Source organism: Lithobates pipiens, unplaced genomic scaffold (assembly GCF_037356315.1).
Source record: "Lithobates pipiens isolate NorthernLeopardFrog02 unplaced genomic scaffold, aLitPip1_a1.2 Scaffold_8, whole genome shotgun sequence".
Taxonomy (NCBI): domain Eukaryota; kingdom Metazoa; phylum Chordata; class Amphibia; order Anura; family Ranidae; genus Lithobates; species Lithobates pipiens.
In genome coordinates this window covers 665,031,917-665,176,095 of record NW_027507903.1, presented here as the reverse complement: position 1 = coordinate 665,176,095, position 144,179 = coordinate 665,031,917, and the positions used below count along the sequence as shown (strand labels likewise).

Genomic DNA, 144,179 nt, shown 5'->3' with positions numbered 1-144,179 from the left:
TACTTACCCTGCCAATACTCTGCAGTACTCACCCTGCCAATACTCTGCAGTACTCACCCTGCCAATACTCTGCAATACATACCCTGCCAGTACTCTGCAATACTTACTCTGCCAATACTCTGCAATACTTACTCTGCCAATACTTACTCTGCCATACTTACTTATATTTCTTTCAATTTCGTACTTGGGGGGGGGGGGGGGGGGTGTCTATAGTATGCCTGTAAAGGGGCGCATGTTTGGCGTGTTTACAACAGTCTGAGTGCAAAATGACATTTCTAAAGGAAAACAAAGTCATTTAAAAGTACTAGCAGCTATTAATGAATTGTCAGGTCTCTGCAATATACATAAAAGTCATTGGAAAAACGGGATGGGGTTCCAACATCGCCCATTACCAGGCCCTTTGAGTTGAGTTGAGTTGAAAGGAATCTTAATATACTGTGGTCTTACCCACAGTCAATACCCTGTCCATACTCTGCAATACCCTGCCAATACTCTGCAATACATACCCTGCCAATACTCTGCAATATCCTGCCAATACTCTGCAATACATACCCTGCCAATACTCTGCAATACATACCCTTGCCAATACTCTGCAATACTTACTCTGCCAATACTCTGCCATACTTACTCGGCCAATACTCTTCAATACATACCCTGCCAATACTCTGCAATACCCTGACAATACTCTGCAATACATACCCTGCCAATACTCTGCAGTACTCACCCTGCCAATACTCTGCAATACATACCCTGCCAATACTCTGCAATACTTACTCTGCCAATACTCTGCCATACTTACTCTGCCAATACTCTGCAATACTTACCCTGCCAATACTCTGCAATACTTACTCTGCCAATACTCTGCAATACTTACCCTGCCAATACTCTGCAATACTTATTCTGCAATACCCTGCCAATACTTACTCTGCCAATACTTACTCTGCAATACGTACCCTGCAAATACTCTGCAGTACTCACCCTGCCAATACTCTGCAGTACTCATCCTGCCAATACTCTGCAATACATACCCTGCCAATACTCTGCAATACATACCCTGCCAATACTCTGCAATACCCTGCTAATACTCTGCAATACCCTGCCAATACTCTGCAGTACTCACACTGCCAATACTCTGCAATACATACCCTGCCAATACTCTGCAATACTTACTCTGCCAATACTCTGCCATACTTACTTTGCCAATACTCTGCAATACATACCCTGCCAATACTCTGCAGTACTCATCCTGCCAATACTCTGCAATACATACCCTGCCAATACTCTGCAATACTTACTCTGCCAATACTCTGCCATACTTACCCTGCCAATACTCTGCAATGCTTACTCTGCCAATACTCTGCAATACTTACCCTGCCAATACTCTGCAATACTTACTCTGCAATACCATGCCAATACTTACTCTGCCAATACTTACTCTGCAATACTTACCCTGCCAATACTCTGCAGTACTCACCCTGCCAATACTCTGCAGTACTCACCCTGCCTATACTCTGCAATACATACCCTGCCAGTACTCTGCAATACTTACTCTGCCAATACTTACTCTGCCATACTCACTTATATTTCTTTCAATTTCGTACCTGGGGGGTGTCTATAGTATGCCTGTAAAGGGGCACATGTTTGCCGTGTTTACAACAGTCTGAGTACAAAATGACATTTCTAAAGGAAAACAAAGTCATTTAAAAGTACAAGCAGCTATTAATGAATTGTCAGGTCTCTGCAATATACATAAAAGTCATTGGAAAAACGGGATGGGGTTCCAACATAGCCCATTACCAGGCCCTTTGAGTTGAGTTGAGTTGAGTTGAAAGGAATCTTAATATACTGTGGTCTTACCCACAGTCAATACCCTGTCCATACTCTGCGATACCCTGTCAATACTCTGCAATACATACCCTGCCAATACTCTGCAATACATACCCTTGCCAATACTCTGCAATACTTACTCTGCCAATACTCTGCCATACTTACTCTGCCAATACTCTTCAATACATACCCTGCCAATACTCTGCAATACCCTGCCAATACTCTGCAATACATACCCTGCCAATATTTTGCAGTACTCACCCTGCCAATACTCTGCAATACATACCCTGCCAATACTCTGCAATACTTACTCTGACAATACTCTGCAATACATACCCTGCCAATACTCTGAAATACCCTGCCAATACTCTGCAATACCCTAACAATACTCTGCAATACCCTGCCAGTTCCAATACTCTGCAATACCCTGCCAGTTCCAATACTCTGCAATACCCAGCCAATACCCTGCAATACCCTGGCAATTCTCTGCAATACCCTGCCAATACTCTGCAATACATACCCTGACAATACTCTGCAATACCCTGACAATACTCTGCAATACCCTGCCAGTGCCAATACTCTGCAATACCCAGCCAATACCCTGCAATACCCTGCCAATTCTCTGCAATACCCTGTCAATACTCTGCAATACCCTTCCAATACTCTGCAATACATACCCTGCCAATACTCTGCAATACATACCCTGCCAATACTCTGCAATACCCTGCTAATACTCTGCAATACCCTGCCAATACTCTGCAGTACTCACCCTGCCAATACTCTGCAATACATACCCTGCCAATACTCTACAATACTTACTCTGCCAATATTCTGCCATACATTCTCTGCCAATACTCTGCAATACATACCCTGCCAATACTCTGCAATACCCTGCCAATACTCTGCAATACCCTGCCAATACTCTGCAATACATACCCTGCCAATAGTCTGCAGTACTCATCCTACCAATACTCTGCAATACATACCCTGCCAATACTCTGCAATACTTACTCTGCCAATACTCTGCCATACTTACCCTGCCAATACTCTGCAGTACTCACCCTGCCAATACTCTGCAGTACTCACCCTGCCAATACTCTGCAATACATACCCTGCCAGTACTCTGCAATACTTACTCTGCCAATACTCTGCAATACTTACTCTGCCAATACTTACTCTGCCATACTTACTTATATTTCTTTCAATTTCGTACTTGGGGGGGGGGGTGTCTATAGTATGCCTGTAAAGGGGCGCATGTTTGGCGTGTTTACAACAGTCTGAGTGCAAAATGACATTTCTAAAGGAAAACAAAGTCATTTAAAAGTACTAGCAGCTATTAATGAATTGTCAGGTCTCTGCAATATACATAAAAGTCATTGGAAAAACGGGATGGGGTTCCAACATCGCCCATTACCAGGCCCTTTGAGTTGAGTTGAGTTGAAAGGAATCTTAATATACTGTGGTCTTACCCACAGTCAATACCCTGTCCATACTCTGCAATACCCTGCCAATACTCTGCAATACATACCCTGCCAATACTCTGCAATATCCTGCCAATACTCTGCAATACATACCCTGCCAATACTCTGCAATACATACCCTTGCCAATACTCTGCAATACTTACTCTGCCAATACTCTGCCATACTTACTCGGCCAATACTCTTCAATACATACCCTGCCAATACTCTGCAATACCCTGACAATACTCTGCAATACATACCCTGCCAATACTCTGCAGTACTCACCCTGCCAATACTCTGCAATACATACCCTGCCAATACTCTGCAATACTTACTCTGCCAATACTCTGCCATACTTACTCTGCCAATACTCTGCAATACTTACCCTGCCAATACTCTGCAATACTTACTCTGCCAATACTCTGCAATACTTACCCTGCCAATACTCTGCAATACTTACTCTGCAATACCCTGCCAATACTTACTCTGCCAATACTTACTCTGCAATACGTACCCTGCAAATACTCTGCAGTACTCACCCTGCCAATACTCTGCAGTACTCATCCTGCCAATACTCTGCAATACATACCCTGCCAATACTCTGCAATACTTACTCTGCCAATACTCTGCAATACTTACTCTGCCAATACTTACTCTGCAATACTTACCCTGCAAATACTCTGCAGTACTCACCCTGCCAATACTCTGCAGTACTAACCCTGCCAATACTCTGCAATACATACCCAGCCAATACCCTGCAATACCCTGCCAATTCTCTGCAATACCCTGTCAATACTCTGCAATACCCTGCTAATACTCTGCAATACCCTACCAATACTCTGCAGTACTCACCCTGCCAATACTCTGCAATACATACCCTGCCAATACTCTGCAATACTTACTCTGCCAATACTCTGCCATACTTACTTTGCCAATACTCTGCAATACATACCCTGCCAATACTCTGCAATACCCTGCCAATACTCTGCAATACTCTGCCAATACTCTGCAATACATACCCTGCCAATACTCTGCAGTACTCATCCTGCCAATACTCTGCAATACATACCCTGCCAATACTCTGCAATACTTACTCTGCCAATACTCTGCCATACTTACCCTGCCAATACTCTGCAATGCTTACTCTGCCAATACTCTGCAATACTTACCCTGCCAATACTCTGCAATACTTACTCTGCAAGACCATGCCAATACTTACTCTGCCAATACTTACTCTGCAATACTAACCCTGCCAATACTCTGCAGTACTCACCCTGCCAATACTCTGCAGTACTCACCCTGCCTATACTCTGCAATACATACCCTGCCAGTACTCTGTAATACTTACTCTGCCAATACTCTGCAATACTTACTCTGACAATACTCTGCAATACATACCCTGCCAATACTCTGAAATACCCTGCCAATACTCTGCAATACCCTAACAATACTCTGCAATACCCTGCCAGTGCCAATACTCTGCAATACCCAGCCAATACCCTGCAATACCCTGGCAATTCTCTGCAATACCCTGCCAATACTCTGCAATACATACCCTGACAATACTCTGCAATACCCTGACACTACTCTGCAATACCCTGAAGGTGCCAAAACTCTGCAATACCCAGCCAATACCCTGCAATACCCTGCCAAATCTCTGCAATACCCTGTCAATACTCTGCAATACCCTGCCAATACTCTGCAATACATACCCTGCCAATACTCTGCAATACCCTGCAAATACTCTGCAATACCCTGCCAATACTCTGCAGTACTCACGCTGCCAATACTCTGCAATACATACCCTGCCAATACTCTGCAATAATTACTCTGCCAATATTCTGCCATACATTCTCTGCCAATACTCTGCAATACATACCCTGCCAATACTCTGCAATACCCTGCCAATACTCTGCAATACATACCCTGCCAATACTCTGCAGTACTCATCCTACCAATACTCTGCAATACATAACCTGCCAATACTCTGCAATACTTACTCTGCCAATACTCTGCCATACTTACCCTGTCAATACTCTGCAATGCTTACTCTGCCAATACTCTGCAATACTTACCCTGCCAATACTCTGCAGTTCTCACCCTGCCAATACTCTGCAGTACTCACCCTGCCAATACTCTGCAATACATACCCTGCCAGTACTCTGCAATACTTACTCTGCCAATACTCTGCAATACTTACTCTGCCATACTTACTTATATTTCTTTCAATTTCGTACCTGGGGGGTGTCTATAGTATGCCTGAAAAGGGGCACATGTTTGCCGTGTTTACAACAGTCTGAGTGCAAAATGACATTTCTAAAGGAAAACAAAGTCATTTAAAAGTACTAGCACCAATTAATGAATTGTCAGGTCTCTGCAATATACATAAAAGTCATTGGAAAAACGGGATGGGGTTCCAACATAGCCCATTACCAGGCCCTTTGAGTTGCGTTGAGTTGAAAGGAATCTTAATATACTGTGGTCTTACCCACAGTCAATACCCTGTCCATACTCTGCAATACCCTGCCAATACTCTGCAATACATACCCTGCCAATACTCTGCAATACCCTGCCAATACTCTGCAATACATACCCTGACAATACTCTGCAATACATACCCTTGCCAATACTCTGCAATACTTACTCTGCCAATACTCTGCCATACTTACTCTGCCAATACTCTTCAATACATACCCTGCCAATACTCTGCAATACCCTGACCATACTCTGCAATACATACCCTGCCAATACTCTGCAGTACTCACCCTGCCAATACTCTGCAATACATACCCTGCCAATACTCTGCAATACTTACTCTGCCAATACTCTGCCATACTTACTCTGCCAATACTCTGCAATACTTACCCTGCCAATACTCTGCAATACTTACTCTGCCAATACTCTGCAATACTTACCCTGCCAATACTCTGCAATACTTACTCTGCAATACCCTGCCAATACTTACTCTGCCAATACTTACTCTGCAATACTTACCCTGCAAATACTCTGCAGTACTCACCCTGCCAATATTCTGCAGTACTCACCCTGCCAATACTCTGCAATACATACCCTGCCAATACTCTGCAATACTTACTCTACCAATACTCTGCAATACTTACTCTGCCAATACTTACTCTGCAATACTTACCCTGCAAATACTCTGCAGTACTCACCCTGCCAATACTCTGCAGTACTCACCCTGCCAATACTCTGCAATACATACCCTGACAATACTCTGCAATACCCTGACAATACTCTGCAATACCCTGCCAGTGCCAATACTCTGCAATACCCAGCCAATACCCTGCAATACCCTGACAATTCTCTGCAATACCCTGTCAATACTCTGCAATACCCTGCCAATACTCTGCAGTACTCACCCTGCCAATACTCTGCAGTACTCACCCTGCCAATACTCTGCAATACATACCCTGCCAATACTCTGCAATACTTACTCTGCCAATACTCTGCCATACTTACTTTGCCAATACTCTGCAATACATACCCTGCCAATACTCTGCAATACCCTGCCAATACTCTGCAATACTCTGCCAATACTCTGCAATACATACCCTGCCAATACTCTGCAGTACTCATCCTGCCAATACTCTGCAATACATACCCTGCCAATACTCTGCAATACTTACTCTGCCAATACTCTGCCATACTTACCCTGCCAATACTCTGCAATACTTACTCTGCAATACCATGCCAATACTTACTCTGCCAATACTTACTCTGCAATACTTACCCTGCCAATACTCTGCAGTACTCCCCCTGCCAATACTCTGCAGTACTCACCCTGCCAATACTCTGCAATACATACCCTGCCAGTACTCTGCAATACTTACTCTGCCAATACTCTGCAATACTTACTCTGCCATACTTACTTATATTTCTTTCAATTTCGTACCTGGGGGGTTTCTATAGTATGCCTGTAAAGGGGCACATGTTTGCCGTGTTTACAACAGTCTGAGTGCAAAATGACATTTCTAAAGAAAAACAAAGTCATTTAAAAGTACTAGCAGCTATTAATGAATTGTCAGGTCTCTGCAATATACATAAAAGTCATTGGAAAAACAGGATGGGGTTCCAACATAGCCCATTACCAGGCCCTTTGAGTTGAGTTGAAAGGAATCTTAATATACTGTGGTCTTACCCACAGTCAATACCCTGTCCATACTCTGCAATACCCTGCCAATACTCTGCAATACATACCCTGCCAATACTCTGCAATAACCTGCCAATACTCTGCAATACATACCCTGCCAATACTCTGCAATACAGTCCCTTGCCAATACTCTGCAATACTTACTCTGCCAATACTCTGCCATACTTACTCTGCCAATACTCTTCAATACATACCCTGCCAATACTCTGCAATACCCTGACAATACTCTGCAATACATACCCTGCCAATATTCTGCAGTACTCACCCTGCCAATACTCTGCAATACATACCCTGCCAATACTCTGCAATACTTACTCTGCCAATACTCTGCCATACTTACTCTGCCAATACTCTGCAATACTTACCCTGCCTATACTCTGCAATACTTACTCTGGCAATACTCTGCAATACTTACCCTGCCAATACTATGCAATACTTACTCTGCAATACCCTGCCAATACTTACTCTGTCAATACCTACTCTGCAATACTTACCCTGCAAATACTCTGCAGTACTCACCCTGTCAATACTCTGCAGTACTCACCCTGCCAATACTCTGCAATACCCTGCCAGTACTCTGCAATACATACCCTGCCAATACTCTGCAATACATACCCTTGCCAATACTCTGCAATACTTACTCTGCCAATACTCTGCCATACTTACTCTGCCAATACTCTTCAATACATACCCTGCCAATACTCTGCAATACCCTGACAATACTCTGCAATACATACCCTGCCAATATTCTGCAGTACTCACCCTGCCAATACTCTGCAATCGATACCCTGCCAATACTCTGCAATACTTACTCTGCCAATACTCTGCCATACTTACCCTGCCAATACTCTGCAATACTTACCCTGCCAATACTCTGCAATACTTACTCTGCAATACCCTGCCAATACTTACTCTGCCAATACTTACTCTGCAATACTTACCCTGCAAATACTCTGCAGTACTCACCCTGCCAATACTCTGCAGTACTCACCCTGCCAATACTCTGCAATACATACCCTGCCAATACTCTGTAATACTTACTCTGCCAATACTCTGCAATACTTACTCTGCCAATACTTACCCTGCCAATATTTACTCTGCAATACTTACCCTGACAATACTCTGCAATACTTACCCTGCCAATACTCTGCAATACTTACTCTGCAATACCCTGCCAATACTTACTCTGCAATACTTACTCTGCAATACTTACCCTGCCAATACTTACTCTGCATTTATGGTATCCTTTGCCATATGTCACAAAATGGCTGACCACACATCGCAGCGCAGATGATAATAAATCTCAGAAAGTTGATAATCTTAAACAGCAATGGCAACGTTATTCCAGTTTGTGGGATATTTTCTAATGTGCTGTGTAACAGAATTTGGAACAGGGTGTATTTGTGTTAGAAATTCCCTGCGAGGGAAAGATCATCACCCATTGTGTTGATTATTTTGTTTGACTTAGCGTTTTGAGTTAACTTATTTAGTTTTTTTTAAACTGGCACTTTACAATAAATGTTGTACTGTATTTTCTGTGAAATATATATGCATATGAGCTTACCTTTTTTTTTTTTTTTTTGGTGGGGGAGTGGATCTTGGGTGGGAGTTCCTACACTTTTTTCCCCAGGACTTGACCCCTGGTCTTACCCCGAAGGGTCCCGACGCGCATAGCAAAGATCCTGGAAAGAGAGGGCCCAGGGACCAGAAGCAGCACAGAGTGGCAGAAAAAAGAGACTACACAGGAAACGCCTGCGTGAAAAGCCAAATCTTCAGTAACCTGTGGAAGTCCAGAATAGCGGGGGCCTCCTGGAGCTCGACAGGGAGGCTATTCCATAGTACGGCACCTGGGTGGGAGAAGGCCTGACCACCACACCGGGTCTTCTTGGGCACCGAGATGTAGAGAAGGTCTCTGCCAGTAGATCTGCGTGATCTTACAAGAGCTTGTTTATGAAAACAAGAGCAGAGATAGCTTGGGGCTAGGCCTCTCATAATCTTAAACATAATACATTCTACCTTAAATAAGGTTCAATAGTAGACCGGCAGCCAATGCAAGGCGCAGAGGACAGGAGTGATATGATCCCTCAATGGGACATTTATGAGCAGCCTAGCCACAGCATTTTGAGTAAGTTGAAGCTTCTGCACTAGCATGTTTGGCAATCTCAAATAAAGATAGTTGCAGTAGTCTAGGCAGCTACCTATCGTGGCACAGATGACAGTTTTTCTGTCTGAAATATACAGATATTTAAACAGCCCCCTCAGGAGTTTTAGCTGCCAGTGACATGCACTGATGACCTTTTTTTACCTGAGGAGCCAGAGCTAAACCTGAATCTAGGACGAATCCCAGATCACGGACCTAGGGGGCCGCCTTCGGAGCAGGACCAAATGAGGGAGGCCAAGGTGGAATATCTGGGGGGGGGGGGGGGTGGCCAAATCACTAAAGATGATCACCTCAGTTTTGCCCCCATTAAGTTTCAGGAAGTTGGCAGACATCCATGTATTGATGGCAAGAGTGTCATCAGCTGTCTGGTTCCTAGGAATATTAAGGTAAACCTGGGTGTCGTCCACGTAAACATGGTACTGGACGGAGTGGGACTTTAGCAGGTCGGCAAGGGGCCTCATATAGATTATAAACAGCAGGGGTGACAAGGTAGAGCCCTGTGGCACTCTGCAATCCAGGCTGGTATACTTAAGAGTAGAAGGGGCCAGTCTTGACTCCCTGAACTCTGCCCTCTAAAAAAGAGGCCACCCATGCCAAAGCCGGAAAAAACAGAATAGCCTCTGGACTTTGAACGAGGTGGGAGAGATTTGACACACGTTCACAGAAAATTGTAATAAAATCTATTTATTAATAACAAGATGCTGTATAACCAAGTGGGAACAGCAATAATTGTGCGTTACCCAGCATAGTGGCCAAGTCAACAGCAAAGGTAAAAACAAATGTCAATTCATTACAGTTAATATTTACCCATTAAACAATAACAAGGTTCGTTGTAAATTGCTAAACCAGTGGATATGTATACATCATACAGAGTGGAAAAATTGGACATACATGAATAAAAACAATACATAAACAATGATACACCCAACAAAAATACCCAGCAATATAAGCATATAAAGTGCATTGATGTTTCCCTACGCGTTTCGCAAATCTGTGTTCGCTCTTCAGGGGCAGATGCATAGTTTAAATATCTGAAAAGTAATGGAAAAAGAGTGGGTGTATATTAAAAAATGAAAAAATGGGGGCAAAAAGTCCCGGGGCTATTCTGTTTTTTCCTGTGTATTTTAGGGATGGAGGTGAGTGGGAGGTCATCCCAGACCTTATATTTTTCTTTTCACCCATGCCAAAGTCGACCCTCTCATACCCAAAACAGATGTCATCCGCTCCAGTAGGATTCCATGCTTTATGGTATCAAACGCGGCCGACAGGTCCAAGAGAACCAGAACTACTGAGTCACCCCTGTCCAAGCTGTGAAGGACATCATTATAAACACAGATGAGGCTTGTCTCTGTTCCGTGCCCTGGATGAAATCTGGACTGGAATTCATCCATAAGATGAAAAGACTCAAGGTAAGCCTGTAGTTGGATAACCACCATGCGCTCCATCACCTTTGCTACAAAAGGCAAGATGGAAATTGGCCTGTAGTTGCCCAGTATGTCCGGGTCCAGGGTCGGTTTCTTCAGCAGTGCCAAGACCAGGGCCCACTTCAGAACGCCCGGGACAATACCTGTCCTGAAGCAGCAGTTGATTATCCCTCCAATGAAGGGGACTAAGAGGAAAGCAGATTTTTTAAGCAGCCCGGCAGGACATACATCTAAAGGAGAGAAGGATGGTTTCAACTAGGCAATTACCTCAACCACCTGTGTAGCCATCACCGGTTGGAAGCCAGTCAATCCAGGGGCCATGTCTGCGTGGCCGGTGTCCTCTTGCACAGTCTCTGTCCTGGAAATGTTGTCTCTAATGGTCAGAACCTTAGAGACAAAGAAGTAAGTGAGCTCCTGGCACCAGTTCTGTGACTCCTTAGGAGCAGAGCTGGTAGCTTCGGGATAAGTAAGCTCTGAAGAGATTGTGAAAAGTTCGGCCATGCTGTCGGCTGCCTTCCTAATTCTCTCCCGGAAGTAGGTCTTTTTAGTCTCTCTAATGGCCCTCTTATAGAGATAGAAGGCCACCAGATGCAGCTCTTTGTCAGCCTCCAGGAGGAACTTCCATCAGCGTCTCTCCCTGGACCAAACCCGCTTTTTGAAGAGCCTAAGCTCCTTGGTAAACCACTGCGGGTTCTTGCCCAGGGGACGGGGGTAAGATCTCATCCTACAGGGTGCTAACAAACCTGTGGTCTGACCAGGTCAACTCCCTAGGCAGCTGACAATCCGCTGAGCAGGAGAAAGTCCAACACATGACCAGCAGTATGGGTAGCCGCTGTCACATGTTGCCTATAGCCCAAAAGCAACAGTTCTTAGATAAGGGATTGGGTAGGGGAATCACTTAGATCCTCTGCCCAAAGCTTAAAATCACCCAAGATGCAGGAGCCCTTAAACACAATGGACACCTGTGAAGCCAAACTGAGAAATTCAAAAACGAAATCAAGTTTTAACACAGGGAGGGGGATAAATCAAGGCAAACCCGTATGTGAGCTTGCTGGCTACTTGAAAAGAAAAAACGAAATTCTCAAAATATTTATGAATAGTGTTAAAATTCTCTGAAACTGATACTAAAAAATGTTTTTTTTTTAAATCACAGCTACTGTTAGGAATCTTCTCTTGTGATCAGTCAGACTCCAGATGTATTGAGAAGCAGACAATTTATTTCTGATGTGGCCCACAAAAGGGAGATCCTTACGAACAGCAGTTGCAGTAATGCCGCGTACACACGATCAAACAAGCGGGTGGAAAAGTCCGGCAAACTGAAGTCCGCCAGACAATCCCCCCGTGTGTAGCCTCCGGCATACTTTTTTGACCTGAAAGTACGGCGGACTTAGAAGGTAGTTTTGCACTCCAATCTTCCCGCCGGACTTGCATTTCGGCGGACAATCCGGCCGTGTGTATGCCAGTCCGCCGTACTTTTGAAATGAGCGGACTTTTCCCGCTCGGAGAAAAGTCCGCTCATTTCGAGCGGGCCTGCAGGTAGGCGGGGCCCGCGAAGGAGACGCCGCTGGCCCCGCCACCTGGTATGAACTTAAAAGGAAACCCCAACGCTGAAAAAAACGGCGTGGGGGTCCCCCCCAAGTCCACAACAGACCCTTGTCCGAGCACGCTACCCGGCCGGCCAGGAAAGGGGGGGACGAGCGAGCGCCCCCCCTCCTGAGCCGTACCAGGCCGCGCGCCCTCAACATGGGGGATGCCTTGGGGAAGCACCCCAAAGCACCTTGTCACCATGTTGATGAGGACAAGGGCCTCTTCCCGACAACCCTGGCCGTTGGTTGTCGGGGGTCTGTGGGCGGGGGGCTTATAGGAATCCGGGAGCCCCCTTTAATAAGGGGGCCCCCAGATACCGGCCCCCCACCCTATGTGAATGAGTATGGGGTACAATGTACCCCTACCCATTCACCTGTAAAATAAAAGTACAAAAAAAAACACAACACACAAGATAAAATAGTTTATTGCACAGCTCCGGGGGTCTTCCGTCTTCGGGGGTCTTCTCGCCGGACTCCTCCGCTATCTTCTTGTAGCTCTTTTACTAGCGGAGGAGCCCGGCTTTCTTCCTCGCCGCCGGCCTCTTCTTCCGACTTCGGGGGTCTTGTCCCCCTCTTCAGTTCTTCTGCCGGTCCTCCGCTCCTTCTTCTAGCTCTTTTACAGGCGGTGGCCCGGTCTTCTGTCGCCGCCGCCGCCGCCTTCCGTTCTTCTGTTCTTCTCTTCTTCTTCTTCTTCTTCTTCAGATGTTGCCTCGCCGAGTCCTCTACTCACAATGACGGGGACCGGGCACGCGGCGACTTATATAGGGACAAGGGGCGGGGTCTTCGGTGGATGTCACATGGGTTGATGTCACATGGCGACAGTCCCAGCATCCTCCGGGACTGTGACATTGTAAGGGGGCGGGGTCACCATGTGACATCAACCCATGTGACATCCACCGAAGACCCCGCCCCTTGTCCCTATATAAGTCGCCGCGTGCCTGGTCCCCGTCATTGTGAACGGAGGACTCGGCGAGGCAACATCTGAAGAAGAAGAAGAAGAAGAGAAGAACAGAAGAACGGAAGGCGGCGGCGGCGGCGACAGAAGACCGTGCCACCGCCTGTAAAAGAGCTAGAAGAAGGCGCGGTGGCCCGGCAGAAGAACCGAAGAGGGGGACAAGACCCCCGAAGTCGGAAGAAGAGGCCGGCGGCGAGGAAGAATGCCGGGCTCCTCCGCTAGTAAAAGAGCTACAAGAAGATAGCGTAGGAGTCCGGCGAGAAGACCCCCGAAGACAGAAGACCAATAAACTATTTTATCTTGTGTGTTATGTTTTTTTTTGGGTACTTTTATTTTACAGGCGAATGGGTAGGGGTACATTGTACCCCATACTCATTCACATAGGGTGGGGGGCCGGTATCCGGGGGCCCCCTTATTAAAGGGGGCTCCTGGATTCCGATAAGCCCCCCGCCCGCAGACCCCGACAACCAACGGCCAGGGTTGTTGGGAAGAGGCCCTTGTCCTCATCAACATGGGGACAAGGTGCTTTGGGGTGGGGGGGCCGCGCGGCCCCCCCTTCCCCAAGGTACCCCCCATGTTGAGGGCACGCGGCCTGGTATGGCTCAGGAGGGGGGCGCGCTCGCTCGCCCCCTTTCCTGGCCGGCCGGGTAGCATGCTCGGACAAGGGTCTGTTGTGGACTTTGGGGGAACCCCCACGCCGTTTTTTTTCGGCGTTGGGGTTCCCCTTTAAGTCCATTCCAGGCGGCGGAGCCCGCGACGTCTCCGTCGTGGGCCCCACCTACCTTGACACGCGCTCGCAATGAGCGGACTGTCCCCTCGTGTGTGGGCGAGTCTGTTCATTTCAAAAGTTGCGCGGACTTAGTACGACGAAATTAGTTTGCCGTATTTGTCCGCTCAAAAAGTGCCGTGTGTGGGCAAGTTCGTTCATTCAAAAGTTTGAGCGGACTGTTTGACGAACTTAGTTTCGGCAGACAGTCCGCCCGTGTGTACGCCGCCTCACTCTCCAACATTGTTCACCAAGTTCATCATAGCACAGCTAATAAGATATACGCCAACTACTTTCGGACCACCGCCCGCCGTCATTTTACGTCGCCACTTTGAAGAGGATTGTCGTTGTTATGGTAGCAGCTAGCTACCATAACCCCCCGGTACCCTCTTCAAGAGTGGGGTGGTCCGGTTTCAGATAAAAGTGGTCACTGTGGCGGATTCGCCACAAGCTCACTTTTATCTGTGGTAGGAAAGGGGGACCCCTCTCCCGTTGCACTTCGGTGCCCTCCGCCGCTGCCGACGACTCTGGTATGCGGCGGAGGGGCACCGGAGAGTGGCGGGAGAGGGGGGGGCCCCCCTTTCTACCATGATTGGATCCTCTCACGTCTGTGGCATGGAGATGAGTGAGGGGGAAAGATGGCCTTCTCCACCCTTCTCCAATACCACTGCAGGGCGGAAGCGACGTCAAAATGTCACTTCTGCCCATAGCTCTTAAAAATAATTTATTTAAATTTTTTTAAATGACATTCATTTTTTTTTTTTTTATTATTGCATTTTAGCGTAAATATGAGATGTGAGGTCTTTTTGACCCATAAATGTCATATTTAAGAGGTCCTGTCATACTTTTCTTCTATTACAAGGGATGTTTACTTTTTTTTTTTATATTGTGAAAGATAATGTTACGTCGAGTAAATTGATACCCAACATGTCGCTCTTCAAAGTTGCGCCCCGCTCGTGGATTGGCGACAAACTTTTACCCTTAAAAATCTCCATAGGAGACGTTTAAAAATGTCTACAGGCTGCATGTTTTAAGTTATAGAGGAGGTCTGGGGCTATAATTATCGCTCTCTCTCTAGCGATCGCGGCGATACCTCACATGTGTGGTTTGACTACCATTTTCATATGTGGGGCGCTACTCACGTATGCGCTTGCTTCTGTGCACGAGCTCGGCGGGACGGGGCGTGTTTCAAATTTTTTTATTATTTATTTTATCTTTTATTTTATTTTTTATGCCTATCAGTAGGCATAATTTTATTTTTTAATTTTTTTTTTTTTTTTTATTATTTATTTTATCTTTTATTTTATTCAATTGTGTCACTTTTATTCCTATTACAATGAATGTAAACACCCCTTGTGTAGCGGATGACATTTTGGACAAAATGTCACACGCCTGTAAATTTAGTTTTTTGCCTCAGAACAGTAGTGGGGTTCTGAGGGGTAATTACGTAGGTTAGGCCTTAACACCAGTCTGGCCTGGCTGTGTTTGGAAGTTCTGCCTGGTCATGTGAGCTGTGAGGTGCACATGACAGGCCAGAACTAAGTCTGGTTGGCTGTTTAGGTATTGGCCTTTTCGGAGCCAATCAGTGGGAGTTCCGGGGCCTGCTGAGGAATCTGGGAAGGGGTACTTAAGGGGTATGGGTCACGTGTTGCTGAGAGACGAGTTTGTGAGACCCTTAGGGTCCCGGTCATGGGGTGTTCAACACCCCGCAACACGTTCCTGTTGAAGGCCCCTGATAGACCCGCCTGGTCTGGGGTAGGGATCCATCTGTTCCCGAGTCTCGGAGCCGGCTGGTCCGAGGCGCAGTGACTGAGGGAGGATTCCAGGTGTCCGGGTGTGCTCTCGGCTTGGAGGGGCACCGCAGCTCGTGGAAGTGACCAGGGGAGGTCTCTTCGGAGGAGGGCCGGCAAGTTGCATCCTGGGAAGTGCCTGGTTACTGAGTTGGGAAGGACATTGACGAATTCACACTTTTCCAGTACCATTGAGGAGACGGGAAACGTTCCAGGTATGGAGGAAAAGGGTTCCTGGTCACCCTTAGTTGTTTGTTCAAGTTTTGAGTCAACGTGCTGCCTGCCATGATCTCTGGCTAGAGATCTGTTCAGCCTTGAAGTACCCAGCTGCGAGTGGCTACTCTCTGGGTGGAAATAGAGACTTTGCTGGACCTGCAGTTCAAGGTGCCTGAGTTCTTCACCCCGTGCCCTCTGTTCCCACAAGAGACTGTATTATTTGAGAGTTCTTACTGCAAAATAAAACCTTTTAAAGATGACTTTATCTGTGTCAGTGTTCAAGTCGTTGGGAATCAACCCAGGGAACCCCTAGACAGGGGCGTACTGACCATTGGGCCCTGAGCCACTAGGGGGCCCCATCAGGGTTGCCAGCCTCAGTAAAACCAGGGACAGTATGTAAAAATCTGTTTGTTTGTTTTTTTACATCTGAACTGTGCCTTACCAACATCCTTTTGGTCTAAAAATCCTGAGATTATAACTGCCCCACCTCTCCAGTACCTTCTCAGCCAATAGAAACATGGCTGTGTATACTGTGTGATTGTATACTGTGTGTGTGTGTATACTGTGTGGCCCCATATTCTCGGATGGCCTGGGGGCCCCATAATCTCCTATTGCCCGGGGGCCCCATGAGTTGTCAGTCCACCCCTGCTCAGACGTAATTTTAAAAATCAGTCTCAGGCCGCGTACATACGCGGGGACTGTTCGCTCAACTTTGTTCGTCAAACAGTTTCAGCGGACAGTCCGCTCAAACTTAGCATGGACGGACTTGCCCACACACGATGAACGAACAGTCGTGCGCGATGACGTGAACGGCACGTACGACGGGATGAAAAATACGACGTCCTATACACTGCAATGCAACCTTCCGCCGTGTAAATCCTTTCTGAGCATGCGCGGAACTTAGTTTGACTAACAAGCCTACACACGAGGGGACTGTTCGCTGAAACAAGGTTTCAGCGGACAGTTTTTCGGAAATTCCGAAAAACCTTGTTCAGCAGACTGTTCGCTGAAACTGTCCGCTGAAAGCCCACACACGAGCGGACTGTCCGCTGAAACACTGTTCAGCTGACAAAGTTGAGCGAACAGTCCCCGCGTGTATACGCGGCCTTAGGGTTATTGTTTTTCTAATAGTCACACAATAAACATTCAAAACTTTTCTAACAGCTACCCCACCCCCCTTCCAGTTAGATGGTTACATTGAAATATTTTATACTGGGGAGGGACCAGCTCGTCCAAGATAGGGGCTTTAAAATCTTGAAGCCAAGTCTCAGTGAGACAAAGAAAATCCAGATCCTCATCCATAATAAGGACTGCAATATTAGCTGCTGACCTGCAGTTAAGAAGACCCCCTGTTAAGGAGGATGCAGGTAGGTTTCTTAATGGATGAGGAAGTATATTGGAAGCATTGACCTGTGAAAGTGATCAACGAGGAAGTAAAGTGTGTAGATTAAAACCAGTGGCCTCAAGCTGAGGAATCACATTAATATGTGAGATACACTTATGCTGCGTACACACGATCGGACTATCCGGCTGACTTGGTCTGGCAGACCAGAGTGTGTGGGCTCCAGTGGGCTTTTTCTTCCAAAAAGTCCGGCGGACTTAGAAAGAAGTTTTGACTCAATCCGCCCATCTGTGTGCTAGTCCGCTGGACTTTTGAAATGAACGGACTTGCCCATACACGGAGAAAAGTCTGCTCATTTTGAACGTGGCTCTAGGTAGACGGGACTAGCGAAGGAAGTGAATATCACCGAGATTGACACCTCGCTAGCCCCGTCACCTGGAATGGATTTAAAGGGGAAGCCCTACGCTGGAAAAAACGGCGTGGGGGTGCCCACAAAGTCCATAGCAGATCCTTATCCGAGCACGCAGCCCGGCCGGTCAGGAAAGTGGGCGGGGACGAGCGAGCTCCCCCTCCCCCTCCTGAGCCATACCAGGCCGCGTGCCCTCAACATGGGGGGGTGCATGTTGATGAGGACAAGGGCATCTTCCCGACAACCCTGGCCGCTGGTTGTCGGGGTCTGCGGGCGGGGGGCTTATCAGAATCCGGGATCCCCCTTTAATAAGGGGGCCCTCAGATTCTGGCCCCCTACGATGTACCCCAACCCATTCACCTGGGGAAAAAAGTATACAGAAAAAAAACACAACACAGGTTTTTAAAATACTTTATTAGACAGCTCTGGGGGTCTTCTATTCTTCCATCTTCAGGGGTCTTCTAGCCAGGCTCCTCCGCTATCTTCTGCTCTTTTACTAGCTGTTTTATTAGCGAGGAGCCCTGGCTTTCTCCTTTGCCACCGCCGCAGTCCATGGGGTCTTCTTTCGACTTCGGGGGTCTTGTCCCCCTCTTTGGGGATCTTGTCCCGCTCTTCGGTTCTTCTTGCCGGGCCTCCGCTTTCTTCTTCCAGCTCTTTAACTAGCGTTGGCCCAGTCTTCTGTCGCTGTCGCATGTTGAGGGCACGCAGCCTGGCATGGCTCAGGAGGGGATCATATCCACACCGAGCCATGTTGGCTACTGTTGTATCTAAAAAGTGCAACACTACGCTAGTAGGAAGTCTCAAAAAAGCTAAACTAACCCAGGAGTGCTCATAAACATAGTAAAAGTGAACCCAGTCCCTTCAAATAGTGGCAATACTATACTGTGCTTGTGCTACAATACTACATAATACACAGTGTGGTGAATCAATAAAACAAAAACAAACAGTTTGAAATGTGTGACAAACTATAAAGCAAATATAGTCTCTGGGTCTGATATGAATATTAAGGGAAAACCCTGAACAAAAAAAAAAAATGTTTGGGCCCCCCCCCCCCCGAATTTCATGCCAGGACCTTCAGGTCTGGTATGGTTATTAAGGGGAACCCCATGCCAAAATGTAAAAAAAAAATGGCGTGGGGGTCCCCTTCAAAATCCTTACCAGACCCTTATCTGAGCACACAACCTGGCAGGCTGCAGGAAAAGAGAGAGAGCGCCCCCCCCCCCTTCCTGAACCGTACCAGGCCACTGATATGATCTCCATCACACCAATACCAGTGTCACCAGACCAGTATAGCCATCAACAGTGTTCCTAATGACCACCACACCAGTCCCAGTGTCACCAGACCAGTGTACTCCTTCAACAGTGTTCTGATCATTGACACACCCATATACTTGTAGTTACAATGTAGTATAACAAAGTCTATCAGTCATCTTCAGTACACTCATCCTGTTGGGTATTTCTGTACACTGCAATGATACATTAGCGCAGCAGAAGAGATTCCACCAATAACATGGACTGTTCTGTTGGGGCATCAAGTGAATTTCATCTAACCTGTGATTGAAGGAAAGAAAATTGTATAATCTGTGGCCTGCCTTAGAGGAGAGCACACTGCTGCCTGGTCCATAGAAACTTAGAAAAGTGCCTGCAGAAAAAAGAACGACTTGATGGTGTGATTGTGAGATATATTACAGGAATGTTCACCCTCTGCGTCTCTTAGTGTCAGTGAGAAGCCTTCAGGATATGGAGAACCGGTCATACAGGACAGACACACCCTGAAAGATTAAGGAGAAACTGAGAGGAATGCGACAAATCAATACACAGCAAACAAGCAATGCAGGTGGAGAATGAGGGGAGTTGGAGCTTCAGTGAGACTTCCTCTGGTGAAGAGTGAATGGTAACAAGTCCTGAGCAGAGCGCCCTCAGCAGGTGACATAAAGGAAGTGTGGGCTCCTTACATTTGTCTCATTGTATGCTCTTGATCCAGCGGTGTTACTAGGAATGTAGAAGACCTGAGGGGGGTAAAAATGTGACACAGCCACTAGTTGTTGTAGACAAACCAATGGTCTCTGATCACTCGCCACAGCAGTACAATGTCACCAGACCAGTGTAGCCATCAACAGTGTTCCTGATCACTACTACACCTGTCCTAATGTAACCAGACCAGTGTAGTCATTGACAGTGTTCCCCATTACTGCCACATCATTCCCAGTTTTACAAGACCAGTGCAGCTATCAACAGGTTTGCCGATTACCACCACACCAGACCCAGGGTCAACAGTCACAGTCTAGCCATCAATAGGGATGAGCTTTCTGTTTCGGTCGAACATAAGTTAGACTCAAACATTGGCTGTTTGCCCATTCGTCGAAAACCGAACATTATGGGCAGTTTGCGCCAAATTTGAGCGGTGCGTAATGGCCCATAATGCACTGCGGGAGCGCAGGGCATTGCTGTATGATGATTGGCCAGAGCATGCACCATGACCTGCATGCTTTGCCCAATCACAGTGCCCTCAGCTAAGAGAGCCATAATTGGACAAAGGCAGGGTGCCTTTTGCCAATCATGGCTCAGGAGGACTAAGCCCACACCACACAATATATAAGGCTGCCTGCATGTCAGCCTCGTGTAGTGTGTCGTTGGCGTGGACAGAGAGTGTCATTTAGATTTAGCAAGCAGGCAGGTAATCCAGTTAGCTGCAGTGTATTTAATATTTAATATGTATGTATACACTGCAGCTAACTGAATAATCTGATATAGCTAAACTCTATGCAGTGGATATATATATATATATATATATATATATATATATATACACACACACACACACACACACACAGTCAGTCAGTCTATATCTCACTGCAGGCCATTACTGGTGTACTGTTTCTAATATACTTCAGGCGGTGTACACAGTAACAGTACCGTGCACCCCTATTGCAGTTGCTACTACTTTTCTGGTGGAGTACACTATTCATACAGTGCACCAATAGTTGCTATTATATTTCGGGTGGTGTACACAATACCATGCACATATAGTGCAGTTTCTATTGCTACTACTTTTCTGGTGGTGTACACAATACAGTACACCCATAGTTGTAACTACACTTCTGTTGATGTACACAGTACCGTGCATCCAAAGGGCAGTTGCTACTACTTTTCTGGTGGTGTACACAGTACACAATACAGTGTAGTGTGGTGTTGCAAAACAAAATCCCCATTATGTCCGGAAGGTCACCAAGGAGAGGCAGATGCTCACAGGTCACTAAAAGAGGGCAAGCAGGCTCTGTGTCTACCATCCACAGTGCAGGTCATGGACATGGTACATCTAATGCAGATGACTGTGGGGCATGTTGTCCTTTTTTTCTGCTGTTGTGACAGGGGCAGAAAAATTGGGCCTTTGGTGGTGGTGGTGCCACAACACTGTAACCCCTCACAGATACTCTTGTTGGGCACAGGAACGGGCCCTGCTGTGCAATATTAGACCAGAAATTGTAATTGCATGCCCCTATTAAACAGGGACAGAAAAAATTGGGCCTTAGGCAGTGCTGGTGGTGCCCTAAACCAAAAATATTGTTGGAAGCTAGCATCATCAAAATTGAGGAGGAATAGTATAGTCACTCAGCCTAGGCAGTCTTCAAGGGATGCCACATCCATAGAAAAATCAATCAGTAGCATCAGCATCAGGTGCTTGATAGCTGCTGCTGATACAAGACTGATTATTTTTTTATTAATGTGAGCTTATCAAGGGAGTCTGTGGACAGGCGCACTCTATGATCTGTTACAAACCCTCCAGCAGCACTGATTGTGCATTCAGAAAGAACACTGGATGCAGGACAGTAGATCAATTACATATTGAGCTAATTCTGGCCAGTGGTCCATCCTCAAGACCCAGTAACTCAGTGGGTGCTCTGTTGGAAAGTTCCCCAAGTCTGCTCTTGCCCTTAGATATTCCTGCACCATGTAATGCAGACACTGGCGATGGTTGCTTGAACTGATCATACCTTGGTGCTGAGGACTGAAAAATTGTCTAAAGGCATCGGTCAGCCGACCACCTTCTCCACTGCTCTTCCTCTGACTGAACGAAGCTGTCATGGTTATGCAGTAATCTTTGTCTTTCAGCTTACCTCTACTTCATGTGTTCACCTTTAAAGGTCAGCCACTCTCACCTGGCTACTTAAATAACCTCTCCTCAAAGCATGGCTACACCCCAGCCCCTATCAGGGAACTCTATTAGCCTGCCTTGCTGATCAACCTTTGTGTGTTTAGCTTCCATGTGCATCTTGCTGTGTCTTCTACGGCTGATTCAAGTTACCGATCTTGGCTTGTTCTCAACTATCCCTGCCTGCTTTTGACCCTGACCTTTGCCGTGTTCTATGTTTATCCTTGTCTACTAGACCTTTGGCTTATTCCCTTACTATCTCTGTCCTCCTATAGCCTACTGTGGGCGTGAGCTGGGAGAACCTGGGGGTCACAACCTGGAGCCAGTTGCAGCCCAGTCCATCCTCACCACTAGAGGCTCTGGTGAACAACTGCTGGCTCTTAGACTCCGCGCCCTGGGGAATCTTGTCTAGCCCTTGTGGGATCAGTGTTGGCGTTCCAGTGGACCGGCCTTCCTTAATAGAGATGGCCTTGCGGTTCACCCGGCAGTCTGTTTGTGGCGAATTTTGCTTGTTCGCGATTCGCCAAACCGACGGACTTCTGGCGTTGTACGCGGCGGACATATGCATTTACATTGTGAAGAACTTTGACCCATAACACATCCATCATGCGGTACAGGAAAGTCAATTGAGACATTTCATCACATGGACATACCCTCTACCTTATAAATAGACCTGATCTGGCGGCCATTTTACATTCTGTCTTTTGTCAGTGTAGGGAAAGGACGCTTTGTGGAGCAGGGACAGTCAGGCTAATCGCTAGCTTAGCTATTACTATTAGGTCCACAAAAGTCCTTTTAAGGACTGGTATAGGTGTACAGTATATAGGGTTGTAATACACGTATAGTATACTTTATTTCAAATATAGAAAGTATATTATGGTGCACTGCTGACTGCTGTGCTGCTGAGTGATGACCGATTCTGCAGCTGTCTTTTATCAGTGTAGGGACTGAGGGACAGCTTGGTGTTTGGAGCAGGGACAGTCTGCAATTCACTAGCTACTAGGTCCACAAAGGTCCTTTTAAGGACTGGTATTGGTGTACAGTATATAGGGTTGTAAAACACGTATAATATACTTTCTTTCAAATATAGAAAGTATATTATGGTGCACTGCTGTGCTGCTGAGTGCTGACCGATTCTGCAGCTGTCTTTTATCAGTGTAGGGAGGGACAGTTTGGTGTTTGGAGCAGGGACAGTCTGCAATTCACTAGCTACTAGCTAGCTACTACTAGGTCCACAAAGGTCCTTTTAAGGACTGGTATAGGTGTACAGTATATAGGGTTGTAATACACGTATAATATACTTTCTTTCAAATATAGAAAGCATATTATACTGCACTGCTGTGCTGCTGACCGATTCTGCAGCTGTCGTTTCTCAGTGTAGGGAGGGACAGTTTGGTGTTTGGAGCAGGGACAGTCTGCAATTCACTAGCTATTAGCTAGCTACTATTAGGCCCACAAAGGTCCTTTTAAGGACTGGTATAGGTGTACTATTTGGTGTGCAGTATATAGGGGTGTAATACACATATAAAATACTTTCAAATATAGAAAGCATAGTATAGTGCATTTCCACTGTGCAGCATTGTGACTGCTGAGCGGTTCTGCAGCGATACTACAAAGAGTGACGCAATTAGAAAAAAGTATTATAACTGTGATAGACCAGTGGCCCCCCAAAATGACAGATTGAAGCGGGGTGTTATGTACCTTCTTCCACATATACTGCACTTCTCTAGAGACCTTTGTCACAGGGCCATTTAAAAAATGACAGGCAGAGGAAGAGGCAGGCCCTTCCGCAGGCATGGTAGGGGTAGGGCAGGAGCAACGGGCTTGAGTCAAAGTGGCAAATTGCAGGTGTGTTCGATTATGTCAAAGGATGCACCAGATTTGGATGAGTGGCTCACTCAGCCTTACTCTTCTGCACCCTCCTCATCCTCTCGATCTGCACCCTCTTCTTCACTCTCTGCTGTGTGTACCCCCAAAGACACTACCACCAACACCATCACCCCCATATACCCTCCGCTTGAGTCACAGGAATTATTTTCCGATCCATCACAAGACATTGCCGATGCGCAGCCACTCTTGGCATTGGATCAGGAAGAGGAGGTAGCAACAACCGCCACTCAGCAGTCTGACGACAGTACCCAGATCAGCCCAAGGAGGAGGTTGGTCCCCAGTGTTGCTGCCTACTCCCAGATCTCTAATTATAGCGGTGGGGAAGGTGACGTCGATGATGAAGTGTCTAGTGAAGTCACTAGAGAGGAATAGAGGAAGAGGAGGGGAGTTCAGAGGGCGATATGGACCAGCAGATAGGGAGGAGAAGCAGGCGGAACTTAGATTGCACAGGAGGGACAAAGCAGACTGCTAATGTATCAGGAGCGAGGCATCAACCATGTACAGTCACATCTGGCGCTCCCAGGACGCTTGAACATGGCTCCGCAGTGTGTGCTTTTTTAAACGTGCCCGCTGATGACAATAGTGTTGCCATCTGCAATCTTTGCAATCAACGGCTAAGTCGCGGCAAGCCCAACACTCACCTAGGGACGACCGCCTTAAGAAGGCACATGAGCTGCCATCTCCGAGCCCAGTGGGAGCAACGCAACCCACAAAGCCACACTCCAGGCTCTCACCGTCCAGCCTCGTCTTCTATTTCTCCTTCTCCTCTCTCCTCACAATTGTCCTCCACTCTACCTTCCATCATGCTGTCCTCACGTTTTTCTGGAAAAAGGCAGGCTTCCGTGGGCCAAATGTTCGAGTGTAAAAAATGATGACGTCGGATAACCCTCTTGCCCAATGATTGACGGCTGGCTTGTCAGAACTGATAGCCCGCCAACTACTGCCATATAAACTGGTGGACTCGGAGGCCTTTCGAAAATTTGTGGCCATTGGAACAGCACAATGGAAGGTCCCAGGAAGGAAGTATTTCTCACAGAAGGGCATCCCAGAGCTATATGGCCATGTTCAGTGGCAAGTGAATGTATCTCTGGGACACAGTGTCAGTGCCAAGATACATCTGACCACAGACACGTGGTCTAGCAAACAGGGGCAGGGAAAGTATATAACTTTTACTGCCCACTGGGTGAACCTTCTGATGGCCGTCAAGCATGTAACCCATGGCACCCTTCTAGATTTGGTTTTACCACCACGGATTGCATGCAGGCCTACCTCTTCTTCTCCTCCTACTCCATCCTTCCTCTCCTCCTCGGCTGACTCCTCCTTTTCCGCTGCTAGCGCCTCTTCCACTGCGCTGCCCAAGATCCCCAGAACCTATTCGACATGCCAGATGAGACGTTGCCATGCTGTGCTGCGTCTGTTGTGCCTGGATGCCAAGAGCCACATTGGCCCTGCACTCCTTTCAGCTTGGCGTTCACAGGCAGATCAGTGGCTAACACCGCTCAATTTGACAGTTGGTAAAGTGGTGTGTGACAACGGTGCCAATCTGCTTAGCGCATTGAAACAGGGCAAAATTACACATGTGCCATGCATGGCACACATCTTAAACTTGGTCGTGCAGCGATTCCTTGTCAAATACCCTGGGGACCAGGACATCTTGTGGCAGGCAAGGAAAATCTCGGCCCATTTCAGAAGATCTTACACGGCCATGGCTCGCCTTGCTAACAATCTGCCAGTCAGACGTCTTATTTGCGATTGCCCGACGCGATGGAACTCAACCTTCTATATGCTTGATAGGCTGCTCCAGCAGAAACGTGCAGTTAATGACTACCTGTACGAACTCTGCGGCAGAACAGGTTCTGGGGAATTGGGTTTTTTCACCGCGCCAGTGGCTGCTCATGCGCAACGCATGCAGGCTGCTCATGTGTGACGCATGCAGACTTCTGCAGCCATTTTATGAGATCATCAAACTGGTCAGTCGTAGCCATGGCACCATCAGTGACATCGTACCTTATGCCTTCTTTATGGAGCGTGCATTGCGTTGTGTCATTGATCAAGCCGTGGAGGAGCAGGAAGATAAGGAAGTCCCAATGCTGGATGAATTCCTGGGGGGGGGCTACTCTATCTGAGACAAGTCAACAACAGGAGTCTGAAGAGGAGTCAGAGGAGGATGGTGCTGGGGCGGATGAGGAGGAGCAAGAAGAGCATGCTTTAAACCTTTCTGGGATCCCTGTGGTTGTCCGTGGAAGTGGAGAGGAGAACGAGGAGGACGACATTATCCTGGATGATGAGCAGGAGTCAGGCCACCACACCGCTTCCAGTTTAGTGAAAATGGGGGCCTTCATGCTCCAGTGTTTTAACAGGGACCCCCGTATAAAAAGCATAAAGGTCAAGGACCAGTACTGGGTGGCAACGTACTTAGACCCCCGTTACAAACACAAAATGGCGAAAATGTTACGACCATCACAGAGGGCTGTCAGAATGGAGCACTTATAGGCCTTGCTTCGAGAAATGCTGCATTCTGCTTTTGCGTGCGCTGGCAGAGGAGGAATTCCCACTCCCAATCCTACAGTGCCTGCAAGAAGAGGGCGGTTTGAAGATGTATTGATGACTTCTGATATGAGGTCATTCTTTCAGCCGACCCATCGACAGGTGTCATCCGGATCCAGCATCAGGGAACGCCTAGACCGACAGGTGTCCGACTACATAGGGTTAATGGCCGATGTGGACGCTCTGAGAAGTCATGAACCCCTGGACTACTGGGTGGGCAGTCTTGACCTCTGGCCAGAGCTTGCCCAATTTGCAATGGAACTGTTGGCTTGTCCCTCGTCCAGTGTCCTGTCCGAAAGGATGTTCAGCGCAGCAGGGGGATCATGACCAATAAGCGCACTCACCTAGCACACGGCAGTGTTGACTATCTCACATTTATAAAAATGAATGAGGCATGGATCTCGGAGGAATTCAACACATGTGACCAGTAGACCATGTATATGCATAACTCTGTAAATGATTTATTTAATCTAGCACACACACCTTTTTTCTATCTTTGGCTCACTTCCTTGTGCAAAAAGAGCGCACCTTACTATATGCCCGTTACCCTCCTGTTTGAAGAGGTTGAGCGGTGTCATATTTTTGAGTTCCGCAGCTGGTGTCAGTGCTCTCTATCTCGGTGCTGGTCTGGTGTCAGTACTCTCTATCACGGTGCTGGTCTGGTGTCAGTGCTCTTTATCACGGTGCTGGTGTGGTGTCAGTGCTCTCTATCACGGAGTTGGTGTCAGTGCTCTCTCTCTATCTGGGTGCTGGTGTGGTGTCAGTGCTCTCTCTCGGTGCTGGTGTGGTCTCAGTGCTCTCTATCACGGTGCTGGTGTCAGTGCTCTCTTTCACGGTGCTGGTGTCAGTGCTCTCTATCACGGTGCTGGTGTCAGTGCTCACTATCACGGTGCTGGTGTCAGTGCTCTCTATCTTGGTGCTGGTGTCAGTGCTCTCTATCTCGGTGCTGGTCTGGTGTCAGTGCTCTCTATCTCAGTGCTGGTGTAGTCTCAGTGCTCTCTATCACGGTGCTGGTGTCAGTGCTCTATATCACGGTGCTGGTGTCAGTGCTCTCTATCACGGTGCTGGTGTCAGTGCTCTCTATCTCAGTGCTGGTGTCAGTGCTCTCTATCTCAATGCTGGTGTCAGTGCTCTCTATCATGGTGCTGGTGTGGTCTCTGTGCTCTCTATCACGGTGCTGGTGTGGTCTCAGTGCTCTCTATCACGGTGCTGGTGTCAATGCTCTCTATCATGGTGCTGGTGTCAGTGCTCTCACGGTGCTGGTGTCAGTGCTCTCTAACGCGGTGCTGGTGTCAGTGCTCTCTATCACGGTGCTGGTGTCAGTGCTCTCTATCACGGTGTTGGTGTGGTCTCAGTGCTCTCTATCACGGTGCTGGTGTGGTCTCAGTGCTCTCTATCGCGGTGCTGGTGTCAGTGCTCTCTATCACGGTGCTGGTGTCAGTGCTCTCTATCACGGTGCTGGTGTCAGTGCTCACTATCACGGTGCTGGTGTCAGTGCTCTCTATCTTGGTGCTGGTGTCAGTGCTCTCTATCTCGGTGCTGGTCTGGTGTCAGTGCTCTCTATCTCAGTGCTGGTGTGGTCTCAGTGTTCTATATCACGGTGCTGGTGTCAGTGCTCTATATCACGGTGCTGGTGTCAGTGCTCTCTATCACGGTGCTGGTGTCAGTGCTCTCTATCTCAGTGCTGGTGTCTGTGCTCTCTATCTCAATGCTGGTGTCAGTGCTCTCTATCATGGTGCTGGTGTGGTCTCAGTGCTCTCTATCACGGTGCTGGTGTGGTCTCAGTGCTCTCTATCATGGTGCTGGTGTCAGTGCTCTCTATCACGGTGCTGGTGTCAGTGCTCTCTATCACGGTGCTGGTGTCAGTGCTCTCTATCTCAGTGCTGGTGTCTGTGCTCTCTATCTCAATGCTGGTGTCAGTGCTCTCTATCATGGTGCTGGTGTGGTCTCAGTGCTCTCTATCACGGTACTGGTGTGGTCTCTCTCAGTGCTCTCTGTCATGGTGCTGGTGTCAGCGCTCTCATGGTGCTGGTGTCAGTGCTCTATCTCTATCACGGTGCTGGTGTGGTCTCAGTGCTCTCTATCACGATGCTGGTGTGGTCTCAGTGCTCTCTATCACGGTGCTGGTGTCAATGCTCTCTATCATGGTGCTGGTGTCAGTGCTCTCACGGTGCTGGTGTCAGTGCTCTCTAACGCGGTGCTGGTGTCAGTGCTCTCTATCACGGTGCTGGTGTCAGTGCTCTTTATCATGGTGCTGGTGTGGTCTCAGTGCTCTCTATCACGGTGCTGGTGTGGTCTCAGTGCTCTCTATCATGGTGCTGGTGTCAATGCTCTCACGGTGCTGGTGTCAGTGCTCTCTAACGCGGTGCTGGTGTCAGTGCTCTCTATCACGGTGCTGGTGTCAGTGCTCTCTATCACGGTGCTGGTGTCAGTGCTCTCTATCATGGTGCTGGTGTCAATGCTCTCACGGTGCTGGTGTCAGTGCTCTCTAACGTGGTGCTGGTGTCAGTGCTCTCTATCACGGTGCTGGTGTCAGTGCTCTCTATCATGGTGCTGGTGTGGTCTCAGTGCTCTCTATCACAGTGCTGGTGTGGTCTCAGTGCTCTCTATCGCGGTGCTGGTGTCAGTGCTCTCTATCACAGTGCTGGTGTCAGTGCTCTCTATCACGGTGCTGGTGTGGTCTCAGTGCTCTCTATCACGGTGCTGGTGTCAGTGCTCTCTATCACGGTGCTGGTGCCAGTGCTCTCTATCTCAGTGCTGGTGTCAGGGCACTGCGCCCAGAGCCCACCCAATTGTTAGACGATACTGAATGAACATTTGCTATTGTGACACTGATTCTCCTCCTGGTCAATCAGGAAATCAGGTCCTGAGACTCGTTTCCCAATTGGCTGAAAGGAGAAACTATCCTATTGGCCTAGGACGAGGAGGGGGGAGACACGCGGCCACCTTGATGCTGAGGAAGCGATGCAGGGGAAGCCATCGCCTGTTGCCTGGAGTGAAGCGCTGCCTGCTCCATAGATGGGGTAAGTGTGGGGCTGGTAACCAACCGGCCCACTGGGGAGGGGAAGGGTAGCTGTGGATGCATTGTTCCCCCCCAAAGAAATATACCACCTGCTGCCACTGCTCCAAGTATGGAAATTACAGGCCACTGCTCTTTTTGAATAGTAGATATACTCTCCTATTTTATATTGAGTCATATCATTACTATCTCTTATCTTCTTTTCCATTTTCAGTTTTTCCAAACTTGACACAATGATATTGATCCTGACTGAGGGATTTTCCCTCTTACCTCCTTCGTGGACTCATAGGAGACTAACCTTAAAGGAGTTGACTTATCTGTTCCAGAAAGCATACAATTGATGGTTCATATAATTTTGTTCATCACTGTCTTGATGATTGTATGCTTTACCATTATAGGGCTTAACTGTTGTTATCTTCCTGATGAAGCAGGCATTGACCGGTGAAACACGTCAAAATTACAGCAAGCATTTTACCATCCAGGCTGCACAGGGATGATGAGTGATGATATATAATAGTATCTCATGTACTTGTATTCTTTACATGCATTATTGTTGTCTTCTTAAATGTCATATATGTTTTTTAAAACATTTGTAGAATAAAACATTGCCCTTTTAATACAAATACGTGGTTCCTTTAAAGTCCTCTCTCTCATAGTTAGGTTTTTCTCTGTAAATACAATTCATTAAAGATGTGGTACTGGATGCTTGTGTCCAATAACAAGAAGGTCTCCTATTGGATTCCTTCTTCCCATTAGCTAGTTTAACTTTCAGATTTAGGGTGGCAAACACCTACAAATGGTAGTTTATGTATCCAGCCACAAGTTATTTCTCTTGTCAAATCTTTCTGAATTTAAAAGCTCTCTCTGATGAATTCAAAGTCAGATGGGAAAACAATCTGGCCCTCAGGGTGTGGTGCAATTACTTGTGGAAAAGTATGAGAAGGATATTGCACAAATTGATGGAGAAATCCACATTTTGTACTCTGACAACAAGGAGGTTGCTTCACACAATCTTTTCACCACCAAAGGTATGGAACTAAAATAACACTTGGGGGAGGGGGGGGCATGGTCGGTCATGGAGTAAGATGGCTTATCCACACAACTCCACTCAGCTTTAGGACAAGTAAGGGCTCTCAGCACTTCCCAGCAGCACCTCTCCCCTCCCTCATACACCGGAAGGGAGCCCTCACTCTTCGCAACTGGATGGTATGTCCAAAAAGAATAACTGTCTACACAAGCTGAGCTGTCTCATGGAATATTTCCCTCAGCTGACCATGCAAGGAACTAAAGAGGGCGCTGGAGTGGCGCCTCCTGCCTCCACACAGCACACAGACAGCCCGCAGGGAACTGCTGGCAATTTGGAGCCTATGGACAGTCTAACACCAGAACCTAGCTCTCCCCAGCAATCACCCTCAGACAGAGGTTAGAGGGCAGCACTGTCCCCAGCACTTTCTCCTGCCAAGGAGCGCCTTCTAAAAAAAAGTACTGGGAGAATCGAGCAGATTCCCTAGCAGCCCTCCCTGTCAGTGACCAGGCAGCATCTGACCACACTTTAAAGCTCATGCTGCTTTCTCTAGAAAGAGACCTCCGCAAACTAACTGCCTTCCTCTTTTTCCACACTACAGAATATAGTTGACCAGGTAGAGGAATGCATGGCTGACCTAAAAAAAAGTGCTGACAGAACATATTGTGGTTTACAACGAAATGGTGGACGCCTGTGATCACCACACTGAAGAATTTTGTTTCCTCCAAGCCAAAGTAGCTGATCTAGAAGATCGCTCCAGGAATAATTTCAAATTCATGGGCATACCAGAAACCATTAAACCTCCAGAGCTAATTTCCTACCTACAACAGCTATTCCTCCTACTTCTCCCTCAGCTAAGCCAAGCCGACATAACCATTGACTGCACACACAGAATTGCCTCACCCAATCATCTACCTGCTTTTACCCTGCGAGACGTATTGGCCCGCATTCACTTTTTTCAAATTGAAGAACGTGTAATGGCGTCAGCTCATTCCATCTCCCCATTACCGGAGCCGTATACCTCAGTCTCCCTCTACATTGATATCTCCGCTGCCACAGCTCAAAAACGCAGACATTTTTTTCTCAAGTCACCACAGTCCTTTGCAACCACAATGTCCACTACAAATGGGGCTTCCCTGTAATCTGATAGTGACTTTTCAAAAATAAACTACCACTTTTTTCACGCCTAAAGAAGGCATTAAAGTGTTTGTAAACCCTTACATACCACTTTAACCTACAGGTAAGCCTAGATTAAGGCTTACCTGTAGGTGCAAGAAATATCTCCTTAACCTACACGGTTAAGGAGATATTTTTCTAAAAAGGGGCACCTATGTCTATGGCGCATGCGTGCCGTAGAAACCGGCGCAAGCGCACTGAGCATGCCGTCAGTGAAGATTACATGCCATCACTGGCGGCTCCCATGCGCATGCGCCGGAGTGACGTCATCGCTGCTCCTGCCACTCACAGTGACGGAGCAGTGATACCCGGAAGGAAGGTGGACGCTTTGTGCAACAGGGGACAGCGGTGACATTGCTGGCTGCTGTGTCAGGTAAGTGACACATAATGGGCTACTATACGATGCATAGTAGCCCATTATGCTTTACCTTTGCAGGGAAACAGAGGAAGTAAACTGGCACTTTACAATAAATGTTGTACTGTATTTTCTGTGAAATATATATGCATATGAGCGTACCTTTTTTTTTACTCTGCAATACTTACCCTGCCAATACTCTGCAATACTTACTCTGCAATACCCTGCCAATACTTACTCTGCCAATACTTACTCTGCAATACTTACCCTGCAAATACTCTGCAGTACTCACCCTGCCAATACTCTGCAGTACTCACCCTGCCAATACTCTGCAATACATACCCTGCCAATACTCTGCAATACTTACTCTGCCAATACTCTTCAATACTTACTCTGCCAATACTTACTCTGCCATACTTACTCTGCCATACTTACCCTGCCAATACTTACTCTGCAATACTTACCCTGACAATACTTACCCTGACAATACTCTGCAATACTTACCCTGCCAATACTCTGCAATACTTACTCTGCAATACCCTGCCAATACTTACTCTGCAATACTTACTCTGCAATACTTACCCTGCCAATACTTACTCTGCATTTATGGTATCCTTTGCCATATGTCACAAAATGGCTGACCACACATCGCAGCGCAGATGATAATAAATCTCAGAAAGTTGATAATCTTAAACAGCAAGGCAACGTTATTCCAGTTTGTGGGATATTTTCTAATGTGCTGTGTAACAGAATTTGGAACAGGGTGTATTTGTGTTAGAAATTCCCTGCGAGGGAAAGATCATCACCCATTGTGTTGATTATTTTGTTTGACTTAGCGTTTTGAGTTAACTTATTTAGTTTTTTTTAAACTGGCACTTTACAATAAATGTTGTACTGTATTTTCTGTGAAATATATATGCATATGAGCGTACCTTTTTTTTTTTTTTTTTTTTTTTTTTTTGGTGGGGGAGTGGATCTTGGGTGGGAGTTCCCACACTTTTTTCCCCAGGACTTGACCCCTGGTCTTACCCCGAAGGGTCCCGACGCGCATAGCAAAGATCCTGGAAAGAGAGGGCCCAGGGACCAGAAGCAGCACAGAGTGGCAGAAAAAAGAGACTACGCAGGAAACGCCTGCGTGAAAAGCCAAATCTTCAGTAACCTGCGGAAGTCCAGAATAGCGGGGGGCCTCCTGGAGCTCGACAGGGAGGCTATTCCATAGTACGGCACCCTGGTGGGAGAAGGCCTGACCACCACACCGGGTCTTCTTGGGCACCGAGATGTAGAGGAGGTCTCTGCCAGTAGATCTGCGTGATCTGACAAGAGCTTGTTTATGAAAACAAGAGCAGAGATAGCTTGGGGCTAGGCCTCTCATAATCTTAAATATAATACATTCTACCTTAAATAAGGTGCAATAGTAGACCGGCAGCCAATGCAAGGCGCAGAGGACAGGAGTGATATGATCCCTCAATATGACATTTATGAGCAGCCTAGCCACAGCATTTTGAGTAAGTTGAAGCTTCTGCACTAGCATCTTTGGCAATCTCAAATAAAGAGAGTTGCAGTAGTCTAGGCAGCTACCTCTCGTGGCACAGATGACAGTTTTTCTGTCTGAAATATACAGATATTTAAACAGCCCCCTCAGGAGTTTTAGCTGCCAGTGACATGCACTGATGACCTTTTTTACCTGAGGAGCCAGAGCTAAACCTGAATCTAGGACGAATCCCAGATCACGGACCTGGGGGGCCGCCTTCGGAGCAGGATCAAATGAGGGAGGCCAAGGTGGAATATCTGGGGGGGGGGGGTGGCCAAATCACTAAAGATGATCACCTCAGTTTTGCCCCCATGGGGGCAAAAAGTCCTGAGGCTATTCTGTTTTTTCCTGTGTATTTTAGGGATGGAGGTGAGTGGGAGGTCATATATTTTTCTTTTCACCCATGCCAAAGTCGACCCTCTCATACCCAAAACAGATGTCATCCGCTCCAGTAGGATTCCATGATTTATGATATCAAACGCGGCCGACAGGTCCAAGAGAACCAGAACTACTGAGTCACCCCTGTCCAAGCTGTGAAGGACATCATTATAAACACAGATGAGGCTTGTCTCTGTTCCGTGCCCTGGATGAAATCTGGATTGGAATTCGTCCATAAGATGAAAAGGCTCAAGGTAAGCCTGTAGTTGGATAACCACCATGCGCTCCATCACCTTTGCTACAAAAGGCAAGATGGAAATCGGCCTGTAGTTGCCCAGTATGTCCGGGTCCAAGGTTGGTTTCTTCAGCAGTGCCAAGACCAGGGCCCACTTCATAACGCTCGGGACAATACCTGTCCTGAAGCAGAAGTTGATTATCCCTCCAATGAAGGGGACTAAGAGGGCAGCAGATTTTTTAAGCAGCCCGGCAGGACATACATCTAAAGGAGAGAAGGATGGTTTAAACGAGGCAATTACCTCAACCACCTGTGTAGCCATCACCGGTTGGAAGCCGGTCAATCCAGGGGCCATGTCTGCATGGCCGGTGTCCTCTTGCACAGTCTCTGTCCTGGAAATGTTGTCTCTAATGGTCTGAACCTTAGAGACAAAGAAGTAAGTGAGCTCCTGGCACCAGTTCTGTGACTCCTTAGGAGCAGAGCTGGCAGCTTCGGGATAAGTAAGCTCCGAAGAGATCGTGAAAAGTTCGGCCGTGCTGTCGGCTGCCTTCCTAATTCTCTCCCGGAAGTAGGTCTTTTTAGTCTCTCCAATGGCCCTCTTATAGAGATAGAGGGCCACCAGATGCAGCTCTTTGTCAGCCTCCAGGAGGAACTACCATCAGCGTCTCTCCCTGGACCAAACCTGCTTTTCGAAGAACCTAAGCTCCTTGGTAAACCACTGTGGGCTCTTGCCCAGGGGACGGGGGTTAGATCTCATCCTACAGGGTGCTAACACATCAAGGACCACTTCAACCGACTCCTGAAAAATACTCAGCTTCTCTACCGGGTTGCCCAGCTCAAAAAAGGTTGGCTGGTTGATACCCTTAGCCACAAGGTTTCCAAATCTGTCTGAGCAGACTTTTGATAGATTTCTTGAGAAAACCTTGATCTGTGATATGTGGAGGTTTCCCTTCCCATAGGGCCAGACTAAAGGAAATAAACCTGTGGTCTGACCAGGTCAACTCCCTAGGCAGCTGACAATCCGCTGAGCAGGAGAAAGTCCAACACATGACCAGCAGTATGGGTAGACGCTGTCACATGTTGCCTATAGCCCAAAAGCAACAGTTCTTAGATAAGGGATTGGGTAGGGGAATCACTTAGATCCTCTGCTCAAAACTTAAAATCAACCAAGATGCAGGAGCCCTTAAACACAATGGACATCTGTGAGGCCAAACTGAGAAATTCAAAAACTAAATCAAGTTTTAACGCAGGGAGGGGGATAAATCAAGGCAAACCTGTATGTGAGCTTGCTGGCTACTTGAAAAGAAAAAAACAAAATTCTCAAAAGATTTATGAATAGTGTTAAAATTCTCTGAAACTGATACTAATAAATGTTTTTTTTAAATCACAGCTACTGTTAGGAATCTTCTCTTGTGATCAGTCAAACTCCAGATGTATTGAAAAGCAGACAATTTATTTCTGATGTGGCCCACAAAAGGGAGATCCTTACAAACAGCAGTTGCAGTAAGAAATCACACAAAGAACATGTCTCCCCCCCTCCTCATACCTACTTTGATACCACCTCTATGCTTCTATTGGCTGAGAAAACATAGATAGCGTGCCTGGTACACAATGGTACTTTATTTTGGCTATCAGGGTTTCCTGTACAATCTTATGCTACCATATATAGTAAAGCATAATCATCCTACAACTTACTATGGAGTTAGTTAAGACAAAACGATACAGCAAGTTAATACAACAACGTGCTCAGAAGTCATTTTAAAAATCAGTCTCAGGCCGCGTACACACGCGCGGACTGTTCGCCCAACCTTGTTCGTCAAACAGTTTCGGCAAACAGTCCGCTCAAAATTTGCATGAGCGGACTTGCCCACACACGGCACTTTTTGAGCGGACTGTTTCAGCGAACTGTTTGCCAAACAGTTCGCTCAACTTTTGAAATGAACGGACTCGCCCACGTAAGGCAGAGGCAAGTCCGCCCATTTCGAGCGCGTGTACAGGTAGGCGGGGCCCGCGACGGAGACGTCGCGGGCTCCGCCGCCTGGAATGGGCTTAAAGGGGAACCCCAACGCCGAAAAAAATCGGCGTGGGGGTTCCCCCAAAGTCCACAACAGACCCTTGTCCGAGCACGCTACCCAGCCGGCCAGGAAAGGGGGGCGAGCGAGCGCGCCCCTCCTCCTGAGCCGTACCAGGCCGCGTGCCCTCAACATGGGGGGTGCCTTGGGGAAGGGGGGGCCGCGCGGCCCCCCCACCCCAAAGCACCTTGTCCCCATGTTGATGAGGACAAGGGCCTCTTCCCGACAACCCTGGCCGTTGGTTGTCGGGGTCTGCGGGCGGGGGGCTTATCGGAATCCGGGAGCCCCCTTTAATAAGGGGGCCCCCGGATACCGGCCCCCCGCCCTATGTGAATGAGTATGGGGTACAATGTACCCCTACCCATTCACCTGTGAAATAAAGTACAAAAAAAAACACAACACAGGGAAAAAATATTTTATTGCACAGCTCCGGGGGTCCTCCGTCTTCGGGGGTCTTGTCCCCCTCTTCAGTTCTTCTGCCGGGCCACCGCGCCTTCTTATAGCTCTTTTGCAGGCGGTGGCCCGGTCTTCTGTCGCCATCTTCCGTTCTTCTGCCGGGCCACCGCGCCTTCTTATAGCTCTTTTTGAGGCGGTGGCCCGGTCTTCTGTCGCCGCTGTCGCCGCCGCCGCCTTCCGTTCTTGTTCTTCTTGTTCTTCTTCTTCTTCTCCTGGAGATGTTGACTCGACGAGCTCTCCGGCCACAATGCCAGGGACGCGCTCCGCTGCCACTTATATAGTGACAATGGGGCGGTGTCGCATGGTATATGTCACATGGGTTGGTCACATGGTGACCCCGCCCCCTTACGATGTCATAGTCCCCATGTGACATCAACCCATGTGACCAACCCATGTGACATATACCATGTGACACCGCCCCATTGTCACTATATAAGTGACCGCTCAGCGCGGCTCTGGCATTCCGGCCGGAGAGAGCGACGTGTCAACATCTCCTGGAGAAGAAGAAGAAGAAGAAGAACGGAAGGCGGCGACGGCGACAGAAGACCGGGCCACCGCCTCTAAAAGAGCTATAAGAAGGCGCGGTGGCCCGGCAGAAGAACGGAAGACGGCGACAGAAGAACGGAAGGCGGCGGCGACAGAAGACCGGGCCACCGCCTGCAAAAGAGCTATAAGAAGGCGCGGTGGCCCGGCAGAAGAACCGAAGAGGGGGACAAGACCCCCGAAGACGGAAGACCCCCGGAGCTGTGCAATAAAATATTTTTTCCCTGTGTTGTGTTTTTTTTTGTACTTTATTTCACAGGTGAATGGGTAGGGGTACATTGTACCCCATACTCATTCACATAGGGTGGGGGGCCGGTATCCGGGGGCCCCCTTATTAAAGGGGGCTCCCGGATTCCGATAAGCCCCCCGCCCACAGACCCCGACAACCAACGGCCAGGGTTGTCGGGAAGAGGCCCTTGTCCTCATCAACATGGGGACAAGGTGCTTTGGGGTGGGGGGGCCGCGCGGCCCCCCCTTCCCCAAGGCACCCCTCATGTTGAGGGCACGCGACGTCTCCGTCGCGGGCCCCGCCTACCTATACACGCGCTCGAAATGGGCGGACTTTCCTCCGAGCGGGAACAGTTTGCTCATTTCGAAAGTAGCCTACACACGGGCGGACTGTTCGCTGAAACAAAGTTTCAGCGGACAGTTTTTCGGAATTTCCGAAAGACTTTGTCCGTCAAACTGTCCGCTGAAACTGTCCGCTGAAAGCCCACACACGGGCGGACTGTCCGCTGAAACACTGTTCAGCGGACAAAGTTGAGCGAACAGTCCCCGCGTGTGTACGCGGCCTCAGGGTTATTGTTTTTCTAATAGTCACACAATAAACATTCAAAACTTTTCTAACAGCTACCCCACCCCCCTTCCAGTTAGATTGTTACATTGAAATATTTTATACTGGGGAGGGACCAGCTCGTCCAAGATAGGGGCTTTAAAATCTTGAAGCCAAGTCTCAGTGAGACAAAGAAAATCCAGATCCTCATCCATAATAAGGGCTGCAATATTAGCTGCATTGACCACTGCAGTTAAGAAGACCCCCTGTTAAGGAGGATGCAGGTAGGTTTCTTAATGGATGAGGAAGTATATTGGAAGCATTGACCTGTGAAAGTGATCAATGAGGAAGTAAAGTGTGTAGATTAAAACCAGTGGCCTCAAGCTGAGGAATCACATTAATATGTGAGATACACTTATGCTGCGTACACACGATCGGACTATCCGGCGGACTTGGTCTGGCGTACTTGGTGGGCTTTTTCTTCCAAAAAGTCCGGCGGACTTAGAAAGAAGTTTTGACTCAATCCGCCCGTCTGTGTGCTAGTCCGCTGGACTTTTGAAATGAGCGGACTTGCCCATACATGGAGAAAAGTCTGCTCATTTTGAACGTGGCTCCAGGTAGACGGGACTAGCGAAGGAAGTGAATATCACCGAGATTGACACCTCGCTAGCCCCGTCACCTGGAATGGATTTAAAGGGGAAGCCCTACGCTGAAAAAAACAGCGTGGGGGTGCCCACAAAGTCCATAGCAGACCCTTATCTGAGCACGCAGCCCAGCCGGTCAGGAAAGTGGGCGGGGTCAAGCGAGCGCCCCCCCCCCCTCTGAGCCGTACCAAGCCGCGTGCCCTCAACATGGGGGGGTGCATGTTGATGAGGACAAGGGCCTCTTCCCGACAACCCTGGCCATTGGTTGTCGGGGTCTGCGGGCGGGGGGGTTTATCATAATCCGGGATCTCCTTTAATAAGGGGGCCCCCAGATTCTGGCCCCCTACCCTATGTGAATGAGTATGGGGTACAATGTACCCCAACCCATTCACCTGGGGAAAAAAAGTATACAGAAAAAAACACAACACAGGTTTTTAAAATACTTTATTAGACAGCTCCGGGGGTCTTCTATTCTTCCATCTTCAGGGGTCTTCTAGCCAGGCTCCTCTGCTATCTTCTGCTCTTTTACTAGCTGTTTTATTGGCGAGGAACCCTGGCTTTCTCCTTTGCCACTGCCGCAGTCCGGGGTCTTCTTCCGACTTCGGGGGTCTTATCCCGCTCTTCGGTTCTTCTTGCCGGGCCTCCGGTTTCTTCTTCCAGCTCTTTAACTAGCGTTGGCCCAGTCTTCTGTCGCTGTCGCTGTCGCTGCCGCATGTTGAGGGCACTTGGCCTGGCATGGCTCAGGAGGGGGGGGCGCTCTCTCGTCCCTACCCCCTTTCCTGACCGGCCGGACTGCATGCTCAGATAAGGGTCTGCTATGGACTCTGAGGGAACCCCCACGCCATTTTTTTGGGGGCTAGGGCTTCCCCTTTAAATCCATACCAGGTGACGGGGCTAGCGAGGTGTCAATATCACCAATAGAGGTGGCGAAATTCACTTCCTTCACTAGTCCCATCTACCTGGAGCCACGTTCAAAATGAACAGACTTTTCTCCGTGTGTGGGCAAGTCCGTTCATTTCAAAAGTCCGGCGGATTGTCCACCGGACCTAGTCAGCCGGAAAGTTTGGTCGTGTGTGGGCAGGTCCGCTCATTCGGAAAGTCTGATCGTGTGTACGCGGCATTAGTGTCATCAGATAATAAAAGTGATAGGGAAAGCAAATCCTTTAGAACAGCTGATTGCACTATAGTCTTAACCAAAGGATCAGATCCACACCGAGCCAGGTTGGCTACTGTTGTATCTAAAAAGTGCAACACTACGCTTGTAGGAAGTCTCAAAAAAAGCTAAACTAACCCAGGAGTGCTCATAAACATAGTAAAAGTGAACCCAGTCCCTTCAAATAGTGGCAATACTATACTGTGCTACAATACTACATAATACACAGTGTGGTGAATCAATAAAACAAAAACAAACAGTTTGAAATGTGTGACAAACTATAAAGCAAATATAGTCTCTGGGTCTGATATGATGAATATTAAGGGAAAACCCTGAACCAAAATAAAAAATAAAAAAAAATGTGTGGGGGTCCCCCTGAATTTCATGCCAGGACCTTCAGGTCTGGTATGGTTATTAAGGGGAACCCCGTGCCAAAATGTAAAAAAAAATGGCGTGGGGGTCCCCTTCAAAATTCATACCAGACCCTTATCTGAGCACACAACCTGGCAGGCTGCAGGAAAAGATGAGAGAACGCCCCCCCCCCCCCCCCCCCCTGAACCATACCAGGCCACTGATATGATCACCATCACACCAATACCAGTGTCACCAGACCAGTATAGCCATCAACAGGGTTCCCGATCAGCACCACACTAGTCCCAGTGTCACCAGACCAGTGAAAGTCAGTAACAGTGTTCCTAATCACCACCACACATGTCCCAGTGTCACCAGACCAGTGTACTCCTTCAACAGTGTTCTGATCATTGACACACCCATATACTTGTAGTTACAATGTAGTATAACAAAGTCTATCAGTCAACTTCAGTACACTCATCCTGTTGGGTATTTCTGTACACTGCAATGATACATTAGCGCAGCAGAAGGGATTCCACCAATAACATGGACTGTTCTGTTGGGGCATCAAGTGAATTTCTTCTAACTTGTGATTGAAGGAAAGAAAATTGTATAATCTGTGGCCTGCCTTAGAGGAGAGCACACTGCTGCCTGGTCCATAGAAACTTAGAAAAGTGCCTGCAGAAAAAAGAACGACTTGATGGTGTGATTGTGAGATATATTACAGGAATGTTCACCCTCTGCGTCTCTTAGTGTCAGTGAGAAGCCTTCGGGATACGGAGAACCGGTCATACAGGACAGACACACCCTGAAAGATTAAGGAGAAACTGAGAGGAATGCGACAAATCAATACACAGCAAACAAGCAATGCAGGGGGAGAATGAGGGGAGTTGGAGCTTCAGTGAGACTTCTTCTGGTGAAGAGTGAATGGTAACAAGTCCTGAGCAGAGCGCCCTCAGCAGGTGACATAAAGGAAGTGTGGGCTCCTTACATTTGTCTCATTGTATGCTCTTGATCCAGCGGTGTTACTAGGAATGTAGAAGACCTGAGGGGGGTAAAAATGTGACACAGCCACTAGTGGTTGTAGACAAACCAATGGTCTCTGATCACTCGCCACAGCAGTACAATGTCACCAGACCAGTGTAGCCATCAACAGTGTTCCTGATCACTACTACACCTGTCCCAGTGTCACCACACCAGTGTAGTCATTGACAGTGTTCCCCATTACTGCCACATCATTCCCAGTTTTACAAGACCAGTGCAGCTATCAACAGGTTTCCCAATTACCACCACACCAGACTCAGGGTCAACAGTCACAGTCTAGCCATCAATAGGGATGAGCTTTCTGTTTGGGTCGAACATGAGTTAGATTCAAACATTGGCTGTTTGCCCATTCGTCGAAAACCGAACATTATGGGCAGTTTGCGCCAAATTTGAGCGGTGCGTAATGGCCCATAATGCACTGCGGGAGTGCAGGGCATTGCTGTATGATGATTGGCCAGAGCATGCACCATGACCTGCATGCTTTGCCCAATCACAGTGCCCTCAGCTAAGAGAGCCATAATTGGACAAAGGCAGGGTGCCTTTTGCCAATCATGGCTCAGGAGGACTAAGCCCACGCCACACAATATATAAGGCCGCCTGCACGTCAGCCTCGTGTAGTGTGTCGTTGACGTGGACAGAGAGTGTCATTTAGATTTAGCAAGCAGGCAGGTAATCCAGTTAGCTGCAGTGTATTTAACCACTTTCAGACCGGACCATTTTGCTGGTAAATGACCAGAGGTCTTTTTACACTTTGGCACTGCGCTGCTTTAACTGGTAATTGCGCGGTCATGCAATGTTGTACCCAAACAAAATTTGCGTCCTTTTCTTCCCACAAATAGAGCTTTCTTTTGATGGTATTTGATTGCCTCTGCGATTTTTATTTTTTGCGATATAAACGTAAAAAGACCGCAAATTTTGAAAAAAAATGATATTTTCTACTTTTTGTTATTAGAAAAATCCAATAAACTCAATTTTAGTCATACATTTAGGCCAAAATGTATTCAGCCACATGTCTTTGGTAAAAAAAAAGTCAATAATTGTATATTTATTGGTTTGCGCAAAAGTTGTCACATCTACAAACTAAGGTACGTTTTCTGGAATTTACGCAGCTTTTAGTTTACGACTGCCTATCTCATTTCTTGAGGTGCTAAAATGACAGGGCAGTACAAAACCCCCCCAAATGACCCCATTTTGGAAAGTAGACCCCCTAAGGAAATTGATAAGAGGCATGTTGAGCCCATTGAATATTTTATTTTTTTGCCTCAAGCGATTGAATAATGACAAAAAAAAAATTTTTTTTTTTTTTTTACACAAAGTTGTCACTAAATGATATATTGCTCACACATGCTATGGGCGTATGTGAAATGACACCCCAAAATAAATTCTGCTGCTTCTCCTGAGTACGGGGATACCACATATGTGGGACTTTTTGGGAGCCTAGCCGCGTACAGGGCCCCGAAAACCAAGCACCGCCTTCAGGCTTTCTAAGGGCGTAAATTTTTGATTTCACGCCTCACTACCTATTACAGTTTTGAAGGCCATAAAATGCCAAGATGGCACAAAACCCCCACAAATGACCCCATTTTAGAAAGTAGACACCCCAAGCTATTTGCTGAGAGGCATGTTGAGTCCATGGAATATTTTATATTTTGCCACAAGTTGCGGGAAAATTACAAACTTTTTTTTTTTTTTTTTTTTTTCACAAAGTTGTCACTAAATGATATATTGCTCATGCATGCCATGGGCATATGTGAAATGACACCCCAAAATAAATTCTGCTGCTTCTCCTGAGTACGGGGATACCACATATGTGGGACTTTTTGGGAGCCTAGCCGCGTACGGGGCCCCGAAAACCAAGCACCGCCTTCAGGCTTTCTAAGGGCGTAATTTTTTGAGTTCACTTCTCACTACCTATTACAGTTTTGAAGGCCATAAAATGCCAAGATGGCACAAAACCCCCACAAATGACCCCATTTTAGAAAGTAGACACCCCAAGCTATTTGCTGAGAGGCATGTTGAGTCCATGGAATATTTTATATTTTGCCACAAGTTGCGGGAAAATTACAAACTTTTTTTTTTTTTCACAAAGTTGTCACTAAATGATATATTGCTCACGCATGCCATGGGCATATGTGAAATGACACCCCAAAATAAATTCTGCTGCTTCTCCTGAGTACGGGGATACCACATATGTGGGACTTTTTGGGAGCCTAGCCGCGTACGGGGCCCCAAAAACCAAGCACCGCCTTCAGGCTTTCTAAGGGCGTTACAGTTTTGAAGGCCATAAAATGCCAAGATGGCACAAACCCCCCCCCCCAAATGACCCCATTTTAGAAAGTAGACACCCCTAAATTTAGGGGTACACTAGTGAGACTAGGTAATAAATGGCGGGTGCCCTGAAACTATAAAAAAATAACTAACCAACCAGCGTCACCTGTAACAGTTATATGGTGATCACTGGTGAAAGGGTTAACTAGGGGGCAATCAGGGGGCTTTATGCGGTAGTATATGGGGGTCCCTGGCGCTATAAAAAGCTGCGGCGAACCTAAATACCTACCTGCCTAACTAGCGTCACCTGTGACACTAATACAGCGATCAGAAAAGCGATCGCTTATTAGGCTGGGTTCACACTGGAGCGATGCGGGAACGCCACGAATGCGCGGCGGGTTCCCGCATCGCATGCCTCCCGGCGGCAGTTCACACTGCCCTATGCGAACTGCTGGGAGTGTCAGTGAAATGTTAATGACACCCCCAGATCAGTTCGCATATCGCAGTGCGATCTGCAAACTTGGATCGCATGGTGTGAACACCCATGCGATCCGATTCTGCTGCGGACCAAAAAAAGGGTCCCGTGCGAGTTTGCGGCGGGTGCGGCGGGTGCGACACGAATTCAGCCATACTATCTGTATAGCTGAACTCGAATCGCACAGAGATCGGATGTGATTTGCACTGCAGTGCGGTGCGAATCACATCCGTTCTCATAAACCGCTGCAATGTGAACCCAGCCTTAGTGACACTGGCGACGGGGGGTGATCACGGGGTTAAACCTTTATTGGGGGGGTTAGGGGGGTACCTTAGAACTAAAGGGGGCTAACCCTAACTGCCCTAACAGTTATTAGTCACAAATGACACCTGCCGGGTGATCAGGGGGTTAAACCTTTATTAGGTAATAAATGGCGGGTGCCCTGAAACTATAAAAAAATAACTAACCAACCAGCGTCACCTGTAACAGTTATATGGTGATCACTGGTGAAAGGGTTAACTAGGGGGCAATCAGGGGGCTTTATGCGGTAGTATATGGGGGTCCCTAGCGCTATAAAAAGCTGCGGCGAACCTAAATACCTACCTGCCTAACTAGCGTCACCTGTGACACTAATACGGCGATCAGAAAAATGATCGCTTATTAGGCTGGGTTCACACTGGAGCGATGCGGAAACGCCGCGAATCCGCGGCGGGTTCCCGCATCGCATGCCTCCCGGCGGCAGTTCACACTGCCCTATGCGAACTGCTGGGAGTGTCAGTGAAATGTTACTGACACCCCCAGATCAGTTCGCATATCGCAGTGCGATCTGCAAACTCGGATCGCATGGTGTGAACACCCATGCGATCCGATTCTGCTGCGGGCCAAAAAAAGGGTCCCGTGCGAATTTGCGGCGGGTGCGGCGGGTGTGGCGGGTGCGGCGGGTGCGGCGAATGGCTGAACTCGAATCGCACAGAGATCGGATGTGATTTGCACTGCAGTGCGGTGCGAATCACATTCGTTCTCATAAACCGCTGCAATGTGAACCCAGCCTTAGTGACACTGGCGACGGGGGGTGATCACGGGGTTAAACCTTTATTGGGGGGGTTAGGGGGGTACATTAGAACTAAAGGGGGCTAACCCTAACTGCCCTAACAGTTATTACAGTCACAAATGACACCAATGCAAAAAAAAAAAAAAAAAAAAAAAAATGACATTGGTGTCACTGTGACTGGGGGGGCAGGGGTAATTGGGGGGGTGATCGGGGGGTAAAGGGGGGGTGTGAGTGTGCCTGGCATGTTCTACTGTGTGTGGGATGTGTTGGTGCAACTCACTGATCCGCTCTCCTCCGTGTCGGAACGAAAAATACCGACACGGAGGAGAGAATACATCACTTCCTCTCCTGTGTTTACATTACAGGAGAGGAAGTGATGTCACCGGGGATTTCCATTCGTCGGGAGCGATCGCGAGGGGGTGGCCATGAATGAATGGCCGTCCCCTCGTCCGGGATCGCTCCCGAACGAAAACCGACCGCCGCAGGCACCGGGCGGGGGCCCGATCGGGCCCCCGACCCGCGGGAGGCAAATCACGTACATGTACGTGCTTATGCCTGCCCGTGCCATTCTGCCGACGTACATCGGCGTGAGGCGGTCGGCAAGTGGTTAATATGTATATATATATATATATATATATATATATATATATATATATATATATAAAAAATACACTGCAGCTAACTGAATAACCTGATATAGCTAAACTCTATGCAGTGTATATATATATATATATATATATATATATATATATATATATATATATATATATATACACACACACACACACACACACAGTCAGTCAGTCTATATCTCACTGCAGGCCATTACTGGTGTACTGTTTCTAATATACTTCAGGCGGTGTACACAGTAACAGTACCGTGCACCCCTATTGCAGTTGCTACTACTTTTCTGGTGGAGTACACTATTCATACAGTGCACCAATAGTTGCTATTATATTTCGGGTGGTGTACACAATACCATGCACACATAGTGCAGTTTCTATTGCTACTACTTTTCTGGTGGTGTACACAATACAGTACACCCATAGTTGTAACTACACTTCTGTTGATGTACACAGTACCGTGCACCCATAGGGCAGTTGCTACTACTTTTCTGGTGGTGTACACAGTACACAATACAGTGTAGTGTGGTGTTGCAAAACAAAATCCCCATCATGTCCGGAAGGTCACCAAGGAGAGGCAGATGCTCACAGGTCACTAAAAGAGGGCAAGCAGGCTCTGTGTCTACAATCCACAGTGCAGGTCATGGACATGGTACATCTAATGCAGATGACCGTGGGGCATGTTGTCCTTTTTTTCTGCTGTTGTGACAGGGGCAGAAAAATTGGGCCTTTGGTGGTGGTGGTGCCACAACACTGTAACCCCTCACAGATACTCTTGTTGGGCACAGGAACGGGCCCTGCTGTGCAATATTAGATCAGAAATTGTAATTGCATGCCCCTAGGACAGAAAAAATTGGGCCTTAGGCAGTGGTGGTGGTGCCCTAAAACAAAAATATTATTAAATAATTAATTATATAATAATCTAGCATCATCAAGATTGAGGAGGAATAGTATAGTCACTCAGCATAGGCAGTCTTCAAGGGATCCCACATCCATAGAAAAATCAATCAGTAGCATCAGCATCAGGTGCTTGATAGCTGCTGCTGATCCAAGACTGATTATTTTTTTTATTAATGTGAGCTTATCAAGGGAGTCTGTGGACAGGCGCACTCTATGATCTGTTACAAACCCTCCAGCAGCACTGATTGTGCATTCAGAAAGAACACTGGATGCAGGACAGTAGATCAATTACATATTGAGCTAATTCTGGCCAGTGGTCCATCCTCAAGACCCAGTAACTCAGTGGGTGCTCTGTTGGAAAGTTCCCCAAGTCTGCTCTTGCCCTTAGATATTCCTGCACCATGTAATGCAGACACTGGTGATGGTTGCTTGAACTGATCATACCTTGGTGCTGAGGACTGAAAAATTGTCTAAAGGCATCGGTCAGCCGACCACCTTCTCCACTGCTCTTCCTCTGACTGAACGAAGCTGTCATGGTTATGCAGAAATCTTTGTCTTTCAGCTTACCTCTACTTCATGTGTTCACCTTTAAAGGTCAGCCACTCTCACCTGGCTACTTAAATAACCTCTCCTCAAAGCATGGCTACACCCCAGCCCCTATCAGGGAACTCTATTAGCCTGCCTTGCTGATCAACCTTTGTGTGTTTAGCTTCCATGTGCATCTTGCTGTGTCTTCTACGGCTGATTCAAGTTACCGATCTTGGCTTGTTCTCAACTATCCCTGCCTGCTTTTGACCCTGACCTTTGCCATGTTCTATGTTTATCCTTGTCTACTAGACCTTTGGCTTATTCCCTTACTATCTCTGTCCTCCTATAGCCTACTGTGGGCGTGAGCTGGGAGACCCTGGGGATCACAACCTGGAGCCAGTTGCAGCACAGTCCATCCTCACCACTAGAGGCTCTGGTGAACAACTGCTGGCTCTTAGACTCCGCACTCTGGGGAATCTTACGCTCTAGCCCTTGTGGGATCCGTGTTGGCATTCCAGTGGACCTGCCTTCCTTAATAGAGATGGCCTTGCGGTTCGCCCGGCAGTCTGTTTGTGGCGAATTTTGCTCGTTCGCGATTCGCCAAACCGGTGGACTTCTGGCGTTGTACGCTGCGGACATATGCATTTACATTGTGAAGAACTTTTACCCATGACACATCCATCATGGGGTACAGGACAGCCAATTGAGACATTTCAGCACATGGACATACCCCCTACCTTATAAATAGACCTGATCTGGCGGCCATTTTACATTCTGTCTTTTGTCAGTGTAGGGAAAGGACTCTGTGTGGAGCAGGGACAGTCAGTCTAATCACTAGCTTAGCTATTACTATTAGGTCCACAAAAGTCCTTTTAAGGACTGGTATAGGTGTACAGTATATAGGGTTGTAATACACTTATAGTATACTTTATTTCAAATATAGAAAGTATATTATGGTGCACTGCTGTGCTGCTGAGTGCTGACCGATTCTGCAGCTGTCTTTTATCAGTGTAGGGACAGAGGGAAAGTTTGGTGTTTGGAGCAGGGACAGTCTGCAATTCACTAGCTACTAGGTCCACAAAGGTCCTATTAAGGACTGGTATAGGTGTACAGTATATAGGGTTGTACACGTATAATATACTTTCTTTCAAATATAGAAAGCATATTATACTTCATTGCTGTGCTGCTGAGCTGAATGCTGACCGATTCTGAAGCTGTCTTTTCTCAGTGTAGGGAGGGACAGTTTGGTGTTTGGAGCAGGAACAGTCTGCAATTCACTAGCTACTAGGTCCACAAAGGTCCTTTTAAGACTGGTATAGGTGTACAGTATATAGGGTTGTAATACACGCATAATATACTTTCTTTCAAATATAGAAAGTATATTATGGTGCACTGCTGTGCTGCTGAGTGCTGACCGATTCTGAAGCTGTCGTTTCTCAGTGTAGGGAGGGACAGTTTGGTGTTTGGAGCCGGGACAGTCTGCAATTCACTAGCTACTAGCTAGCTACTATTAGGTCCACAAAGGTCCTTTTAAGGACTGGTATAGGTGTACTATTTGGTGTGCAGTATATAGAGGTGTAATACACATATAAAATACTTTCAAATATAGAAAGCATAGTATAGTGCATTTCCACTGTGCAGCATTGTGACTGCTGAGCGGTTGTGCAGCAATACTACAAAGAGTGACGCAATTAGAAAAAAGTATTATAACTGGTGTGATAGACCAGTGGCCCCCCAAAATGACAGATTGAAGCGGGGTGTTATGTACCTTCTTCCACATATGCTGCACTTCTCTGGAGACCTTTGTCACAGGGTCATTTAAAAAATGACAGGCAGAGGAAGAGGCAGGCCCTTCCGCAGGCGTGGTAGGGGTAGGGCAGGAGCAACGGGCTTGAGCCAAAGTGGCAAATTGCAGAAGGTGTGTTCGATTATGTCAAAGGATGCACCAGACTTGGTTGAGTGGCTCACTCAGCCTTACTCATCCTCTAGATCTGCACCCTCTTCTTCACTTACTGCTGTGTGTACCCCCAAAGACACTACCACCAACACCACCACCCCCATATACCCTCCGCTTGAGTCACAGGAATTATTTTCCGATCCATCACAAGACAATGCCGATGCGCAGCCACTCTTGGCATTGGATCAGGAAGAGGAGGTAGCAACCACTGCCACTCAGCAGTCTGACGACAGTACCCAGATCAGCCCAAGGAGGAGGTTGGTCCCCTATGTTGCTGCCTACTCCCAGATCTCTAATTATAGCGGTGGGGAAGGTGATGTCGATGATGACGTGTCTAGTGATGTCACTAGAGAGGAAGAGAGGAAGAGGAGGGGAGTTCAGAGGGCGATATAGACCAGCAGATAGGGAGGACAAGCAGGCGGAACTTAGATTGCACAGGAGGGACAAAGCAGACTGCTAATGTATCAGGAGCGAGGCATCAACCATGTACGGTCACATCTGGCGCTCCCAGGACGCCGGCACATGGTTCCGCAGTGTGGGCTTTTTTTAACGTGTCTGCTGCTGACAATAGTGTTGCCATCTGCAGCCTTTGCAGTCAACGCATAAGTCGCGGTAAGCCCAACACTCGCCTAGGGTCGACCGCCTTAAGAAGGCACATGAGCTGCCATCACCGAGCCCAGTGGGAGCAATGGAAGCCACAAAGCCAGACTCCAGGCTCTCACCGTCCAGCCTCGTCTTCTACTACTCCTTCTCCTCTCTCCTCACAATTGTCCTCCACTCCACCTACCATCATGCCGTCCTCAAGTTTTTCTGGAAAAAGGCAGGCTTCCGTGGGCCAAATGTTCGAGCGTAAAAAATGATGACCCCGGATAACCCTCTTGCCCAACGGTTGAGGGCTGGCTTGTCAGAACTGATAGCCTGCCAACTACTGCCATATAAACTCGTGGACTCGGAGGCCTTTCGAAAATTTGTGGCCATTGGAACACCATAATGGAAGGTCCCAGGAAGGAAGTATTTCTCACAGAAGGGCATCCCAGAGCTATATGGCCATGTTCAGTGGCAAGTGAATGTATCTCTGGCACACAGTGTCAGTGCCAAGATACATCTGACCACAGACACGTGGTCTAGCAAACAGGGGCAGGGAAAGTATATAACTTTTACTGCCCACTGGGTGAACCTTCTGATGGCCGTCAAGCATGTAACCCGTGGCACCCGTGTAGATTTGGTTTTACTGCCACGGATTGCATGCAGGCCTACCTCTTCTTCTCCTCCTACTCCATCCTTCCTCTCCTCTGACTCCTCCTTTTCCACTGCTAGCGTCTCTTCTGCTGCACTGCCTAAGATCCCCAGAACCTATTCGACATGCCAGATGAGACGTTGCCATGCTGTGCTGCATCTGTTGTGCCTGGAAGCCAAGAGCCACATTGGCCCTGCACTCCTTTCAGCTTTGCGTTCAGAGGCAGATCAGTGGCTAACACCGCTCAATTTGACAGTTGGTAAAGTGGTGTGTGACAACGGTGCCAATCTGCTTAGCGCATTGAAACAGGGCAAAATTACACATGTGCCATGCATGGCACACATCTTAAACTTGGTCGTGCAGCGATTCGTTGTCAAATACCCTGGGGACCAGGACATCTTGTGGCAAGCAAGGAAAATCTCGGCCCATTTCAGAAGATCTTACGCGGCAATGGCTCGCCTTGCTGACATTCAGCGGCGACACAATCTGCCGGTCAGATGTCTTATTTGCGATTGCCCGACGCGATGGAACTCAACCTTCTATATGCTTGATAGGCTGCTCCAGCAGAAACGTGCAGTTAATGACTACCTGTACGAACTCTGGGGCAGAACAGGTTCTGGGGAGCTTGGTTTTTTTCACCGCGCCAGTGGCTGCTCATGCGCAACGCATGCAGGCTGCTCATGCACGACGCATGCAGACTTCTGCAGCCATTTTAGGAGATCACCAAACTGGTCAGTCGCAGCCATGGCACCATCAGTGACATCGTACCTTATGCCTTCTTTATGGAGCGTGCATTGTGTTGTGTCATTGATCAAGCCGTGGAGGAGCAGGAAGATAAGGAAGTCCCAATGCTGGATGAATTCCCGGGGGGGGGGGGGGGCTACTCTATCTGAGATAAGTCAACAACAGGAGTCTGAAGAGGAGTCAGAGGAGGATGGTGGCGGGGCAGATGAGGAGGAGCAAGAAGAGCATGCTTTAAACCTTTCTGGGATCCCTGTGGTTGTCCGTGGAAGTGGAGAGGAGAACGAGGAGGACGACATTATCCGGGATGATGAGCAGGAGCCAGGCCGCTTAGTGAAAATGGGGGCCTTCATGCTCCAGTGTTTTAACAGGGACCCCCGTATAAAAAGCATAAAGGTCAAGGACCAGTACTGGGTGGCAACGTACTTACACCCCCAGTACAAACACAAAATGGCGGAAATGTTACCACCTTTACAGAGGGCTGTCAGAATGGAGCACTTATAGGCCTTGCTTCGAGAAATGCTGCATTCTGCTTTTGCATGCGCTGGCAGAGGAGGAATTCCCACTCCCAATCCTACAGCGCCTGCAAGAAGAGGGCGGTTTGAAGATGTGTTGGTGACTTCTGATATGAGGTCATTCTTTCAGCCGACCCATCGACAGGTGTCATCCGGATCCAGCATCAGGGAACGCCTAGACCGACAGGTGTCCGACTACATTGGGTTAACGGCCAATGTGGACGCTCTGAGAAGTGATGAACCCCTGGATTACTGGGTGGGCAGGCTTGATCTCTGGCCAGAGCTTGCCCAATTTGCAATGGAACTGTTGGCTTGCCCCTCGTCCAGTGTCCTGTCCGAAAGGACGTTCAGCGCAGCAGGGTGGATCGTGACCAATAAGCACACTCGCCTAGCTCACGACTGTGTTGACTACCTCACATTTATAAAAATGAATGAGGCATGGATCTCGGAGGAATTCAACACATGTGACCAGTAGACCATGTATATGCATAACTCTGTAAATGATTTATTTAATCTAGCACACAGACCTTTTTTCTATTTTGGCTCACTTCCTTGTGCAAAAAAAGCGCACCGTACTATATGCCCGTACCCTCCTGTTTGAAGAGGTTGAGCGGTGTCATATTTTTGGGTTCCGCAGCGAGTTGCTGGTATCAGTGCTGGTGTCAGTGCTCTCTATCTCGGTGCTGGTCTGGTGTCGGTGCTCTCTATCACGGTGCTGGTCTGGTGTCAGTGCTCTTTATCATGGTGCTGGTGTGGTGTCAGTGCTCTCTATCACGGTGCTGGTGTCAGTGCTCTCTCTCTATCTCGGTGCTGGTGTCAGTGCTCTCTCTCTATCTGGGTGCTGGTGTGGTGTCAGTGCTCTCTCTCTGTGCTGGTGTGGTCTCAGTGCTCTCTATCACGGTGCTGGTGTCAGTGCTCTCTATCACGGTGCTGGTGTCAGTGCTCTCTATCACGGTGCTGGTGTCAGTGCTCACTATCATGGTGCTGGTGTCAGTGCTCTCTATCTTGGTGCTGGTGTCAGTGCTCTCTATCTCGGTGCTGGTGTGGTGTCAGTGCTCTCTATCTCGGTGCTGGTGTGGTCTCAGTGCTCTTTATCAAGGTGCTGGTGTCAGTGCTCTCTATCACAGTGCTGGTGTCAGTGCTCTATATCACGGTGCTGGTGTCAGTGCTCTCTATCACAGTGTTGGTGTCAGTGCTCTCTAGCTCAGTGCTTGTGTCAGTGCTCTCTATCTCAGTGCTCGTGTCAGTGCTCTCTATTACAGTGCTGGTGTGGTCTCAGTGGTCTCTATCACGGTGCTGGTGTGGTCTCAGTGCTCTCTATCATGGTGCTGGTGTCAGTGCTCTCACGGTGCTGGTGTCAGTGCTCTCTCTCTATCACGGTGCTGGTGTTGTCTCAGTGCTCTCTATCACGGTGCTGGTGTGGTCTCAGTGCTCTCTATCACGGTGCTGGTGTCAGTGCTCTCTATCATGGTGCTGGTGTCAGTGCTCTCACGGTGCTGGTGTCAGTGCTTTCTATCGCGGTTCTGGTGTCAGTGCTCTCTATCACGGTGTTGGTGTCAGTGCTCTCTGTCTCAGTGCTGGTGTCAGGGCACTGTGCCCAGAGCCCACCCAATTGTTTGACGATACTGAATGAACATTTGCTATTGTGACACTGATTCTCCTCCTGGTCAATCAGGAAATCAGGTCCTGAGACTCGTTTCCCAATTGGCTGAAAGGAGAAACGATCCTATTGGCCTAGGACAAGGAGGGGGGAGACACGCGGCCACCTTGATGCTGAGTAAGCGATGCAGGGGAAGCCACCGCCTGTTGCCTGGAGTGAAGCGCTGCCTGCTCCATAGATGGGGTAAGTGCGGGGCTGGTAACCAACCGGCCCACTGGGGAGGGGGAGGGTAGCTGTGGGTGCATTGTTCCCCCCCAAAGAAATATACCACCTGCTGCCACTGCTCAATGCATGGAAGTTACAGGCCACTGCTCTTTTTGAATAGTAGATATACTCTCCTATTTTATATTGAGTCATATTATTACTATGTCTATTCTTCTTTTCCATTTTCAGTTTTTCCAAACTTGACACAATGATATTGATCCTGACTGAGGGATTTTCCCTCTTACCTCCTTCGTGGACTCATAGGAGACTAACCTTAGAGGAGTTGACTTATCTATTCCAGAAAGCGTACAATTGATGGTTCATATAATTTTGTTCATCACTGTCTTGATGATTGTATGTTTTACCATTATAGGGCTTAACTGTTGTTATCTTCCTGATGAAGCAGGCATGGACCGGTGAAACACGTCAAAATTACAGCACACATTTTACCATCCAGGCTGAACAGGGATGATGAGTGATGATATATAATAGTATCTCATGTACTTGTATTCTTTACATGCATTATTGTTGTCTTCTTAAATGTCATATATGTTTTTTAAAACATTTGTAGAATAAAACATTGCCCTTTTATACGTGGTTCCTTTAAAGTCCTCTCTCTCATAGTTAGGTTTTTCTCTGTAAATACAATTCATTAAAGATGTGGTACTGGATGCTTGTGTCCAATAACAAGAAGGTCTCCTATTGGATTCCTTCTTCCCATTAGCTAGTTTAACTTTCAGATTTAGGGTGGCAAACACCTACAAATGGTAGTTTATGTATCCAGCCACAAGTTATTTCTCTTGTCAAATCTTTCTGAATTTAAAAGCTCTCTCTGTTGAATTCAAAGTCAGATGGGAAAACAATCTGGCACTCAGGGTGTGGTGCAATTACTTGTGGAAAAGTATAAGAAGGATATTGCACAATTTGATGGAGAAATCCACATTTTGTACTCTGACAGCGAGGAGGTTGTTTCACACAATCTTTTCACCACCAAAGGTATGGAACTAAAATAACACTTGGGGGAGGGGGGGGCATGGTCGGTCATGGAGTAAGATGGCTTATCCACACAACTCCACTCAGCTTTAGGACAAGTAATGGCTCTCAGCACTTCCCAGCAACACCTCTCCCCTCCCTCATACACCAGAGGGGAGCCCTCACTCTTCGCAACTGGATGGTATGTCCAAAAAGAATAACGGTCTACACAAGCTGAGCCGTCTCATGGAATATTTCCCTCAGCTGACCATGCAAGAAACTAAAGAGGGCGCTGGAGTGGCGCCTCCTGCCTCCACACAGCACACAGACAGCCCGCAGGGAACTGCTGGCAATTTGGAGCCTATGGACAGTCTCACACCAGAACCTAGCTCTCCCCAGTAATCACCCTCAGACAGAGGTAAGAGGGCAGCACTGTCCCCAGCTCTTTCTCCTGCTAAGGAATCCCTTCTAAAAAAAAGTACTGGGAGAATCGATCAGATTCCCTAGAAGCCCTCCCTGCCAGTGACCAGGCAGCATCTGACCACACTTTAAAGCTCATGCTGCTTTCTCTAGAAAGAGACCTCCGCAAACTAACTGCCTTCCTCTCTTTCCACACTACAGAATATAGTTGACCAGGTAGAGGAATGCATGGCTGACCTAAAAAAAAGTGGTGACAGAACATATTCTGGTTTACCACGAAATGGCGGATGCCTGTGATCACCACACTGAAGAATTTTGTTTCCTCCAAGCCAAAGTAGTTGATCTAGAAGATCGCTCCAGGAGGAATAATTTCAAATTCAGGGGCATACCAGAAACCATTAAACCTCCAGAGCTAATTTCCTACCTACAACAGCTATTCCTCCTACTTCTCCCACAGCTAAGCCAAGCTGACATAACCATTGCCTCACCCAATCATCTATCTGCTTTTAGCCTGCGAGACGTATTGGCCCGCATTCACTTTTTTCAAATTGAAGAACGTGTAATGGCGTCAGCTCATTCCATCTTCCCATTACCGGAGCCGTCTCCCTCTACATTGATATCTCCGCTGCCACAGCTCAAAAACACAGACATTTTTTTCTCAAGTCACCACAGTCCTTTGCAACCACAATGTCCACTTCAAATGGGGCTTCCCTGTAATCTGATAGTGACTTTTCAAAATTAAACTACCACTTTTTTCACGCCTAAAGAAGGCATTAAAGTGTTTGTAAACCCTTACATACCACTTTAACCTACAGGTAAGCCTAGATTAAGGCTTACCAGTAGGTGCAAGAAATATCTCCTTAACCTACACGGTTAAGGAGATATTTTCCTAAAAAGGGGCACCTATGTCTATGGCGCATGCGTGCCGTAGAAACCGGCGCAAGCGCACTGAGCATGCCGTCAGTGAAGGCTAACATGCCGTCACTGACGACTCCCATGCGCATGCGCCGGAGTGACGTCATCGCTGCTCCTGCCACTCACAGCGACGGAGCAGCGATACCCGGAAGGAAGATGGACGCTTTGTGCAACAGGGGACAGCGGTGACATTGCTGGCTGCTGTGTCAGGTAAGTGACACATAATGGGCTACTATACGATGCATAGTAGTCCATTATGCTTTACCTTTGCAGGGAAACAAAGAGGAAGTAAACCCATCAGGGTTTACTTCCTCTTTAAATGGCTGCTAAATTGGGGCCTGCTCAACACTCCTCTACCTAACTCTCAAATGCATCAGTCACCAACAGCACTCACTCTGAATCCATGTCACAATACATCTGCACCAACCCATCGGTAACTCTGGCTACTTTATACACCTGCCAGTTGCAGGATGAGTCCTGTTATTTTCAATATTCATTGCACTTGAACTTGTTTTTTTTCTGATTTTGCACTCTCAATGAATGTCCTAGATGAGTGTGACACCAATTTTGCTTCACACTCTTACCCCCCCCCCCCCCCCCCTGAGAAATAAGAGGTGCTAAGCACCCTCTCATCATTTATCACCTTATTTTGTTTGTATTCAAATCCTGTTTTATACTATACAGTTTATTACTAAGTTTAAGCCAAGTTAATTGTGGATTGATATTATCCTGTTCTTTTTTATTACATATGTTTTTTTCTTTTCTGTTTTCATCTCAGTGTGCAACTCTTGAAGGTGTAACTCTTGAACTCCTCACCCCCTCTAGTGGTAAATGTACAACATGTCTCTTACCATCACATTCATCCATGTCAAAGGCCTAAACTCTCCATTTAAGTGGAGTCATGATAGCTGTAAGCTCCTCGGTCTCCTTCCAACTCCTTTACTCAGAGCTTGACCCTGATGGCAGGAACACCATCCTAAATGCCTCCATCAACAACCACAATATGACCATTTCCAACATTTATGCCCCAAACACTAATCAAAAGCATTTTTATAAGGTTACTATGAAGAAACTGGAACCCTTTAGGCAAGGACCCTCAATCAACATATTTTGCTCTCCAGATGAAGCCACGTGGTAGGTGGTGTAACGCATAGAGGTAGAACCTGGTGGTGACATGCGTAAGACCTGTTGGATTTTAAATATGTTATATGCTGTTTTCTTATTGAAAAAGGGGTGAGTTTAATAGATTTAGCTGGGTGGGTGAGGTTTATTCCATTTAACACTTGGTACTGCACTATTGGAGGCACTTTATATTTTTGCATGTCGGTCTGGAGTTGCTGGTGATCATCACAGAGTATACGAGGTGCAAAGCGTGGTTGATCCCTGCAGGACCTTGGTGGGGACCATTAAAGATCAGCGTGGAGCCTTTTTCCTGATGGGAATTATCATTAGTTGTGAGCGAGTTTGACCCTTTCAGTTCCCAGAAGAGGTGAAGCTGTTATAGCTGCAAAGGGTGGGCCAACTCAATATTGAACCCTAAGGACTAAGACTGGGATACCATTAAAGTTCATGTGTGTGTGTAAAGGCGGTCGTCCCAATACTTTTGGTAAAATAGTGTATATAATATATAACATAACTGACCCCTGTTGTGTCCAGAGCACCTGCACCAATCACGGTATGTCATGCCTAGACAGACACCTTTCTTGATGTTCTTATCATCCCCCTACATAACAGCTTTATTCTTTATCATAGCGCCCCATCCCGCCTCTCTGTTCCCATCCTGCACTCTGTCTGGGCTGGAATGCATGCACATTTCAACATAGAGGACCAAAATCTAGACTGTCCCCTCCTCTCGGGATTGCATCCTCCAACGTTTTCTTTTCCATTACGTGAAGCAGCAATTGTACAAATCTTATTTATAAAAAAAAAAGAAAATCTCCATTTGTATCCATTTATATCCATCATCAATTAGATCAACATGACACATCCTAGATGAACATTGTGGTTTTATTTTAAGCCAGCAGGTGGTGCTCTAGTCTCCTTTTCACCTGTAAGCCTTCCATTCTTCTCAGCTGTGCTGAAGGAAATTCCTGTTATTTACACATCTCAAAATTTTCATCATAGCAGTGACTCTATCGTTATGACAGCACAGACTGCGCCCTTGTCACAGCAGTGACTCCGCCCCTTTCACAGCAGTGACCCCTCCCTTATCACAGCAGGGACCCGCCCCTTTCACAGCAGTGACTCCTCCCTTATCACAGAAGTGGCTGCACCTCTTATTACACAGCCCAGTACAAGGATTCAATCAGACTGACCGAGCACTAAAGCAAGCAGTTGTACTGTGCAGTCACTTTATCTAAGACACAGAGCTCTGACAGTCCTTAATCATGTGATGCTTATATAAATCATATATAATAATACTGACCCCGCCCCTTATAATTTTTTTTTGATTATTAAGAAAATTTAAAAACAGAGAATCTTCATGCAGCCCGTTCATTCTATGTATGTCATGAACAGAACACGTATGATCCTATCATCAGAGTCTGCGGATTGGCTGGGATATCCTCCAATCAGTGTCGGTTCGCCGCTCGGGACTGTTCTTGGCGCCTGCGCTCTTCAATCAGAAGCTTCTGAAAGACACAGAAGAGTTGCAATCACCCCCAAATAAATGTTCCACCACTTCCAACATGATAGAAAGGGGCATCTGAAGGAAAAAATAAAAAATTGGTTTTGATTTTGATGGGACAGGAAAGGGTTGGACCCTCTGTCAGGATTTAAATGCTGACCATGTCCCCTCTGTGGAGATTCACCTCCGATTTGTTCTGGTGACCATTAAAAGTGATGAGAATATTCCACAAACTGAGTTGTTACCAGAACCTCGAAAAGAGGAGAAATCTCCCAATGGGGACAATTGTTCTGCTGACAATTGTCTGAAAGGAGAATTCTTTTTGGAGTGATTTCCTCTCACTTCCTGTTGTGTCTACATGACAGGAAGTGAAGGGAATTTTCTAAATAAGAGATACAAATGAGAAAAAAATCAAAAATATATATGTAAAAAAGCTTCAGAAATGCTTTAGCAGTTTTTACTTTCAAAATAATATTTTATACACAGAGCTGCCACTAGAGGGCACTCCTGTCTGTGTGAAGATCGGGATGTGAAGATTGATCACAAGTAGATTGGACCGTTACACTAAGCTGCCTCTAGAGGGTGCTCCTGTCTGGGTGATGATTGGTCACAAGGTTTAAGAGGAAGTAAACCCTGATGAGTTTACTTCCTCTTTCATTCCCTGCAAAGGCAAAGCATAATGGACTACTATGCATCGCATAGTAGCCCATTATGTGTCACTTACCTGACACAGGAGCCAGCGAAGTCGCCGCTGTCCCCTGTAGTCCGCCGCATCCATCTTGTTGGTGGGGTCTCTCCGCCGCTGTCATTCGGCGAAGCCGTCACTACCGCGCATGCGCACGGGAGCCGACACACGCGGCAGCTCCGTCGCTGAGAATGCCGCGCTCAGTGCACCTGCGCGCTGCTGTCTTCAGCGCATGCGCCGTAGACACGGTGCCTGTTTTCGGTATTGCTTGGACCTACAGGTAAGCCTTAATCTAGGCTTACCTGTAGGTCAAAGTGGTTTGTAAGGGTTTACAACCACTTTAATCCAGCCATGATAAAGAGTGGTCACTAAAGACCAGAAAAAAAAATGCAGATAACACAGGAAGTGTACAGAGGACACGGGACAGATAACACAGGAAATGTACAGAGGACACACGACAGATAATACGGGAAGTGTAAAGAGGACACGGGACAGATAACACAGGAAGTGTATAGCGGACACGGGACAGATAACACAGGAAATGTACAGAGGACACACGACAGATAACACAGGAAGTGTACAGAGGACATGGAACAGATAACATAGGAAGTGTACAGAGGACACACAATAGATAACACAGGAAGTGTACAGAGGACTCGGGACAGATAACACAGGAAGTGTACAGAGGACACACGATAGATAATACAGGAAATGTACAGAGGACACACGATAGATAACACAGGAAATGTACAGAGGACACATGACAGATAATACAGGAAGTGTACAGAGGGCACGGGACAGATAACACAGGACGTGTACAGAGGACATGGAACAGATAACACAGGAAGTGTACAGAGGACACACGATAGATAACACAGGAAGTGTACAGAGGACTCGGGACAGATAACACAGGAAGTGTACAGAGGACACACGATAGATAACACAGGAAATGTACAGAGGACACATGACAGATAATACAGGAAGTGTACAGAGGACACGGGACAGATAACACAGGACGTGTACAGAGGACATGAAGATAGGGAGAGGATACAGTACAGATAATCTCCCACATTGCAGTGATCTCTCCATCCTCACACATATTGCAAAGTTCTCAGGCTCAGACTCACAATGAACAAGGTGCAGGCCATCAGCATTGCTTTCATGGGGACATGGAGGTCCATCGGGAAATTGATAGTATAGTTTTCTTTAGAGCTAAATCCCCGCCATACACGTGTGATGACCCCAATTTGAGTTGCTTTGTCCGTAGATAGAACCTGGAGAGAGAAGACAGGGGAGCATGATCATGATGACCACCAGAGTGTCTACATGGAGAACAGCAATCATACAGGAGGACATTACACCATTTCTATATAAAGGCTTAAATATTAACAGTTCCTTTTCCTAGAAAATTCTCCAAATATAACTGAATCTATTTATGCTGGAAAAAGTACCGTAAGAAACTTCCCTTAAAGTATTCTGATACCTCATAATTATCCCAGCTGCACAAGTCACATTTGGTTTTATAGTCTCCCTCCTCCAACTCTGCCAGCATCTGATTTTCTGAAATCTGTGTTCTCTAAAATAACTCTACAAGGAGTCTTCATAAGACAGACTGCTTCCTCCTTCATCAAATTTCATACTTCCTTCTACTTCCCTTCAGACATTGTATGATGGAGAAGAAGGTTCAAGCTGATGGGTCAAAGTTCAACTAAAGTCAAAATGTTTTATTTTGGAAGATTTCCCCTCTATTCTTGTTCTGGTGGCATCACAACTGAACAATTTACATGTATCCTGTCTAGAGGAATGTCTTCAGCAGTGCAGTTGCCCCTGCAATCATTTACTGATTATTTGCTTTGGACATTATTACAGAAGATATCAAATGTTGGAATCCTGCAGATTCAGAGGTGACCAGAATGGTGAACCACAAAGTACATTTTGGCAGTTCAAAAACGCTATACTATACAGTGAAATGTTTGTGGACCCATGTCCATCACACCTATATGAGCTGGTTGGATATCCCATTAAAAAATCATGGTCATTTATATGGAGTTGCCCCACTTTGTGGCTATAACATCCTCTACTCTTCCTCAAAGACTTTCCACAATGTTTTGGAGGATGTTTGTGGGAATTTGTGCCCATTTGTGCCCATTTGTAAGGTCAGGTACTGATGTTGGATTAAAACACTTGGCTCACCATCAATGTGCCAACTTATCCCAAAGGTGTTCAGTAGGGTTGAGGTCAGGGATCTGTGCAGGACACTTGAGTTCCTCCACACCAAACTGGTCAAACCGTGTTTTAACGGAGTTGGCCTTGTAGACAAGGGAACAGTCATAGTGGAAGAGAAAAGGGTCTTCACCAAGCTGTTACCACAAGGTTGGAAGAGCACAATTGTATATAATGTCTTTGAATGATGTAATATTAAGAATAACCTTTGCAGAGAACACCTGAACTCATTTAGAAGTAGAGCCAAAGGTGGAACACGGATAGACCGGGTTGGCCTGGGAAACATAAGATAGGGTAACAGGCAATAAAAGGCCACAGTGGGTGGTGGGACAGGTCAGGAACTTTGATAAAATGTTAAGGCACTCCAGCAAGGCCGGGCGGTGTCAAATAGTCTCCCAGTACCCAGAACAAAGTAGTAATGATGTTATTTAAATACATATACATATGAAGAACTTCAGCTCAGTTCATGAAACAACAAAGAGTTCAAATAATACATTTCAAAGAAACAATCAGCCATCCACTGATCCAGTGAAGGTATCTTGAAAACTTGACCACACACTTTGTGCCTTCCACCAGCGACAACAATGGCCTCTTACCAAATTAACTGGATCCCCATAACAGAGATGAAACAGGCATGTTCATCAATGACCATCCAGGCATCCAACCACGGTGAAAGGACTCCACCAGCCTCAGGCTCCAAAATTGGACTAAACAGCCTTTATACTCATAAAGGGTAACAGGGGCTGCACTTATTTATTATAAAAAAAAAACATATACTTACAAAGATAAAAACAGACACAGCATGTAACAACAAATAGTAGTGCCTCACCGGTGTCCACCTAGTGGGCGTAGTAACATCACAATTTAAGCACGACTCATTTCAATGTAAAACAGCCTCATCAGGGGAACAGTAGCACAACAAGTGACATCTAGTACAGTTTATATAGACTCTGCTGCTTCTACTGTAATGCCCATAAATATAACTAGACCTACCCCAAAATAGCTCTGGTCAAACACCAAAAACTAAAGAAGAAATGTGGACAAAAACAATTCTCCATAGTAAAAGAAGGGAAGAAAGGAGTATAAAAAAGGTATCCATAGAGGATCAAACACAAGAGGGCAATTCAATCAAATTGAAGGGAAATAGGACTTATCATAAAATAATTGTATACCTAAGTATACAGTATATGCCATCTATTGCTCAAAAGCCAATATGACAAATAACCACTTCAGCCCCGGAAGAATTGGCTGCTCAATGACCAGGCCATTTTTTGTGATTTAGGACTACGTTGCTTTAACTGACAATTGCGTTACATTTGATCACCTCTGCGGTTTTTATTTTTGTGCTATAAAAAAAAAGAAGAGCAACAATTTTGAAAAAAAAAACACAATAATTTTTACTTTTTTGCTATAATAAATATCCCAATTAAAAAAAAAAAACAATTTTTTTCCTCAGTTTAGGCTGATGTGTATTCTTCTACATATTTTTGGTTTAAAAAAAATCACTGTAATCAATGGAATCGGGAAGGCATTCTTAATCGTGACACGATTGAGACCCCTATAATCTATACAAGGTCTCAGTTCAAAAAGAAGAAACCAGCACCAACAGGAGACGAGGCTTTGTGAATGAAACCTAGAGAAAGTGAGTCAGCAACATACTCCCCCATGGCCTTATCCTCCAAGACTGACAAAGGGTAAACTCCGCCACAAGGAGGTATGGCTCCAGGTTGAAGGTCAATTGCGCAATCATATGACCGGTGTGGAGGCAAACTACCGGCCTGACCTTTATCAAAGACATCGCTAAAATCACAGTACTCCTCCGGCAGGGAGGGGAGTGAAGCGGTGCACAGGACCTTGGATACCTTCAGGAACTATGTCTCACTGCATTGTGGTGACTAGGAGAGAACCTCAGCACGGAGCCAATCAAAAGAGGGGTTGTGCCTCTTTAACCAAGGATAACCAATAACCAGCGGAAACCTGGGTGAGGAAATAACTTGGAATTGGATTATCTCATGGTGAAGAGTCCCTATGGCTATGGACAACGGAACCGTCTCATGAGTCACATGGGCAGACTGTAAAGGTCTCCCGTCAAGAACCACAATGGCAAGTGGGGTGTCATGCAGCTGCAGCGGAATCGAGTGCTGCGAAACAAATGCAGCATCAATGAACAGGCCTGCAGCCCCAGAGTCGATTAGAGCCTGTATCTCGATGGACGACTCAGCCCAAGAAAGGGTGACCGAAACCAGGGGCTTATCCTTCTGGATAACTGGGGACGAAACAACGTCACCTGAGGTCTGTCCATGAAAGGACCTCAAGGTTCGGGCGTTCCCTGGGTGGGTAGGACAAGACTTCAAAAAGTGACCTGCCTGGCCACAATAAAGGCACAATCTCTCCCTCTTCCTAAAGGCTCTCTCATATGCAGAGAGACGCGTGAAGCCCAGGTGCATGGGTTCATCTTCACTGACCGACTTGGTACCAGGAGGCATGGGAGGTGAGGGAGACATGGGTGGGACTACAAAGCTGGGAGGCAAACGTACAGGAGGCTTCTGCAAGTGCTCCTTAAGAGAAAGTCTTTCTCCGAGTCTGGTCCAATGAGGATGGCAAACAAGATCAAGCTCTCAGCTCAGTGGGTATATCTCAGGCTGCTATCTCATCCTTGATGGAATCCGAGAGACCATGAGAAAAAGCAGCCATGAGGGCCTCATTGTTCCAAGCAACCTCTGCTGCCAGAGTACGGAATTCAATGGCGTAGTCGGCAACAGTTCTCGTACTCTGTTTGATGGACATGAGGCACTTGGCAGCAGAAGCGGAGCATGCGGGAATGTCAAATACCCTTTTAAAAGAGGCCACAAACTGAGGGTAACTCAAGACAACAGGTTTTTGCGTCTCCCATAGAGGGTTAGCCCAGGCCAAGGCTCTCTCAGAAAGCAAGGATATCACGAAACCTACTTTGCTTCTGTCTGTGGGAAACGGCTGGGGCAGCATCTCGAAGTATATCTCAACCTGATTGAAAAACCCTCTGCATTGAACTGGATCACCCCCAAATCACTGGGGAAGTGGAGCAGAACCAGACATACCTCTTTTAGAGGTAATACTCGAGGCGGGTGCCTGCACAGAGACTGGCGCAGCAGCAGGGACGGCCTGCCACTCAGGTTGAGGTGTGCGACTCAGGAGCGTTTGTAACGCCATGGCAAACTGATCCATGTGGTGATCTTGCTCATCCTATCTGGAAAAAATATTACCAACAAGTGGATTGACTGTATCTTCTGAATGCATGGCCTTCGCCTATTGTCAGAAACCATGAATCAGACTGAGACAGAAGTACAATTAAATCACACTTGATTATTAAATAAAAATAAAAAGGTAAATAGAAAAAGCGTAGTCAAAGCATATCCAGAGTTCAGTAACCGGATAGAGTAGTCAGCCAGGCCAGAGTTCAATAACCAAATCGGGTAATCAGCCAGGCCAGGAGTCAGGCATCCAAGTAGAGCAACAGCAAGCAGGATAAGGAGCCAGAAGGGATGTCAGCAAGCCAATCTTTAAACATAACTGCAGGAGATGGTTTCTAGTGATGTGGCCAAGGCGAAGGCAGAGGTGAAGTGAGCTGGACAGCTTTAAGTAGGCAGGTCAGACGAGCATGATCAGGAGCAGCTGGTAACTGTGGAGAGAGATGAGAGCTGCCAATTAGCCGACAGCTGAGCAGCCAGCCCAGAGAAGGAAGGGCTAAGCCAGCCCTGACAGTCATCTATCTAACGCCTCCAAAAAATTAATTCCACAGGTGCTCAATCAAAAATCGGCACCTCCTTCTCTGAGCTTTGGCCAAACAGACCAAATGTGACATCAAATGTGCACAGGAAACACATTTCCAAGCCAGCAACCCACCCTCCTGTACCAACAAGAATTTTAGCACTGTTTACACAGCCAATGTGGCCCAGAAGAAGAAAGGAGTCCTAATCGCTCTTAAAAACTCTTTGGCTTTCCACCCCTCACAATGCCTTAAGGACCCTGAAGATTGCTATATAATTTTAACTTGCCACATCAATAACGCCCCCTAGACCATTTTCAATGTATACGTAATAACAATCACCAAGCCTGAATTCTACGAAAGCTGCATAAAAAAGTTGAGGCGATGCAGCACGGTGTGATTATTTGGTGTGGAGACTTCAACAGCACCCCTGACCCTGAATTGGACTCGTCTTCCCACATCAAGCGAGGAAGACCAGCTTTAAACTCTCTCCTGCATGATTTACGCTTATATGATGTCTGGAGATGCCTCCACGCAGACGAAAAAGACTTTATGTTCTTTTCTCCGTGCCGCAATTCATATTCACGCATTGACCTCTTTGTAACGGACCCCTGGACTCTACAAAAAGTCTCCTCTTCACATATCCACCTAACTCAGGGGTCTCAACCTGGTGTCCCTCCAGCTGTTGCGAAACTACAAGTCCCATGAGGCTTTGCAAGGCTGACAGTTTTAAGCATGACTCCCACACTCAGAGGCATGATGGGACTTGTAGTTTTGCAACAGCTGGAGGGCCGCCAGTTTGAGACCCCTGACCTAACTACTTGGACAGACCACTCCCCTGTGAGTATAACTATAGAGGACACTGCCAAAGTCACCCCTGCATATCTTTGGAGGCTATATACCAGGATACTGCAATCTGAACCATACGCCCAAATACTACACGACAATCTAGTGTCATTCTTTACGCAAAACAAAAACTGTTTTATGGACTCTTTATTCAACTGGGAGCTAGGGATAGGAGGCAGAGGAGGCAGCGAATGAACAAACTCTTAGCAGACATCCAATCGATTGATCTCCTTAACAAACAACATCCCACACAAGCAATTAAATCTCAATTAACCGGTTCCCGACCAGCGCACACCGATTTACGTCGGCAGAATGGCACGGGCAGGCATATTGGTGTACAGGTACGTCCAATCTTCAATGCCGCCCTGCCAGCGTGAGCGCACCGCCAGCGGAGCGCTTGCGTGCTGGTCGGGACCCCCGTGAGTCCGGTCGCGGGTCCCGCGGACTCGATCGCCGCGGGCATACCCGCGATCGTCTCACGGGACGGCTGAATGGAGAAATGCCGTTGTAAACAGCATTTCTCCATTCTGCCTAGCAACTAGTGACGCTGATCTCTGCTCCATGTGATTGGAGCAGAGATCAATGTTCACTAAATGAAAGCCCAACCCCCCCACAGTTAGTAACACACCCCTAGGAACACTTAACCCCTACACTGCCACCCACTGGTTAACCCCTTCACTGCTAGTGCCATTTACACAGGAATCACTGCATTTATATAGCAGTGATTGCTGTATAACTGACAATGGTCCCAAAAATGTGTCAAAAATGTCCGATGTGTCCGCCATAATGTCGCAGTCACAATAAAAATCGCAAAAAAAAAGAAAAAGGAAGAGAATTCCCCCAAAAAAAAAAAAAAAATCGCTGATCGATGCCATTACTAGTAAAAAAAAATAATAAAAAAAAATTATTAATAAAAATGCCATAAAACTATCTATTTTGTAAACGCTATAACTTTTGCGCAAACCAATCAATAATCGCTTATTGCGATTTTTTTTTACCAAAAATATGTAGAAGAATACGTATCGGCCTAAACTTAGAGAAAATTATTTTTATATATATTTTTGGGGGATATTTATTATAACAAAAAGTAAAAAATAATGCGTTTTTTTTCAAAATTGTCGCTCTATTTTTGTTTATAGCGCAAAAAATAAAAACCGCAGAGGTGATCAAATACCACCAAAAGAAAGCTCTATTTGTGGGAAAAAAAGAACGTAAATTTTGTTTGGGAGCCATGTCGCACGACCGCGCAATTGTCAGTTAAAGCGTCGCAGTGCCGAATCACAAAAAGTGGTCTGGTCTTTGACCAGCAAAATGGTCCGGTCTGTAAGTGGTTAATAGCGCTCAGACTAGACCTCAGAGCTCTTTTATTGGAAATACACGACAGACTCCAAAAACGTCTCAAAATGAGGTTCTACGCTGAAGGAAATAAGCCGGGTAAATTACTCTCCCACCAGATCAAGGGCCACTTCACCAAATCTCCCATTCCCTATGTTTACCATCCCACTACAAATTCCAAATTAAACAACCCGCAAGACATTGCAAATGCATTTAGTGCATACTATAGTAAACTTTACAATCTGAAAGACTAAAGATGCCAGTCCCAACCCACACCCATGCAAATAAAGACCTTCTTAGACTCGGTCCACCTACCTAGTCTAACTCCACTTCAACTAGATGAGCTTAATGCCCCGATCACATCAGAAGAAATTGCAAATGCCATTAAAGCACTACCAAACAACAAAGCACCACCAAACAACAAAGCACCTGGGCCTGATGGTTTTCTGGGAGAGTACTATAAACAATTTAGCCACTTACTTACGGAGTATATTACCCCTCTGTTCAATTCTGCTGCCTCCTTGGCCTCTTTCCCCCAGCAAATGCTGAAAGCTTTAATTATTACGATACCGAAGCCGGGGAAGGAGCCTAACTTAACACAAAATTTCCATCCTATCTCACTACTTAACCATGATGTAAAACTATATGCAAAGGTATTAGCGAACAGGCTGATTGACTTGTTGCTAGTACTGATTCACCCTGACCAGTCAGGCTTCATCAAGGGAAGCCAAACCTCTGATGCGACACGATGAATGATTAACATCATGCATCACGCAGTGACCCATCGAATGCCTTCTTTGCTTCTATGTTTAGATGCGGAGAAGGCATTTGATAGGGTTCACTGGCAGCATTTGAAAATGACGTTAGAAAAATTTGGCTTTCAGGGACATATCCTTTTAGCAATCTTAGCTCTCTACTCCTCCCCTTCAGCTCAAGTTTATTGTTCATCCATGCTATCTACCACTTTTAGCATAACCAATGGTACCAGGCAGGGCTGCCCCCTTTCACCCTTAATATTTGACCTGATGATTGAACCCCTTGCAGCAAAAGTCAGGTCTCAAGTGAACGTTCTGGGTATCAGTGTCGGAGCACAAGATCAGCCTCTTCGCTGATGACGTGATATTTTAACTAACCAACCCTACCTCCTCCCTGGCTTCGGTGCAAACAATACTGGATGAATTCGGTTGTGTCTCATATTATAAAATTAACATATCTAAGTCATACATACTATCTCTACAAAATGTCAAAGCAACAACACTATTTGCAAAGTAACTATCAATATGCATGGTCTAAAGAATCTCTCAGTTACCTTGGCACTACCCTCACAAGCACCACAGCAGCTCTGTAAAGAACCAACTTCATTCCTTTCCTAAACACTCTTCCTAAAGACTTAGAAAAAATATCCAAACTAACGCTCTCCAGCTCAGGTAGACTCACAGCATTCAAAATGCTTAAACTTCCCTTAAACGTGCCCTAAACTGTTTTACTTATTGAGGGCACTACCCATTCCTATACCATTATCCTTCTTTACACAGGTTCAATCCCTTCTTAGAAAATTCATCTGGCAGGGTAGAAAAGCTAGAATAGCACAGCACATCCTAACAAAACACAAAGGAGTGGGTGGGATAGGATATTTTTATATTAGAGATTAATATATTGCGGCAGTACTGGCACATAGCATGGTTTACTCCTGACTCTAAGACCCCTTTCACACCACACCGCACCTTGCGTCGGCGGTAAAACGCCGCTATTTTTAGCAGCGTTTTACCGCCGGATTTGCGGTGGATTTGCGGCGCATTTCGGCCGCTAGCACTTTTACCCCCCGCTAGCGGCCGCGAAAGGGTTAAAACCACCGGCAATACGCCGCAATAGCGGCGTTTTGCCGGCGGCATTACAGCGCTGCCCCATTGATTTCAATGGGCAGCAGCGGTGGAGGAGCGGTAAACACACCGCTCCTTCACCGCTCCGAATAAGCTGCTGGCAGGACTTTTTTCTGACGTCCTGCCAGCGCACCACTGTAGTGTGAAAGCCCTCGGGGCTTTCACACTACACACAATGGTGCAGCTTCTTTAGGGCATTTTGCAGGCGCTATTTCTAACGCTATAGCGCCTGCAAAACGCCCTCGTGTGAAAGGGGTCTAATAACCACTGGAGCTCTATTGAAGCTCTCCAAGTACCAGGCAAAAACCTAAAGATCTGGCTACTAACCACACCTAAAATAAAGAAAACTGATAAACACCTACCGTATTTTCCGGCATATAAGACGACCTTTTACACTTAAAAAAATTGGCCAAAAATCGGGGGTCGTCTTATACGCCAGATCAGCCACTCGGATGCCTGCTGAGGGTTCAGTAATACTGTATGTAGCTTCGGCTACATACAGTATATACCGCTGAGCCAATCCCGGTGAGCGATGTATTCAAATTAATACAGAGCCTGCTCAGATTGGAGTAACAACCTCTGCCAATCCGAGCAGGCTACTCAGTAGCCTGCTCGGATTGACAGAGGTTGAGAGGCGCAGGCTGATGATGATAAAGCCTCTGCCAATCCAAGAAGGCTTTGTATTCATTAATAGAATACATCACTCGCCGTGATTGGTTCCAACAAAAGCAGGAAGAAGGATATGGCGCCAGCTCCTGCTCCAGCAAGAAGGACGAAATATCAAGCGTCGGAAGCCTCGGAAGAGGGTCGTCTTATACGGTAAGTACAAAAAAAATGCTTAAACAACTGTAAGATTAGGGGGTCGTCTTATATGTCCGGTCATCTTATACACCGGCAAATACGGTATCTCCAACCATAAAAGCATCGACGGCGACGTTCGCTCACTTACTCACTAACCTGCACACAACTACCAAAACCTGCAAAATTCCCCTCCCCATAGAAATACTCAATTTACTGATCCGGGACATACAGATAACTTCATGGAAAGAAAAAAGGTTAACTCAAATTGCAGACCTGTATACCAATGAGTATATATAACCTTTCACCTTATTACAGTGAGACTTTTCACTCCCCGCAAAAGATTACTTTAAATATGTCCAAATAACTCAGTGCTTAATGCGAACTCCTTATCTCTGCATAAACATTCCGATAGAAGCATGGCAATACCTGTCAGGTAGCAAAACGTCAGCCAAAGGTATTACGCTTTTCTACGCCATATTGAAAGGCAAAACCACTTTCGGAAAACTGTCCCCCATGTTAAAATGGGAAAAGGACACGGGGACCTCGTATTCCCTGCAACAATGGCAAAACGCACTGTGAGCCACTCACTCAGCAACAAAATCCGCTAACCTCTGGCAACTTAGGTATAAGATGAACCTTAGATGGTACATTACCCCCGCACAGCTCCACACGTACAACTCAACTGCAGAGCCTACTTGTTGGAGACACTGTGGACTACCAGGGACCTTATATCATATATGTGTGGGCCTGCCCTAAACTAGCTCTATTCTGGAAAGATACATTTCACCTAATATCAGAGGTCACACACATTACCACGCCACCAACCCCAGAACTGGCAATCCTCAATATTGGAATCAAGAACTACCCACATAGTCTCTGATGTATTGTCACACATATATGCCTAGCGGTAAGACTGACCCTAGCCCGTAATTGGAAATCCTCAGATCAGCTTTCATATACAGAAGTTTTTCGAGCGACACAGCTACACGGAATGTATGAACGCATGTACGCCTCGGTGGAAGGCTTTCTGCCCAAAATAGCACACAACAATGGATGGATTGGTTCAAAAAGGCCCAACCCATATTTATTTGAACATTCACACTAAACTAGGAGAGCCACACATAACCCTAGACCACAAAAATCAGCACCTCCTCCCACCTTGCCATTAAAGTGGTTGTAAACCCTTACAAACCACTTTAACCTACAGGTAAGCCTAGATTAAGGCTTACCTGTAGGTCCAAGAAATATCTCCTAAACCATAAAGGTTTAGGAGATATTTGCCCGAAAACAGGCACCGCTGTCTACGGCGCATGCTCCATAGACATTGGCGCATAGGCGCACTGAGAGCGGCATTCTCAGAGACGGAGCTACCGCGCGTGTCGGCTCCCGCGCGCAAGCGTGGGAATGACGTCATCACGGCTTCGCCGATTGACAGCGGCGGAGCTGCGAGACCCCACCAAGAAGATGGATGCGGCAGACTACAGGGGACAGCGGCGACTTTGCTGGCTCCTGTGTCAGGTAAGTGACACATAATAGGCTACTATGCGATGCATAGTAGTCCATTATGCTTTGCCTTTGCAGGGAATGAAAGAGGAAGTAAACTCATCAGGGTTTACTTCCTCTTTAATAAGGAGGAGATGACTATTTTTGATCGGCACATGGTCTTGTGACTTTGGCATGACCAGGTTGACCTTATAACTTTTTTTCTAAACTCCATTCATTTGTTTTGCACTCTTCTGTTTTTGGTCTCACAAAGCCAATGGTAATGCACATTTTAAAGCACACCTCTGTACACCACAGTACATCCATACCACTGCTAATTCATTGTTCCCTTTGGTCGCCAACCCTGAAAACAATCTTGTAACACTGCTCATGCTCACTAGCTATTGCTCATTGCCACCTTGCACTATATTATTTAAAAAAACAATTGACTTGTTCTTGACCTTCCTGCTGTGGCTACAAATGTTACTAAAAAATAAGACTGCAAAAACACAAAAAAGGCATTAACATATATTATGTTTGTCATTTTTATATCAGAGTCAGGTTAAAAAAGAAGCCCACAGTGAGTAGAAAGCATGGCAGATGTTCACCTCAACCAGCGTACAGAGGCAACCCAATAACATTTTCTACAAGTATTATTTCTAAAGAAAAAAATATTTGATACTTGTTGATAGACTGACCTTATAATGGAGGTCTGACATGAAGCCTTCCCCCCATCCTGGACCTTTTACTTTAAAACAAACACGCCTCAATGGATCCAAGATGTCGAAGCTTAAGGTAAAACTTGTCCACTTTTTGATAATGTAGCCGAGAAGCTCCCCGGAGGAAGTGGAGACCTGTAACTATAATAATACATTGTCACAAGAGGATGTCTAATGAGTTTTGTCACCATATCCAGAACTGTACTGCGGCTGTCCAGTAAGTTTATTTGGACCCATTCCTTGTCATTAATTACCAGTCCTAAAGGAATAGGAACAAATCTTATTTCAAATCAGCATTAGTGGACCACATCTTGTAACCAGCTCCATCTAGATGACCATGTTTTATATTCCATTAGTCTCTATAGTCAACAAAGCTGTGCATTTGTTCTCGCCAGTCTTAGCCCTTGTACACACGGTCGGACATTCCGACAACCAAATCCGTCGGATTTTGTCCGACGGATTTTGTCCGAAACTGGTATTGCATACTGCATCGTTCAGAACGTGATGACGTTATTTCGTTATGATGGGACTACGTTCAGGCTAGTAGCCAATAGCTTTGGTCTAGGAATTTGATCTGAGCATGCGTGGCACTTTGTCCGATCGGAAATTCTCTAAAAACGATCGGACGAAGTCCGATCGGATCATGTTGATGGAAAATGTTATAGTCCAGTCCGATGGAGCCCACACATGGGTCGGATTATCCGTCAACACGGTCCGATCGGACATTTTCCATCGGAATGTCTGACCGTGTGTACAGGGGCTTAGAGGAACATGTGCTATAACAGAACAGCCCCAGAGGCCTGTGTCTTGAATGTCACCAGTACTAAAAATCCATGTGTTTTTTTTTCACCAGTCTTAGAGGTCCATGACTTTGATATAACCAACCCTATAAGTTTGTACCTTATTGCTAACCAGGCCTAGAGGATTATGGATTTTTATCATAGGAGCTTTAGTGTTTCAGGTCTTATCTCACCAGTAGGGATGAGCTGAACACCCCCCGGTTCGGTTCGCACCAGAACTTTCGAACGGACCGAAAATTCATATGAACTTTAGAACCCCATTAAGTCTATGGGACTCGGACTTTCGAAATCAAAAGTGCTAATTTTAATGGCTAATATGCAAGATATTGTCCTAAAAAGGGTTTGGGGACCTGGCTCAATGACAAAAAAAAAAATGCATTTTTTTCGGGAGCACTGATTTTAACCACTTCGGTACCGCGCTATTGCCAAATGACGGCATTAGCGCGGACCTACATTTCCGGGACTACGTCTATTGACTGCGGCGCGCTCTGTGATCGGCGAGTCCATGAGACTCGCCTGATCACCGATCCGTGCAAGGGGTCGATCCCGACCCCTTATCACGTGATCAGCTGTCAGCCAATGACAGCTGATCATGTGATAGAACGGAGCCGGTAATCGGCTATTATTCCTCCTCGCGCTGACAGCGCGAGGAGAAAAAAAAAAAGCCGATCACCGGCGGCCGTGATCGGGACATCAGTCCCAATCACCGGCGGCCGTGATCGGGACATCAGTCCCGATCACGGGCAGTAATGTAAGCGCTCACCTGCCCCCTGCAGTGCCAATTTAATAAAAGTTAGTGCCCCCCGTCAGTGCCACCCAGCAGTGCCCACAGTGCCACCCAGCAGTGCCCACAGTGCCACCCAGCAGTGCCACCCACAGTGCCACCCAGCAGTGCCACCCACAGTGCCACCCACAGTTCCCACAATCTGCCTCAAAGGTGCTGCACCCCAGTGCCGCCCATCAGTGCCCAGCAGTGCCGCCCATCAGTGCCCAGCAGTGCCACCTATCAGAGCCACCTATCAGTGCCACCTATCAGTGCCCATCAGTCCCATCTATCAGTGGTACCCATCCGTGCCACCCATCCGTGCCACCCATCCGTGCCACCCATCCGTGCCACCCATCCGTGCCATCTTATCTGTGCCCATCTTATCTGTGCCGCCTTATCTGTGCCCATCGGTGCCGCCTTATCTGTGCCTATTAGTGCCGCCTTAACTATGCCTATCAGTGCCCACCAGTGCAGCCTATCAGTGCCCACCAATGCAGCCTATCAGTGCCCACCAATGCAGCCCATCAGTGCCCACCAATGCAGCCTATCAGTGCCGCCTAATCAGCGCACTTCAATGAAGGAGAAAAATGACCCGTTTGCAAAATTTTAGAACAAACTATTAAAACATGATTTTTTTTTTATTTTTTTGCATCTTTTTTTGTTTGTTTAGCAAAAAATAAAACTCCGAGCTGTAACTAAATACCACCAAAAGAAAGCTCTATTTGTGGGAAAAAAATTATAAAAATTTCATTTGGGTACAGTGTTGTATGCCCGCGCAATTGTCATTCAAAGTGCATCAGCGCTGAAAGCTGAAAATTGGTCTGGGACTGAGGGGGGTTTAAGTGCCCAGTAAGCAAGTGGTTAAAGACAATTAAAGTGAAAAAAAAAAAGTGAAATATTCTTTTAAATATCATGCCAGGGGGGTGTCTATAGTATGCATGTTTCCCGTGTTTAGAACAGTCCCTGACAGACGGAAATAATGGAAAAAAAGTAATTTAATACTGCTTGTGGTTTTAATGTCATGTCTGGTTTCCGGCAATATGGATGAAAATCATTGAGAAAAATGGCATGGGTAGCCCCCCTTGCCCATTACCAGCCCATTTGGGTCTTGTACAGATATTAAGGGGAACCCCGTATCCAAATTAAAAAAAGTAAATGCGTAGGGCCCCCAGGCTCTATATACTCAGAACAGGAATACAGGCGGTAAAAACAAGGCAGGGACTGTGTAGGTTTGTTGTGTTAAGTAGAATCTGTTTGTAATTTTGAACTGGTACATTTTTAAAGTGTAGCTCCAGTCAAAAAATCTATTTTTAAGCTTTTTAGAAAACATAGGAAAGGGTTATCACCCTTGTTTTTTCATCTCCCTTCCTGTTGTCTCCTTCCGTTTGCAAGTAGGAGACGTTTGTAAGTTGGATATTTGAGAGTAGGTGCCTGCCCTATATGCTCTGCAGAAATGTGGGCCTAAGGTGTTGGTGTTGCCATAACACTGTAAGCCCTCAAAGTGACTCTTGGTGGGCGCTGGAGCGCCCTGCTGTGAAGGATTATATCAAGAATTGTAATTACATGCCATTGTTAAACAGTGGTAGAAAAATTGGGCCTTTGTTGGTTGTAGTGGTGGTGCTGGTGCTGGTGCCACAACACTATAAGTCCTCACAGTTACTCTCGGTGGGCGCAGGAATGGGCCCTGCTGTGAAATATTATATCAAGAATTGTAATTACATGCCCCTGTTAAACAGGGGCTGAAAAATTGGGCCTTAGGCACTGGTGCTGGTGCCACAACACTGCAACCTCTCCCAGATACTCTAGTTGGAGTGCAGGAATGAGCCCTGCTGCAAAGCGTTGCATTAAAAATTCTAATTACATGCCCCTGTTAAACATGGGCTGAGAAATTGGGCCTTAGCCACTGGTGGCGTCACCCAGAACCAAAAATGTTCTTCCAAGCTATCAGCAGGATCATTAAGGAGGAAGAGGATAGTCAGTCAACATAACAGCACAGTCACTCAGCATTAGGTATGAGCCCAGTGTTTGATTCGAACCCATGTTCTAATCGAACATCGGCCGTTCATCCATTCATCAAAAACAGAACTTTGTGGGCCGTTTGCATCAAATTTGTGTGATATGAATGGCCCACAATGCACAGTCGCAGTGCATTGCTGGCTGATGATTGGCCAAGCATGCACTGTGACCCCGCATGCTTGGCCAATCACAGCGCCGGCAGCAAGGAGAGCCATAATTGGCCACAGATTGGATGCCTGTGGCCAATTATAGATCAGGGGGTTTAGTACACGCCCCACACTATATAAGGCTGCCAGCGCGGCGGCCTTGTGTAATGTGTTGCGGCATTCATAGAGAGAAGGATAGGCAGGGACAGTGTCAGCTGTGCTTTACTTCTTTAGATAGCACTGTTACAGTGAGTGTAGTGTTCAGGGAGAGAGCAGGATAGGCAGGGACAGTGTCAGCTTTGCTTTGTTTCCTAACCTAGCGCTGTTACAGTGGGTGTGGTGTGCCTCCTGCACAGCATACACCTGAATCTACCCCCCCCCCCCCCCATTGCTGGTGTTGTGTAGTTCATTTGTGCAACACAGGCATCTGCCTAACATTAACATAACATATTTTGTGTGCGGGGTTCCCTTTAATATCCATACAAGACCGATAGGGGCTGGTTATGGGCTGGGGTAGGGGGTTGATGGGGTAGCCATGCCATATTTCTGAAAGATTTTCCTCCATATTGCCAGGAAAAGAGATTACCTAATAATTACTTAACTAATGCTTTAATAGCCGCAAACAGTTTTAAATGGCTTTTTTTTTCTTTACAAATGTCATTTTGTGCAGGGACTGTTCTAAACATGGGAAACACATGCCACTTCACAGGCATACTTTAGACACCCCCCAGGTATGATATTTAAAGGAATATTTCACTTTTTTTCACTTTATGCATCATTAAAATGACTGCTTCAGAAAAACATCAGTTTTTAAAACTTCTTTTTGCATTGATACATGTCCCATGGGGCAGGTCCCGGGTCCCCAAACTCTTTTTAGGACAATAACATATGCATATTGGCCATTAGAATTAGAACTTTAGATTTCGAATGTTCAAGTCCATTGTAATTAATAGGGTTCTAACGTTCGTGCGAACTTTCGGTCCGTTCGCAGGTTCTGGTGCGAACCGAACTGGGAGGTGTTCGGCTCATCCCTACTCAGCATCAGCATAGGCAGTCTTAAAGGGATGGGACCTTTCAAAAAAAATTATTCGGTTACATCAGCTTCAGGTGCTTGGTAGCTGGTGGTGATCCAAGACTGATTCATCTTGATGAAGGTCAGTCGATCAACTGAGTCGGGGGACAGGAGCACCCTGTGATCGGTAACAAAGCCACCAGCAGCACTGAAGGTGCCTTCCAAAAGAACGCTGGATGCAGGACAGACCATTAGCTCAATTGCATACTGTGCAAGCTCTGGCCAGTGATCCATCCTCAAGACCCAGTAAGCCAGAGGATTTTCGGTGGGAAAGGTGTCCAAGTCTGACCTTGCCCCTAGGTATTCCTGCACCATGTAAATCAGACGCTGGCGATGGTTGCTGGAACCGATCATACCTTGGGGCTGCGGACTAAAAAATTATCTGAACGCATCGGTCAGATGGCCACCTTCTCCACCACTCCTTCTGTTACTGACCGAAGCCTCAGCAACACGTTGTCCAGGACCAGAAGTTTGTAACCTCCCAGTGTCTGGGAACGCATTGCATGGACCTTTCTGCAAGGCCTCCCCGGAGATGTCTCATCCTCTGCTCCCTCTGTGATGGCAAGATAAGGTCCACAACCTTACCGTTGTACCGTGGATAAAGCAGAGTGGCCAGCCAGTAATGGTCCCTCTCCTTGATCCGAAGAATAAGAGGATCCTTATGCAGGCTTTGCAGGATCAAGGAGGCCATGCAGCGTACGTAAGCTGAGGCATTCGGTCCGGAGTCCTTTGGGTCACTAAGGACAACATGATCCGCAGCCACCTCCTCCCAGCCACGTACAAGTCCACAGGTTTCTTGGGACTGTAAATCATCCCTACAAGACTGCTGCCAGGCTCCACCTCCATATTGACACAATCCTCCTCCTCCTCCTCCGTGTCCTCTTCCTGTGTGATGGGTGGGACAGCAGGAACACTATCTGGATAAAGGGGGCCTTGAGAGGCAAGGAAGTCCTACTTTTCCTGCCTCTGTTTTGCCTCAAGTGCCCTGTCCATTATTCCACGCAGTGTATGCTCCAACGGGTGGACAAGAGGTACAGTGTCACTGATGCATGCACTGTCACTGATCACCATCCTCGTGGCCTCCTCAAATGGTGACAGGACAGTGCATGCATCCCTGATCATGCCCCACTGTCGTGATGAAAAAAAAATCGAGCTCCCCTGACCCTGTCCTGGTGCCGTGGTCACACAGGTACTCATTGATGGCCCTCTGCTGTGTGTGCAGCTGCTGCTGCATGGCCAACATTGAGTACCACCTGGTGGGTATGTCACATATATAAAGCGGTTCTTGGGCAGGTTCAACTCCTTTTGGAGCTCAGCTAGCTGAGCACTGATATTATATGATCGGCAGAAATGCACACAGACTTTCCTGGCCTGCCTCAGGACATCCTGTAAGCCTGGGTACCTGAGGAATCACACATTGCACAAACTCAGGGGGGGCCGAGTCTACCAACTGAAAAGGCAGCAGTTGAAGTGCTAGCAATTTAGCCAAGCTAGAATTCAACCACTGGGCATGTGGATGGCTGGGAGTGAACTTTTTTTCGACGGTCCTGCAGCTGGGGCAGGGAAATTTGCCTGCTACAAGCGGACATCAGTGTACTGCTAGCAGAGTGTCCGCAAGCACTTGGCTGTGACACACCAAATTCAACACCTTTATTCCTCTCAGAGCAGGTTTCAGAGAGGACTGAAGGTCTAGTGGGGTTGGAGATCCCAGCTGATGAGGAGCAAGGAGAGGTCCGCTTTGTTCTTTGGTGTGGGTCTTTAAGGTACGCTTGCCAATGAGCTGCATGGCAGGTCAACATATCTCTGGTCAAGCATGTGGTGCCCAAGCGACTGATGTTTTGGCCACGTGAGATACGCTTGAGACATATGTTGCAAATAGTAGCGGTGCGATCTGATGCACTCGTCTCAAAAAGGCCCACACCAAAGAACCTTTGTAATAACGTGCAGAGTCAGCGCCCTGCACAGGCGGAGCTCTGCGGTGTGATTCAGTCGGTGTGCTGCCCCTAAGCTGGCCCCCGGAGGGCATCCTGCCTCATTGGAGATGTGCCTCCTCCTCCTCCTCTCTCCTATCAGGGACCCATGTGGAGTCAGTGACCTCATCATCCCCTCCCTCTTCATCACTGGAGCAAACCTGGCAGTGTGCTGCAGCTTGTGGAACATGACTGCCAGTTTGCTCTCCTTCTTGAGCATCCCCTCTCTCTGCGTCACGCTAATGCCTTCCATTAGCTGGGTATCATCATCCGAGCATTCAAAACGCTGGGCATCCTCCTGGAGCATGTACCCAACACTGCACTCAAACAGTTTGGGGGACTGCTCTGGAGGACGTGGTGGGTCTAGGGAAGGAGTCACTGATGACATTGAGACGAGGGAAGACAATGCGTTGCCAGCTGCTTTGCTAGTACCCTGAGCCTGGGTGAGTGAGGATGAGGAGGATGAGGAGGGCTTGGTCATCCACGCTACCAAGTCTTCGGCATGATGCGGCTCAACACGTCCAGCTGCCAAAAATAAGGATAAGCGTGTCCCATGGCCACGTGCTGATGACGATGCACCGCGTCCACGACCAGCACAGTTGTCTCTAGACAAAGAGCCTGCTTGCCCTCTTTTATTGGCTCGTAACTGTCTGCCTCTCCTTGTTGGCCTTCCATACATAGTAATGGCTTGCAAGGAGATGGGAAAAACAGCAATTGGGTAGCTTTAGGTGCACACTGAGCAAATGACACAGTACACTGACTGTAATTACTGCAGCTGCCTGCCTGTGTTACAGAAACAGAACAACACCAGCAATAAGTGGTAGCTTCAGGTGTATACTCTGCAGGAGGCACACAACACCCACTGTAAATGCTGCAGATGCCTGTATTACAGAAACACAACACCAGCAATAAGGGGTATCTTCAGGTGTATACTGTGCAGGAGGAACACAACACCCACTCTAACTTCTGCAGGTGCCTTTATTACAGAAACAGAACACCAGCAATAAAGGATAGCTTCAGGTGTATACCCTGCAGGAGGCACACAACACCCACTTTAACTGCTGCAAATGCCTGTATTACAGAAACATAACACCAGCAATAAGGTGTATACTTTGCAGGAGGCACACAACACCCACTCTAACGTCTGAAAATGCCTGTATTACAGAAACAGAACACCAGTAATAAAGGGTAGCTTCGGGTGTATACTGTGCAGGAGGCACACAACACCCACTCTAACTTCTGCAGATGGCTCTATTACAGAAACAGAACACCAGTAATAAAGGGTAGCTTCAGGGGTATACTGTGCAGGAGGAACACAACACCCACTCTAACTTCTGAAGATGCCTGTATTACAGAAACAGAACACCAGTAATAAAGGGTATCTTCAGGTGTATACTGTGCAGGAGGCATACAACACCCACTCTAACTTCTGAAGCTGCCTGTATTACAGAAACAGAACACCAGTAATAAAGGGTAGCTTCAGGTGTATACTGTGCAGGAGGCACACAACACCCACTTGAACTGCTGCAGATGCCTGTATTAAAGAAACAGAACACCAGCAATAAGGGGTATCTTCAGGTGTATACTGTGCAGGAGGCACACAACACCCACTCAAACTGATGCAGACGCCTGTATTACAGAAACAGAGCACCAGTAATAAAGGGTAGCTTCAGGTGTATACTGTGCAGGAGGCATACAACACCCACTCTAACTTCTGAAGATGCCTGTTATACAGAAACAGAACACCAGTAATAAAGGGTAGCTTCAGGTGTATACTGTGCAGGAGACACACAACACCCACTTTGACTGCTGCAGATGCCTGTATTACAGAAACAGAACACCAGCAATAAGGTGTATACTGTGCAGGAGGCACACAACACGCACTCTAACTTCTGCAGATGCCTGTATGCAGGGCAGCTACCAGGGGGGACAGCCCATACACATGTAGGGGGCCCGGGTGTCCCAAAAGGCCCAGGCGCCTGAGACCCACCCAACGAGTTGTTGTTGCTGTGGTAACTAGCAATTGCTAAAGCAGGGAGGCCACTGAGTGAGCTGATGCAGCTCACTTAGGTCTAGCTGCAAGGGGAAGGTGGAGTGGTATAATCTGCACTCCATCTCTCTTTGCAGACTAGATGCTGGTTTGGCCGCCATGCCAATTTCAGTTCAACTCGCTGTAGACTGGTCTGGAGACAAGTTGTTAGACATCACAATGGTAAATTAATTGACAATGTTGCTGGATGTGGCTATCTCTTTGTTGAATTGGGCTATTTGCTATATGGGGCTTCTTCTTGCTATATGGGGATGTCCCTGTTAGATTGGACCATCACTTAGGTGGACTGGAACGTCCCTTTGCTGGATGGGGATGTCTCCTTTCTTAATATATGTGGCTCTCTCTTTGCTGAATTGGGATGTCTCTTTGCTGAATATATGAGGATGTCTCTTTGTTGGATTGGGAAATCTCTTTGCTGAACTTGTGTGGATGTCTCTATTCTAAGTTGGGATGTCTCCTTGCCTGATTGAAATTTCTTTTGCTGGATTGGACTGTCTCTTTCCTGGGTTGGGCCATCTCTTTGCTGAATATATGGGGATGTCTCTTTTAATGGATTGGATTTATTCTCATATAGTAAGTTGTAAGAGTGTTAAAACAAAAGTGGGTGCACCGAACGACTCGGTGGGATGGCCAGTGGGCAGGCCCAGGGAAATGTTAGTGGTCAGGCCCAGGGGGCCCAAGCCTAAAGCTGTGTAAGAGGCCAAAAAATTTCTGGTGGCTGCCCTGCCTGTATTACAGAAACAGAACACCAGCAATAAAGGATAGCTTCAGGTGTATACTGTGCAGGAGGCACACAACACCCACTTTAACTGCTGCAGATGCCTGTATTACAGAAACAGAACACCAGCAATAAAGGGTAGCTTCAGGGGTATACTGTGCAGGAGGAACACAACACCCACTCTAACTTCTGAAGATGCCTGTATTACAGAAACAGAACACCAGCAATAAAGGGTAGCTACAGGTGCATACTGTGCAGGAGGCACAAAAACACCCACTTTAACTGCTGCAGATGCCTGTATTACAGAAACAGAACACCAGCAATAAGGGGTATCTTCAGGTGTATACTGGGCAGGAGGCACACAACACCCACTCTAACAGTGCTAGGTTCCCAAGCAGTAAAGACACTGTCCCTGCCTATCATCCTCTTTCCATGACCACCGCAACACACTACACAAGGCCGCTGCGCTGGCAGCCTTATATAGTGTGGGGCATGTACTAAACCCCCCTGAGCTATAATTATGGCTCTCCTCGCTGTCAGAGGTGTGATTGGCCAAGCATGCAGGGTCACAGTGCATGCTTGGTCAATTATGAGCCAGCAATGCACTGCGATGGCGCAGTGCATTATGGACCATCAGCGCCACGCGAATATGACACGAACGGCCCACAGAGTTCTGACTACGCCGAACAGGTGAACAGCCGGTGTTAGAGTCGAACATGCATTCGACTTGAACACCAAGCTCATCCCTACTCACCAGTTGTTGAGGCTCATTTAACTATGCACATTGTATCTAACTAGTCCCACAGAACAGTCAGAGATGCCTTGCAGTTTACCAGTCCAAGATGTAAATATCTTGTATCACCCAAGGACTTGGAGATCAGCTGTACAGGGCCATGTTTTAAATGTCCCAGAGGACCATATTTTGTATCTCACCAGTCCTATTCTGGGTGGCCAGGGAAGGAGGGCAGCAAGCTTGCCCCCAAAACATACCGGGCCACATGCCCTGCAGAAGATCCTTTTTAGAAGAAAAAAAGTGTGGGGTTTCCCTTTAAATCCCAAAACAAGTCCTTATCTTAGATAGGGGTCTGGTTTGGGTTTTTAAATGGCACCCTATACACAGATAAAAAAAAATGTCATGGAATCCACCAAAAAGTCCATACCAGACCCTTTATCCAGACGAGTATCTTGGCTGGACAGGAAAGGGGGGCAGTGATTGTGCCCTTGACACACCCTTGACAGGGGAACAGTGAAGGTCTGTGACAAAGCCTCTTTTCCTCATGTTGTTGGGGACAAGGATCTCATCCCCACATTCCTGGCCCAGTGAATATAGGGTTCTGTACCAATCCTAAAGGTCTATTGCTTGTATGTTATTACAGGAGTATAGCATATAAGAAATAGACCTAGATATGGGTCATAGCATGTATGCTAAGGGTTGTCACTTATCTCACAGGTCCCCACTGTGATTCTTTCTTGTTCAATATTTTTTTATTGATAGAACAAAGTCAACAAGGCATTTCAGATAAGGTTTATCGTTAAACATTCAGAAATGTAAGAATACTGAAGTGTATGTCAACAGGTACAGAAAAAAAAGGAGAAAAAAAGGGAATAAAAAAAGACTTGTCAGCCCTATAAGAAACGACATGAACAATAATATAGTATTATCTTCAACGATAACAGCTATTTTGTTAATACTGACATGAAACCCAAGGACATGAACACTATTCGAGAGAACAGAGAACAGCAGAAGGGCAAGAGAGACAGGGAAGAGGTTGAAGATTGGTAAGTAAAAGAAAGAGGGAAGACTACAGATCATTTGCCAAAACGTCCCCCCCCCCGACCTAACGGAGGGAAGCCAGAGACTCCTTCCCACCACCCCCCTGTTGGATCACCCCCTTTCCAACCCTCCCTCCCTGCCCTTCTCCTCTCCCCCCCTTCCCCCGTTACCTTTCCCCATCTTGTCCTTTATCTGAAGACTCCACATCTACTATTGTTCGACTCCGTAACACCAGTACATCATACGTCATATAACCAGGATCAGCCTACCCTATTAGCAACGTAAACATCCGCAGGAGACCCACGACCCCCACGCATTTAAGCTACCCTCACTACTCTCTTATCCTCATTGCCCCCCCCCTACACCCCATACGAATACAGGCTCAATTTACTTATGACCTTGCTGTCTCAACGTGAGCACAACCCGGCAACACTCCAATCGCTACAGATGGAGAGGGTAGGCTTTAGCTGCTGCCCTCTAGGGTTTGGGGTTGGCTCTCACACAACTGCTAAACACATTCTAGGGTCGATGGGGTAAGTGCGCATCACTTGCGGTTCTCCGAATTCATTCTTGGGTACGGAATTCCGTTACATGTATTGGTCAACTGATGACTGTTCTATGTATTACTCACAACCTAGTGTTGAAGTGCTAAATTCTTCTGCGGCTGTTGAGTTTTAGGTTGTGTAATATAACCTGTTATACGTAAATGTCACATGTTTATTGTAACTCTGCCTTTTTTTCTCACCAATAAAAATATTTGAAACAAAAAGTAAAGGAAAGAGGGGGGGAGGAAGGGAAAGGAGGAGAAATGGTCAGGGGGTCCACAGGCCCCTGTGACTTTCTCTTCAGAGGTTGTCATAGGACTTAGAGTTTGAGAAGGGGACTATTAAAATCCCTTAGGAGAAAGTGAGAGACTCAGTTGTCCCAAGCTCGGTGTAGTCAGTCTTTCATACCTTGGTGTCACAGGTACAGCACTCTGAAGGAACAAGAAGGTTGAGGACATTATATCCTTGGGCGTTGGTAACCCTGCAATCAATCTGAGGACCACAACACTCCCGTTGCTCAGCGGCGTGGTACACAAAATGGCCATTGGTGTCAAACAAATCATATGTACAATGACTCTGGAATATACTGTTCCCTAAAAGGACAGAAATATAAGAAAAAATTAGTGAACAAGGTCAAACGCCTCTGAGATTTTGCAAAAATAGACCAACCGTTCCTGCATCCAACATCCTCTCCAATGTAACTTGATATCTACCATTTCTGGAATTCAAATATCTGAAGATACACAGATTATAGCAAATGTTAGTTCCTTATTTTGGTAAACCCTCCTACTGGTGGGAAGAGCTAAGTAAGAAATGGAGACTAGATCCCCACCTGCTAACTGATTATAAAAATAATAAAATATTATTATGAAATATTCTTATTTTAAAAAGAGAAAATTAAATTCTGACGATAATACATGTAAGTTATTGCAGTTAGCCATTCTGCCACTAGGTTGCTTTTTCCCAACATAGTGTGGTAATAGGTAGAGTTGAGCGGACACCTGGATGTTTGGGTTCGATGGGTTTGGCCGAACTTCAGAAAAAAGTTTGGGCCCGGGACCGAACTTGACCCCGAACCCGAACCCCATTGAAGTCAATGGGGACCCGAACTTTTGAGGACTAAAATGGCTCTAAAAAAGTAATGGAAAGGGCTATAGGGCTGCAAATGGCAACAAAATGTTGTTAAGAGCATGACAAGTGCTACAAACAAATGTGGATAGGGAAATAACTTAAAATAACATAAAATACATTTTAAAAAAATAATAATATGCTGGAGGCCCCCTTCTCAGAAAAAGAGGTACAGGAAGTGATTAAGAACCTCAGGAACTCAACGGCACGATGCCACACATATGGTGGGAATGTCCCAGAATCTGCTCTTTCTGGAAAAAAATATTCAATTTAATAGATAAGCTAGTGGGAAAATAAAATACTTTGAAATTAAAAAAAATTTAAATTATAATCTTGACCTAGGAGAACGAGGTCCATATGGAGTAGGAGGTTGAGGTGGCGGTGGATGTGGCGGTGTAGGTGGAAGCGTCGGTGGAGGAGAACAAGGTAGCCAACACTGGTTCAAAAATACAACAATGGCTGGGTAAGGTCGGTGATGTGTTGAAGTTCTGTCCCCCGTTGGATAGTGTCTGCCCTGTACTGCGCTTGCTCATTACGTAGGACAAGGGGATTTAGAAAATCTCTGAAGACGAACGGCGCTGCGCAGTGACTCCAGGTTCAAGCCACACATCCGAGGTTATAGCCGAGTGAAGCAAGGCTGTGTCCAAAGCGTGGCGAGTTAAGCGAGCCCGTGAGGGGCCCTGTTACTATGTGCTACCGTATGTCCACTTGGATGGTGGGGCTTGAACCTGCACTCATCTTCCAAGATTTTTGGAATCTCCTTGTCCTTGGGCCGGACACTATCCGATGGCCGGACATTTTTTGTCAGAACACCAGTATACATGTCTATTCTGCATAAGGTATGGACAAGTCCTGTGGGATCCATGCCTGGTTCATTTTAATGAACGTGAGCTTGTCCACATTGGCTCTGGACAGGCGGCTATGCTTGCCTGTGATAACGTCCCCTGCCGTGCTAAATGCACGTTCAGATAATACACTGGCTGCAGGGCAGGCCAGCACCTCCAAGGCGTAAAGGGCAAGCTCAGGCCATGTGCCCAATTTGGAGACCCAGAAGTTGAAGGGGGAAGACCCGTCATTCAGTACGTGTTGATGATATGCTGCCTCCTGCTAAGACGTTCCATCTCAGTTGGTGGTGCTGGTTCTTGTGGCGTGCTGACAAAGCTTTTCCACATTTCGCCCATGCTAACCCTGACTTCTGATGTGCTCAGGTGGGAATGCCACCAGCAGCGCGTCTACCAGCGTGCGCTTGTACTCGTGCATCTTACGATCTGAGGGAATTAAGGATGGTACGTTGTCCTTGTAACGGGGATCCAACAGGGTGGCCACCCAGTAATCAGCACCAGTTAGAATGCAGGCAACTCGGCGTTCGTTGCGGAGACACTGCAGCATGAAATCACTCATGTGTGCCAGGCTGCCCAGAGGCAAAGAAAAGCTGTCCTCTGTGGGAGGTGTATCGTCTGTGTCCTCTGTATCCCCCCCAGCCACACACTAGTGATGGCCATGAGCTGGTCTGGGTGCCACCCTGCTGTGAACATGGTTCCTCCTCCTCCATCTCCTCCTCCTCATCCTCCACCTCGTTATCCCCCAGAACTGTGCCCTTGCTGCCGGACAATTGTGTACCTGGCGTTTGTTGGTGCAGGAACCCACCCTCATAGCCACTTGTGAATGACTGCCCTTAAAGCCTTGGAAATGATCCCTCTTCCTCCTCCTCCTACTCCTGTGCCACATCCTCTTCCATCATCGCCTGAAGAGTTTTTTCAAGGAGGCATAGAACTCGGATAGTAACGATGAGAACAGCGTCATCGGCACTGGCCATGTTGGTGGAGTACTCGAAACGGCGCAACAAGGCACACAGGTCTCGCATTGGGAGGCCCAGTTATTGGTGGTGAAGTGGTGCTGTTCCGCAGAGCGACTCACGCGTGCGTGCTGCAGCTGAAACTCCACTATCGCCTGCTGCTGCTTGCACAGTCTGGCCAGCATGTGCAAGGTGGAGTTCCACCTTGTGGGCACGTCACATATGAGGCGGTGAGTGGGAAGGCCGAAGTTATGCTGCAGCGCTGACAGGCGAGCAGAAGCAGGGTGAGAATGGCAAAAATGCGCACAGATGGCCTACACTTTCTGCAGCAGCTCTGGCATATGGGGGTAATTTTTAAGGAACCTCTGGACCACCAAGTTCAGCACATGCACCAGGCAAGGGATGTGCGTCAAACTGGCTAGGCCCAGAGCTGGTATGAGATTTCGCCCATTATCGCACACCACCGGGCCAGGATTGAGGCTCACTGCCAGCAACCACTCATCGATCTGTTGTTCCATGTTCCTCCACAACTCCTGCGTGGTGTGTGGTTTTTCGCCCAAACAGGAAATTTTTAAAACTGCCTGCTGTCGTTTACCCCTGGCTGTGCTGAAGTTAGTGGTGAAGATGTTACGCTGACTGGATGAGGAGGCGGTAGAGGATGAGGAAGCGGAGTAGGAGGAGTTAGCAACAGGAGGCAAACTGAAGCGCCCTGCAATCCTCGGTGGTGGAAGGACATGCGCCAAACTACTATCTGCCTCAGGCCCAGCCGCCACTGCATTTACCCAGTGTGCTGTTAGGGAGATATAACATCCCTGACTGTGCTTACTGGTCCACGCATCCGTAGTTAGGTGGACCTTGCCACAGATGGCGTTGCGCAGTGCACACCTGATTTTGTCCCCCACTTGGTTATGCAGGGAAGGGATGGCTCGCCTGGAAAAGTAGTGGCGGCTGGGCACATCGTACTGTGGGACAGCCAATGCCATCAGGCTTTTAAAACTCTGCATATCCACCAGATGGAATGACAGCATTTCAAAGGTGAGGAATTTTGAAATGCTGGCATTCAGGGCCACAGATTGCAGGTGGCTAGGGGGGTACTTCCTCTTCCGCTCCAGTGTTTGGGAGATAGAGAGCCGAACGCTTCCATGGGACATTGTGGAGATGGTTGGTGACCCAGGTGGTAGGGTTGCTGGCAGATCCTCTGTTTGTGGGTTGGCAGGTGCCACTGTCACTACAGAGGTGGATGAAGAGGCCGAGACTGCAGTAGAAGAGGAAGCAGGAGGAGCCTGAGACCTTTCTTGGTTTTTGAGGTGTCTACTCCACTGCAGCTCATGCTTTGCACTTAGATACCTGGTCATGCAGGTTGTGCTCAGGTTGAGAACGTTTATACCTCGCTTCAGGCTCTGATTGCACAGCATGCAAACCACTCGTATCTTGTCATCAGCACATTGTCTGAAGAACTGCCACGCTAGGGAACTCCTTGGACCTGGCTTTGGTGTGCTCGGTCCTTTGCTGTGTTGGGCAGTAGCAGGCATACTGTCTAGGGGACGGACGCTCCACTTTTGCACCCTGCTCCCTCTTCTGCTGTGCTGGTGGCTCTGTGCGACCACCGCCTCTTCCTCCGAACTACACTGGTCACCTGCATGACGTTGATTCCATGTGGGGTCCAGGACCTCATCTTCCTCCACATCATCTTCCACCCAGTCTTCACCCCTGCCCTCCTTGTCGATCTGGACAATTGCAAAAGCAGCAGCAGTTGGCACCTGTGTTTAGTCATCATCCGAGACGTGCTGCGATGGTCCTCCCATGTACTCATCATGAAACAGAAGTGGTTGGGCATCGGTGCACACAATCTCTTCCACTTCTGTGGCAGGGCTAGGTGGATGGCCCTGGGAAACCCTGCTAACAGAGTCATCTAAAAGCAGAAAAGACTGCTGCATGATTTGGGCCTCAGACTGCTTGGCTGATTTGCAATGGGGTGAGGTGAAAGACTGATGGACATCGGCTGCAGGTGCCAACTCTGATCTTTCATCAGGAGACTGGGTGGGAGACAATGTCAAGGGACCAGAGGCACTGTCAGCAACCCAATCTACTATCGCCTGTACTTGTCCTGGCCTCAACATTCGTACCGCCGCATTAGGCCCGACTGAATACAGCTGCAGGCTCTGTCGCCTACTCGCACCTGAGGAAGGTGTTTCACTTGTGCGTGTAGCTGGCACAGATCGACTACGTCCTTTCCCTGCAACAGGAGCTCCACCAGCAGCACCACAACCGGAGCCACGTCCCTTCTTTGACTTTCTCCTCATATTTTCCAAATTTAGGATCTTGCCCTAAATGGGTGTTTTTGCAATAGCAGAATACAGCCAGAGTATGTAAACGGTGTATCTTAGAGCTACAGAAATGGCGAAAATGCTATTAAAAAAAAATGTTTTGCCCTAAATTTGTTTTACTTGAATAGCACAATAGAAGAAATCTATATAAATTGTGTAACGCACACCTCCACATATGCAGAAAACACTGCACATTTTTTTTTGCACTAAATGGGTGTTTTTGCAATAGCAGAATACACCCAGAGTATGTAAACGGTGTATCTTAAAGCTACAGAAATGGCGAAAATGCTATTCAAAAAAAAAATTTTTGCCCCCAAATTTTTTTTATTTGAATAGCACAATAGAAGAAAACTATATAAATTGTGTAACGCACACCTCCACATATGCAGAAAACACTGCAAAATATATATTTTTTTTGCCCTAAATGGGTGTTTTTGGAAGAGCAGAATACACCCACAGTATGTACAGGGTGTATCTCACAGCAACATATGCAGTGCTGGTGCAATGAGCTTGCAGATAAAAGTTAGATTTTCTCTGGCACTGGGCTCATGGCAGTGTAAAAAGACTGTGCACTGCAACCCAACCAGGTAAATCTATGGAGATCGCTGAGTTATTAGAATAGATTTCTGAATCTGGACTCCTACATAATTCTCTCTCCCTCAAAGCAGTAACAGGAACCTTGCCCTACACTGTCTATCTTTTCTCTCAGTGCAGTGTAAAAAGCTTGTGCACTGCACCCACACAACTAAATCAATCGCTGACTAATTAGAAGATTTCAGAATCAGGACTCCTATGTTATTTTCTTCCTCACAGCAGCAGCAGCAGAAACCAGGAACCTTTCCCTACACTGCCTAAAGCAGAGTGACGTGCTGTGCTGTGTGCCTCTAGCTTAAATAGAGGCTGGGTCACATGCTGCACTGGCCAATCACAGCCATGCCATTAGTAGGCATGGCTGTGATGGCTTATAAGGGCACACCAGTTAAACGAATGTTGATTGGCTGCTGCAGGGCTTTTTAAAATGCGCCATTACGTTGCCGAAACACCGGACCCAAACCCAAACATACAGTTAATTGTTCGGGTTCGGGACCCAAAAAGCCAAAAGTTTGGTACGAACCCGAACTATACAGTTCAGGCTCACTCAACCCTAGTAATAGGGAATTATGTTATTGGATGTTGAGTCCCCTTTTAGACAAAGCCTCCCTGTAGTGAGGCAATGGGTGGGGCTAGTGATCATATAAATTCCAGGGTGGGAGGAGCCTTAAGTGAGATGAGGCATGGGAGCCAAACACCCCCCACAACCATGCAGAGATAGATAACTATTGCCAAGGCCCTGCCCAGGACAGAGGACCCGGGTGAGATTGTCTAAAACGTAGAAGAGCTAGCTGTAGTTGTCCTATGGTCTATGAGGAGAAGAATGGTCAGGCTAAGTGTTCTCTAACATGAGTACTAATGCCCTGGGATTGATAACGACCTCTGGGAGCGTACCTGACTGGGTAGAGCTATGGAGTGAGACTAAGAAAGAGAGACTGGTATACTACTGAAGGCACCTTGTTAATCTTGGCTGACAAAGCAAGATACTTCATCTTGTGAGATTCAGTTTAAATAGAGCAGGATACTACAGATTTAGTATATGGCGAGATGGGTCCCATCACTGTGGTGCTCCCAAGCAGAGGAGAGAAGAGATGTAAAAGAAGATGGATTTAGAGGGATGTGCAGTGTTCTGCTTTCACAAATGACTGCTACAGCTTGTCCACTTTTGTGTATGGCAATGTTTGCCGAAGACACCTGTAAATATGTCAATGTGATGTGTCTCTGCCATCTTTGAAGATCAACAATAAAGTGCAGAAATGATTCCTTTGTGTAGACATTCCTTTCCTTCAAAGGCTAGTGGCCGGAGATGTCATGGGAAGGCCTTTGGCAAGGAGAGAGCACAATGTGGCAGAGGCTTTGAGCTATAACAGTAGGTTGCCTACCCAAGGATAAGTGTGGCGGGAGTTTGGGCACCAACAGATGGCCATTCAGAAGCCCCTTTACAATCATAAAACAATGTACAAAATCACATTCTATTCCATTTAAGACAAATATGTGTATTAGTTATATCTGGAGATCTAATCAGCTCTGACAATAAGAGGAGTAGGAACGGTTCTCTGTTAAATGTATAATTTCAATGAACATAAGAAGGAAAAACTGGCTACACTTGTAGAGGTTCCTGGTATTTGGTGGAAGACTAATGGAGACCCGCAGCAAATGAACGAATAACATGTTGGTGGAAATATTTGAGCTTTACAAAAAAAATCAAAAACAAAACTTACTTGTCTCTTTCACAGAGAGTCCATTGACCTGTTAAATAGAACAAAGATGAGTCAACAGCAAATTCCTAGTTATTATAACCAACAATTCCATATACATTAATACCTCAATTTCTGTGTCAAATAGAGGAGTGTCATAGATCAAGGAAGGGAACCCTGAGAGGAGAGGTCACTGGAATGAGTAGATGGGTGCCTGGGCTGATGGATGGGTGTCAGGGTTGAGTATTGTATGGAAGTCTTGGGTAATGGATGGTATTAGGGTTGTGTAGATGTGTATCTAGGGTAATGGGATAGGAACTTGGGGTGATGGATGTGTGTCAGGGTTGCATAAATGGGTGCCTAGGGTGATAGGATGTGAGTCTTCTGTGATGGATGGGTGTCAGCATTGAGTAGATGGATGCCTAGGTTGATGGGATGGGAATATGTGCTGATGGATGGGTGTCAGGGTTGAGTATTGTATGGAAGTCTTGGGTAATGGAGGGTATTAGGGTTGTGTAGATGTGTATCTAGGGTAATGGGATAGGAACCTGTGGTGATGGATGTGTCAGGGTTGCATAAATGGGTGCCTAGGGTGATAGGATGTGAGTCTTCTGTGATGGATGGGTGTCAGCGTTGAGTAGATGGATGCCTAGGTTGATGGGATGGGAATATGGGGTGATGGATGGGTGTCAGGGCTGAGTAGATGGGAGTCTAGGGTGATGGGAGTCTGAGGTGCTGGATGGGTGTCAGGGTTAAATAGATGGGTGCCTAAGGTAATGGAAGTCTTGGATGCAGAGATGGTTACATATGAGGCGATAGGACGTGGAATGAGGGGCTGCTAGGAGCAAGGGGATGGGAGCCTGGGTTGAGGAGATGAATGCATAGGGTAAACATATAGGTGCCCTAGATTAGAAGAAAGGTGTCTGGGGGACGGGCGACAGGAGCCTGGGGCAAGGAGACGAGTGCATGAGGTGAGGGTAAAAATATATGAAGGTAAGTAGAGAGGCAGGTGAAAACTGACTCCCATTAGTGATAAATCTCTCTGATAGATACAGCAAAAATAAAATCTTGCCTGTCTGACCTTATCTCAGGTTTGGCTGGAGTTCCACATAAAAGCTTTCTTCTAAAGACCAGCTGTTGCCTTAAATTCTATTCCTGGGTATGTAATCTGCTCTCCATACATCTACTCTTTACACATCCTACCTGAAGAAGATTTTCCAGTCCGGGCGGAGCAATCGGAACTCCGGGAATAATATCCTGCAACATATAATAAAGATCAATCGTTTTATAGGTAACACTGGCAGGAAGTTATGATTACAGCAATGCTCTGGTGGTTCAACAGGACAGGAAGACTCAGAGGGAACAAAGACATCCATACAGAAGAAAAAAAATACATTTTGGTTAAACTTGGACTTCAAAATGAATGAGCTGAAATTGCACCGCACAGAACCGCATTTGAATCGCACAGGAACACACGTCGCTTAAAGCAAAAACAGTCTGGTCCCAGTTTCCTGGGTGTTGCCACACAGATATGGTCATCTTAGCTGCTGACTCCTGACATACATACTAGTTAATAAGGCGCCTGGCACACCTACCCCACGTCTCATGCCCTACGGGCTCATCCTCTCTATGGGCAGCTGGCATCTCTCCCTGCTGGCTGCCTGTATAATCACTTACTGCAGATTGACTGAGCCCATCTGCTCCCTGGCTCTGATGATTTAATGTACACAGACCAGGAGGAGAACACCGCTGTGCTGATCTGAGGTCTGTACAAGCAGGGAGAACACAGTAACTGGAATTGAAAACAGTGACCGAGAAGGTGGAGAGCACAGCGACTGGGAAGGTGGAGAACACAGCGACTAGGAAGGTGGAGAACACAGTGACTGGGAAGGTGGAGAGCACAGCGACTGGTAAGGTGGAGAACACAGCGACCGGGAAGGTGGAGAGCACAGTGACCGGGAAGGTGGAGAGCACAGCGACTGGTAAGGTGGAGAACACAGCGACCGGGAAGGTGGAGAGCACAGCGACTGGTAAGGTGGAGAACACAGCGACCGGGAAGGTGGAGAGCACAGTGACCGGGAAGGTGGAGAGCACAGCAACTGGGAAGGTGGAGAACACAGAGACTGGGAAGGTGGAGACCACAGAGACTGGGAAGGTGGAGAACACAGAGACTGGGAAGGTGGGAACACAGCGACTGGGAAGGTGGAGAACACAGCGACCGGGAAGGTGGAGAACTCAGCGACCGGGAAGGTGGAGAACTCAGCGACTGGGAAGGTGGAAAGCACAGCGACTGGGAAGGTGGAGAGCACAGAGACTGGGAAGGTGGAGAGCACAGCGACTGGGAAGATGGAGAAGACAGCGACTGGGAAGGTGGAGAACACAGCGACTGGGAAGGTGGAGAAGACAGCGACTGGGAAGGTGGAGACCACAGTGACTGGGAAGGTGGAGAGCACAATGACTGGGAAGGTGGAGAACACAGTGACTGGGAAGGTGGAGAACACAGCGACTGGGAAGGTGGAGAACACAGTGACTGGGAAGGCGGAGAACATAGCGACTGGGAAGGTGGAGAACACAGCGACTGGGAAGGTGGAGAAGACAGCGACTGGGAAGGTGGAGACCACAGTGACTGGGAAGGTGGAGAGCACAATGACTGGGAAGGTGGAGAACACAACTGGGAAGGTGGAGAACACGATGCCTGGGAAGGTGGAGAACACGATGACTGGGAAGGTGGAAAACACAGTGACTGGGAGGGTGGAGAACACAGCGACTGGGGAGGTGTAGAACACAGAGACTGGGAAGGTGGAAAACACAGTGACTGGGAGGGTGGAGAACACAGTGACTGGGAAGGTGGAGAGCACAGCGACTGGGAAGGTGGAGAACACAGAGACTGGGAAGGTGGAGAACACAGTGACTGGGAAGGTGGAGAACACAGTGACTGGGAAGGTGGAGAACACAGTGACTGGGAAGGTGGAGACCACAGAGACTAGGAAGGTGGAAAACACAGTGACTGGGAGGGTGGAGAACACAGTGACTGGGAAGGTGGAAAACACAGTGACTGGGAGGGTGGAGAACACAGTGACTGGGAAGGTGGAGAACACAGCGACTGGGAAGGTGGAGAACACAGCGACTGGGAAGGTGGAGAGCACAATGACTGGGAAGGTGGAGAGCACAATGACTGGGAATGTGGAGAACACAACTGGGAAGGTGGAGAACACGACTGGGAAGGTGGAGAACACAGAGACTGGGAAGGTGGAGAGCACAGCGAATGGGAGGGTGGAGAGCACAGCCACAGGGAGGGTGGATTACACAGCGACTGGGAAGGTGGAGAACCCAGCGACTGGGAAGGTGGAGAACCCAGCGACTGGGAAGGTGGAGAACCCAGCGACTGGGAAAGGAAGGTAGGCCGCAGGTAACTAAGTTTTATACGAGGAGTGATTTGAGGGGTAGATATGTAAGCATGAACTATGTGACAGTCAACCAAAACCCCCCCAAAAAACATAAAGACGCTCTTGTTTGACAGTTAAACGCTTGTAATTGAACACAAGCAACATTGTGTAACTTAATCACTTCAATACCGGGCACTTATACACCTTCCTGCTCAGACCAATTTTCAGCTTTCAGCGCTGTCACACTTTGAATGACAATTGCGTGGTCATGCTACACTGTACCCAAACATATTTTTTATCATTTTTATAGTGCCAGTACTCCTAAAGAGCATGCGCTGTTTTTATATTTATTTTTTTCCTAAGACTATAGTTGGGTCTTTGGGTTAATTTCACTAAATTGTGGTTTTGGCATCAGTTTGACTGGACTGTACTATGTTCTACCTGGTCATAGGTGCATGTATCATCTTTGACAGGCATTGGAACCCAGTCTGGTTGGATGCAATCTCTCGGAGCCAATCAATGGGTGTGTTGCCTCGCTGTGTATTCCGGGAGAGGGTACTTAAGGTGCTGAGGTCACGTGGTTCTGTGTTCCAGTCCAGAAGTATGTTCTGACTCCATGGTTTTGGTCCTCCTGACCAGCCCCCAGAGGCCCTCATGGCCTGGGGTGCGGATTCATCCATTTCTGAGCTTTGGGACTGGCTAATCCGAGGCGCAGTAACTGCAAGGAAGATTTCAAGGTGGTCCGGTGCCGTCTCGGGTTTGGAGAGGCCCAGCAACTCAAAACGCAACCAGGGGAGGACTCTTCAGAAGAGGGCCATGCACATAGCTGGCTGCTCGGTAAGAGCCTGGAAGCTGAGCTGAAAGGACACCAAGTAAATCCACATTCTTACAGTATTGCTGGACCGGCTGCAAGATAATGGTACTGTAAGAAAGTTCCTAACTTTATCCTTCGGTTACAACTAAGTTCCTGTGAGAGACTTTCTGTGTTCATCTAAAGTCTAAAAACCAAGTCTGTGGCAGAGACTTTGCTAAGTTTGAATCACTTGTCGGCTGCTAAATCCATAAACCAGGATTTATCCGACAGTTGAAGTATCCAGTTGCGAGTGGCTATTCCCTGGATCATCTAGAGAGAGAGACATTTCAAGTGTAAGCAGTTTCCAAGTAAGTATCTGAGCTTTCCTACCCGTACCCTCTATTCCCAACTGAGGCCGCGTACACACGCGGGGACTGTTCGCTCAACCTTGTTCGTCAAACAGTTTCGGCAAACAGTCCGCTCAAAATTAGCATGGACGGACATGGCCACACACGACGTACGAACAGTTTGCTGAAACCGTGCGCGATGACGTGAACGGCACGTACGACGGGACGAAAAATACGACGTCCTATACACTGCATTATAACTTTCGGCGTGTAAATACTTTCTGAGCATGCGCGGAACTTAGTTTGTCGAACAAGCCTACACACGAGGGAACTGTTCGCTGAAACAAGGTTTCAGCGGACAGTTTTTCGGAAATTCCGAAAAACCTTGTTCAGCGGACTGTTCGCTGAAACTGTCCACTGAACGCCCACACACGGGCGGACTGTCCGCCGAAACACTGTTCAGCGGACAAAGTTGGCCGAACAGTCCCCGCGTGTGTACGTGGCCTGAGAGACTGTGTTTCTGTTCAACATTTTATGCAAATAAAAATTCCTCAAAAGGGATTCAAGTGTCAGTCTCTGCAGTTATTGGGCCATCAACCTCGGGAATGATGTGGAGAAGGTAAACGGTAAGGCCAGAAAAACCAGCTGCTCCTCCGGGGGGCATTGCTACATTTTTTTCCCACAAATAGAGCTTTCTTTTGGTGGTATTTGATCATCTCTGGGATTTTTATTTTCTGCTAAACAAATAAAAAAAAGACAAACTTTTTTTGTTTCTTTTACAAAACTTTGTAAATAAGTAAGTTTCTCCTTCACTGATGGGGCTGTACTGACAAGGTGGCACCGATGAGGTGGCACCAATGAGGTGACACTGATGGGCACTGATGGGCACTAATATGCAACACTGATGGGGCACTGATAGGCGGCACTGATAGGTGGCACAGATATGCAGCACTGATGGGTACACATAGGTGGAACTGATGGGCACTGAAATATGGCACGGATGGGCACTGATAGGTGGTACATATGGGCAATGATAGGCGGCACGGATGGGCACTGATAGGTGGCATGGATGGGCATGTATGGGCACTGATAGGTGGCACTGACGTACACTAATTGATGGTATGGATGCCAATCAGTGCCAAACAATAATGCCTGCCAATCAGTGATGTCCATTGTGGGCACTGATTGGCATCCGTTGTGGACACTGATTGGTATCCCTGGTGGTCTAGGGTGGAATACCTGGTGATGACATCCCTGGTGGTCCAGTGTGGGCATCCTCAGGGGGGCTGCACTGATAATCCATCAGCACAGACCTCCCTGTCAGAGGAGCAGCCAATCAGCTCTCCTCTACTCGCATCTGACAGACGCGAGTGAGGAAAAGCCAATAAATGGCTCTTACTGTTTACATCATGGCTGATCATGATGTAAACAGTAAGAGCCAGCTGATCACGTGGTATAGTCTCCGTCAGAGACTCTTTACCTAGGTCGGAGTTGCGGTGTGTCAGACTGACACACCGCAACAACGATCACCACGATGCGCCCCCCCCCCCCCCACAGCAGCTTGATATCCTGAAGACGTCATATGACGTCCGGTCAGGGTATTGAAACCACTTTGCCGCCATCATTTTGCTATATGGCAGGTAGCAAGTGGTTAATAACAAGGAAAGTAAAAAACTTTTAATATAAATCTCTCTCAATTTTTGCTAAAAGATGGAGAACATATTGCAAGCGACAAATCAAAGATGAAGTGCAATCCTTAATAGTCTGTAGTTCCGCACAGCACTTCAGCAATGCAAATGATATCTGACCAACTGTGGATGTGGATAAAACTTGTCCAGGAAAAAGGGATAATAAAATAGGGATGGACGGTTCGCCTGGCGGTCATTTTGCAGCGAATTTTGCGTGTTCGCGATTCCCCAAACCGGCGGACTTCTGCCGATGTTCGCACGGCGGACATATGCATTTACATTGTGAAAGAACTTTGACCCATGATGACACATCCATCATGGGGTACAGGACAGCCAATTGAGACATTTCAGCACATGGACAAATGGACATTCCCCCTACCTTATAAATAGACCTGATCTGACGGCCGTTTTACGTTCTGTCTTATGTCAGTGTAGGGACAAGATGCTGTGTGGAGCAGGGACAGACTGTAGTGACACAAATCACTAGCTATTAGGTCCACAAAAGTCCTTTTAAGGACTGGTATAGGTGTACAATATATAGGGTTCTGGTGCACTGCTGCTGACTATGGTGCTGCTGATTGCTGAGTGCACTGCTGACCAATTCTGCAGCTGTCTTTTGTCAGTGTAGGGACAGGACGCTCTGTGGCGCAGGGACAGTCAGTTTAATCACTAGCTATTACTATTAGGTCCACAAAGGTCCTTTTTAAGGACTGGTATAGGTGTACAGTATATAGGGTTGTACACGTATAATATACTTTCTTTCAAATATAGAAAGCCTATTATACTTGACTGCTGACCGATTCTGCAGCTGTCTTTTATCAGTGTAGGGACTGAGGGACAGTCTGCAAATCACTAGCTATTAGGTCTACAAAGGTCCTTTTAAGGACTGGTATAGGTGTACTATTTGGTGTGCAGTATATAGGTGTGTAATACACGTATAAAATACTTGCACATATAGAAAGCATAGTATAGTGCATTTCCACTGTGCAGCATTGTGACTGCTGAGCGGTTCTGCAGCGATACTACAAAAAGTGACAAACGCAATTTAACCACTTGAGACCTGCACTATAGCTGAATGACGGCTACAGCGCGGACCTCCTTTGCCGGGACGCGGCCCGCTCTGTGATCGGCGAGTCTATGAGACTCGCCTGATCACTGATCCGAGCAAGGGGTCGATCCCGACCCCTTACCACGTGATCAGCTGTCAGCCAATGACAGCTGATCATGTGATACAACGGAGCCGGTAATCGGCTATTATTCCTCCTCGCGCTTACAGCGCGAGGAGAAAAAAAGAGCCGATCACTGGCGGCCGTGATCGGGACTGATGCCAGCCCTGCCAGTGCCCACCTGCCCCCTGCCAGTGCCACCTCATTAAAAAATAAGTGCCCCCCGTCAGTGCCACCCAGCAGTGCCCATAGTGCCACCCAGAAGTGCCCACAGTGCCACCCAGCACTGCCCACAATCTGCCTCAACAACGGTGCCGCACCCCAGTGCCACATATCCGTGCCCATCAGTGTCATCTACCAGTGCCCATCAGTGCCCATCAGTGCCGCCCATCAGTGCCCAGCAGTGCCACCTATCAGAGCCACCTATCAGTGTCCATCAGTCCCATCTATCAGTGGTACCTATCAGTGCCCCTTAGTGCCACCCATCCGTGCCACCCATCCGTGCCACCCATCCGTGCCATCTTATCTGTGCCCATCTTTGCCCATCAGTGCCGCCTTATCTGTGCCCATCAGTACTGCCTTATCTGCGCCTATCGGTGCCACCTTATCTGGGCCTATTAGTGCCGCCTTAACTATGCCTATCAGTGCCCACCAGTGCAGCCTATCAGTGCCCACCAATGCAGCCTATCAGTGCCGCCTCATCAGCGCACTTCAATGAAGGAGAAAAATGACCTGTTTGCAAAATTGTATAACAAACTATTAAGCACGATTTTTTTTTTGCATCTTTTTTTGTTTGTTTAGCAAAAAATAAAACTCCCAGCTGTAATTAAATACTACCAAAAGAAAGCTCTATTTGTGGGAAAAAAATGATAAAAATGTCATTTGGGTACAGTGTTGTATGCCCGCGCAATTGTCATTCAAAGTGCATCAGCGCTGAAAGCTGAAAATTGGTCTGGGCAGGAGGGGGGTTTAAGTGCCCAGTAAGCAAGTGTTTAAAAAAAGTATTATAACTGGTGTGATAGACCAGTGGCCCCCAAAAACAACAGATTGAAGAGGGGTGTTATATACCTTCTTCCACATACATACTGCACTTCTCTAGAGACTTTTGTCACAGGGTCATTTAAAAAATGACAGGCAGAGGAAGAGGCAGGCCCTTCCACAGGGGTGGTAGGGGTAGGGCAGGAGCAACAGACTTGAGCCAAGGTGGCAAATTGCAGAAGGTGTGTGCGATTACGTCAAAGGACGCACCAGACTTGGTTGAGTGGGTCACTCAGCCTTACTCTTCTGCACCCTCCTCATCCTCTCGATCTGCACCCTCTTCTTCACTCTCTGCTGTGTGCACCCCCAAAGACACGACCACTAACAGTGCTCTCTATCACGGTGCTGGTGTCAGTGCTCTCTATCATGGTGCTGGTGTGGTGTCAGTGCTCTCTATCTCGGTGCTGATGTCAGTGCTCTCTATCACGGTGCTGGTGTCAGTGCTCTCTTTCTTGGTGCTGGTGTCAGTGCTCTCTATCTCGGTACTGGTGTGGTGTCAGTGCTCTCTTTCTCTGTGCTAGTGTGGTCTCAGTGCTCTCTATATCAGTGCTGGTGTCAGTGCTCTCTATCTCGGTGCTGGTGTCAGTGCTCTCTATCACAGTGCTGGTGTGGTGTCAGTGCTCTCTATCACAGTGCTAGTGTGGTGTCAGTGCTCTCTATCTCGGTGCTGGTGTCAGTGCTCTCTATCTCGGTGCTGGTGTCAGTGCACTCTATCACGGTGCTGGTGTCAGTGCTCTCTATCACGGTGCTGGTGTCAGTGCTCTCTATCACGGTGCTGGTGTCAGTGCTCAGTCTCTATCGCGGTGCTGGTTTCAGACAGATAAATAAAGAATGCATGTCGTTGTCGATCCCAGATTCACTTAATACTTTTGTTCTGTCAGTGTCCATGTTGTGGGACTATGTGTGTACAGCTAGTAAGTATTTTATGGCTGAAAATATGACCTGTAGGTTTTTAAGGTTCACCTGCCATTAAAGTCAATGGGGTCCGCTGCAAACTTTGCGGTTCATAAACTTTTGGCCGCGTTCGCGAAACTTCCCATCGGAAGTTCGTCCATCACTAATAATAAACAAATGAATATTCCAGGGAACTACACAGGTGTAAAATATATCATGTAAAGCCGGGTTAGGCAACCTAGAGAGTTGAATATCTACCTGAACAACACGGGAGAAGTCAGAGATCACCGGGCACAGTGCCACCTCCTCACACCTGATTGAAGGACTACCAGAAGTGGGGACAGGGTACCTGTCAAAGACAAGTATGTTCCCCCCAAAAGGTGCCAAATGTGAAACCGGAGGGGGGGAAACAGATAAGCGAAAATTCCATTTTTGGGTGGAACTCCACTTGAATCTCCATAGCTCAATTTTTACCTATAGGTTTTACATAGGTTTAAAAAATAAATTACTAAAAAATTGATTGCATACTACGTGAACTTGACAAGCTCTCCAAAAGATCTTCAGGATTGTTGGTGTACATTGTCCATCACCTTCAATATGTACATCTATACATTGCTGATTATCTTGAACGTATGATATCTCATCTGAAAAGACAATAACATAAGCTTTAATATTCAACATATTGTTCCTATACTTTATGTGCAATCTCTGTTGTAAAGGATGTATTCCGTAACTGATGTTAGAATTCTGAAATATCATAAAGTATACGATTCCAAAGACATAAAGAGAGTAAAATAGCGTGCCTGCTGCAAGTCATGTAATCACTAATACCCATAATGATCGATTTTTTTTTTTTTTTCCATAAAGATTTTATTGAGGATTACAAAATTAACAGGAACAGGTCGTCACAAATGAACAGGTACAGAGCATAAGATAATCCGTACAAAAGAAAAAACACTGTGAAGGAGGAACCAAAAGGAGCCTCCTAAGGGTACCAGGCAAAAGAATGGGTGAAAAGACTGTTCCAACCACTATATCGGAATTACACTAAGTCTAACTATAATGGCTTCACATCGGCGGATGATCGATTGTTTTACTGTCGCAAATGAATAGAACATAATGTATACCGATTATGTATCTATAATGCATAGACATACCTTGATTCCAGATTATATAGGAATACATTAGGTAAATCAACTGTAAATTCAAAAAAATAAAACATTATGCAGCACTTGTATTTGCAACCATTATTAACTAGTGTTAGTACCTGTAGGAGTTGTCGGTTGACCATGATCTTCAGGACCGTCTCCATGCTCACCGTCTCCATGCTCACCTTCTCCATGCTCACCTTCTCCATGCTCACCTTCTCCAGGCTCACCTTCTCCAGGCTCAACTTCTCCATGCTCACCTTCTCCAGGCTCAACTTCTCCAGGCTCAACTTCTCCAGGCTCAACTTCTCCAGGTTCACCTTCACCATGCTCACCTTCTCCATGCTCACTGTCTCCATCCTCACTGTCTCCATGCTCACCGTCTCCATGCTCACCTTCTCCATGCTCACCGTCTCCATTCTCACCTTCTCCATGTTCACCTTCTCCATGCTCACCTTCTCCATGCTCACTGTCTCCATGTTAACCTTCTCCATGCTCACCTTCACCATGCTCACCGTCTCCATGCTCACCTTCTCCATGCTCACTGTCTCCATGCTCACCTTCTCCATGCTCACTGTCTCCATGCTCACCTTCTCCATGCTCACTGTCTCCATGCTCACCTTCTCCATGCTCACCTTCTCCATGTTCACCTTCTCCATGCTCACCTTCTCCCTAGGAGTGTGGGTGATATAAGAAGAATATTTTAATGATTCGTTTTTTGATTTGTCTTATTTATGTAATTGTCCATCTGTAAATACGCCATTGGGACATTTTTCAGTCTATATGTCCCTCTGGTGGTATGATGTATTCTTGTTGTAATCATCAATAAAATTTGTACATATTTTGAATCGTTGTCTGGTGTTGGTGGTCATTTAAAATCTCACCCATTTAGGGGGAATCTTTCTTTGTAGAGTTTAACAGGGATGGGACCACCTCACCAAATCCTTTTGATCCATTTGTAGTTCCCTTCTGTGTCTATAGACGTAAACTGAGCAAACACTTACATAATTGACTTGAATTTTACATCCAAAAATTAAAACTGTGCACCTACTCCTTTAACAACAAATCTAGTGCCTTTCTTGCAAGGCAAGTCAAATGACAACAAATCAGATCCAAAATCCCCTTCCTATTAAGCTCACAAGGAACTAGGATAACTAACCCACTAGACATAGCCAATACATTCGCGACCTTTTACAACAAATTATACAATCTACACGCTACAGAGGGCACCACCCCTCCGCACCCAAATGACATAACTGCCTTTCCCGAGTCCCTTCAACTCCCTAGTCTGACTCCGGAACAATTAGCTGATCTTTCCGTCATCTTTCACCACCGAGGAAATTGACAAGGCCATCCATTCCCTCTCATTGCACAAAGCCCCAGGACCAGACGGATTCTCTAATGAATATTTTAAGCAATTCCACCACATACTATCACCTCATCTATGCAGGACACTCAACCAATTTGCCTCCACGCGGACAATACCTAAAGAATGTTTAGAAGCCCTTATAGTGACCCTCCCCAAACCAGGAAAACCCCATTATGTCCCAGACAATTACAGACCCATCTCCCTACTGAATACGGACATTAAACTATACGCAAAATTACTTGCCCTTAGACTCTCTTCAGTTCTACACCAATTGATACATATCGACCAAGTAGGTTTCATAAATCGTAGACAAACATCCAACGGAACTCGTCCGTTCTTAGACCTAATTCAGTGGGAAGAAAACCATTGAATGCCTTCTCTGCTCCTTAACCTGGATGCGGAGAAGGCATTCGACAGGGTGCAATGGACATATCTAGAAGCGGTCCTGCGCAGATTTGGCCTATCGGGCACACTCCTGAAAGCCATACTCGGCTTGTATACGAATCCCAGCGCTAGAGTACGGACCTCGGGCGTAACATCTGATCCATGTAGTATCTCGAATGGTACCCGGCAAGGGTGCCCACTATCGCCCCTAATTTTCGGCATGATCATGGGGCCCCTGGCTCAGAAGATTTGGTCGGAGAACCAAATTAAAGGGATAGTCATAGGGAAAACGGAACATAAAATCAGACTGTATGCAGATGATGTAATAATATCCATTACCGACCCAAAACAATCCCTATCAGCGCTTCAAAATATTCTCAACCAGTTCAGTGCAGTATCCATATATAAGGTAAATCATAGTAAATCAGTTATGCTAGCGATCGGACTTGACCAATCCACCAAACAACAGATCTCTGAACAATCCCCATTCGCATGGTCAAAAGACTCCTCCCTTACCTACTTGGGGATCCACCTACTTTCACCCAGTAAAAATATCCTGCGCATCAAACTGGCAGACCTTGTGGAAAGGCTTAAAAAACTGTCCGCTGACTTACTTCTCCCCTATGTGTCATGGGCCGGAAGAATAGCACTTGCAAAAATGTATCTCCTACTGCACATTTTGTATCTATTTCGCACGATGCCAATACCATTTCTCTCAACACAACTACGATCTCTTCAAGCTATAGTCAACTCCTTCATATGGCAGCACAAGAGGTCCAGAATACATAAACACAACCTAATGGCCCCCAAGAGATTGGGTGGCATGGGAACTCCCAACATCGGCTTGCACTATAAAGCGGTCATACTGGACCAGCTTAATCACTGGTGGAACACTGAAATAGCCTACAACTGGTCACAGATAGAAGCAACTGTCTTGGCTAAGGACCTCAAGCTATCTCTCTGCGCTACACTTCTGGCTCCTATGCCCACTTGATAACGGCCTCCCTCAGAGTGTGGACATGCCTTTCTCAACTGTTGAATGGCATACCACACACCATATTACAACATATGCCACTACAAGCCGTCTCACTAATAATCCATACCTGCAACTTAATGTCATTTGCTCAACTAAGATCCAAGTTCGGGCTCTCACCGAGAACTTTCTACATGTACCTCAGGATCAGATCTCTACTCGCTAAGGCAACTTGGACCAACCAGGACAAAGTGCTGTTGCTGGTGCTGCAGCACTTCATGATAAGAAAATCTTCCTCCAAAGGTATCTCATACCTCTATGGTCTACTCTCACAAGATGCAGAAAAGCACATACGTGCTCAAACAGAACATTGGAACATACACATCCCAAATTCTCCGCCACAAACGCAATGGCATAAGGCGCTATCGTTGCCCTCGAAACTCTCCCATTGCACCACGCACTGCGAATCCGTGCAAAAATTATTTCATCGGTGGTACTACGCCCCCAGTAGAATTGCCAGAATTTATCCCAACTCATCTAATCTCTGCTGGAGAAACGGTTGCCTTCCATGACTAGTGTATAACATATATGCATTTGCTACCAACCTATACTCCAATTACCTCCCCATTATATAATAAATAAGACCATACCACTTTTGGAGTAAAATAGGCCGTAGCAGCCATTAATTTATTAAACAAACTGTATAAAATATCCAAAAATATATAATTCTTTAACCGCTTCACGCCCGCCCTATAGCCGAATAACGGCTTTAGAGCGGGCGCTTTCGTCCGGGAGGCCGTCCCTGGACGTCCTGGTGTTTACTTCTGCAATGCGCACCGCCGCGGGTGCGCATCGGGGAAGTTTTGTGTTTGCCGTGTCCCCCGGAGACAGGCAAACACAGATCGCTGTAAACGGCCAATCACAGCGGCCGTTTACAGCGCAATCGGCGTGACCAATGTGAGATCATCTCTCAGCGCCGCTCTCCCTCCTCACACAGACAGCGTGTGAGAGGGGAGAGATGGACGGCTGCAGCAGCCGTAAGTGGGGAAAAAAAAAAAGTGCCATCCGCCCCAGTGCCATGCTCCCCCAGTGCCATCCGCCCCAGTGCTACCTGTCCCCAGTGCCACCTGTTAGTGCTATCTGTCCCCAGTGCCATCTGTCATCAGTGCCACGTATAAGTGCCATCTGTCATCAGTGCCACATGTCATCTGTGCCACATGGTGCCACCTGTCAGTGCCACATATTAGTGCCATCTGTCATCAGTGCCATTTGTCATCAGTGCCACCTGTCAGTGTCACGTGCCATCTGATGTCAGTGTCACGTGTCATCAATGCCACTTATCAGTGCCATCTGTCATCAGTGTGAATGAATGAATGAATGAAGGACTTATATAGCGCTACCTATACGAACTGAATCGCCTCAGGGTGCTTTTCTTGCCACCGGTGTCCATCTGCAGCTATGTATGCAGTCCTTTAACTTGTAGAGTCCCGACACACTTACAACATTGACATACACATACACATATTATGGCCAATTCTTTTGGACAGGGTCTAATTAACCTACCAGCATGTCGTTGGAGTGTGGGAGGAAACCGGAGTACCCGGAAGAAACCCACGCAGGCACAGGGAGAACATGCAAACTCCAGGCAGATAGTGTTGTGGTCGGGATTTGAACCAGCAACCCTATTGCTGCTAGGTGAAAGTGCTAACCACTACACCACTGTGCTGTCACAAGTCATCGGTGCCACGTATTAGTGCCATCTGTCATCGGTGCCACGTATTAGTGCCACGTATTAGTGCCATCTGTCATCAGTGCCACGTATTAGTGCCATCTGTCATCAGTGCCACGTATTAGTGCCATGTGTCATCAGTGCCACGTATAAGTGCCATCTGTCATCAGTGCCACGTATTAGTGCCATCTGTCATCAGTGCCACATATTAGTGCCATCTGTCATCAGTGCTACGTGTCATCAGTGCCACGTGTCATCAGTGCCATGTATAAGTGTCATCATTGCCACGTATCAGTGCCATCTGTCATCAGTGTCACGTGACATTGTCCTGGTGCTCCAGGGCCTTCAAAAGTATAATAGGTAGTCAACAAGTTAGATGTGTAATTTATGCTCCTAGAACACGTGATGGCGCTCCCTGCATGTTGGGCCTCTCTATGTGGCCAGGCTGTGAAAAAGTCCCACACATGTGGTATTGTAATACTCAGGAGGAGTAGCAGAATTTTTTTGGGGGTGTCATTTGTGGTATACACATGCCATGTGAGAGAAATAACCTATTACAATGACAATTGTACGGCTACAAATCTTTGGTGAAAATAACCCAAATTAGTGGATATTATTTGGTATTTGTGAAGGTTTGTGAGAGTCTACAAGCTGTGGTGCGAATCGCACAAAATTAATCACATCTGATGTACTGGTGGCCGATCTCACTTCTTGTGACCCGAACAATCCAGGAAAGTACAAATACCCCCCAAATGACCCCTTTTTTGAAAGTAGACAATCCAAGGTATTTAGTAAGAGGCATGGTGAGCTTTTTGGTGTTGTCATTTTTTTCCCACAATTCTTTGCAAAATTAAGATTTTTTTTTTTTTTTTTATTTTTTTCACAAAATTGTCATTGTAATAGGTTATTTCTCTCACATGGCATGTGTATACCACAAATGTCACTGGCACACTGGGGACAGATGGCACTGGCACAAAGGGGACAGGTGACACACTGGGAACAGATGGCACTGGCACACTGGGGACAGATGGCACACTGGGGAGATTACTTACGGCCGCTGCAGATGCTAATCTCTCCCTCCTCACGTGCTGTCTGTGTGAGGAGGGAGAGCGGCGCTGACAGATGATCTCAAATGTTTACATATGAGATCATCTCTCATTGGGCACGCCGATCGCGCTGTAAACGGCCGCTGTGATCGGCCGTTTACAGCGATCTGTGACTGGCTGTGTCCGGGGGACATGGCCAGCACAGAACTTCCCCGATGCGCGCTCCTGCGGAAGTAAACAGGAGGATGTCCAGGGATGGCCTCCCGGCAATTGGCGTCTGCTCTGCAGCCGTCTTTCGGATGCCTAGTGATTAAAGAAATGTATGATAACATGACCCTTTTTCTTTTCTCTTTTCCTCTTTTTGCCCCTGCCCCTACTGTCTCGACTTGTTGTACCCACTAACGCCTAGGGATGGGAGGGGCCATCTCCCTCCCCCAGACACAGTTAATACCCAGTTGGGGTGTCTGGGGCTGTCTGATGACCCTCTCAACCCTATCAGAAGTTATTGCTGAATGTTTGAATGTTGAACATGTTCACTAATGTTCATATTATACTTAATCTTGATGGACTGAGCAACCAGATTGGAAGCGATGACTAATGCAGGCCATACACGGTCGAATTTCGAACAAATTTTCTTTTCAAAATCAGAAAATTCGTTTTTTTTTGTGATCCGATGATGCCACCATTGATTTTCGAAATTCGGCCGACCAAGCCTTCAATTTCACCTCATGTTGCTACAGAAAAGAATTTTCTTGGCTGGGAATCTTCTTTTCTCTCTGTACATTTTCTTTTATCTCCGTACATTTTCTTTTCTTATTACGTTTCTCGCGCGATTCTCCCATCATTGATTAGAAAATCGTTCGTTTTTCTAAAAATTTCCAACATGTCCGATTCCTCAAATTTTATTTCCGCATGAAAATCGGCTGTTGCTGCAGCCCACTAACGGTGCGAAATTCATACGAAAATTCTTAGATACGATTTTCGAAAGAAAATTCTTTCGAAATTCGAACCGTGTATGGCCGGCATTAGGTTACATGACAATGCGTGTCTTGTTATCTTTTTTTTTGCAAAACCACAATAAAAACTAAGTTTAAAAAAAAAAAAATGACGGTGAAGAGATGCTAAAAATAGCGCCGCTTTACCGCCGGCGCCCGCCTCAGTGTGAAAATAGTCCTAGAGAATCAACCAGCTTTTCAAACTACCAACCCCTTCTGTGCCCCCCCATAGTGCCCCAAACATTACATCAGTAGGGCAACACATTGGCAATATCCTCCTGGAGAAATACCACCTTCACAGTGGTCACATGATTACAACTACACACAGTTGTAGGTCATTGTCCTTTGTTGTTGGGCTGTTGTGTTGTTTGTGCTCAGAATTATTTAAAAAAAAAGTTGTGTGTGTAATTAATAATATCGTTTTGTCATTATATTGCTGATATTATTAAGATATAAGAACATATAACCGGTGATATAAAGCATTACATTATAAAATTATATATATATATATATATATATATATATATATATATATATATATATATATATATATGAAGGAACCGTTACCTTAATTGTTGATATTACATTCTAGGCTTGTTTAACCGATTGCCGGCGCCGCATCTACATTTACTTCGGCAGAATGACACAGCTGCGCAAATGACCGTACCGGTACATCCCTTTGAATTTGCAGCCGCGTGGTCACGTGCGCGGCTGCCGCGAGCTCCATGACTGTGATCGCAGATCCCCGTGGACTCGATGTCTGCTGCGGGGATACCCACGATCGTCTCACGGAGCTGAAGAACGGGGAAGATGCCGATGTAAACGAGCATTTCTCTGTTCTGCCTAGTGACAGGACACCGATCTCTGATCCCTGTTGATCGGGAGCGGTGATCAGTGACTTGTCACGCGTAGCCCCTCCCCCTTACAGTTAGAATCACTCCCCAGGACACACTTAACCCCCTTCACTGCAACCTAGTAGTTAACCCCTTCACTGCCAGTCACATTTACACAGCAATCAATGCACTTTTAAATGTGAACGGTCCCAAAATAGCGCAAAAAGTGTCCGACGTGTCCGCCATAATGTCGCAGTCATGATAAAAATCGCTGATCGCCGCCATGACTAGTAAAAAAAAAAAAAGATTAATAGAAATGCCATAAATATATCCCCTATTTTGTAGACGCTATAACTTTTGCGCAAACCAATCAATAAACGCTTATTGTGATTTTTTTTTTTTTTTTACCAAAAATATGTAGAAGAATACGTATTGGCCTAAACTGAGGAAAATTATGTTTTTTTAGATATTTTTTGGGGGATATTTATTATAGCAGAAAGTTAAAAAAATATTGCTTTTTATTCAAAATTGTCGCTCTTTTTTTGTTTATAGCGCAAAAAAATAAAAACCGCAGAGGGGATCAAATGCCACCAAAAGAAAGCTCTATTTGTGGGGAAAAAATTACGTCAATTATATTTGGGAGCCACGTTGCACGGCCGCGCAATTGTCAGTTAAAGTGACGCAGTGCCGAATCACAAAAAAGTGCTCTGGTCTTTGGGCAGCCAAATGGTCCGGGGCTGATGTGGTTAACAAAAGTGAAATAAATAAAAAATGTCTTGTTTATGATGAATAGATTTGGCTTCTTCTAATAAAATGTACTTTGTGCTCATGTGCTCCTTCTTCTACTTCTATACACACATGTGATCAAACACCGCCTCATCAATGTGACCTATAAGTGCCCATCAGTGCCCCATATCAATGCCCATCATCAGTTCCCATCAGTGCCACCTCATCAGTGCCACCTTATTGGTGCCTCATATCAATGCCCATCATCAGTTCTCATCAGTGCCACCTCATTGGTGCCACCTCAGTGCACATCAGTGCTGCATATCAATGCCCATCATCAGTTCCCATCAGTGCCACCTCATCCGTTCCACCTCATCGGTGCCACCTTAGTGCCCATCAGAACCACATATCAATGGCCTTCATCAGTTCCCATCAGTGTCACCTCATCAGTGCCCCCTCATTGGTGCCACCTCAGTGCCGCATATCAATGCCCATCATCAGTTCCCATCAGTGCCATCTCATTCGTCCCACCTCATTGGTGCCACCTGAGTGCCCATCAGTGCCACATATCAATGGCCTTCATCAGTTCCCATCAGTGTCACCTCATCAGTGCCCCCTCATTGGTGCCACCTCAGTGCCACATATCAATGGCCATCATCAGTTCCCATCAGTGCCATCTCATCCGTCCCACCTCATTTTGGCCACCTCAGTGCCGCATATCAATTCCCATTATCAGTTCCCATCAGTGCCACCTCATTGGTGCCACCTCAGTGCCGCATATCAATGCCCATCATCAGTTCCCATCAGTGCCACCTCATCAGTACCACCTCATCAGTGCCACCTCATTGGTGCCACCTCAGTGCCGCATATCAATGCCTATCATCAGTTCCCATCAGTGCCACCTCATCAGTGCCACCTCATTCATCCCACCTCATTGGTGCCACCTCAGTGCCCATCAGTGCCGCATATCAATGCCCATCATCAGTTCCCATCAGTGTCAGCTCATTAGTGTCACCTCATTGGGGCCACCTCAGTGCCCATCAGTGCTGCATATCAATTCCCATCATCAGTTCCCATCAGTGCCACCTCATTGGTGCCACCTCATTGGTGCCACCTTAGTGCCCATCAGTGCTGCATATCAATGCCCATCATCAGTTCCCATCAGTGCCACCTCATTGGTGCCACCTCATTGGGGCCACCTCAGTGCCCATCAGTGCTGCATATCAATTTCCATCATCAGTTCCCATCAGTGCCATCTCATCAGTGCCACCTCATCAGTGCCACCTCATTGGTGCCACCTCAGTGCCGCATATCAATTCCCATCATCAGTTCCCATCAGTGCCACCTCATCCGTCCCACCTCATTGGTGCCACCTCAGTGCCCATCAATGAGGGAGAAAACATATTTATTCACAACATTTTGTAAGAAAAATGTAAAAAAAAAAAATATTTTTTTATTTGTTCAGCAAACAATAAAATCCGCAGAGGTGATTGAATGCCACCAAAAGAAATCTCTGTTTGTGGGGAAATGATACAATTGTGTTGTGTACAGTGTCACATGACCGCACAATTGTCATTTATAGAGTGACAAAAGCTGAACATTGCCCTGGGCAGGAAGGGGGGAAGTGCCCCCCGGTATTGAAGGGGTAAAAGGGGTATAAATAATGTGATATAAAGATATATTATAGACGGATATCCTGTATGATGGAAAATTGGTTTCATATCAGATAACGATGGAGAAGAAGGTTTTATTTCTTTCCCCCCCATCATTGTTTACTTTTTGTGGTGTTGTTTGCGGTTGGTTGGTTTGCGATCATGTGACTCCCATTCCCTCTATTATTATCCTACGGTTTCTATATGATTGATACCATGATCGTTCCTTGTCTTCACAAACGGAAAATAATGTTTTGGTAATCGTTCCTACCGCCTAATGCCACTAATACAAGTTGTAGGGCCACACCACAAGCGCATGTACAGTACATGGTTGCAGCGTGTTAGTGCGCCATCTATAGGGGTAAAGAGGAATTACACACACAACCTAACGTAATACATTGCAGCTTTCCGGTTGTTGTGGCGGCTGCATTCGTTTTCTCTTTTTTAAGATTTTTCCCCTCGGTTTTCACCCGGTGATCTGGCCAGTAACACACCTCCTGTATTAGAGCCCCTCCCCCACTCTGGATGAAGGAGAACAGGAGGCACCCTGTCAGTCTGGGTCAGTTTTTGGCTTTAAAGCAGGTGGTGAGAAGACAACATAACACCTCCCCCCATTAGTTAAATGTCCTCTGAAAAGCAATCCACACTTGAAGAGAGGGAATTTAGGGGGGAGAGATTTTGTGCTAAGAGGGTGATGGGGATTTGTGTCAGGAGGAGGGATTTGGGGGGAAGATTTGTGCTGTGGGGGAGGGGGAATTTGGAGGGGAGGGAATTAGTGCTGGGAGGGGGGATTATGGGGTGAAAGGATTTGTGTTGGGGGGTTTATTCTGGGGGAGTGGGGAGAGAGAGACAAGATTAGTGCTAGGAGGGGGAATTTTGGGGGGGTTGTGTTAGGAGGGGGATGGGGGATTGTGCTAGGAGGGGGATTGTGCTAGGAGGGGGTATTTGGAGGGGATTGTGCTAGGAAGGGAATTTGGAGGGGGGGGTTGTGCTAGGAGGGGGTGTTTGGAGGGGATTGTGCTAGGAAGGAGTATTTGGAGGGGGGATTGTGCTAGGAGGGGGTATTTGGAGGGGGGTTGTGCTAGGAGTGGGCATTTGAAGGGGGGTGTGCTAGGAGGGGGTATTTGGAGGGTATTTTGCTAGGAAGGGAATTTGGAGGGGGATTGTGCTAGGAGGGGGCATTTGGAGGGGATTTTGCTAGGAAGGGAATTTGGAGGGGGATTGTGCTAGGAGGGGGTATTTGGAGGGGGGTTGTGCTAGGAGGGGGCATTTGGAGGGGGGGTGTGCTAGGAGGGGGTATTTGGAGGGGGGGTTGTGCTAGGAGGGGTATTTGGAGGGGGGTTGTACTAGGAGGGGTATTTGGAGGGGGATTGTGCTAGGAGGGGGAATTTTGAGGGGGTTGTGCTAGGAGGTAGAATGTAGGGGAGCTGCTAATTTGCATATTCTTACATTCTTCTGACCAGAGTGATGATTGTCTCCACAGTCGCTGGTTGATAATCATTTCATGACTATTATAACCCCCTCAATATCGGCCCCTCCCCCATTCCTGCCCAGACCAATTCTCATCTCTCAGCGCTCTCACACTTTGAATGACAGTTACGCCGTCATCCTATACTGTACACATAGGACATTTCTATCATTCTTTTTACACAAATAGAGATTTCTTTTAGTGGTATTTAATCACCGCTGGGGGTTTATTTTTTGCTAAACAAACAAAAAAAGACGGAATTTCATAGTTTATTATAAAATTTTGCAAACAGGTAATTTTTCTCCTTCATTGATGTGTGGTGATGAGGCTGCACTGATAGGCACAGATGAGGTGGCACTGATGGGAACTGATAGGTGGCACTGATGGTTGGCACTGAATGGCACTGATGGGTGGCACTGATAGATGGCACTGATGGGCACTGATAGGTGGCACTGATGGGCACTGATAGGTGGCACGGATGGGTGGCACTGATGGGCAGCACTGATAGGTGGCACTGATGGGCACTGGTGGGTGGCACTGATGGGCACTGGTGGGTGGCACTGATGTTTACTGGTAGTTAACACTGATAAGCAGCACTGGTGAAGAGGTACTGATTGGTGGCATGGATAGGTGGCACTGTGGGCACTGATAGGTGGCACTGTGAGCACTGGTAGGAAACATTGATATGCAGCACTGGTGAAGAGGTACTGATTGGTGTCATGGATAGGTGGCACTGTGGGTACTGATAGGTGGAACTGTGGGCACTGGTAGGTAACACTGAAAAGCAGCACTGGTGAAGAGGCACTAATCGGTGGCATCGATAGGTGGCACTGTGGGCACTGATCACTGGGCATCAGCTTTCGGTGATCGGGACCGATGTCCCTCTCACAGCCACTGGTAATCGGCTTTTTTTTCTCCTCACGCTATATGTATGATCGACCCCTTACTCCGATCTGTGATCAGCCGAGTCTCATAGACTAATGCCCTGCAGGGGGTGCGCAGGTCTCGGGCACGGGGGGGGGGGGGGGGACATCATATGATGGCCTCCCAGCAAAGTAGGTCCACGCTGTAGACGTCATTAGGCTATAGCACGGATGGGAAGGGGTTAATGATGGTCTTCTGGAAGGTAGACTCAGAGTTAGTCGTCTGTTAGTCTTCAGTGTACATAAAATCAGATGTAATGGTGGCGTTTCATGTGTAAAAACGATCGTGCGCATGTGTAGGCATATCTGTGAGACTTTTGATTCATGGAACCTTCCCATTCACTGCTCACCACAATTCACCCACACCCAGTGCTCATGATGTGTCACATTACTTCTCCACTCGGGGTGCCCAGAGGTGCCCCATGTCTTTTATATTTCTAGGAACACCCCTTGTATTATGACCGGGCCATCCAAAATCACCACCAACCCCATAAGGTACACAATACTCCCCTCCTGAGATGACGTCACCAATTGTTCCTTGAAAAGAGTTTAGGATCGTGTATTTCCCACCTCATAGAATTCATTGTTTATTAAGTAAGACCATTGGATTTACTCCTAAAATGTTTTCCGAGTATCTGCAGGCCCTGCTTTGTCCAAACAAAGGGAGAAAGGTGGCAACTACAAGCCATACACAGTGAAGCCCCCTTTATATGGACTACGTCCTTTTCTCTCTAGACCCCCAAGTGTGCGGATGGCGTGCCGCATTACCCCCCCCCCCCAACTACACTCCCAGCACCAGTACAGAACCCCCCAAAAAATATGTCTGGAGTCGCCCCAATCAGACATCTATCTCCCTGTGACTGCGGGAAGTCATAGAGGAACCAAGTTCCTCACAACTTCCTTCCCCTTCTGCTTTGCCCCTTCGGTGGAGCGCCACCTGTAGTTGGGAGTACAGACTGCACCTGTCTACATGGGGTGTGGTGCCTTAGCCCACTCCAGACTCTGCTGTGAAGACCCCCATTATTCTTTGCATGTCGGGGTGCTGGCACAATAATGAAGACATGTTTATGGGGTACAAAGGCTGCAGTATATGCCGTGTTTAGTGTAAGCTCCGACTTTATAGAACCAAATCCCTTTTCACCATGATGTACTCATCTCCACTTTTCATCTCATGTCTTCTCCACATCCGTCTTTCCCTCTTTCTCTCTTCTAATGTTGGGAGGTATAATTCTCATTACTACTGCAAAACGAATCTCCTCCCTTCTGTACTCTGATCTCCGTGTCCTATAATATTCATCCAGCCTCACCCTGTGTAGGAGGAGGTCGCCCCTCCCCCATCCACATTCCTCTCCGGTGTCAGAGACTTTCAGTCTTGTTTCTCTTCCCCTGTCAGCGATGGCGTCTGGTGATCTGAGAGCTGAGTTGGAATGTTCCGTCTGTCTGAACATTTATACCGATCCTGTAATGCTGAGATGTGGTCACAACTTCTGCCGGGTCTGTATTAATGGTGTGCTGGATACACAGGGGGGGTCTGGAGGATATTCCTGTCCTGAATGTAGAGAGAAGTTTCCGGAGCGTCCTGCCCTTCAGAGGAACATAGCACTACGTAACATAGCAGAGACTTTCCTGTCTCCTCAGTCAGATCGGGAGAAGTCCGGGGTCTTCTGTACTCACTGTGTGGACTCTCCTGTACCTGCTGTTAGATCCTGTCTGCTCTGTGAGGTTTCTCTGTGTGATAAACACCTGAGAGTCCACAAAAAGTCCCCAGAACACGTCTTATGTGACCCCACCTTGTCCATGGAGAGCAGGAAATGCTCCGTCCATAAGGAAGTTTTGAAGTATTTCTGCACGGAGGATGAGACCTGTATCTGTATTTCTTGTTGTATGATTGGAGGACATAAAGGACATGAGATGATATCACTGGATGAGGCTTCTGAGAAGAAGAAGGAGACACTGAGGAATGTTCTGCAGAAACTTCTGAGAAAGAGAGAGGAGACGGAGGAAAGAGTCCAGAGTCTGCAGGAACACCGGAGGAAAGTAGAAGAAGAAACATCCGGTGACACCGAGAGAGTCACTGCCCTGTTTACAGATCTCAGGAGACGTCTGGAAGACCTGGAGAAGAGAGCCCTGAAGGACATCTACGGGAGGGCAAATCAGATCTCCATCTCCATCCGGGATCTGGAAATAAAGAAGGCGGAGCTGTCCAGGAAGTTGCGTCACATTGAGGAGCTGTGTAACGTGACGGATCCACTGACTGTCTTACAGGAATCAGACACAGGTGACTTGTGTGATACTGAGGATGGAGATAATGAGGACAGAGAGAGACATGAGGAGCTCCTCCATGATGGAGGGGGTCTGGGTGTGGCGGGGTTCTTACACACAGGTTTATCTGATATAATAACAGAGGTAAATGTATACTATATACAGGGGGCTGCAGACATATTACTGGATGGAAACACAGCTAATAACGATCTACAGATATCAGATGACAGGAAAACTGTATCCAGGTCAGATATAGAGCAGAATCTCCCAGAAACACCAGAGAGATTCCAGTATTATTATCAGGTGTTGAGCAGTCGGAGTTTCTCCTCAGGGAGACATTACTGGGAAGTGGATGTCGGGGGGGCAGATTGGTGGACAGTTGGGATGTGTTACCCCAGTATAGGGAGGGGATGGGGGGAGTCAGAGATTGGATGTAATAATAAGTCCTGGGGATTGGACAGGATTTATGGTCAGTATCATGTGATACATGACAGTAAAAGGACCCTCTTACCCCCCGATCCCTCCAGTAACAGAGTCAGGATATATCTGGATTATGAGGCCGGGCGGATCTCCTTTTATGACCTGTGTGACCCGATCCGACACCTCCACACCTTCACCACCACCTTCACTGAGCCCCTCCATGCTGTGATAGGTGTACAGAGAGGTTATATAAAGATATGTGGGGGGAGGCGGGAGATGTGATAACTCCGCCCACAGTCTGGTGATGTCACAGAAAGAAGTGGAATTTATATAATGTTCATCCAATAGCATATAGTAGTGGGTGGGGTTTCAGTCTCCGGAAGATGTTTCTACTATAAATAAATGTGAGATTTCTTATTGGTGGCTGTGATTGGGTAGAATATCTGTCCAATTACTGGAGTAAAGCCGGATACACGCTATACAACTTCTGTTGTTTGATTTCCTTTAGATTTACCTTCAGCTACGTAGTACAAGGGCCTTCCTGATTGGATACAAATGAAAAGTGTTTAGGTGTGACCTCATATTATACGGTTTTGGTAAATCTAAAGGAAAAAAATCTACAGAAGATTGTATAGTGTGTGTCCAGCTTTAGGCCTGATTTACATCGATGGCATTTTTAGTGCTTTTTTTTTGCATTTTGCAGATTTGCACTACAGAACATCTTCCATAGGAATCCATGTTATATGGACTGTAGTGCAAATCTGCAAAATGTAAAAAAGCACTTAAAATGCCATCGATGTGAATGAGAGCTTAGAGTAAGAGTAATAGAATCAGAGGAAGGCCTGGGTCACATCTATGGCATTCTTTACACCACACACTACAGTCCATGGAACACGCTTTCCTATGGGACACGTCACATCCAGGCTTTTCTCAGCCCATGCGTTTTTGGAAAGGATCCAGGAATTGTTAGAATACAAAATGGTGCGTTTTTGGTTCAATAGACTTCAATGGAGAAGCTGCAGAAAAGCATGTAGTGCGTTTTTACTACCATTTTACCACTTTTGTGTTTTTAATCTGCCCGACAACAAATTGTCCAAAACAAAGAATAAAAACACATCAAAGATGAATGTGGAAAAACAGAAAACGCACCTCAAAAAACATGACCGGAACGGATCAAAAGAAAACTGCATAGGTGGGAACCGGGTCTAAAGCCCCCCACACACTATTAGATTTTCTGCAGATTTTTGTCTTCAGATTTACCAAAACCGTATAATATGAGGTCACACCTTAAAAGTTTCCATTTATATGAAATCAGACCAACCCTCATACTACATCTGCAGAAAATCTAATAGTGTCTATGGGGGTCTAACATTCCAATTACACAGTGAGGGTGGGTGTGGCCTATCTGTCTATCCATCCAATGACAATCTGATATCATACTTTCTCTGTAAGTTCTAAACAGAAAACTATCCCAGTGTGTGACATCATCCATCTCCTCCCCTGCCCCTCCCCCACATGTGATCCCTCTGTGTGGGGGGCACCATGATCAGACATAGGGGGTGGGGTACGGTCACTGGGATGGGATGGATGGGGTCATCTTCCCTCTCTCTCCTCCCTGCCCCCCTCCTCTCTCTCCTCCCTGACCCTCCTCCTCCTCTCTTTCCTCCCTGCCCCCCTCCTCTCTCTCCTCCCTGCCCCTCCCCGTACTTAATCTCCCTGCTCTCTCCCCCTCCTATCTGTCCTCCTGCCTCTTCCCCTCCTCTCTCTCTCCTCCCTGCCCCCTGATCTCTCTCCTCCCTGCACCCTCATCTCTCTCCTCCCTGCTCCTCCTCTCTCTCCTCCCTGCCCATTCCCTGCCTTTCTATCCTCCCTGCCCCTCCCTCTCTTCCCTGCCCCCCTCCTCTCTCTCTCTCCTCTCTCCCCCCTCTCTCTCCTCCCCGCCCCTCCTCTCTCTCTTCCCTTCCCCTCCCTCTCCTCCCTGCCCTTCCCCTCTTCTCTCTCCTCCCTGCCCCTCCCCCTCCTCTCTCTCTTCCCTGCTACTCCCCCTCCTCTCTCTCTTCCCTGCTACTCCCCCTCCTCTCTCTCCTACCTGCCCCTCCCCCTTCTCTCTCTCTCCTCCCTTCCCCTCCCTCTTCTCTCTCCTCCCTGCCCTTCCCCTCTTCTCTCTACTCCCTGCCCCTCACCCTCCTCTCTCTCTTCCCTGCTACTCCCCCTCCTCTCTCTCCTCCCTGCCCCTCCCCTTCTCTCTCTCCTCCCTTCCCCTCCCTCTTCTCTCTCCTCCCTGCCCTTCCCCTCTTCTCTCTCCTCCCTGCCCCTCCCCCTCCTCTCTCTCTCTCTTCCCTGCTACTCCCCCTCCTCTCTCTCCTCCCTGCCCCTCCCCTCCCCCTCCTCTCTCTCCTCCCTGCCCCTCCCCTCCCCCTCCTCCCTGCCACTCCCCCTCCTCTCTCTCTTCCCTGCTACTCCCCCTCCTCTCTCTCCTCCCTGCCCCTCCCCCTCCTCCCTGCCACTCCCCCTCCTCTCTCTCTTTCCTGCTATTCCCCCTCCCCTCTCTCCCCCTGCTCCTCCCCCACATGTGCTCCCTTTGTGGGGGGGAGGAGCAGGGGGAGAGAGGGGAGGGGGAATAGCAGGAAAGAGAGAGCCATGATCAAACATAGGGGTGGGGTACGATCATTGTGATGGGATAGGATGGGATCACTTCTCCTCTCTCTCCTCCCTACCCCTCCCCCACATCTCCATCCTCTCTCCTTTCTCCCCCTCCTCTCTCTCCTCCCTTCTTTCTCTCCTCCCTGCCCCTCCCCCACATGTGGTCCCTCTGTGTGGGGTGGCAGACTGTCAGGTTTTTACTTCTATCTGGGGCTCCATTAGAGAGATTTCTCCTCATTTCCTGCCCCGATTACAACATTTATCTAGACAGGAAATGAGGGAACTCTCCACCAGGAGCACAGACTGACATAAGAATGATCTGTTTAGTATAATAAGGAAGGGGAAGATTTGGAGCCCCTGTCAGGTTTTTATATGTGTGTGTCCCATTGTCACCAAAACAGGAAGTGAGAGGAAATCTCTCTAAGGGAGCCCCGGTCTGCCCCTCCTCACCCTCTCCCACCAGAGAAGATGATATTCTACAGAGACACGTCATACATTAGTCTGGTAATATGTAGAATAGACTAGACATGTGCAAAAGGAAAACAATTGTTTTGTTTAGTTTCGTTTTAATACCTTAATTAATTAATTTTGTTTAGTTATATTCGTTAAATTCGTTTGTGGATTTTGTTTCGTTTTCTACCGAATTCGAAAAATCGGTCGGATTCGAAAATATTTCAACCAAATTCGAAAATATTTCTACCAGATTCAAAATTATTTCAACATGATTCGAAATTATTTCAAACGCATTCAAAACTATTTCAACCGGATTCGAAAAGATTTTGCAACCCGAATTTAGGGCCACGTATCTCGGGGTCACTTGGTGCTAGAAACTCCAAATTTGGAGATGCTGTATTCCTCGTTCAATTGTGTTTGCAGACCAAATTTGGGGTTTCTAGATATAAGTGGCCCCGATATATACGTGGCCCCAAATTTGGGTCGCAAAATGTCATTCTCTGCTGCAGAAAAGTACTTGGCATATCTGGGATCACTTGGCGGCAGGTGTCGTGGCAAGTGGACAATACACAACTTGTGGCAAGTGGACAATGACCTACAGCATATGTACTTGCATTGCGATCGACATCCGTGACTTCTTCAATCAGGCATGCTGACAACTTCATTGATACCATAAATATAAATGAAATAAGATGTGTGTGTTTTTTTGCACTGGTACACTGCAAGTATGAGAAGTTTGTGACAGATATATATAAGTAAGTAACTAACCATCTTCCAAAATTTCTAATTCAAATAGAAAAGATTAGAACAGGAAAAAATATATAATTTAATAGAATATAATAGAAACAATATACAACCATCTTCTGAAATTCGAATTTGAATAGAATCAATTTGAATTTCGAATAGTATGAATTCAAATTTTTAAATTAATTAATTTTAAATTTGGATAGAAAAGATTATGATAAAATAGAAAATAGACTAGAAAAATGATAGAACAGAACAGAATAGAATATATTATATTTTATTCTGTTCTGTTCTATTGTTTTTCTAGTCTATTCTTTTATATTCTGTTAAAATATTTTCTATTAAAATTGAAATCATTATATACTAAATTCGAATTTAGGAAGATGGTTATATATATATATATATATATATATATATATATATATATATATATAATTATTTTTTCGGAAATTCTAATTTCATATAGAATTAAATCGAATTTGAATAGAAAATATTGAAAGCTTCTTTTTTTGTAACATTTAGTAGTGTTGATTCTAAAACAATCCTCCATTAATTTTCTCCCTGAGGAAGCGGGTGACAATCCAGGAAACATGTTGAGCTCAGTCATAGAATATAAAAGTGGGATACATTTGTACAAATTAATTTGTGAAGGTGGAGATCACCATAAGTTCTGGAAATGGATAAATTATGTACAAATATCTATGGCTTATGGAGGTTATTTGAATGTATTGTTCTCAATTAATTTTTAACTTCATATTTTTTCTGCAATAAAGTATTTTAAATTTACATTTATTTTTGTGTGAGTTACGCCTCAAAAATCTCGCTATTCGATTGACACATTTTCTATATACATTGGTAATCTGGAAAGGCACATTATCTATATACATTGGTAATCTGGAGTAGGGATGGCCGAACAGTTCGCCCGGCGGTCGTTTCGCTGCGAATTTCGGCTGTTCGCGGTCCGCCATTTCGGCGGACTATTGGTGCCGTTCGCCCGGCGGACTTCCGTGTTTTTACTGTGTGTAAAGGAACTTTGACCTGATGACACATCCATCATGGGGTACAGGACAGCCAATTGAGACATGACAGCACAAGGACACTTGGACATTCCCCCTAACCTATAAATACACCTGATCCGGCGGCCATTTTACATTCTTTCTTCTGTCACTATAGGGAAAGGTTGCTGTGTGGAGTAGGGAGAGATAAAACGCTAGCTATTTGGTACACAAAAGTTCTTTTCAGGACTGGTATAGGTGTTAGGTTTATATAGGTTTGCTGTGCTACTGATTGTTGCAGCAGCCTGAGTGTCTTTTGTCAGTTTAGAGAAAGGGACAGAGCGCTGTGTGCTGCTATTTTAGGGACAGTCAGATTAGTCATCATCATCATCATTAGCTGTTACTATCAGGTCCACAAAAGTGCTATTCGAGTAACCAGTTATTGTTCCAGTCTCCTCTGTTTTGCCAGTTTGTATAGGGACAGGAAGGAAGCAGTGTGTCAGGCAGTGAGGGTCAGTTTAAACAGTAGCTGTTATTATTAGTTCCACAAAGGTTCTTTTCAGGACTAGTATCAGTGGTATGGTAATAGGCTTGTACACATATAATATTCTTTCTTCCAAATATAGAAAGAATATTATACTTGACTGCTGCCCTTCTGCTGCCCTTCTGCTAATCATTCACAACTCACTTGTTCCACAAAGCTCTTTATCAGGACTGGTAACTTGGTCTGTGTAGGGTGCTACAGTACATAGGGTTGAGTGAGGTACAGTCTGCCGTTCTGTAAGGACTGGTATCGGTCCACAATACATAGGGTTGAGGTGCACTACTGCTGACCGCTGCCCTATACTGCAGCAGTCCTTCAGCAGTATAGGGACTGACGAACAGTCTGCTAATCAGTCACTCACAACCTACTTGGTCCACAAAGGTCTTTATCAGGACTGGTAACTTGGTGTAGGGTGCTACAGTACATAGGGTTGAGTGAGGTACAGTCTGCTGTTCTATAAGGACCGGTATCGGTCCACAATACATAGGGTTGAGGTGCACCACTGCTGACCGCTGCCCTATACTGCAGCAGTCCTTCAGCAGTATAGGGACTGACGTACAGTCTGCTAATCAGTCACACACAACCTACTTGGTCCACAAAGGTCTTTATCAGGACTGGTAACTTGGTGTAGGGTGCTACAGTACATAGGGTTGAGTGAGGTACAGTCTGCTGTTCTATAAGGACCGGTATCGGTCCACAATACATAGGGTTGAGGTGCACCACTGCTGACCGCTGCCCTATACTGCAGCAGTCCTTCAGCAGTATAGGGACTGACGTACAGTCTGCTAATCAGTCACACACAACCTACTTGGTCCATAAAGGTCTTTATCAGGACTGGTAACTTGGTGTAGGGTGCTACAGTACATAGGGTTGAGTGAGGTACAGTCTGCTGTTCTATAAGGACTGGTATCGGTCCACAATACATAGGGTTGAGGTGCACCACTGCTGACCGCTGCCCTATACTGCAGCAGTCCTTCAGCAGTATAGGGACTGACGTACAGTCTGCTAATCAGTCACAAACAACCTACTTGGTCCACAAAGGTCTTTATCAGGACTGATAACTTGGTGTAGGGTGCTACAGTACATAGGGTTGAGTGAGGTACAGTCTGCTGTTCTATAAGGACTGTTATCGGTCCACAATACATAGGGTTGAGGTGCACCACTGCTGACCGCTGCCCTATACTGCAGCAGTCCTTCATCGGTATAGGGACTAAGAGTTTTGTCACAGGGTGATTTAAAAAATGACAGGCAGAGGAAGAGGCAGGCCCTTCCGCAGGGGTGGTAGGGGTAGGGCAGGAGCACCAGCCTTGAGCCAAAGTGGGAAGTTGCAGAAGGTGCGTTCAATTACTTTAAAGGACGCACCAGACTTGGTTGAGTGGCTCACTCAGCCTTACTCTTCTGCACCCTCCTCATCCTCTCGATCTGCACCCTCTTCTTCACTCTCTGCTATGTGCACCCCCAAAGACACTACCACCAACAACACCACCACAACCACCACCACTACCACATACCTTCTGCTTGAGTCACTGGAATTATTTTCCGATCCATATCAAGAGGACATTTCTGATGCGCAGCCACTCTTGGTATTGGATCAGGAAGAGGAGGTAGCAACAACCGCTACTCAGAAGTCTGACGACAGTACCCAGATCAGCCCAAGGAGGAGGTTGGTCCCCGGTGTTGCTGCCTACTCCGAGATCTCTACTTATAGGGGTGGGGAAGGTGACGTTGATGATGACGTGTCTAGTGATGTCACGTGGTTGCCCACAAGAGAGGAAGAGGAGGGGAGTTCAGAGGGAGATATGGACCAGCAGATAGGGAGGAGAAGCAGGAATAACTTACATTGCACAGGAGGGACAAAGCAGACTGCAAATGTATCAGGAGTGAGTCATCGACCATGTACGGTCACATCTGGCGCTCCCAGGACACCGGCACATGGCTCCGCAGTGTGGGCTTTTTTTAACGCGTCCGCTGCTGACAGTAGCGTTGCCATCTGCAATTTTTGCAGTCAACGCATTAGTCGCGGTAAGCCCAACACTCACCTAGGGACGACCGCCTTAAGAAGGCACATGAGCAGCCATCACCGAGCCCAGTGGGAGCAACGGAACACACAAAGCCACACTGCAGGCTCTCACCGTCCAGCCTCGTCTTCTACTTCTCCTTCTCCTCTCTCCTCACAATTGTCCTCCACTCCACCTTCCATCACGCCAAGCTCATGTTTTTCTGCAAAAAGGCAGGCTTCCGTGGGCCTAATGTTCGAGCGTAAAAGAATGATGACGCCGGATAACCCTCTTGCCCAACGGTTGACGGCTGGCTTGTCAGAACTCATAGCCCGCCAACTACTGCCATATAAACTGGTGGACTCGGAGGCCTTTCGCAAATTTGTGGCCATTGGAACACCACAATGGAAGGTCCCAGGAAGGAAGTATTTCTCAGAGAAGGGCATCCCAGAGCTATATGGCCATGTTCAGCGGCAAGTGAATGTATCTCTGGCACACAGTGTCGGTGCCAAGATACATCTGACCACAGACACGTGGTCTAGCAAACACGGGCAGGGAAGGTATATCACTTTTACTGCCCACTGGGTGAACCTTCTGACGGCCGTCAAGCATGTAACCCGTGGCACCCGTGTAGATTTGGTTTTACCGCCACGGATTGCATGCAGGCCTGACTCTTCTTCTCCTCCTCCTACTCCATCCTCCTCCCTCTCCTCCTCAGCTGCCTCCTCCTTTTCTGCTGCTAGCGTCTCTTCCGCTGCACCGCCCAAGCTCCCCAGAACCTATTCCACATGCCAGGTGAGACGTTGCCATGACGTGCTGCGTCTGTTGTGCCTGGAAGCCAAGAGCCACACCGGCCCGGCACTCCTTTCAGCTTTGCGTTCACAGGCAGATCAGTGGCTAACACCGCTCAATTTGACAGTTGGTAAAGTGGTGTGTGACAACGGTGCCAATCTGCTTAGCGCATTGAAACAGGGCAAAATCACGCACGTGCCATGCATGGCACACGTCTTAAACTTTGTTGTGCAGCGATTCCTTGTCAAATACCCTGGGGTCCAGGACATCTTGCGGCAGGCAAGGAAAATCTCGGCCCATTTCAGAAGATCTTACACGGCCATGGCTCGCCTTGCTGACATTCAGCGGCGACACCGTCTACTGGTCAGACATCTTATTTGCGATTGCCCGACGCGATGGAACTCAACCTTCTATATGCTTGATAGGCTGCTCCAGCAGAAACGTGCAGTTAACGTCTACCTGTATGAACTCTGCGAAAGAAACGGTTCTGGGGAGCTGGGGTTTTTCTCACCGCGCCAGTGGCTGCTCATGCTCGACGCATGCAGACTTCTGCGGCCATTTGAGGAGATCACCAAACTGGTCAGTCGCAGCCATGGCGCCATCAGTGACATGGTACCTTATGCCTTCTTTATGGAGCGTGCATTGCGTCGTGTCATTGATCAGGCTGTGGAGGAGCAGGAGCGGGAAGATGAGGAAGTCGCAATGCTGGATGAATTCCCAGGGGGGGCTACTCTATCTGAGACAAGTCAACAACAGGAGTCTGAAGAGGAGTCAGAGGAGGATGGTGCCGGGGCAGATGAGGAGGAGCAAGAAGAGCGTGCTTTAAACCTTTCTGGGATCCCTGTTGTGCGTGGATGGGGAGAGGAGAATGAAGAGGACGACATTATCATGGATGATGAGCAGGAGCCAGGCCACCACACCGCTTCCACTTTAGTGCAAATGGGGGCCTTCATGCTCCAGTGTCTTAATAGGGACCCCCGTATAAAAAGAATAAGGGTCAAGGACCAGTACTGGGTGGCAACGTACTTAGACCCCCGGTACAAACACAAAATGGCGGAAATGTTACCACCATCACAGAGGGCTGTCAGAATGCAGCACTTCCAGGCCTTGCTTCGAGAAATGCTGCATTCTGCTTTTGCGTGCGCTGGCAGAGGAGCAATTCCCACTCCCAGAGAAGGAGTTGCGGGTACCAATCCAACAGCGCCTGCAAGAAGAGGCCAGTTTGAAGATGTGTTGGTGACTTCGGATATGAGGTCATTCTTTCAGCTGACCCATCGACAGGTGTCATCCGGATCCAGCATCAGGGAACGCCTAGACTGCCAGGTGTCCGACTACATTGGGTTAACGGCCGATGTGGATGCTCTGAGGAGTGAATAACCCCTGGACTACTGGGTGGGCAGGCTTGACCTCTGGCCAGAGCTTGCCCAATTTGCAATGGAACTGTTGGCTTGCCCCTCATCCAGTGTCCTGTCCGAAAGGACGTTCAGCGCAGCAGGGGGGATCGTGACCGATAAGCGTACTCGCCTAGCTCACGACAGTGTTAACTACCTCACATTTCTAAAAATGAATGAGGCATGGATCTCGGAGGAATTCAACACATGTGACCAGTAGACCATGTATATGTCTATAAACTATTTTTTTAATCAAGCACACAGACCTTCTTTCTTCATTTGGCTCACTTCCTTGTCCCAAAAAAGCACACCGTACTATATGCCCCTACCCTCCTCTTTGAAGAGGTTGAGCGGTGTCATATTTCTACTGGGGCTGCTTATGATATCCCTGTGCTGTTCTGACTTCCTCCTGGGGGTTCTTATTATGAGGGGATCACACCATCCCTGTGCTGTGCTGAGTTTCTCCTGGGCCTGCTTACTATGAGGGGATCACACCATCCCTGTGCTGTGCTGACTTCCTCCTGGGGGTTCTTATTATGAGGGGATCACACCATCCCTGTGCTGTGCTGACTTCCTCCTGGGGCTGCTTACGGTGCTGCTGTCAGTGCTGTATATCACGGTGCTGGTGTGAGTGCTTAATGTCACGGTGCTGCTGTCAGTGCTGTATATCACGGTGCTGATGTCAGTGCTTAATGTCACGCTTCTGATGTCAGTACTCTCTATCACGGTGTTGCTGTCAATGCTGTATGTCACGGTGCTGGTGTTAATGCTTTATGTCACGCTTCTGATGTCAGTAATCTCTATCACGGTGCTGCTGTCAGTGCTGTATATCACTGTGCTGATGTCAGTGCTGTATGTCACGCTTCTGATGTCAGTGCTCTCTATCACAGTGCTGCTGTCAGTGCTGTATATCACGGTGCTGATGTCAGTGCTGTATGTCACGCTGCTGATGTTAGTGCTCTCTATCACGGTGCTGCTGTCAGTGCTGTATATCACGGTGCTGATGTCAGTGCTTAATGTCACGCTTCTGATGTCAGTGCCCTCTATCACGGTGCTGCTGTCAGTGCTGTATATCACGGTGCTGATGTCAGTGCTGTATGTAATGCTGCTGATGTCAGTGCTCTCTATCACGGTGCTGCTGTCAGTGCTGTATATCACTGTGCTGATGTCAGTGCTGTATATCACGGTGCTGATGTCAGTGCTTAATGTCACGCTTCTGATGTCAGTGCCCTCTATCACGGTGCTGCTGTCAGTGCTGTATATCACGGTGCTGATGTCAGTGCTTAATGTCACGCTTCTGATGTCAGTGCCCTCTATCACGGTGCTGCTGTCAGTGCTGTATATCACGGTGCTGATGTCAGTGCTGTATGTAATGCTGCTGATGTCAGTGCTCTCTATCACGGTGCTGCTGTCAGTGCTGTATATCACTGTGCTGATGTCAGTGCTGTATATCACGGTGCTGATGTCAGTGCTTAATGTCACGCTTCTGATGTCAGTACTCTCTATCACAGTGTTGCTGTCAATGCTGTATGTCACGGTGCTGGTGTTAATGCTTTATGTCACGCTGCTGATGTCAGTGCTCTCTATCACGGTGCTGTTGTCAGATGACTCTATCACGGTGCTGGTGTTAATGCTGTATGTCACGCTGCTGATGTTAGTGCTCTCTATCACGGTGCTGGAGTCAGATGACTCTATCACGGTGCTGGTGATCATCTCCTGCACCCTCTTCTTTGCCTACCCTGGTCCCTGACCTTCCGTCTCCTCCATTGCCTTCATGTGCTCCACAGTCCTGAATTGTCAGAACAATTTCCCATATAAAAAAAGAATGCTTGTAGTTGTCGATCCCAAATTCACCTCATACATGTGTTATGTCATTGGCCATGTGGTGGGACTATGTTTTCCCTGCTAATAATTACCTCGTGGCTGCAAATTCGACCTGAAGGTTTGAAACGTTCGCCTCCCATTGAAGTCAATGGGGCCCGCCGCGAACGTTCGGTTTCGAGGAAGGTCGGCCTCGTTCGCGGTCCGCGTTCGCGAAACATCCCGTCGGAGGTTCGGGCCATCACTAGCAACGAGGAGAACGAAAGGTAACGGTAAGCCCAAAAATAACCAGCAGCTTCTTCGGGGGTTAGTGCTACATATATAATATCAATAAATGCATTGAAAAGTACTGTATTATTATCATCTTAACATTTGGTAGTCATATCCCAAAAAATTCTAAGAAGTATTTTTTTTTTTTATCTCATGGACAAAATGTGAGAAATAACGTATATATATATATATATATATATATATATATATATATATATATATATATATATATATATATATATATATATATATATATATATATATATCATACAATCATTCCATAAACACATACCACATACACTGCATATATAATTTGTAGAGAATATGCTTATAAAATAGTTTACCATTTGCCAATAAAAAAATAAATAACAAAATAAAAATACGTCCCCGGATTTCATTTTAAAAATCTGGTCACCTTAATATACAACTATATAGATCAGACCAAAATGAGGGACAAATGAGGAGGAGAGAGGGACAGAGCCTGCAAATCAGGGACAGAGCCTGCAAATCAGGGACAGTTGGGCGCTATGGCTGAGGTTCTTATACCTTGGTGGTTGACAAACCACTTCCTACCAGGACCCGAGTACATGAGAACCGTATTAGACATCAAGTCACATCTCTGCATCCGGGACTTTGAGGTTCAATATTAACTCCAGAACACTCACATCAGTCTCTGCACCCGAGGAGCTTACACTCCAATATCACACACTATTATTATTATACATTTATATAGCTCTGACATATACCGCAGTGCTGTACAGAGATCACTGAGCCAGTCCCATCAGTCTCTGTACAGAGGAGCTTACACTCTAATGTCCCCTCCCCCCCCCACAGTCACATCAGTCTCTGTACAGAGGAGCTTACACTCTAATGTCCCCTCCCCCCCACAGTCACATCACTCTCTGTACAGAGGAGCTTACACTCTAATGTCCCCTCCCCCCCAGTCACATCACTCTCTGTACAGAGGAGCTTACACTCTAATGTCCCCTCCCCCCCACAGTCACATCACTCTCTGTACAGAGGAGCTTACACTCTAATGTCCCCTCCCCCCCACAGTCACATCACTCTCTGTACAGAGGAGCTTAAACTCTAATGTCCCCTCCCCCCACAGTCACATCAGTCTCTGTACAGAGGAGCTTAAACTCTAATGTCCCCTCCCCCCACAGTCACATCAGTCTCTGTACAGAGGAGCTTACACTCTAATGTCCCCTCCCACCCACAGTCACATCAGTCTCTGTACAGAGGAGCTTACACTCTAATGTCCCCTCCCCCCCACAGTCACATCACTCTCTGTACAGAGGAGCTTACACTCTAATGTCCCCTCCCCCCACAGTCACATCACTCTCTGTACAGAGGAGCTTACACTCTAATGTCCCCTCTCCCCCACAGTCACATCAGTCTCTGTACAGAGGAGCTTACACTCTAATGTCCCCTCCCCCACAGTCACATCAGTCTCTGCACAGAGGAGCTTACACTCTAATGTCCCCCCCCCCCCCCACAGTCACATCAGTCTCTGTACAGAGGAGCTTATACTCTAATGTCCCCTCCCCCACAGTTACATCAGTCTCTGTACAGAGGAGCTTACACTCTAATGTCCCCTCCCCCACAGTCACATCAGTCTCTGTACAGAGGAGCTTACACTCTAATGTCCCCTCCCCCACAGTCACATCAGTTTCTGTACAGAGGAGCTTACACTCTAATGTCCCCTCCCCCCACAGTCACATCCGTCTCTGTACAGAGGAGCTTACACTCTAATGTCCCCTCCCCCCACAGTCACATCAGTCTCTGTACAGAAGAGCTTACACTCTAATGTCCCCCCCCCCCACACAGTCACATCAGTCTCTGTACAGAGGAGCTTACACTCTAATGTCCCCTCCCCCCACAGTCACATCAGTCTCTGTACAGAGGAGCTTACACTCTAATGTCCCATCCCCCCCACAGTCACATCACTCTCTGTACAGAGGAGCTTACACTCTAATGTCCCCTCCCCCCACAATCACATCAGTCTCTGTACAGAGGAGCTTACACTCTAATGTCCCCTCCCCCCAGTCACACACTATTATTATTATTATACATATATATAGCTTTGACATATAGCGCAGTGCTGTACAGAGATCACAGTCTCCTCAGTCTCTGACATGTGGAGTGTGAGTACAGACAGAATCTGACCTGGATCCGGTGGTTCTCCTGGGTGAGGGGGATCGGGGGGTCTCGGGGGCTCAGTCATCCCTCCGTGTCTCTGATGTCAGTGATCTGGATGGAACATTCTCAATGTTTTTCATCTCATTATGTGACCACAGGAAGATACAGACAGGACGTGGTCAGACTTTGTGTGGTCTTTGTGTGGTCACCCCTGAAGTCTCATCCATCTCACAGTGGCCAGGAAATGAGAGCGCTGAGGTCTGTGTTACGCTCCGATACTATTCTAAATAGACACTGGTAATTCTTTTGAGCACAAGATGGCGATACCTCTGAATTCTCTCGTATTTTTCACACTCACCTGCCACTTTATAAGGTCCACCTTGCTAGAAGAGGCTTGGACCCCCTTTATTAGGTGCACCTTTCTAGTAGTGGTTTGGACCCCCTTTATTAGGTGCACCTTTCTAGTAGTGGTTTGGACCCCCTTTATTAGGTGCACCTTTCTAGTAGCGGGTTGGACCCCCTTTATTAGGTGCACCTTGCTAGTAGTGGTTTGGACCCCCTTTGACCTTCATTTTTTGTGGCATAGATACAAGGTGTTGGAAATGTTCCTCAGAGATTTTGCTCCATAGTGACATGAAAACATCACGCAGTTGCTGCAGATTTGTCAGCTGGTGTTCCTATTGGATTAGATCTGGTGCGTGTGGAGGCCATTGGAGGACAGGGACCTCATTGTCCAGTGGTGAGATGATTGGAGGACAGGTACCTCATTGTCCAGTGGTGAGATGATTGGAGGACAGGGACCTCATTGTCCGGTGGTGAGATGATTGGAGGACAGGGACCTCATTGTCCAGTGGTGAGATGATTGGAGGACAGGTACCTCATTGTCCAGTGGTGAGATGATTGGAGGACAGGGACCTCATTGTCCGGTGGTGAGATGATTGGAGGACAGGTACCTCATTGTCCAGTGGTGAGAGGATTGGAGGACAGGGACCTCATTGTCCAGTGGTGAGATGATTGGAGGACAGGGACCTCATTGTCCAGTGGTGAGATGATTGGAGGACAGTGCCCTCATTGTCCAGTGGTGAGATGATTGGAGGACAGGGACCTCATTGTCCAGTGGTGAGATGATTGGCGGACAGTGACCTCATTGTCCAGTGGTGAGATGATTGGAGGACAGGGACCTCATTGTCCAGTGGTGAGATGTTTGGAGAACAGGGACCTCATTGTCCAGTGGTGAGATGATTGGAGGACAGTTCCCTCATTGTCCTGTGGTGAGATGATTGGAGGACAGGGACCTCATTGTCCTGTGGTGAGATGATTGGAGGACAGGGACCTCATTGTCCAGTGGTGAGATGTTTGGAGGACAGGTACCTCATTGTCCAGTGGTGAGATGATTGGAGGACAGTTCCCTCATTGTCCTGTGGTGAGATGATTGGAGGAGAGGGACCTCATTGTCCAGTGGTGAGATGATTGGAGGACAGGGACCTCATTGTCCTGTGGTGAGATGATTGGAGGACAGGGACCTCATTGTCCAGTGGTGAGATGATTGGAGTACAGGGACCTCATTGTCCAGTGGTGAGATGATTGGAGGGCAGGGACCTCATTGTCCAGTGGTGAGATGATTGGAGGGCAGGGACCTCATTGTCCAGTGGTGAGATGATTGGAGGACAGGTACCTCATTGTCCAGTGGTGAGATGATTGGAGGACAGTGACCTCATTGTCCAGTGGTGAGATGATTGGAGTACAGGGACCTCATTGTCCAGTGGTGAGATGATTGGAGGACAGTGCCCTCATTGTCCAGTGGTGAGATGATTGGAGGACAGTGCCCTCATTGTCCAGTGGTGAGATGATTGGAGGACAGGGACCTCATTGTCCAGTGGTGAGATGATTGGATGACAGGGACCTCATTGTCCAGTGGTGAGATGATTGGAGGACAGGGACCTCATTGTCCAGTGGTGAGATGATTGGAGGACAGGGACCTCATTGTCCAGTGGTGAGATGATTGGAGGACAGGGACCTCATTGTCCAGTGGTGAGATGATTGGAGGACAGTGCCCTCATTGTCCAGTGGTGAGATGATTGGAGTACAGGGACCTCATTGTCCAGTGGTGAGATGATTGGAGTACAGGGACCTCATTGTCCAGTAGTGAGATGATTGGAGGACAGGGACCTCATTGTCCAGTGGTGAGATGATTGGAGGACAGGGACCTCATTGTCCAGTGGTGAGATGATTGGAGTACAGGGACCTCATTGTCCAGTGGTGAGATGATTGGAGGACAGGGACCTCATTGTCCAGTGGTGAGATGATTGGAGGACAGGGACCTCATTGTCCAGTGGTGAGATGATTGGAGGACAGGGACCTCATTATCCAGTGGTGAGATGATTGGAGGACAGGGACCTCATTGTCCAGTGGTGAGATGATCGGAGCTTTGTGACATGGTGCATTATGCTGCTGGAAGGAGCCATCAGAAGATGGGGACACTGTAGTCATAAAGGGATGGACATGGTCAGCAACATTACTCAGGGAGGCCGTTTTTTTTTAAAGGATGCTCAGTTGGTACTAAGGAGCCCAAAGTGTACCAAGAAAATATCCCCCACACCATTACACCACCAGCCTGAACCGGTGATACAAGGCAGGATGGTTCCATGCGCCAAATTCTGACCCCACCATCTGAATGTCGTAGATGAAATCCAGACTCATCAGACCCGGCAACGTTTTTTCAATCTTCTATTGTCCAGTTTTGGTGATCCTGTGCCCATTGGAGCCTCGGTTTCCTGTTCTTAGCTGATAGGAGTGGCGCCCGGTGTGGTCTTCTGCTGCTGTAGTTTTCCAAATGGAACCAATAATAGAAGCTTTAGAATGGATTCAACCATAACAGAAATCAATATAAAGTGCAATGAATGTAATTCCGGGGCCTTAATTCTGTGACAATGAAGAACCCGTGGGGGGGGGGGGGGGGGGGTTGGAGACGGGTGGAATCCTGGACGGGTCTTCCAAATGCACAATGACAGTTCCATTTGGTACAACCCAGTGCTGTGAAAGGGGATAATCTAGCAGACATGATACAAGAGATGGTCAGAGACGGCAGACATGATACAAGAGACTGTCAGAGACTGCCGATATCATACAATAGACTGTCGGAGACTGCAGACATGATACAGGAGATGATCAGAGACTGCAGACATGATATAAGAGATGGTCAGAAACTGCAGATATCATACAAGAGGTGGTCAGAGACTGCAGACATGATACAAGAGATGGTCAGAAACTGCAGATATACAAGAGGTGGTCAGAGACTTCAGACATGCTCCAAGCGTCTGTCAGAGACTGCAGACATGGTATAGGAGATGATCAGAGACTGCAGACATGGTACAGGAGATGGTCAGAGACTGCAGACATGGTACAAGAGACTGTCGGAGACTGCACACATGACACAAGACACTGTCAGAGACTGCAGATATGGTACAGGAGTCATTGTTCTGTCATTCTATGTTGGGATGACAGCACAATTATTGTAACCACCTGTTTGCCAATACTTATAGTAAAACAACTTTGGTTAAGTACCCCGTTGTGTGGAGTATTGTTTTCTCCCAGCAGGTGGAGCCAGCGGATCCTGAAGTGACAATACAGGTATATTGTGTTATATTATATTGCACCACAGCTGTGTCAAGGGGACTGAGTCAAGTTAGTGGGGTTTATTAGCAGAGTGCAGGCCCAAATCAAACCAGCAGCTCCTTCGGGGGTCAGTGCTACATAAGCATTAAAGGGGTTGTAAACCCTCACCGTTTTTCACCTTAATGCATTCTATGCATTAAGGTGAAAAACCTTCTTTACTTTACTGCAGCAGCGCCCCCCAGCCACCCTTATACTTACCTGAGCCCGGAAATTTGCACGATGGGAACGAGCACAGCAGCTCCGGCCAGTATCTCATGTCCTGATTGGATAGATTGATAGCAGGGCAGCCATTGGCTCCCACTGCTCTCAATCAAATCTAATGATGCGGGTGCCGGGGGCCGAGTCTGGCATTCGTGTCTATGGATGCAAATGCTGGACTCGGGAGCGCGCCCACAATGTAACCCCCTCAGGAGAGCGCTTCTTCTAAGGGGTTATCTGATGCGGGGAGGAGCCGCAAGAGCCGACGGGGACTCCAGAAGAGGAGGTTCGGGGCCACTCTGTGCAAAATGAGCTGCACAGTGGAGGTAAGTATGAAATGTTTGTTAGTTTAAAAAAAAAAAAATCATTTACAATCACATTAATAAAAAATATTTTTTTATCCATCTAAATTGATATTTACAATTAGGATTATTAAGATATTACTCACTGGTGGGGAGCCTGAGAGATCCAGACTGCTATGCAACGGGCTGAAACCAAACGCAAAGCCTGCAAAGGTAAGAGGGAGGGGCTCAAGCACAGGTTGGCACACTGGGACACTGGCACAGGACTGCGCTGCCCTGACTGTGGCACTGATCATCTCCTGCACCCCCTTCATAGCCTGCCCTGACCTTGCCTCTCCTCCATGGCCTTCATGCACTCCTGAATTGTCAAAATTTCACAGATAAAAAAAGAATGCTTGTCGTTGTCGATCCCATATTCACCTCATACATGTGTTATGTCAGTGTCCATGTGGTGGGACTATGTGTGCACAGCTAGTAAGTATTTTGAGGCTGAAAATATGACCTGGAGGTTTTTAAGGTTCACCTGCCATTAAAGTCAATGGGGTCCGCCGCGAACCTTACAGTTCGTGAACTTTTGGCCGTGTTCACGGTTCGCATTTGCGAAACGTCCCGTCGGAAGTTCGTCCATCACTACCAATTATACAGAATGGTCTGTATGGGAGGTGCCCCATATATGTGTGTATATAATAATCTGTATGGGGTCCCCTATAAGTTTATACATAATTATATGTATGAGGGTTCCCTATAAAAAAGAATCCACACAGAGCTATACACAGTCCTTTATACATACAACACATCCCCTATAGAATTGCACAGAGCTCTGTACTCCCATACTGAACCCTCCATACAACTATCACACTGCTCCTTACAAAAGATCCTCTATAGATGTCCACAGAGCCCAGCATATATGTCCCATACATGCAGACGGCCCAGTTTATCATATTTACATGTGCACACTGAGCTCTGTCCCAAGACCCACATATCCCAGAATATAGGGATCACCTATAGCAGGGGTATTAAATTAAAATTCAAGGAAGTCCGGCCATTAAAATATTCTTTGGGCAGAGGTACAAATCTCAAGTTGTGCCATGACTCTGAAAGATTGTAGTCGTGCCCATCAGCGTGTTCCTTAACATAAAAAATGCCCATTACCGTGCCCCTTAACCTAAATTAAGGGACATGCCGATGGGCACATTTTATGTTAAGGGGTTCTCTGATGGCCACAACAATATGCGCACATCACAGTGCCACCTTACGTCAGACATTCCCAGCAGAGTCCCTTGTTACATCAGGTGTTCCCAGCGTAGTCCCTCCATTAATCAGATGTCCCCCAGCAGAGCCCCTCCAAAATTCAGATATCCCCAAGCAGACCCCCTCAATAAATAAGATGTCCCCCAGCAGAGCCCCTCTATAATTTAGATGCCCCCCCAGTGGAGCCTCTCCAAAAATCAGATGTCCCGAAGCAGACAACCTCCATAAATCAGATGTCCCACAGTAGAACCCCTTCATAAATCAGGTGTCTCCCCAGCGGATGTCCCCCCCAGTAGAGTGCTCCTTTACAGTGTTGTATAAATGTACTGTATTCATGACAATATGCAACTTCCACCGTCTAGCAAAAGACCAAATACATCTAGAAACAACCACTGTCCACGTCCAGAAACAACCACCGTCCACGTCCAAAAATTCACACTGCAAGATCACGCCACAATCCACCCAATAACAAGCGTTTTTTGCATGCACAGAGACTGAGGCTGCAATCTTACATTTGGATCCTCTCTCTCCTCACGCTCTCTGTGGCTTGCCTCTCGTCGGAAAATGCATCAGACGAACTGAGCATGCCCAGTCGATACGTCACATCAGATGATCGGGACATCAGCTGAAGTGACGTGACATACTGTGCATGTGCGGTGCAAAGGCATTATTCGACAGGACACCGGCACCAGTGCAGGGGGTTGCCTACCCCTGATCTACCAATCAATACACACTTATTGGGATTTTTATTTACCAAAGATGTAGCAAAATACATATTAGCCTAAATCGAGGAAGACATTTGATTTTTAAAAAGTTTTTATTGGATATGTTTTATAACAAAAAGTTAAAAAATATATATTTTTTTCAAAATTGTTTTTTTTATAGCGCAAAAAAAATGCATTGGTGATCAAATACCACCAGAAGAAAGCTCTATTTGTGGGAAATAATGATATATTTAATTTATGTACAATGTTACATGACTGCGCAATTGTCACTTAAAGTAACGCAGTGCCGTATCGCAAAAAATGGCCTGGTCATGAAGGAGGTAAATCTTCCGGAGGTTATATAACCAATTTCCTTTTCATCTGATGTAGTCATCTTCACTTTTCATGTCATTTCACTTCTTCTCCACATCCGTCTTTCCCTCTTTCTCTCTTCTAATGTTGGGAGGTATAATTCTCATTACTACTGCAAAACGAATCTCCTCCCTTCTGTACTCTGATCTCCGTGTCCTATAATATTCATCCAGCCTCACCCTGTGTAGGAGGACGTCACCCCTCCCCCATCCACATTCCTCTCCGGTGTCAGAGACTTTCAGTCTTGGTTCTCTTCCCCTGTCAGCGATGGCGTCTGGTGATCTGAGAGCTGAGCTGAAATGTTCCGTCTGTCTGAACATTTATACGGATCCTGTAATGCTGAGATGTGGTCACAACTTCTGCCGGGTCTGTATTGATGGTGTGCTGGATACACAGGAGGGGTCTGGAGATTTCTTCTGTCCTGCGTGCAGAAAAAGGTTCAGGAGTCGTCCTGCACTGCAGAGGAACATAACACTACATAACATAGCAGAGATTTTCCTGTCTGCTCAGCCAGATCAGGAGGAGTCCGGGGTCTTCTGTACTCACTGTCTGGACTCTCCTGTACCTGCTGTTAGATCCTGTCTGCTCTGTGAGGTTTCTCTGTGTGATAAACACCTGAGAGTCCACAAAAAGTCCCCAGAACACGTCTTATGTGACCCCACCTTGTCCATGGAGAGCAGGAAATGCTCCGTTCATAAGAAGATCCTGGAGTATTACAGCACTGAGGATGAGACCTGTATCTGTATATCTTGTTGTATGATTGGAGGACATAAAGGACATGAGATGGAGTCACTGGATGAGGCTTCTGAGAAGAAGAAGGAGACACTGAGGAATGTTCTGCAGAAACTTCTGACAAAGAAAGAGGAGACGGAGGAAAGAGTCCAGAGTCTGCAGGAACACCGGAGGAAAGTAGAAGAAGAAACATCCGGTGACACCGAGAGAGTCACTGCCCTGTTTAGAGATCTCAGGAGACGTCTGGAAGACCTGGAGAAGAGAGTCCTGAGGGACATCTCCGGGAGGGCAGAGCGGATCTCCATCTCCATCCGGGATCTGGAAATAAAGAAGGAGGAGCTGTCCAGGAAGTTGCGTCACATTGAGGAGCTGTGTAACGTGACGGATCCACTGACTGTCTTACAGGAATCAGACACAGGTGACTTGTGTGATACTGAGGATGGAGATAATGAGGACAGAGAGAGACATGAGGAGCTCCTCCATGATGGAGGGGGTCTGGATTTGGTGGGGGTCTTACACAAAGGTTTATCTGATGTAATAACAGAGGTAAATGTATACTTCTATATACAGGGGGCTGCAGACATATTACTGGATGGAAACACAGATAATGATGAACTACAGATATCAGATGACAGGAAAACTGTATCCGGGTCAGATATAGACCAGAATCACCCAGAAACACCAGAGAGATTCCAGGATTGTTCTCAGGTGTTGAGCATTCGGAGTTTCTCCTCAGGGAGACATTACTGGGAAGTGGATGTCGGGGGGTCAGATTGGTGGACAGTCGGGATGTGTTACCCCAGTATAGAGAGGGAAGGGGAGGAGTCAGGGATTGGATGGAATAAGAAGTCCTGGGGATTGCACAGGTATATTAATCAGTATTGGGTGGTACATGACACTGATGAGACCCCCTTACCTCCCAATCCCTGCAGTAACAGATTCAGGATAGATCTGGATTATGAGGCCGGGCGGATCTCCTTTTATGACACGATCCGACACCTCCACACAGTGGCGTAACTAGAACCTTCAGGGCCCCGATGCAAGAAACCATGAAGGGCCCCCCTGAACCCCAGCCAGGGCCCTTCCCTCCGAGTCTGGTAGTGGAACTCCAGGGCGTGGTCACAGGTATGACCTTTGTGAGCCCTGTAGTTCCACCACTGGCATCAGTCTTTTTTTTATTTATTTATTTTTTTACATTTTTATGTGCCCCATTGGGGGACTGTCCCTAGGCAGAATTGGGTCCCCATCCCCAGAAGAGATGAGGTCCTTTTCTCCAGGGCAGTTGAAGTTACTGCCCCCAGGTGAGAAGGGGTCCCTGTCCCCAGGGGAGGTGGGGGTCCCTGTCCCCATGTGAGAAGGGGTCCCTGTCCCCAGGGGGATATGGAGGAGGTATGTAATAGTGTGTGCTAGCTGCCTATGCTGCTGCCGGCCATATGTAGAGGGGGCTGCATGGGCCCCCTGCATCACAGGGCCCAGTTGCGGTCGCAACTGCTGCACCCCCTATAGTTATGCCCCTGCCTCCACACCTTCACCACCACCTTCACTGAGCCCCTCCATGTTGGGTCATATGTATAGGGAGGTTGTATAAAGATAGGTGGGGGGAGGCGGGAGATGTGAGAACTCCGCCCACAGTCTGGTGATGTCAGACGAAGGAGGGGAATTAATTTAACCACTTGCCGACCGCCGCATGTACATATACGATGGCAGAATGGCACGGCTGGGCAAATGGGCGTACAGGTATGTCCCTCTGAATTTGCGTCCGTGTGGTCACGTGCGCACCGCCGGTGGCGCGTGCGCGACCCTGCCGGGAGCTCCGTTAGTCAGATCGCCGGTCCCGCGGACTCGGTCGCTGCGGGGATACCCGTGATCATCTCACGGAGCTGAAGAATAGGGAGATGCTAATGTAAAAAAGCATCTCCTCGTTCTGCCCAGCGACAGTGTCACTGATCTCTGCTCCCTGTGATCAGGAGCTATGATCAGTGATGTGTCACAGGTAGCCACACCCCCTAACAGTTAGAATCACTCCCCAGGACACACTTAACCCCTCCTCGCCCACTAGTGGTTAACCCCTTCACTGTCAGTGTAATTTTTACAATAATCAGTGCAATTTTATAGCACTGAACGCTGTAAAAATGACACTGGTCCCAAAAATGTGTCAAAATTGTCCGATGTGTCCGCCATAATGTCGCAGTCATGATAAAAATTGCAGATTGCCGCCATTACTAGTAAAAAAAAAAAAGATTAATTAAGATGCCATAAAATGAATCCACATTTTGTAGACGCTATAACTTTTGCACAAACCAATCAATAAACACTTATTGTGATTTTTTTTTTACCAAAAATATGTAGAAGAATACGTATCGGCCTAAACTGAGGAAAAAAATTTTTTTATATATTTTTGGGGATATTTATTATAGCAAAAAGTTAAAAAAAATATTTTTTTTCAAAATTGTTGTTCTATTTTTGTTTATAGCGCAAAAAATAAAAACCGCAGAGGCGATTTCTTACTGATCGCTGTGATTGGTAGAATATCTGTCCAATTATTGGAGTAACAATAACATGTTCCTATTGGTCAGTGGGAAGTGAAACCATCCGTCCGTCCGTCTGTTCAAACTGACATAATACTTTCTGTGTTTTGTCACAGTATTTGACATCACCCATGCTTTCTGCAGGTTTTAGTGCAATTTGCCGTTTGGAGGTTTTTATTGTATTTTTTTTTCAGATAATTTGCTGTTTGGGCAAATTAAAAAATGCAAATTGCGGTAAAATCGCTGTAATAACGCACTACGTGCTTTTCTGTACCTTCTCCATTGAAGTCTATTGAACCATAAAAAGCAAAAACCTTGTTTGTGTTTAAGGCTCCATTCTCGCCAATGCGTTTTTTTTTCTTTTTTTTTTAACATGTATCCCTATGGAACACGTTCACATCAATGCATTTACTAATGACAGAAATAATGGGATTTATCACTAATATAATGATATCACTATAATAATGTATGATTACTAGAACTGGAATGTGTCCCCAATATAATGTGTCCCCATAGAATGGATCACCAATAGAATTCTATGGGATTACTTTTATAATGGCTCCTAATATAATGTATCATGTGATGGTGTGTATTATAATCACTAGATGTGTCCCGGTGATGGAGGAGGAATTTGGAAAGATGTTAATGCGAATAAAGTTTTCTCGGTTGTAGATGTGAAGTGTTGGTGTTATGCTTACCTGCTCTGTGTAATGGTTTTGCACAGAGCATCCCTGATCTTCCTCTTCTTGGGTCCCTATTCTGTGCTCCTGGCCCCGCCCTCCTGTTGAGTGCCCCCACAGTAAGCAGCTATGGGGGCACCCGAGCCAAGTTACAGCTTCTTGTGTCCATTCACATATGGATACCGAAGCCCAGTCCCGCCCCTTTCTCTCCTTATTGGCTAACTTTAATTGACAGTAGCAGGAGCCAATGGCACCGCTCTGCTTTCTCAGCCAATGAAGAGGGGAGTTTCGGATGGGCGAGACACTCCTGCAACATTGTTGGATCTAGAGGGACCTCAGGTAAGTATTAGGGGAGCTGAGGCTGCACATGGAAGGCTCTTTATTGTAATGCATAGAATACAATTATATTTCTAAATAAAATAACGCTAAATACTTTGCAACAATTTCCAAAGAGTGGCAAAACATGTTTCATAGCATAACATGTGATCTTCATTTAATGCCGTACCACACTGTATTGTCTGCAGACCTTAATTAAATGTCATTACAGAGTGTACAAAGCACCTCAATAAATAGTCACACGTTCCATAGATGGAGCAATTGTTATGAAGAAATAAAAATGACTGTGAATGAATCTGTATTTTAGAGACAGTAGTCAGACAAATAGCACAGTGGCTGGAGAGTATGTAAACAGCTTGATTGGCAGCAATGTAAGATGGAGAGACAAGGCAAGTTTTTAAATATAAAATAAAAATGGCAGTGATTATACTGAAATATTGTGGAGACATGCTGTAAATCATGTAAGCTTTTTATGTGGGTCTAATTTGAAAATTTGAGGAATCGGACATGTTGGAAATTTTTAGAAAAACTAACGATTTTTTAATCAATGATGGGAAAATCGTGCGAGAAACGTAATAAGTAAAGAAAATGTACGGAGATAAAAGAAAATGTACGGAGATAAAAGAAGATTCCCAGCCAAGAAAATTCTTTTCTGTAGCAACATGAGGTGAAATTGAAGGCTTGGTTGGCTGAATTTCGAAAATCAATGGTGGTATCATCGGATCACAAAAAAAATAATTTTCTGATTTTGAAAAGAAAATTCGTTCGAAATTCGACCATGTATGGCCTGCATAAGGCCAATTTTTCTGCCCCTGTTTCAGCAACCACCAAGAGTAATGCCAGCCATACACGATTCGAATTTCGTAAGAATTTTCTTTCAAAATCGTATCTAAGAAATTTCGTATGAATTTTGCACCATTAGTGGGCTGCAGCAACAGCCGATTTTTGTGCGGAAATAAAATTTGAAGAATCGGACATGTTGGAAATTTTTTGAAAAACGAACGATTTTCTAGTCAATGATGGGAGAATCATGCGAGAAATGTAATAAGAAAAGAAAATTTATGGAGAGAAAAGAAGATTCCCGGCCAAGAAAATTCTTTTCTGTAGCAACATGAGGTGAAATTGAAGGCTTGGTCGGCCTAATTTCGAATACCAATGGTGGCACCATCGGATCACAAAAAAAACAAAATTTTCTGATTTTGAAAAGGAGATTCGTTCGAAATTCGACCATGTATGGCCTGCATAACTGCAAGGGCTTACAGTGTTCTGGTACCACCAACACCTAATGCCCCGTACACACGACCGGCCTTTTCAACATCAAAAGTCTGACGGAATGATTCCGGCAGACCATTCGATCGTGTGTGGGCTGCAGGGGACTTTTGATTCGCAAAAGTCTGACAGACTTTAGAAATGGAACATGTTTCAAATTTTTCCGACAGAACTCTGCCGGACCCAGTTCCTACTGAGAAATCTGCTCGTGTGTGTGTGCTAGTCTGACGGACTAACACCGACGCTAGGGCAGCTATTGGCTACTGGCTATGAACTTCCTTATTCTAGTCCAGTCGTACGTCATCACATTCGAATCCGTCGGACTTTGGTGTGATTGTGTGTGGCCAAGTCCGTTCATTCGGAAAGTCTGTCAGAACTATGTCAGAATTCTGTCAGAACTCTGTCAGACCTAAGTCCGGTCGTGTGTACGCGGCATTAGGCCCAATTTTCTGCAGAGCATATAGGGCAGGTCCCTACTTTCAAACATCCGACTTACAAACAACTCCTACTTACAAACGGAAGGAGACAACAGGAAATGAGAGGAAATCTACCCCCAGGAAGGGAAATTCTCTCCTGTAAGAGTTAATATGGGAAAAAACGTGTCTCCTCTCCACTGATGCTTTATCCCAATCCTTATTTTACTAAAAACACCAAATTTTCAAAAAACATTGGTCATTGGGACAGAAAGTGAGGTGAAATCTTCTGAAGAGGTGCACAGATGGAAAAAACAATGTTACAGGGGTGATAACCCTTCCCTATGTTTTCAAAAAAGCTTTAAAATAGATTTTTTTGGTTTAAAAAATGTGCCTGTTCCAAATTACAAACAGATTCTACAGAAGAACAAACCTACACAGTCCCTGTCTTGTTTGCACCGCCTGTATACTGCTGTTCTGAGTATATAGGGCCTGGGGGCCCCACGTCTTTCCTTTTTATAATTTGGGTGAGGGGTTCCCCTTAATATCCATACAAGACCCAAAGGGCCTGGTAATGGACTGGGGGGGTATCCATGCCATTTGTCTCACTGATTTTCATCCAGATTGCTGGGACCAGACATTACATGACCAGGGTAGTCTAAAGGTCCCTTTTTTACCTGTTACCCATTCCACTCCAACCTCCACCCCATTATCAACCCATAAAGTAAGAGACCACACCTTGCTTTGGAGTAAAATGGCCATAACAGCCTTTATTACGATACTCAAATACTCCAATCAAATTATATATAAATATATCTATATCTATATATAAATAACCAAACAGTATAAATATAACCATAAATATAACCATCCATATAACCATAACCCACAACTGGTAACAAATAGCATATAGCTAACATGGCCGGTCTGGTGATCTCTGACGGTGACCCATAACTTTACCAACCAACTTTACCAACCAACCAATCACTGCGGTACCCACTTGTAACTTTTCCAGGCCTCCAGCTGTGACCGC

General features: G+C 46.9%; 1 protein-coding gene across 1 annotated transcript; it reads right to left on the bottom strand.

The window, feature by feature from the left end:
- Nucleotides 1-57,859: 57,859 nt before the first annotated feature.
- Nucleotides 57,860-130,787, bottom strand: LOC143964246 (phospholipid scramblase 1-like). Its single transcript, XM_077473948.1, has 8 exons — nucleotides 130,714-130,787; nucleotides 101,495-101,610; nucleotides 92,858-92,911; nucleotides 91,679-91,706; nucleotides 84,525-84,709; nucleotides 72,239-72,400; nucleotides 60,356-60,502; nucleotides 57,860-58,547 (listed from the first exon to the last, which is right to left on the bottom strand). Exons 1-8 carry the CDS (start codon nucleotides 130,769-130,771, stop codon nucleotides 58,488-58,490), a joined length of 810 nt encoding a protein of 269 aa, XP_077330074.1. The 5' UTR covers nucleotides 130,772-130,787; the 3' UTR covers nucleotides 57,860-58,487.
- Nucleotides 130,788-144,179: the final 13,392 nt, after the last annotated feature.

Bases quoted from the DNA above. Each gene is read 5' to 3' on its own strand.
- LOC143964246 (XM_077473948.1), bottom strand. From the start codon at position 130,771: ATGACTGAGCCCCCGAGACCCCCCGATCCCCCTCACCCAGGAGAACCA. The intron at 101,611-130,713 runs GTCAGATTCTGT...TTGTCTTTTCAG, and splicing joins AGGAGAACCACCGGATCCAG to ATGAGATATCATACGTTCAA. The intron at 58,548-60,355 runs GTGAGTCTGAGC...TGTGTCTTTCAG, and splicing joins TGGCCTGCACCTTGTTCATT to AAGCTTCTGATTGAAGAGCG.